The sequence below is a fragment of the Xenopus laevis genome, chromosome 2S, assembly GCF_017654675.1.
Source record: "Xenopus laevis strain J_2021 chromosome 2S, Xenopus_laevis_v10.1, whole genome shotgun sequence".
In the NCBI taxonomy this organism is placed as follows: Eukaryota; Metazoa; Chordata; class Amphibia; order Anura; family Pipidae; genus Xenopus; species Xenopus laevis.
In genome coordinates, this window is record NC_054374.1 from 164,412,952 (window position 1) to 164,530,887 (window position 117,936).

General features: G+C 40.0%; 1 protein-coding gene across 1 annotated transcript; it reads right to left on the reverse strand.

Annotated features, from left to right (window-relative positions):
* Nucleotides 1-27,539: 27,539 nt before the first annotated feature.
* uvrag.S (UV radiation resistance associated S homeolog) lies at nt 27,540-94,087 on the reverse strand. The gene is given in 16 exon segments (NM_001096777.1): nt 27,540-29,994; nt 31,793-31,884; nt 41,372-41,488; nt 43,338-43,416; nt 57,580-57,745; nt 60,971-61,031; nt 65,259-65,346; nt 66,518-66,602; nt 68,486-68,612; nt 71,621-71,726; nt 79,827-79,912; nt 81,175-81,249; nt 83,118-83,279; nt 84,685-84,719; nt 87,015-87,132; nt 93,865-94,087. Coding segments are annotated over 16 exon segments (2,142 nt in total). The 5' UTR covers nt 93,922-94,087; the 3' UTR covers nt 27,540-29,306.
* Between the last annotated feature and the right edge of the window lie 23,849 nt (nt 94,088-117,936).

A 117,936-nucleotide genomic window follows, 5' to 3' on the forward strand; every position in this document is an offset into this window, starting at 1 on the left:
CTGAAGCAAACACAGCAGTTTTACTAGTGCAGGGCAACATAGCATTATATTTTTATTACTTTAAAACAATTACATTTTTTGATGTTACTGGTCCTTTAAGGTTTATTTGAGTTCCAGCAGCTGTAATTAATGGGCTGGGGGCCAGGGCGCATTCTGACCCCGGCACACTGGTGCTAAATGAGGAACGGGGGATTTCCTTCACTGAAGTGTCTCTGCCAATAAAAGGAGCCAAAATTATTACAAGGTTTGGCCTAGGTTTGTTTTATATTATGGGTATATTATGGCCAAAGCAATTAGTAGGCTGGTCCTTTTCAAGTGTGAATCTGTCATGGGAATAAAAAAATTGCTTACATTTTGTATTCTATTATCTATTATTCATTTCAAGTCAGAGGCATCAAATATAATTTCCACCCAAAATAATTGTATTTTGGTTTATTCTAATGTTCCTCGTGGGATAATATCGAATTGTTCCCCAACTTTGTTTATGGCTGATGGGAGGAATATCAAGAAATCTGTTGGCCACTCTCTTCTTCCTTCCTTCCATTCATCTTATCTTTTTTATACAGGTATAGGATCTGTTATCTAGAAAGTTCTGCATTACGAAAAGGCCATCTCTCATAGGGGCATATTCACTAAAGGGCGAAGTGGCCGTCACTAGCGACAATTCGCCAGAAATCACATCCGAAGGGACATCGCCAATTTACTAACAGGCGTAGAGGACAATTCACTAGTGAACAAGACCGTCGTAGTGTTCATTCGCACCCTATCGCCAGGCGACTTTGCGATCTGGCGAACAGTCATTACTCGGCGAATTCACTAAGATGTGAATTTTACTAAACGTTACCTCTTTCGCCAGACCAGGTGAACTGATAAAACAAAGCTACATCCTCCTCAATCTTATATCAGTGACATCATATCCTGTATGCCAGAAATGCATTAAAGTTGTAAAAACATGTTTGCGACTTTTCTTTTTTTTTTAAAAAAGTGGGATTACTTTCAAAAGCCCGAACATTAGAGGATCTATTTTGTCTTTATTATGGCCTAGCGTGGAGTGTTGCGAAGCGGTCGCTGGCAAAAATTTGCCCTTCAGTGAATTTGCCCCATGGATTCCAATTTAATCATCTAACTGAATTTCCTTTTTCTGTGTAATAATAAAACAGTAGCTCACGGGTGCCCAGGACGTCGATCGCGGTCTACCAGTAGATCCCGGTAATGTTCCTGTTAGACTGCCAGCTGCCTGGACCAGAGAGGAGGGGACATGGAAGAGTCTTGAAGGATCTTATGGACCAGAAGATGGCCACCTCAACTTCCTGGACTGGAGATAGTATAAGAATGAAGGAGCGGCAGTGGCGGAACTGCAGCTGGTGCAGTGGCACCAGGGTCCATGCCCCTGCACCCCAATGGTGCCCGCAACCCAGGAGAGGAGTTAAAGTTTGTCTGGACCATCTGGTCACCGTCAGAAAGCCCAGTTCCTGCAGACAAGTTAACACCTCCATTGACGACACACGCAAGGACAGGAGAGCAGCAGCAACCCCCCGGCCAAGGAGTCCCCCTTCTCCATCAAGAGCCTTCTCAGCTGTGAGCCTAGCAGGGTGGCTTGGCCCCCCAAAGCTCTCTTCACCCCATTAAAGGGGCCCTGCTGACAGATTTGACTTTCCCACAGCTGGAGATCCCAGCTCAAAAGTTTGCCCTCCCTGTTCATGCCTGTGTGGGGCACTAAGTTATTATAAGTGGGAATTAAATGTGGGCACAAAACTCCTTGCACCACAATGGAGTTTGGGTCATGTTCTGCACAGCTGGGAAGAAGGGGCTGACAAAGTACATTGATCAGGTGCATAAAGAGGGGACAGTCCCATTAGTCAGAGCTGAAGGGGGAAAGTAGAAAGGAACAGGTGTATTAATTATTTTGGTGCTAAGGGTTGCGCACTGTGCACACCCAAATGCAATTTCTCCCATCTCTCTCCTGTCTGTCTTCTGTCTCTCCTTCCCTCTCAGTCTTTCTCTATTGCTCACACTTTTTTTCCACTCTTTGGCTGCTGCTGATGCTAAATGAAGATTTTGATGGATGAAAAGGCAGATAGTGGCATAAATAAATGGGAAAAATAAACACTAGAGACAGGAACATTAATCTTTAAATGAAGATTTTGATGGATGAAAAGGCAGATAGTGGCATAAATAAATGGGAAAAATAAACACTAGAGACAGGAACATTAATCTTTAAACTTAGATTTTGGGAAAACGGTAAAAAATGGAAAGCAATTGAGAAAAGTCTTTATTTCTAGTGTAGTATTATAACCATTTTAAAGGCTTGGGATACTTGTTGTTGATCAGTTCTTGAGCCCACTATTTTTATCAAGGTAGATCTCCTGATGGGGGCCAGGTGTCGAGAGTAGATCCCAGGGTATAAAAGTCTGGGCACCCCTGGCATAAACACTCCAGCGCTCATCCAAAGGAACTCAGCTCCTCATATCCAAGGCCAACTAATCCCTGCTCTAGTCTCACTCTTATTTTCCTTTTAAGCTTATGCTCTGTTATTTCTTCATTCTTTCCTGATGGCTTCATATTGAATTCAGAGCATTCTACCCATTGTCCTGCTGCCCAAGAAGAACTCACATCTTTTTTAACAGAATAAATATGAATACACATTAAAGCCTTGAATTTTATATCTCTTTATATTAGGAACCTATCTAGTGTTACCAATCCCTATTTCTGTAGGGAAATGAGAGCAGCACAGGCAGTAACCCTTCCAACACTTTCCTCTTGTCTCTGTCCCTATATATTAGGTAATCTTTTGGCCAGTTGGGCGCTACCCCAGATGATATAGTGAAGGCAGCTCTGGCTCAGTTGAGTTTCCTGAAGGGAATTGAGATAAAGAGGTCATCATCAAATCAGAACCTATGGCGAGTGGTGAACCTTACTCTTTCATCTTCATGAACATGCCCTCATCTCAAGGTATGTACTTATTGTATGTATATGGCTCCCTGGGCACTGATACTGCTCCTCTCTCTTTCTGTAGGCTGGAGGTGCAGCTTTCTGTAGCCTGGATTCAGAATATGAATACGAAAGTATTATGTTTTTGTTTTTGTTGGGTGAGAAGTTTGGTCCAGGAAAGACTTTTCTGGAATGCTCATTTAGGTTGGTGGTGGGGGAAGGAAGGCCATATGGACAACCCAAGACTTTTCAAACTGGCCTTTGATTTGGTGTGTTTGATGGAAAAGTTGCCAATGGACAGAGGGATGGACTCTGCGGGCTGGAGGGTGTATGGGTGGGTTTGTGGTTTTTTAGTTATTTTTGTTTTATTGTATGATTTGTGAACTGTTTATGAATTGATTGAATTGAATTGATTAATGTAAAGTGATCTTTTAAATAAAAATTCCTATATATTAGGTAATCTTTTGGCCAGTTGGGCACTACCCCAGATAATATAGTGAAGGCAGCTCTGGCTCAGTTGAGTTTCCTGAAGGGAATTGAGATAAAGAGGTCATCATCAAATCAGAACCTATGGCCAGGGGTGAACCTTACTCTTTCATCTTCATGAACATGCCCTCATCTCAAGGTATGTACTTATTGTTTGTATATGGCTCCCTGGGCACTGATACTGCTCATCTCTCTTTCTGTAGGCTGGAGGTGCAGCTTTCTGGCACATGGGAGAATTTATTCAGATATGAATATGAAAATGTGATGTTTTTGTTGGGTGATGAAAACTGGAGGAGTTTGGTCCAGGGAAGACTTTTCTGGAATGTTCATTTGGGTTGGTGGTGGGGGAAGGAAGACCATATGGACAATCCAAGACTTTGCAAACTGGCCTTTGATTTGGTGTGTTTGATAGAAAAGTTGCCAATGGACAGAGGAATAGACTCTGCGGGATGGAGGGTGTATGGGTGGGTTTGTGGGATTTTTGGTTATTTTTGTTTTGTTGTATGATTTGTGAACTGCTTATGAAATGATGATTATTTAATGTAAAGTGATCTTTTAAATAAAAAAAATCTCTATATATTAGGTACCTATCTAGTGCTACCAATCCCTATATCTGTAGTTAAATGAGAGAGAGCAGACAGTAACCCTTCCAACACTTTCCTCTTGTTTCTGGGAAAGGAATGCTGCATTGCATTCATAAAGAGGTTTTTATCCAATAAAGATTTGGGGGTTTACTCTTATTTCCATTATAAACCTAAGGATCATTGCAGTTGGTCTAATTATATCAAGGTCAACCTGACTGTGATTTCAGAAGAGATCTGGGTGATGACTATATGATCGGAATCTGAAGCTTTGGTGATAAAATGCTGAGAGCCCCTGTTAGAATTAGATTGAATTAGAAGCCTGTCAGATATAAATGGGGGGCTGGGCATGTAGGAGACAATAAGCAGACCCCAGCCAGACACAGCCCTATGGATCCTTTATGTCTCATTCATCATTTTATCTTTCCATCTTAACGTCCAAATGGCCTTTGTTCATTGGGGGGCTCCCCACCTGCAGTGCAGCTATTTTATGGCAGATGTGACCCCCAATGACTTTTACAACCCGGGCACCTTGCAGATTAATTGTCTCACCAGGAATTCAAGCTCATTATTTACTGCTTCTTTTTGTTTCCCAATTCGCCATAAATTGAATGAGCAATGCCATAAATATCTCAGAAGACAACAGCGGATAATTCCTGAGAAATCATTTGTTTTCCACTGTTAGAACAAACCTTAACTGTCAGAGGCAGTGAATCCCAGTGATTCAGCTCCACGGGGCCCAGGCCTTGCTGGGAATTATTCAAGAAACATTTTTAAATTCATTAGTATACATCGAAAAAAACATCAACGAATATGAAACTTTAAAATCGCAAATTCTTAATAAGAAATAACTTACTGAAACTCCGCTTGCGCTCCTCTTCAGAAATCGATTGGGCGAATCATTGTGCGGCTCTCAATTTCTCCTGCCTCCCTTCCTTATAGGAGATAGCCAGGGAGGAGATGGATCATCACTGTGTCGCCTTTTCTGAAAAAGAGCAGAAGCGGAGTTTCAGTAAGTTATTTGTAGTGATGGGCGAATTTATTCGCCAGGCACGAATTCGCGCGATTCGCCGCCAGCCAATAAATTCGCAAAACGCCTGCGAAAATTTGCGTCAAAAATTCGCCGGCATCAAAAAATCCTAACCCTAATTTTTTGAAAAAAAACTGCGTAAAAAAACGGGCGCACAGGCGCCGTTTCGCAAATTCTTCGCCGTTTTGCGAATTTCGCGCAAAATTCGCAAATTTTTCCGCAAAGCAAAACGCCGTGAATTCGCCCATTACTATTTCTTAATAAAGTTTTTGTGATTTTAAAGTTTAATTTGTCTTGGTGTTTTTTTCCATGTATACTAACAAATTTTTTGATGTTACTGATCCTTTAATAAGTAGTTATAACCCATAGCAAGCAGTCAGCAATTGTGCCATGGCCTTGGACCCACTCTCTAGGTGCCACTAATGTGTCACTGTGGGTGTCTGTGCTCAGGAGTATGTGTTTCTGCATGGGGTGCGCTCCCTAGGGCTTTACTGGGATGAAGAACAAAGAATCAATTTTGTAAAGGAGAGTTTGGGAAAGTTCTCATTCGTCCAGGTCATATGTATAGAAATATGTCAAATGAACTGGACTTGATGTGTTTTTTCTTGAAGACGTTTCACCAGTCACCCAACTGGCTTTCTCAATTCAGAATAACTTGTACATAGGATCTTGCTTCACTTTATATCCTCTGGGATGTTGCTCAAATCAGCATAATCTGTTTATCATAATCCACAATGATGTCATGAAGTTAAGTGTTGATTCTATTAGCAAGATTGGATCTTGGATGTGTTATTAAACCTTCCAGGCAGAGGTGCCAAAACAGCATTGTATGTGGCAGACAACAGATGTCGCACCACCCCTTGGTTTTTCAGTTTTTACATATATGGCTTCTTTAACACCTCTTTAGAACCAGTCGCTCTCCCGGTCTAGAATCTGGACTTGGCAGTCTTCAAACGTGTGTCCTTTTTCTTTTAGATGTAGGTACACAGCTGAGTCCTGACCAGAGGAGCTGACATACGCTGGTGTAACTGTTGTTTGCTTTCCCCCACATACAAATCAGAGCACTCCGCACTGCACTCCATACACAATGTTACTCTTCTTGTGCTTTGGGGTTGGGTCTTTTGGGTGAACCAGTTTTGGGTGAACCAGTAACAGTGTGTTGCTGGGTTCAAAGCAGATAGGGATGTGGTGTTCATTAAAAATCCTTCTAAGATTTTCAGACACCCCATATTACATATGGGAAGACCAAGTTCTCCTGTCCCGTTTTCCACCTTCACCGGTAGTCTTGGTGTTATTGCCCACATGTCTTCAGAGATTTTCCCTCTCTTTCAACTTAGCCTCAGTGCTGGTGGGGATCTCGTCTGCTCTGTCATGTAGAGTTTAGATGACCCCCAGTTTGTGATCTAGTGGATGGTGGGAGTCAAACAGCAGGTACTGGTCTGTGTGGGTTTCCTGTAGATTCTATTTCCAGCTTACCGTCCTCTCTGACTCTTACCAAACAGTCCAAAAAAGCCAGTGTATTATCTTGCTCATCTTCTCGTGTAAACTTGATGTTGTGGTCCCCTGTGTTGATGTGTTCAGTGAAGATCTGTACCTCCTGTGTGTGTATTTTAACCCATGTATCATGCACATAATGGAACCAATGGCCTTTCTTTCCACTTCCTTCATTTACAGGTTTGCCACAATGGGCACAGCCATGCTACTGCCTGTAGAGCTTATCCTTGTAACTTGAAATATGTTTTACTTTAAGCATAGGTCCAGTGGGTTAAGCTTCGTTCTGTTGTCAAGGGTGTTCTCTTTAAGCAACTGTTTTCTCACTGTTTTAACTGCCTCTGTGATGCGAATGCACGTAAAGAGAAGTAACATCATATGATACCATGGTTTCTTCTGTGCCCAGTACTAACCCTTGGATTTTGTCAGTAAAATCCTGGGAGTTCTGTATGTGATGGTATTTCCAACCAACGGGGCTAGGATGTTGGCTAGCTATTTTGCCACATTGTAGGTCACAGAGTTAATGCTGCTGACAGTAGGTCTGAGAGGGGCCCCTTCCTTGTGTATCTTAGGGAGTCCATATATACATCGATGGGTAGAGGCGTTGATATGTGGCCCAATCAATAGCTTTGTCTTCTTTCAGCTGTTTTAGAAGGCCTATGACATTTTTCTTGTAGCTGTTGGTTGGGTCCCTTTTTAGGGCTTCATATGTGTTGTTGTCGCTCAGAAGTGTGCTCACCTTTGCATGGTAGTCTGATGTACTAAGTACAACTGTGCATCTTCCTTTATCCGTGGGCAGGATGGTGATATTTAAGTCCTTTTTGAGGGATTTCAGTTCTTCCCTTTCCTGTGACGTCAGGTTTGATGGAGGTGGTTTGGCACTGGCTAGGGCTGCAGACACTTTGAGGTGAAGTTGTTCAGCCTCATTTCTTGGTACTTTATTTTTGTGGATTGAGGCTTCAGTGGCTGAGATAATTTCTACCACCAGGATGGTTTTTGGCACAATTGCAAAGTTTTACCCTTTGGCTAGGACCTCCATCTCTAGCCGTTTAAGAGCCCTGTCTGACAGGTTCTTTATCCACTTTTCTTTGTTTTCCTGTGTCCCTGTTCCTTCTTTTCTCCTCCACGTTAATTTCTCCTCTTTTTGGAGGAATGGAGAACTTGTTCTGTTGCCTTTCATTGCTCTTATTGTGCTGATTAGGGTTGGGCGAATTTTTTCGCCTTGTTTCATTGCGGAAATGATGCCCATAGACTTGTATGGTGTCGTGCGTAAAAAAAAAAAGACGCGCGTCATAGACTTTAATGGGCATCGGCGACATTTCATTGGCGGCAAATTTTTGGTGAAACGAAACGGGTCAAATTCACCCATCCCTACTGCTGACAAAGCTGTGCTTGTTTTGTAAACTCCCTCACTCTCTCCATGAGTTCAGTAGGTAACAGTGAGGTCAAGCTTTGTTCTACCTGAGTGATGTTGTGCTGTAAGGCATCAACTGTAAAATGGGTCTGTCTTATACGTTCGTTTAGCAGTTGTTTTTGGGCCTTCTGTAAAATTTGCTTGGCTTTGTGGCCCTCTATCCTTGGAATCCAGACATATACTGCATGGTATGAGCCCATAGTGTCAGCATCTGAGGTTGAAACGCAGGTGGTTTCTATAGTCTGCCAATTTTCTTCCTATTTTCTCATATTTCCATACAAGTTTATCCTGTCATCGGAAAACATGTTTTTTTTTAAAACGCATCAGTTAATAGTGCTACTCCAGCAGAATTCTGCACTGAAATCCATTTCTCAAAAGAGCAAACAGATTTTTTTATATTCAATTTTGAAATCTGACATGGGGCTAGACATTTTGTCAATTTCCCAGCTGCCCCAGTCATGTGACTTGTGCCTGCACTTTAGGAGAGAAATGCTTTCTGGCAGGCTGCTGTTTTTCCTTCTCAATGTAACTGAATGTGTCTCAGTGGGACATGGGTTTTTACTATTGAGTGTTGTTCTTAGATCTACCAGGCAGCTGTTATCTTGTGTTAGGGAGCTGTTATCTGGTTACCTTCCCATTGTTCTGTTGTTTGGCTGCTGGGGGGGGGAAAGGGAGGGGGTGATATCACTCCAACTTGCAGTACAGCAGTAAAGAGTGATTGAAGTTTATCAGAGCACAAGTCACATGACTCAGGGCAGCTGGGAAATTGACAGTATGTCTAGCCCCATGTCAGATTTCAAAATTGAATATAAAGAAATCTGTTTGCTCTTTTGAGAAATGGATTTCAGTGCAGAATTCTGCTGGAACAGCACTATTAACTGATTCATTTTGAAAAAATGTTTTTTCCCATGACAGTATCCCTTTAAGGGGTTTCTCCCCAAAATTAGTTGCAATATGTTTGTGAAAGTTCTAGAAACTCTCTCTGTTTAGGATAGCAGCTGCCATATTAGCTTGGTGTGACATCACTTCCTGCCTGAGTCTCTCCCTGCTCACTCATAGCTCTGGGCTCAGATTACAGAAGGGAGGAGAGAGGAGCAAACTGAGCATGCTCAAGCCCAAGCCCTGGAGGTTGAAGCTGAAAACAGGAAGTCTGATACAGAAGCCCATGAGTACACAATAGAAGGAAAGAAATGTGCTGTTTCTTTTGACAGAGGACTCAGAGCAGCATTACTTTAAGGGTTTGCTGGTGTATTTATATAGACCTTTCTTTTAAAGCTTATTTAGTTTTACCCTTTCCTTCTCCTATAAATGCAAAGTTTTGTGGATTTTTGTTCAGCTTGAAACTAGAAATTAGGAGGAAATCTGCCAATGTGATTTAACTGTGTCAGTCAAAGACCTGGGACAACAATGACACATTTGTAGTATTCTCTCTAGAAACAAGGAGGGCATATGATTAATGAGTACAAACATACTCTTATCCTACAAATGTGTTCTAAACAGAATAATGTGTTGGTGCTGCCATGTAGACTTTAAACAACGGGTATAAACCAAGCTAAAGACGTCATCCTTGCCATGAATAGACCTTGTCCATATATACAGTATATATATATATATATATGTATATATATATATATATATATATATATATATATATATATATATATATATATATATATATATATATATATCACCTGACATTAGGCAACACGTGGCCATGTGGGACAGAAATAAATATAAATCCAAACTAGACAGATAAGAAAGTTTAAAGGAGAAGGATAGTTCCAATCCAATGGGGGTGGTGCCAAATGTTAGGGCACCACTCAAGGATTTTAATGACTTACTCGGGCAGAAAACTGGCACTTGCACCCAAGCGATCCTTTTCCTCCCTTCTTCTTTTTCCAGAATCTAGCGGCCGGCGCATGTACAGTAGAGAGAGAAGTTCGCCTTTTTTGTTAAAGTACACCTGCGTGAAGTAAAAGGATTACTCACTGGTTAGTGCTCAGGGCTGGTGCAGTTTTTTGCTCACAGGAGCACTGGCAGGGGTATCAGGTAAATCTTTCAGGGGTCTCCTAACTTTTGGAACTAGGGATGCATCGAATCCCGGATTCATTTCGGGATTCGGCCAGGATTCCGCTTTTTTCAGCAGGCAGAACCGAATCATAATTTGCATATGCAAATTAGGGGCAGGGACTGAATTTGTGTGACTTTTTGTCACAACAAGGAAGTAAAAAATGTGCTCCCTTCCCACCTTAATTTGCATATGCAAATTAGGACTCGGATTCGGTTCGGTATTCGGCCAAATCTTTTGCGAAGGATTCGGGGGTTCGGCCGAATCCAAAATAGTGGATTCGGTGCATCCCTATTTGGAACCCCCCTTGGATAGGTATTATTCTCCTTTAAGGCTCTAGGGCCATAATCACATTACACACTGTGTTCTGCACTTCTTGTGTTGCTTCAGGCCTCGCCTATAAAGAATTAACTAAGACATTCAGTTGGTGCTGTGCTTGTGGCAGGTATCTGCACTCCACAATGGAGCACAAAGGCCTACGGCAATTTGCAGAGAGCAGAGCTCAGTGTGAAAAGTGCAAAGTGCAAAACTTTGGATATTGAGTTCTTTAACATAAATGAGCCCTAATATGTTTCTGTAAAGCCTGGCTTGACTGTCAGGACATATGGAAACAACAGAAAACCGACAGCTTTCACGTAGGACGACGGGTTATGGAGAGCAGATGTTTGTGTTTGAGCACATGAAAGCCTCATTATTGTTCTTGTCATGATTCCTCGCGTATCCAGCAAACTCCGGCAGCAAAAACACAAACTGCAATTACCTCCCGAAATGAGAAACTCATGCGTCTCAGACCTTGAGGAACTCTGCACTCGCTCCGACTATCATTTCGGAAATGAAACGCGGTGCCCAGAGCTAAGGCTGTCATAGATCCAATGAAGCATTGAGTCTTCTCGTCTTGCCCTCGTCAGGTCTGAATCAATAAGGAGAGTGAGTAGGACAATATCTAAATCCAAGCAAGGAATGGAAGTCACACTCTTGTGTTCCTTATGGCTCTCACACCTCTTCCCTGAGTGACCCCAAACGTGTTCTCAAATAACAAATGTACTGGGCTATTGAGCCAGAAGGATCAGAGTATTTAGTCAAGGATCACATACTATTGGTGATGCCATCAGATTTCTTTACCAACTCAATAACCATATGATGTCCTAACAGTCCCTGCCAGAAGAACAGTAGGAGGGGGCCAATCACAGGCCTGCACTCACACAAACAAAGTTTGGCTTCATTTCCCAGGTCTGTCTAGCTGCTGATTGGTTTCTATTCTACAATGCAGTGTACTGAGTGCCGCTGGCTCCCCTGCACAGCCTGGGAAAGGAGGCAGCAGAGGTGGATCAGATGGGTTGGACTGTCAGGAAAACGACACTTTTGTCTTGAGTGTGGTTACAAGGGGTTACACTCAATCACCTTACACGCTGGTTGGACACCCCAAAACATACCAACTCCTAGAAAATAGTTTTGTTTCTCGTTTTTTGCAGGATTTGGATTGGGCTTAATCCTTGTGCCTGGCCGAACCGAATCCAAATCCTAATTTGCATATGTAAATTAGGGGCAGGAAGGGAAATCACTTGACTTGTCATCACAAAAAGTAAAAACATTTTTTCCACTTTTTCCTTTCCTGCCCCTAATTTGAATATGCAAATTAGGATTCTGATTAGGTTTGGTATTCGGCCGATTCTTTTCACAAAGGATTTGAGGATTCAGCCAAATCCTAAATAGTGGATTCAGTACATCCCTACTTTTTTCAGTAAATTTTTTTCCTCTATTTAGAGGAGTGCAATGCACTGGCACATTTATGTTTTTTGAACAACGGACCAGATTCAATTCAGTAAAAAAACGTTTATCACATGAAAACTTATGGACGAGATTCGATTTGAGATGCAATTCAATTCAGAAAAACGTATCTCACTGTTTATCAGGTGGAAACTCTATGGAAGTCTCTTGGAAAAAAACTGGAACTGAATTTGGAGAAAAGTTTTTTCTCCTCAAACTGAATATCGTCCATGAGTTTTCACGTGTTCAACCATGAGATGACTTTTTCGCACTGAATTGAATCTGTCGCAATATATCTCCTTTAACTGACTCAACAGAATGGAATTAGGGGAATAAACCTGTGGACATTTGGTCATTTTTTCCACTTCAGAGGATAATGCCCCCATTGTGTCAAAATAATTCTGTTTAACCATTGCTAAAAATAAGTACTGTGATAAAAGAGTAAATACGCCAATATTAATGGCCATGCTCGTTCCAGCCATTAGAAGTCGTTATTTCCCTAGAGCTACGTTAATGCACGTCATTAATTAAACACCTCTAACCAATCAAGTGATCACAATCTGATTTTGATTATTCATTTTCACTCTGTAAATACATGGTTGGAGTCAAAACCGGTTTCAATTAAATTTCAGCACCAATTAAGGCCATAATTATATATGGTGATGAATTTTGGCACTGGAAAGGAACCCATTAGCGAGTCTTACTAGCTATGAAGCAACGCAATGCACAGACTAAACACAGAGCTCTCTCTGGAGACTGAAATCCAAATGTAAAGTTGCTTATAAAGTAACGTCAATAAATCCTAAAGAACAACGAGGTCCGTGCTGATGGTCAGGCTGGTTGAGAAGAAAAACCTGCTAGAAAAGGACTTGCTGGTTCTGGGAGTAACCGTAGGCACAAGGGACATAATGTTCCTGAAATCCAGGTCTATAGATTGCCCACCGTATATAACACACTAGGGAAGGTGATTTATAATGTTACTTGACTGGTACTAAACTGATCTTGGTGCATCAGACCAGTCGTGAACATGCCAACAACAGGCACGTCATTAATGCCCATGATGGCCACTGTTTTGGCATTAAAAAAACATTGTTATATTCTCTGACCCTTTTAATAGAGGTGCCCAATTGTAGGTACCTGATGGTGTTGAGATTCTGGTTAATAATCTGGCTCATTATACAGATATTCCTGCTTGCCACTTGTCTTTGACCTTAAAGGAGAATGAAAAGCTACCTACTATTCTCCTCAAAGGCCTCCTGCCCTGCTACCAAACCTCACCACATATAAGTCTCACCATTAGGACCAAAAGCAGAATGAGATGGTGTCCAACAATAACCCCAACCCAACATTTTTAAGTAATGTACGCAAATAAATCCAATTCTGAGACAAACTGATGGGGCATTTGGGAGTGGGGAGTGAGCTAAAACATGTAATTGTCAGTGTAATTGCAATGGATCCCCTCAAGTGGAAGCCTCCTTGGGAGTTACAGTAGCCTGAAGCCCTTTTAAAACATTGGTCCTTACTTGCAGGCAGGTGTTGCCTTGGAGAATTAACTACACACTACTCTCCTTGGTGGAGGCCAATACTGCTCTTGAAAAGTTGACCTGTCTGATCACAACTCTTGATGAACTGTCATCTGCTAGCTTTATCTCATCCACAAGATTCATATCGCCTGAATTCACTTAGGGGTTGGTTCCCTTATGGCACAGACTTGATACTTCTTCTCAAAGTTCCCTAGTACCTCCATGTTGGGAATAGGTGGAGTTCAAAGAGGAAGAGCTATACTCTCCCTTCTATTAGATAAACAATGGACAAGAACTAGCTTTACCTTGTCCATAAGGTCCATGTTCCCTGAATTCACTAAGGGGTTGGCTCCCTTAGGGCACAGACTTGATACTGGGGCCTTCTTTTTAAAGTTCCCTGGTACCTCCATGTTGGGAATAGGTGGAGTCCAAAGAGGAAAAGCCATTCACTCCCTCCATTTATATAACCTATGGACAAGAACTAGCTTTACCTTGTCCACAAGGTCTTTATTCCCTGAATTTACTAAGGGGTTGGTTCCCTTAAGGCACAGTCTTGATACTGGGGTCTTCCTCTCAAAGTTCCCTAGTACCTCCATGCTGGGAATAGTCCAAAGAGGAAGAGCCATACACTCCCTTCTATTATATAAGCAATGGAACTACAGTCATAAGAGCTCATTGAAAATAACCTCCCTCCCACAGGACATAGCTAACAGAACCTGAGACTTCGTAAACCAGTAAGGCCCTCAGGCCCTATGTCTTGATTTTGAAGGTTACTGACCATTGCAGTTTCTAGATAGAGGCAGAAAATACAGTATATAACAATTCAATGGGTATACTCTTATGAGGTACCCTCATCCATAGCAACATTCAAAATGTATTTCTGCGAAATGTGTAAAATCTCCCTTTAAGGCATACTTTTCCTTTACATGCTTCTTCCTTAACGATTTCGAGACAGAAAAGACTGTGGCACTTTCCACCTGAACGAGGTAACACAACTGGAAAAAAGGCTCTGGGGAAATGTGTCAGAAAGTCTTACGTGAAGCTTTCCAGACCTGGAAAAAGAAATGGATCCTGTCGGGAACAGATCTCCCTGTTAAACATCCTCCAGTGACATCTCGCCTTCCAGAAGGTAAATTGCGGCTCCTTAAACCCCCCCCCCAAGTTATTTATTGCTACATTGGGACTGAAAGAACATAGCATGTTGGTACTGATTTTTTTACTAAGTGAATATTTCCTCTCTAAATTGAATCCACTAAAGAAAGTAAAGAGGAAACATTGATTTCCTCTTTAGAATTATAGAGTCACCACTCACTGGCAAATGAGCCCACAAACATTTATAAAACATTTTATTATGTTAATGGTAAGTCTTGTTTAGTCTGCTGATGGCAGGAGTTACTGACCTTTCCCAATTGAACAGAGGATGCCCCCAGTCTGGCTAATTTATTCATCCCAATTCTATGGTGCTTTATTTGTGGATTGGGGGGAAAAGGGAGGCTTCTAGAATTTGAGGCAGGAAACCAGGAACGAGCAGGTCATTAGGGATTTACGGCACAGAAATCGGCTTGGCCCATTTATTTCCATGCTGATTATATATTAATAAATGTCAGGATTACTGTTTAGGGCATGTTCCCAAGGAAAGGAAACTCATACCTGCTGGGAAAATAGTAAGTATGGAAACCATTTAGGATATAGCCAAGTGCATACTGAATAGAAACACTATAGCATGGGCATTTGCCTGCAACTGGTCATGATGAGACTAATCCAATTGCTTCACCCCTGAGATAAACAACTGTATAATGTAGGGCCCCCCATGACGAGGACCACATCCAGGGCCTATTGAGGTTATCACCCAACACGTTCCGGCCGAAATGATTGATATTTGAAATTAGCCAAGATAAGATTTTGTAGGAGGGTAAAGGCTCTGCTCATCTTACTTTTTGCAGTCCCCATAAGAGTTAATATAGATAATGGCTGTTTCACAGTTGGGAGGGGCTGCGGTTTCCATTTCCAGGTTACAATATCATTTGGCAGTGCTTTAATTGGCCAGGGGTGTCAGGTTTCCCCCGTCTTTAAATGGGAAGTCACCATGTGCTTGGTCTCTTTGGATTTTCACTTTGGGAGGAAGTGGGTTCTGCTAGAGGCAGGATTGAGATTGAGAAAAACCTTGGGATTGGAAAAGAGTAACCAAAGCCTTGAGAAGTAGGGGCTACAGGGACCCTGTGAATGAGGACAGAGGATAGCAGATCCTATAATAGAACACTCTAGGAGTATAAGATCCCAACAGTGGCTATAAAGACCAGCCCGTGCTCCACCAAGAAGCCTTAAGGTGGACATACACGGACCGATAAAAGCTGCCAACAGACCGAGTCGGCAGCTTATTTGCCCGTGTATGGGGCCCCCGACGGGCTTCCCCGATCGAGATCTGATGAGTTGATGCGGTCCCGCGATCCGACCGCCCGTTCCCATTCATTAGGATCCGATCGTTGGGCCCTAGGGCCCGCGATTGGATCAGCCCGATATTGCCCACCTCAAGGTGGGCATATCGGAGAGAGATACGCTCGTTTGGCGACATCGGATCTCTCCGTGTATGGCCACTTTAAGTGTGGGGCAGTCACCACCTGAGGAACTTGGGTTACCTCTGTGTGTAATCCCTTGGAGCATGTCTGAGGCACTGGAAGACAAGTCCTATCAAAGTGTAATTGCAACGAGAGCTTGGTGTATGTTGTGTCACTGTATCAGCATTATTGAATTTACTGAGAAATATTTGCTACTTCAAGTCTAATAAATCACATTTGTTTTGATTGCCTTCAAGAGCCACCCTTCATTTGTATTGTCTCAGCACCTAAGGATGTAGTGCAACTACTTCACCCTTCCTCCAGACACTTCTGGCGAGGACTCACCAAGAGAAAGGCTTGTCCATGTAACACAGTTTTCTACCTGAGAGTAGCTGGTAAAGGCCATTACAGCCAAGAAAGGGTTACAGTATCAATGGGAAAGGCCAGTTTTTTTGTCCAACCATAGACTGACATTTTGCCAAAGGAGCTTGCCAGTCACTCGGCCCATGTATGGCCAGATTTAGATCTACCCAGAAATACATTCAATATTTGTTCATAGTGAAAATGATTAAATTGATTCTGTCATGGTTTTATGGTATAGTTTTTATTACTAATTTACACTGTGTACAATGTACATACCTAATTCATTCCACCATTTTAAACTTTATTCTTGAACCAATAAATTTTTTTTTTTTTTTTAGTTGTAATATTGGTGTGAAGGGATCCATCTCAGGCCATAGTGCCTAGTCAAGTGATTTCAGTAATATCCAGCGCTTCACTTTGGAACTGCTTTCAGATAAGCTATTGTTTCTCATACTCTCGAATTGGGTTAGCTAGACTTGGATTTTTACTATTGATGGCTGTTCTCATATCTTCCACTAGGTGGGGCATGTGAACATTTTTAGTAATGGAGGTGTCAGAGAGATGTTATCCCATTGTTCTGTTGATAGGAGGGGGCGGCACTCGCAGGGCAGAGACCAAAGTTAATCAGAGCACAAGTCACATAGCCGAGGGCACCTGGGAAACTCACAACATGTCTATCCCCATGTTAGACAAATTAAGTATACACAATCTATTTTTTCTTTTGAAAAACAGATATCATTGCAGAAATTTTCTGGAGGAGCACTATTAACGGATGCATTTTGTAAAAAACATTTTTTCCCATGAGCGTATCCCTTTAAAGCTGATTGTTAGGAATATCCCACAAATCCTCCTTATAAAGGATATATTTTTACATACACACAGCCTGGGACATTTACATGTTATCTGAGGCCATCATCTTTCATTGATAAACAAAGACTTCACACTTGAGACCATATGGGAAGCATATCGCATTACATGCCCTAATTTCTGGGAGAGGAACACATGCAAGTCCAACGGTTCCTGCCCAGAGAAGGTTCTAATTGTTTCCTCCCGGCGAACACTTGTTTATCCACCCGTGATTAGTCTGCATCGTTGGGAAATCTGCTCGGCACAGTTTGTTCCATTTGTTAAAGCGCCGTTCGCTGGCAGTTTACATTAGGGCTTGAATAATTATGTGTGTTTGATGGGAATATCTCCATGGCTTGTTGCAGTTGTTTATACGATTGTTAGCAGTTCAGATCATTAGCTAATATGACAAATAAGCCTTAAACGGCAACTGAACAAGCTTGAGCCCCGCAAACTTTCTAGATAGAAGAGCTTCATAAAGAGTATAAATCCAAGGGAGGGGGGGTAGTTGATTGCTAGCAACGTATATAGTGTATATATGTTTCTAGAATCAATCTGCTTAATGTATATTGTGATTCATTAAGATGATAAATGTTATTATTAACTCATGGATGGGTGGGCAATGTACGTCAGGACTTTAATATTACCGGTGTTACATCCTGAAGATTAAACATTTAGGGTTCCAAGATTCCCAGGGTCTCATCCTCTGAACCTGTTCCATATTCTATTCCTGGAGTAAAAATCAGCCCATTGAAGGAGATGTTGTTTTATAGACAAGCCACATCCAACCATGACCTTGATCTGCTCAAACTCCACCCACTTTCTTCAAAGTCAAACTGTTTTTTCATTCCCTTTACTGTTATTGTCCTAAGTTCTTTCCTACTTTTCAATTCCCATGGCAGCAGGTATATTTTATTAAGACACATTCAGGACTGACCTAGGGTGCCTAACATGAAGGATAGGGCATCATCGTATTGTTTGTAGGGTAGGCACTCAAACTTGATAAAGGGCCATGTGGCTTGAAACATTGCTGCGTTTGTTCAGATGATAAAGCCATGAAGTTCCAATAAAGGCTTTTTTAAACAAATCTTCAAGACTGGTGCTGTCTATTGTGATTGTGGGATATTGAAGCTGGTGGAAGTGGACACCTATTGACGTGCACCTGGTCGTTGCTTCTAAAAATCAAAGTGGTGAGTGCTGGCTGACTATTCGTATATGGGTAGGCACTCAAAGAACAATTCTCCTAGTAGCAAAAAAAGGTATTTATTGAAGTACAAGTGTGGATTACAGCCTTACGCATTTCGTGTTCTCACAACACTTAATCAGAAGCTCTGTGTGTTGTAAGAACATTAAATGTGTAAGGCTGTAATTCACACCTTTTTTTACTACCACTGCCTGGAGGATTGCTCTTTGAGTGCCTACCATACAAACAATATGGTGATGTCCGCTCCCTTATGCTGGAGGCTTGGGGCAAAGAACCCAAGCCTCCCTTATGTGGTGAGTTTCTTTAAAAAGAAATGTTTGTGATGATATGAAGGAAAGGTCCTCAACTTGAGAGGGGGAGAGGTTTTATCTGATTTTATCCCTCTTATTAACATGTATGTCATTGACATTAGACATGTCTGAAATAAGCATGACCTGTCCTGATATTTAATCTGCCCCAGAGATTAGTGGGGTAACCCAGTGGGGTAACAAGGTGACATTGGACTGGTAGATTCAAGGTACTGACTGCTATCTTTGGCCCCTAAGCCATCACTGGAAGGACCATTTACTAATTTTATAATTTGCGTTTTCTCCAAAATTCAACTGTGGAAAAAAATCAAAGTAAACCTGAGTTTTTACACCACCAAATGTTTTTAGACTCAGATCCTTCATATTCAAGAAAAACTTGGATTCCTCAGTCCCAGCCTTTTTTTATTTCAATCAATGACTAAGAAGTCATTGATTGAAATAAAAAAAGGCTGGGACTGAGGAAGACACGTGCCCAAGGTCTAGTTGTGGGGGAGGGGCAATAAAGGGGGGGGCAATTGGTGGCTGTGGACTGGTTGGGGTGGTTTAGTGGTGAAGGCAGGGTATCAATGAGATTTTGTCCCATCATAGTCTGTGTATGTATGACCAGAATTAGTCTATGCATGATGGGGCCAGTGTTTTGTAATTTTTTTCAGGAAGTATACAATCTACCCAGAACTACATTCAATATTTGTTCATATTGAATGAGTGCAGATGATTAAAAGGATTCTGTCATGGTTTTATGGCATAGTTTGTACAGGTATGGGACCTGTTATCCAGAATGCTTGGGACCTGGGGTTTTCCGGATAACGGATCTTTCCATAATATGGGTCTTAAGTCTACTAGAAATCCATTTAAACATTAAATAACCCCAATAGGTTGGTTTTGCTTCCAATAAGGATTAATTATATCTTAGTTTGGATCAAGTACAAGCTACTGTTTTATTATTAAAGAGAAAAAGGAAATCATTTTTAAAAATTTGGATTATTTGGATAAAATGGAGTCTATGGGAGACAGCCTTTCCGTAATTCGGAGCTTTCTGGATATCGGGTTTCCGGATAAGGGATCCTATACTGGTACTAATTTCCACTGTGTACATTGCATATATTTCATTTCACCATTTTAAATTCTTGAACCAATATTTTTTTTAGTTGTAATATGGGTGTGAATTGATTTCAGTAATATCCAGCGCTGCATTTTGGAACTACTTTCAGATAAGCGATTGTTTCTCCTACTCTGTAACTGAAGGAGGCCTGACCTTGGTTAGCTAGACTTCGATTTTTACTATTGAGTGCTGTTCTGGGGGCATGTGAACATTTTTAGCAATGCAGGTGTCAGTGAGCTGTTATCCCGAAGTTCTGTTGATAGGATGGGGGCAGTGATTTTATTCGCCGGGCAGCAGTAAAGACAGACGGAAGTTAATCAGAGATCAAATCACATGGCCGAGGGTACCTGGGAAACTAACAACATGTCTATCCCAATGTCAAACAAAATATAAACAATCTGTTTTATCTTTTGAAAAACAGATTTCAATGCTGAAATTTGCTGGAGGAGCACTACTAACTGATGCATTTTATAAAAAAAAAACATTTTTTCCTATAAGAGAAACCCTTTAAAGCTGATATAAGGAATAACCCACAAACCCTTCTTATAAAGGATATATTTTTACATACACACAACCGGGGACATTTACATCCGAGGCCATTGTATTCTGTTGAATAACAAAGACTTCACACTTGAGACCAAATGGTAAGCCTATCGCATTGCGTGCCCTAATTTCTGGGAGAGGAACGCATGCAAGTCCAATTGTGGAATGAAAAATACTAAATTCGACATCAAATACTGATTAAAAAATTAAAAACTGGAAAAAAGAAAATAAAAACAAAGAATAAACTCTGTATAAAAACATTTCTCTTGGTATCAGGCTCCAGGTCACTTACAAGACGTAGAGTGTGGCAATGCTTGTTGGGTTGAGCACCGTGTACGGTAAATAATTCCCCTATTGAAGCCAATCCATGTATTCCGTGAGACTATAGCGGCCCAAGCAAAATATTATTAAACCCAAGCAGCAAGGGGAGCTTTGAGGAATGGTACATTAAGGCACATTAAGGTTGGTGCACTTGAAAGTCGGGGAAATGTCTGCACTGTGTCAAAAACTGAATTCACACGTCATTTAGAAATGTTTGAAATGTTTCCTTTCAAATAAAGGAAAAATCATTCTGCCCTTGATGATCAGGGGAAACATCAACTTGTGGGCAGTTCATTGAAAATGAGGTTTGTTCTCACATCGCCAGGGTGGTGGAAACAAAGTGCTGCTTGATTGGTCCTACAAAAGCCCCATTTATTATAAGAGGTGCCGGTTCAGACCTGCTAATGAAATACATGGAAAATTAGATGATTGTTCGATGTTTCTCACCATGTAGGTCACCAATGGCATGTTGTTAATCGTTGTTAATCGTTGTTCATTTGAATAACATTAGTTAAGATTGTGATTTGAAAAATTTAGATGGAGAATGAACTGTTCCTGAAAAATCTTTCCTTAACGGAAGAGCTAAAGAAATATCCAATGAATAAACTAAAAATGCAACAAAAATAACGATGACAGAGATTTCTCCAATAAAAGAGAAATTCATTATTAGCTGCAGGTTGAAAAGTACTTTAATCTGGCAAATAAACTCACCAACTGAATTGAGGGAGTCCCAAAACATCTGGCTTATGTTTATTGCGTTCCAGTTGGCCAGGCGTCATATAAACTTGGTCTTACCTACACGTCTGTGGATAATTTACATCAAAAAAAATGCCATGACTTAAGAATGAAACAGAAATTCTTTATGATAGAGACAGTGAGATACTGAGATGATGATCGAGAAATATCGAGTATAAGCCGTCCCGAGTATAAGCCGAGGTGCCTAATTTTACCTCCAAAAACTGAAAGCTTATTGACTCGAGTAAAAGCCTAGGGTGAGAAATGAAGCAGCTTCTGGTAAGTTTCAATCAAAAAATTTAGGGTTTCGGCTCCCATTGGAGGTGCCGGCGTCTTGTTTTTGGATGCCGGCGACCATTCTTGGATGCCGGCGAATATTCTTGGAGACTATTCTTGGACGCCGGCGACCGTTTTTGCGCTTGACCCGAGTATAAGCCGAGGTAGAGTTTTTCAGCATATTTTGGGGGCTGAAAAACTCGGCTTATACTCGAGTATATACGGTAGTCTTGGTTTTGGCATTTAGAGGTCAGATCAGAGGTGGGTTTTGCTTTTTCATAAAGAGTTTTGAAGTTGAGTGATGTTCAGCAATTGCGGCATTACTCATTTTTTAATTAAAGTGTGTCAGGTTGGAGTTGGGACCAATGAGGAAGCATGTATGCACCCTGGGAAATAGTCCAATATGCAGTATACAAAGGGTTTAGCAGATCAAGGTCAGTATCCAGGCAAGAAGTCCTCGGCAGGCAGCGATCAGCGTAGTCAGGAGTCAAATTAGAAATGTCAGGAGCCAGGAATCGATCAAATGGCTCAGGAACTCTCAGGACTAGAACCTATATTCAAGCATTAATTCCGGGTCTGCAGCATCCTTTTTTATTTCGATTTTTACCCCAAAACATGGTGTGATGACAACACAGCCAAGCCATGGGTGCCACCTACTTGACAACAACTTGGACCCCTACACAGCGGAGAACTCCTAACAAATAGAAAGAACATGGATAATAAGATGTCAATTATCTTTATATTTTTTTTGTGATGATGTAATTTTTGGAGGAAAAAAAGAGAAAATTCGATCATACTTACCAAAAATTTATTTTTCTGGTAAACAGATGTAATCATTCACAAAAACCTAAAGATTGCGATGGATTTTAGCAATATTTGTGGCTGGGAGAGGGTGTATTATGGGCTTGGTTAAACCAATCTACTGTGTCTGATCATCTCTGAGGGGTAGAGAGAGAATTATGCCATCCATTAACCAAGTGTAAGCTTGAGGGAGCTTTAAGGCAGTTTATTGGTACACAGGGGAATCAATTCAGTACAAAATATAAAAAAGAAATAATACTGACCCGTGGGCACTAACTTCACACATTTACTGAATTCCTTCACTACACTGGGCCCCTAGTGGACTACCAGCAAAACCACATACTGTACTCATGCTACTTGACAACCTTGGGTTGCCTTCTGACTTTATTCTTAATTTATTAGACACTCGGCCTCTTGGACACTTATTAAGTTGCTCCCTCTTCTCAATGAACTGGCAGACAGCCCCTCTGGGAGGGCCTTACAGAAATATATATATATATATATAGATAGATAGATAGATAGATAGATAGAAGACAGCATGTATGAGTCACACACCCTTAAAAGTAGTCGAGATCTGGCTGCACATATGGGGGGAGTCAATAACGTGTATAGAAATTGATGGCACTCACAGGATTTAAGCAACAAAAGATAAAAATAAAAGGGGTTTAATTTAGGTTTATTTAATAATATCAGTGTAAAGCTCAAAATCCTTATAATAGGTTTTATTTCCATCCACACAAATGCATTGGGAACCCTGCACATTCTATTCCAAGTCAAAACATGAAGGAAAATTTACCAAATTTGTGTTATTCCTTTACAGAAAGTGAAGAAAAGGGAATATAAGGCTGTTCCAAAATATAACCAGATTAAGGGGATTGGGCCCCTCCATAAGGTCAGTGTTGTTGGTGTGGAGCCAGTCAGTTACTGGTGTGTTTGGCTCGTTGTCTTGTTGATCCCCCATTTCAAGGACATTTCCTCTTGGACATAAGGCAACATGAGCTCTTCAAGTATTTGGACTCAAACTGATCCATGATCCCTGGTATAAAGGGAAAAATAGGCCCAACACCATAGGGGCAAATTCACTAAGCGCCGAAGCGGCTAACGTTAGCGTCAATTTGCTAGCGTTGCTCATTTTTGTTACTTCGTAAATTCACTAATGAACGTTGGCGTAAATTCGCTAGTGTTACTTCGCACCCTTACGCCTGGCCAATTTGCGCCAACGGACGTAACTACGCAAAATAACTAACGCGCGCAGTGTACTGAACGCTACCTTTTACGCCAGACTTCCTTCGCCACCTCAGAACAGGCGAAGCGCAATAGAGTAGATAGGGATTGCTTCAAAAAAAGTTCACATTTTTTCCAAGTCCCAAAAAATGCTGGCGTTTTTTCTATATTATGGGTGATGGGCTGAAAAAGATCGAAAAAATTTTTGGGGGCTCCCCTCCTTCCCCCCTACATTTCCTAACTCATGGCAACTTAACTATACAGTGGGCTCATGTGTAGGGCAAAATAAACATTTTTATTAGATGTTTTGAAGGTTTCCCAGGCATTTGTAGTGTTGATACGTATTCCTCCATTGAAATTTGAATTTGACGCCGTATGCAAATTAACCATCGCTAGCGTAACTTCACTTCCCTTAGCGAATCAACGCTAGCGCAACTTCGCAACCTTACGCTACCCCTGAGCACAACTTCGGATTTTAGTGAATTTGCCAAGCGCTGGCGAAACTACGCCTGGCGAAGTGTGGTGAAGTGCGGTTAAGTTACGCCTGGCGCAACTACGAATCTTAATGAATTTGCCCCATAGTATGAGAAACATCCCCATATCATGATGCTTGTGCCCCCGGCTTCACTCTTTACTGGGGCTTCAATTCAGTGTTTGAGGGTTGTCTGAGAAACTGTCTGTGGCCCCTACACCCAAAAAAGAACAATCTACAAAATGCTGCGCCATTTCTCTTTAGGCCAGTCACTATGTTCTTTGGCAAATTAGAAAAATTTCAGCAGTGATTTTCCTCATTTTAATTGCCATTTAACAAAATAAACATTGATGAGTTTATGGGTTGGGTTAATTCAAAAACAAGCTCTATAAATAAGCCCTTTATTTTACATCATCTCTCATACTTTTTTTTTACTGGAAACATTTTTGCCACACTATATAAATAGTACTACGATCGTTGATTTTAAGGAAACTGCCAGTTTGAAAATCTCTCTCGTTCTCATCCATACATTTCCTGCCTTAAATCTTCATTCCGGATCTCTCAAACAATAAAGGATTTATATCACACAGGGCTCCATTTATCATCTCTTGTTCTACGTAATTGGTTCGAAAAATATTTTCCTCAAACTGGAAACTTTTATTTAGAACTCCAGTCATTCCAATACAAATTTGAATGCAAGCCTTATATAGATATTTTTTATATTATTTTGATCCTTTGCAGATGGTCCGTTTGACTCCAGGAGTCTTTCCTTCTGTAAAGCGTGGATAATGTCTGCCTTCTTCGGAATGGAGGAAAGCATGCCAGTCCTGCGTGATATTCACCATATCCTCCACTAGATTGAGTAACAGAGCTCGGATTTTCAAAAACATTCTCCCAAGGTGACTGCCAACTTAAGCATGAAAAGGTATTTGTTCATCACCAAGGAAAAACACAAAGTAAAATATGATTAATTCGGCTGATCTCCCGGCTGAAGTTGTGCAGCCCCAAATTGTGTTTTGTAAATTCAATAAAACAAGGGACGTCTTGTTGTTTTGGTTTTGCAAAAATGCCAGAGATCATTTGCAGATTAAAAAACAACAAAAAACTTCAAGTGCAGTAAATGCAATAATCTCCAAATATTTCAGATGGAAACCTGGAGGGGAGGCAAAGTGTGCCTGAATTGTGGACAACATTCCCATACGTCTACAATCATCTCTGTAGCCCTTCAATATTATGTTTTATGGTTACAAAAATAAGCACATGCCCTATATGACTTCTCTCCTGCTGGATAAAACTACAGCCAGATAATAGTTCTCCTTTGAACACTGATCTAACAAAAAATGTTGCCTGACAAAGTGGGATCTAACTGCTAAAGGTGAATGAAATAATTGGAGTGCTTTATAAATAGTACAATTATAATTGTTTTCAGTTTTTTTTATGCAGTGTTCCAAACAAAAGATCAATCTTCCAGGATTTTGGAATACACTCATCCCGCTCTGTGCCATTTGCTATTATACACCAGTAGCCAAGTAGGAGTAAAAATGCTGCCTGCTGGGTTGGGTAAAAGATGGCCGCGCAGTGAGATTTTTATAGGAATAGGAGTGCAGGAACCAAGCATGAATTTTTATGGGTCATAAAAGGTCAACTTCCTGCAATGATCCCCTCAAAAATTGAGGGACACAGGCATAAACCAAAAGGGTTGCAAAGAAGAATGACCCCAAATCAATCTGAGCAGTGTGCAAAGTCTTTACCCCCCCTAAAAGATTTGCAGCTAAACATGGTTCTACCAATTACAGACTTGTGTGGGGTGTGAAAACCTAGATAAGTTACCCTACAGCAGTGATCCCCAAACAGTAGCTCATGAGTAACATGTTGCTCCCCAACCACTTGGATGTTGCTCCCAGTGGCCTCAAAACAGGTGCTTAATTTTGAATTTCAGGCTTAGAGGCATGTTTTGGTGCATAAAAACCATGTATACTGCCCAAAAAAAGCCTCCTATAGGTTGTCAGTCCACATAGGGGCTACCAAATAGCCAATAACAACCCTTATTTGGCCCACCCAGGAACATTTGCATGCCTGTTTTGTTCCCAAACTCTTTTTACATCTGAATGTTGCTCACGGGTGAACAAGGTTGGGGACCCCTGCCCTACAGGGTAGCAGTAAGGCAACTTCTGAGCATTAGCAAATACAGAACTTGGCTGTTGGCTAATAACAAAAAATATATAATGAGATCTCCACAAAAAAATCAAAACCAAAAATTAAAGGAACAAAATCATATATTAGGACATGGAGGCCAACGAATTTCATGCCGTTTGTGGCACTTACTCATAGGCCTGGAACTACTCATTGGCTAAGAACTACTGGGGCCCCATTTGCAAATGCAATTCAGTTGAATCGATCCAGATTACATTTAGAAAGGTCAGGATGGATAATTGGGCCGAGACTATGACTCAGTAAATACTAAGGATTACAGAGGATTTTCTACAAGGTTACAGATGACTTACTCTTTGGAATTGGGGAATAGACATATAGAAACGATGAACTTTTAACTTGCAGGTTAGTGCCAAGGTGACTCATACCTTTTGGAAGCAATCCGAGCACCTAAAGACAACCTGCAGGTATTCCGAGTAACGGCTTCCAAGGTCACTGTGCTATTGTCGAGAACATCAGTAATGTATTGGTTGTAATCGACATATTGTTACTGCTCAGCGCCAATTCGCAGTTTAAGGCTGCCCTCTGCTGTACCTATACAAGCTTGATGTAAGAAGAAGAGAGTAAGAGAAAGTCCAAACTAGCCCAAAGTCAAGAACCAAAACACAAACAAATGTCTATATGTAGAAAGAAAGAATGTAAAGAATATATATCAAATGTATGCAAATATGCAGGTCAACTATAAGATAAGACGCAACCTTGTACTGTACTGTCCATGGCTGCTCCCACCCATACCTATAATTCCTGGTATTTCTAAAGCAGCTCTAATTTTAATCACATCTTCCGAACATTTTTGAATTTATCATTTTCTGTGTTTATCAAAACATTTCCACTTTTCCACCACTGCCATTTTTTAATCAGAACGTATTCTCCAGCTCTGAGGGAGGGAACCGATTTGTACAACTGCCAACAAAATAATACCGAGCATGGCATTCAATCGTCAACGAGTCAACATTACCGACCAGTAAAATTTTTCCAATTTGATTTCTAAATTCTGTATTGGAAACTAGCCTCCTGGAAACTAAACATTTTTAATAGCGATAACTAATGATGTTTTGCTGTGGAATGCACACAGGCATTTGCATCATTAGAAAATAGAAAATATTTAGGCATTAAAATTAGAAAGGGGGCAAAAACCTTACATTTTGTCTAAACTTGTTTAAAATAAAATACAGACCGCTTCTTTTCTCATATAGCCTATAAAGAAATAGTTGTAAGCCCTCCGCTTTTCTCATTAAGGGTAATGAATAAAAATTGGAAGATTCCACATATTAAGTTTTAATTTGGTTGAATTGAACCTGAGATTTTTATTGAAGAAATCAAAGACAATTGATGATGTTCATGGGTACAGAATTGATCATAAAGGCTTATAAACAAAGTGACATGCATGATGGGGAACAGTGTGGTTTTAACATTAATTTAACATTATTTTAGGACATGGTAGGTTGTACTCTATGGGTCATGTGGGATCTGAGCAGAAAGAGTCAATTGCTTCTGCCCGTTGGATCCTTGATCATATTACACGAATACTGGGATAGGGTCTGGCCTACCCCTCTCTCAATCTTCAGCAGTGTCTCAAAATCCTGAAAAAATATGAAACCAGGAAAAATATATTCCGGAGAGCTGAGAAACGGGTTCTCCTAAATTTTGGTGCCGTAATAGGCACATTAACAATAATCGAGGGTCTGACATAACATTTCCTTTCCTGAATAAAAGCAGCATTTAACATGTGGTTAATATAAATAGCAATGCGATTTACAAATTAATACTGTTTATGTTCCGACATATGCGAAAAATAATGGAACATTTTCTGCGTTGGACAGTTAATGCTTTATTAGCATTTGTACGATTGCCCCACCGAATTAATGCATTTTTGTTTTTTTTTACCTTACGATGGTAAAACTTTGGTGCAAACTGCGCGGCTAAAAATTAAGCACTTGCTACTATTTTATGAAGCTTCAGCTCCCTTCATATGAAAGTTAAAATAAAGCCTCTTCTTAATGATAATCATTATGAATTTTAAAATTCCAGACATTGCCATTGGATACCATTTGCTGTTATTTCAGAGAATTCAGCTTTCAATGTCTTCCATCACTACGCTTTTTCTTTGAATGGAAAGTTGTTTTCTGAAAATGTTAACTGACCGTAAACTCGAAGATACTGTTGTTAGATTCAAGGTTTCGTATTTCCGTGTGTTAAACAATCTACACGTATATTTTTGTGTCAAGGATATTGGTCGTTTCAGCGATCAAAACAGGTTTGAAAATGTTGGTCTTGCCCCAGCGCTCGTATGACAATTTCGGTCAGTGTATCGCCAACCTTGCGGTAAAAACAGTACAAACATCTTTGATGGTGAAGCCCTAGACAAAAACCAAACTGGTGTCTGTAGCTTCTATGGCCATCTAATGACCAATCTTTGGAAGACAATGGTCTTCAAGTTGATGATGCTTTAGCCTTACGGCACAAAAATGTTTTCACGTATTGGCAGCTTTTCCGCAAACTGGACATGATGACGATTATGAAAATACAATACCACAGAGATTGAAAAATAATCTGCATACAGATCAAACCGTTATGTGGTCAGTAAACAAGTAAGGAATGGTTTCTGAAAAGACAAAAAACAAAAAAAAAAAAGAATGTTTCAACTCAAACGTCAAGATCTTGCATGAGCTTTTCAACATGTACTTTACACTGATAAAGGATCAGCTTAACATCTAACATACGACTTCGCTATGCTATGAATATGGTCAGCCGTAATTATTTGGATCCTACAAAATGAAATATGCGACATGTTCGACAAGGCATGCATAAAGAAATCTTCAACGAAAAAAAAAAAATGCAATGATGAAAGAGACACTGCAAAAATCGTTGTTTTTACAGTAAAAATAAAAGTCTATTTGTTTAGTCTGTAAATGTATTTGTTTTTGTCTGTATTCCTTAATTCTTTACCACCCCAGAAAAATAGCCTTGCACATAGCCGGTATTTTCTTAAATAAATACAAATGATTTGTTGAGTTGAGTTGGTAGGAAACTCTACCAAAGCTTCTTAAAGCTTTATTTCTCTGAACTTTTCCTTGGTCTGCGAAAGCTGGACATGTTTTCGTTCAGTGCATAAATTCTCCTGGAGAACTCTTCGAATTCCCCTAAAACTTGGTCATCGCATTCCACGGCCACAGCATGGTCCACAGGTATGCAGTTAAATGCTTCTAGCTGGTCTCCTGAAGCAAAGTCTGCTGCTTCTGTCCCAACTATCTCCTCTGCCTGCTCCACAGTGCAACACAAGTCATTGATTTGGGAATTGCAGGGAACCTCCCCACTCACAAATGCAACAGATTCACCTTGCAATAAAGTTCCATTCATTGCACTGGAGGTTTCAGAGAAAGGCTTGGCTTGGGTCTGGTCACTGCTGCCATTGGTTATACTATCACCATTAAGACTCTCAGAAAATTCCTTACTGCTCCCTTCCTTTGAAATGTTTATACTTGCATCCAGAGATGAGGCTACACGTCTTTTTTCAGGTTCTTTTGCCGGAATTAAAATTACAACGGGGTCTGCCATGGCAGATTTGTAGCTAGGGGGTGGAGTTTTATACGGGATATTCTCATTCTCAGAGCTGGCTCGTTTTCTCAGTCCTTTGTCAGGGGTGGGAGTCCTACTAGAAAACCCAACATCTTGACTAACAAACGTGGAGCTTGTGGGTCTTCTTGGAACAGGTATAGCACTTGACATATGATGCGGATCACTATTTTAAAAGAAAAAAAAAACATGTTTTTAGTGAGACTACAGAGGACGTCAAGGGGATATGCAAGAAATGCATTGAGCATTCAGTAAAACTTATTTCATTATGACAGATTCTACTGCACATGCATAAAGCCCAGTCACCACCAGGACCATGACAGCAGGTTAGATGGCACCCACTGTGCCTAAAATGAAAAATTCCAAGGTTTTTAAGGAAGAGGTGTACCAGCCAAGCTGATACAAGCTGGCAACTGCTTCTTTCTGGGATTTGTCATAAGAAATGTAGTTTCATTTTGCATAACGTACAACCAGTTATCTTGCTTCATTGTTACAATGCTCTAGGCTCAGCATTTAAAAAGGAACTCCATTGTCTTGTTTTGTTCACTAAATACCATGAGCGGTTCCCTTTCTTTTGTTATCTCTGGGTATTTTAAAGAAAAACAAGAGCAGTAGCAGATGCCCTGTCTTATTTTATTTACCTACTTTTCAATAAATACTTCTGAAGAAGAAATCGATATTGTCTGGATGCAATCCAAAGAATACTAAATCATCTCCAAAAAAAATGCCGGCCTGCCACAACATGCTTTGATCTATTAATAATATTTCACTTGTCTTTTATTGGAAACTATGACATCACTGTTGTATGAACTAAAACCGTCTTGTTTACTTTGGTATTGTGCCTCCTTCAACTGTCTAAACTACAAGGACTCTATGAACTTCATGTCAACTCAGTCAGGAACACTGCAATCACTTCTCACCTTCCTGAAGAAGCCCTCCTGAAAGAAGGAAAATTCAAGCAAAAAGAACCAGTTGTTACAAAAGCAGACCGGAAACTGGAGACATTACTTTCATTATGTGTTGATGCCTCTAAAATATTGGCCTACTGAGAAGCTACCTCTGTTTGCACTCCCCCAAGAACATTCCAGTATCCTGTAAATGGCTTAATGATAAAACAAAGACCCAATGAAGTGTACGTTTTGCCAATAATTATCTAAAAAAAAAAAAAAATTAAAAAAAAAAAGAGAAAAAAAAAAAAGATAGTGGAATAGTTTAAAATCTATTTTTAATAAATTATCTGGGAATTTTTGCTTGGAAATAGTAATTATTTAATGGAGCACTTTAAATTAAAATGATTATTATGATGTAGATCAGTAATCCCCATCCCCAACATGTTAATCTCTAAGCCATTTGATGTCACTGCCAGTGGCCTAAAAGCAGGTGCTCATTTTTGGATTTCTGAGTTGGAGGCATAAAGACCAAACAGAGTCTCCTTTAGGCTGCCCAAAAAAACAATTACAGCCCTTATTGTATAGCTCCCCAACTTTTTTTTAAATCTGGCTCATGGGTAAAAAAATTGTTGGGGACCCCTGATGTAGACAGTGGTATTAAGATGGCCATATGTCTACTGATAAAGATTTTTTTTTTTGCAGTTTTTAAATATTTTTGTTTTGCAATTTTCCAGTCTGGGATTTAAACGGTTAGCCGGTTGGTAAGGGGATTCTTACCCTAGCTACCAGTCAGAGCTGACAACAATTAAAAAAAGAAAAAATTATAATAAAAAATCAAGTCTCAGTAAGAATGGGATGTCTGGGTGCAAGCCATCACTAATTCTGAAATCCAGAAAGGCTGAAGAATGGCAGAAATAAAAGGTCAAACATTCAAAGTCCACAAATGATGGAAAATAAAATAAGAAAATAAAATAAGAGCAGTTGCAGGTTGTCTACACTCTACAAACCTACAGGAAAGTGCATTCTACAGAAAACAACTTTCCTTTCCGAGTTTTTAGAAAAATTTAAACATACCATCTAACCATCAGTCCATGTTCCAGGAAGGTCTTTAGGTTTGGAAGAGTCTGACGTAAATCTGGAGTGCCCAGGGCATACTGATACCTTAACTGAAAAAGATGAAAAAAAATATTTTATATAAAATGGATAAGTGTAGAACATAAGAAGAACAATTATCTTCTTAAAACACTTCTTTGAGAATTGTACATTTGTCAAAGATTTCTTAAATACAATTATTGGTCACCTCAAGCATAAAAAACAGAAAATATGAGGATGATTTATAAGGATTTGAGGAAGGGGATCAGGTTGTTCAGTTTACAAAAACAAAATAGATTTTGTTCTCAATCACAACTGACTTTTCTTTACTGGGTTATATTTTTTTTTTTTACTTTTGAAATGTTCAAGATATCAACAAAATCTTATCAAGAAAAAGACCCTTTTACAGAAACAAAGTGTTTATTATGATTGTGTTTTTAAATAATTTCTTTTTCCCCATCAGATATTTCCTTTTAAAAGTTGTATTATAAAAATATGTTTAGAAGGAGAAAAAAAAACATTGAAAATTAGCTTCATTTTTTTAAAATAAAAAATCCACTATTCATTTACTGCACCATTGGAAAGGCAGCAACGCTTGCAGCCGATGTTGCAACCTATATTTTAAACAATCTTTCCATGGGGTGTAAGGACACACTCCTATGCCAAAAAAACAAGACGCTAATATTTTTGCACTGACAGCTTTTCCAACTTAAGACCAATTTGTAGATGGAGTAAAAGCAGAAATGCCCATTTACGCTCAACAAAAGTCACTCCCAACTAAATTAGCAGTGGTTTGGTTGATCAAAACCTAATAAAATAGCACTACACTTCATAATAGGAAAGTAAAAAACCAAGTTAGAGAACCAGACACTACTTAAGCTTGCTCTTCTGTGCAGCAATTGAACAGATCCTTCCACAAATCAATGTCATACAATTCAGTCCTCTACATGAAGTCAAATTACTCAATGATCAGTATCCAAAAAATAATTAACTAGTATGTGAAAGGCATAAGAAGTAACTTGGGGTTAAATGGCGTGAGTGCAGGAAGCTCTCAGCTCAGACAAGACCACAGCACTCCATGCTGGGAAGCTACTGATGAAACCACCTACCAAAAGTAACTTTCGCTGAGATAGATAGTTGGACACACTGATTTTTCTTCAATAACTAGGGAAGAAGGATCTATACCCCCACACTTAGATAATTGGTTGGGTGCTCTGGTAGCCAAATGAATAAGCCCCAATGATCAGTTAGGTATGGTTATTCAAACACGCTCAATTAGTAATGCATCAACGATGCAGCATTATGCCTTCACTATATTTCCGGTTTCATTTTAGAGAACCCTAAATGAGTCACATAAATCTCTGACACTCTAAACCAACTCAAAAACCAGCCAATATGGAAAAAGTCCCCAAAGTGTGAGGCTGCTCTTTGGGGGGGGGGGGCAACCGAGTTGTGTCCAGATGGATGGGAAGACATAAGGGCTAGTCTGGAAAAAGGCATTTTGAAGTCCAGAGTGAAGGTAACCAAGGGTGAAAATTGGGCTGATAACTTATGTTCTAGATATTCCTGGAGCTACAGTAATGCAATAACTTTGTTATAAGCTAAGTGGGAGCCCCGGCCAAAGCTTGAAATTCCAGGAAGGCTTGAACGAAGAACTTAAAAAAAAAAAAATTAAAAAAAGTCTTCCATTGCAGCAGGGGGCATATACCAAAGGAAACAAGAAAGTGGATGAATTATTACTGTCATCTTGGAATGGTCTTCACTAAACATGCAACAGAATTAAAAGGAACCTCAAATACATTTTCCTTATTAGGAAATTAAATAAAACCTGTCTTTGAAATCTTCCAAAACGAAAACCAAGACAATATTTAAACTGACGGTTTATGAAAACAAGAAAGAAACGTCAGAATTTTATAGGAAACTGAGCCCGAAAGTCTGCCAATGTAGTTAAAAGTGCAAATAAAACCAAATGTCTTTTTTCTTGCCAATCATCACTTACTCCTCTTATGGGAACCATAAATGTTCAGAGATGCACTTGATTAAAACATCGGAGCTACAATGCCCATGAAGACTTTTTCTTTTTTTTTTTTTAATGTATGTTACTAAAACTGTTACTGGAAGTGTGTATATTTCCGGACATATTAAATAAATAGCGGAGTACAGAATATAAATCAACACCAACTCTAAAAAATTTTTAAAATGCCAAATGGTCAATGGAATGCAAACATCATACATTTTAATTAACATTGTTTTAGAATACAAGAATGAAGAAAAAAAGCAATATTATAGAAGTTATGTAGGGATTGAGCATAAAATTCCAGTTCTACCACCATTAATTCATCAAGAATTCAATTTATTTTTTATCATTTGAGAAATATATTGAATGTGTTTTTATTTAATTTATATAGAGCTACTGATGCAGTATGCAGTGCTGGACAATATAATAATATATTTATTTACAGACAAAAGTGTAGAGGCTGATCCCACACAGGCAGAATTTTACCTGGATGAATAACATATAAAATTGCCCTCCAGCCAACCACTGATAAATTATAGGAAGTTCACCCTAATACAGGTATGGGACCTGTTATCCAGAATGTTCGGGACCTGGGGTCTTCCGAATAATGGATCCGTAATTGGATCTTCATACCTTAAGTTTACTAGAAAATCTTTTAAACATTAAATAAACCCAATAGGCTGGTTTTGCTTACAATAAGGATTAATTATATCTTAGTTTGAATCAATTACAAGGCACTGTACAAAATAATTTTTAAAATTTGGATTATTTAGATAAAATGGAGTCTATGGGAAACACCATTCTGTAATTCAGAGCTTTCTGGATAACGGGTTTCCGGACAAAGTATCCCATGCCTGTACTAACTAAGTATATCACAAAGTGACCAATTCTCAGAAACTTATTAAATCTGATAGATCAGTCAGGTCACCAAACAAGCAGATCTTTGGCCAACCACATGTTGGGTCATCAAGGTCATAATCAGATCATGATGAGGTCCTAGTCCAATGACTATCCAACCAAATACAATGTTGAATTCAGCCAATTCCACACATAATGCTGCTTTTTACATCATCTAAAAAGTTAATTTTAAAGTGAACAGCCACTTCAATGCATGGAAGTGCTGCAGAAGACATTTGTTGCTTTACTGGCTCTTCATAGAGAATAACCTTCAAGTTAGGGAGAGGGGAAATAGTTACATAAAATAATAAGTCCATCAAGTTCAACCCCCCGAAATGAAAACCCAGCCCCATACACACACCCCTCCCTACTTTCACATAAATGATATATCCCCATATCTATACTAACTAGAGTTTAGTATCACAATAGCCTTTGTATTATCTCTGTCCAAGAAATCATCCAAGTCCCTCTTATAGTCATTAACTGAATCATCACCCGGCAGTGCATTCCCCAACCTCACTGTCCTCACTGTGATGAACCCCCTACTCTGTTCCTTTAAATGAAACTTCGTTTCCTCTAGTCTGAAGGGGAGGCCTCTGGTACATGATTCTCTTTATGGGTAAAAAGGTCTCCTGCTATTTGTCTATAATGTCCTCTAATGTACTTGTAAAGTCTAATCATGTCCCCTCACAAGCGCCTTTTTTCCAGAGAAAACAACCCCAACCTTGTCAGTCTCCCCTCATAATTTAAGTCTTCCCTCCCTCTAACCAGTTTAGTTGCACTTAGTCTCTGCACTCTCTCCAGCTCATTTATATCCCTCTTAAGGACTGGAGTCCAAAACTGCCCCCCATACTCCAGGTGAGGCCTCACCAGGGACCTATAAAGAGACATAATTATGTTTTCATCCCTTGAGTTAATGCTCTTTTTTATACAAGACAGAACTTTATTTGCTTTAGTAGCCACAGAATGACACTGCCCAGAATTAGACAACTTGTTATCTACAAAAACCTCAAGATTCTTCTCAGTTAAGGAAACTCTCAACCAGAGTAACACCATTGTCAACTAGTAATGCATCAACTTCCCAGCAATAGCCTTTCACTATATTTCCTTTTACCTTTTAGAGAATCCTACATGGGTATCATAGAACATCATAAGACATGCTTGACCAACTCATAAAGTAGCCAGTTGGGAAATGGTCTCCAAAGTGTGGGGCTGCCATCTTGGAGGGGGCAACAGAGATGTTATGTGACCTTGTTTTTTTAGCAGACAACTACTGTTGAAGAATAGCATATAAAATAAAAAGATCTTAAAAATCCAAATAAAAGGCATGAAACGAATATGGGAAGAAAAAACCATTTCAGACAATTTAATGACCAAAATTTCACATCCATCTTTAACCAAAAAAAAGTGTGGACTTTAGAAAGGGTGCAATAGACGAAAATGACATGATTAACTGTGCCTTGACCATATCATATAGTTTCAGCCAAGAAATTCTTGATTCTGTATAATAATCTAGCATGTTGGGAATTACTTTTTTTTCTCCTTTCCCGTTAAGAAAATGGTTACGCTGGACATAAAAAAAACATATAGGAAAGGTCTTGGAAATAACAGTTTAATGTACAGAGGGGGTTGGGAGGGGGGAATGAAAATGTTTAAGAAATTTACAGAATTAAAGAAAAAAAAAAAAGCTCTGGGGACACAAACTATTGTAAATATCATGCAATGAAAAGCACAGAAACCAACATTTATATTGGCACTCGTAAGGCCAAGCGAGTACTTGATATCTAACTACTCATGACAGTGCGAACCTATTAATTCTGCTGGAGCTAGAGTGGCTTGGAACTAATTATCTGCTCTGCTGTTCCACCCTTTCAGATTAGCCATTTATAAACCGATTTTGAAGACTTGGCAGTATTCTGAACGGCTACAAACTTTGGCAGCATAAATAGAGCACTCATGTAGATTTAGAATATTTAATATGAAAGATGGAGAAAACACTGCACAGTAATGTACAAAAGCCTGAATGGATAATAATGTGAAATTGTTATAGGAAATATGTCTACAATATTCCCTTCTACGAAGTACAAACATAGGGTTGTGTCCTTGCCCATAGCTTGTACACAGAGATACCGCAAAACTATATGAGCACAGGTATATTTCATGTAAAAAAAAAAAAGAAAGAAGATAAGTTCATCCCATGGCATGGATGTTTGATCTTCATGCACAATCTACACAGTGTTGCCCGTCGTGTAATTAATCAAACATAAATGCAAAATTGACATGTCTACATTTATCACTAGCTTAAATATCTACAATCAAAATCGGTGCATGTGATTAGATCACTAGAGAGGATCTGAAACCTGTCTTATTTAAACCCAAAGGCATTTAGTTTGGGTTGTTTTTTTGTTGTTGGTAAGTATAATATCAACATGCCTAGATTGAAAGATCTCTAATGCCTTTACAAAGAAGGTTATAGATGGGTATAAGACTGGGAAGGGATCTCAAATTATATATATTGGGCCTCCCCCTCCAGAGATGGTCACCTCTCCAGTCCATAATGAACACTGCTGCAACCTCAGCAACCGCTCCTCCTCTGCCTCGCCATTCTGTCAATCCCTGCACTGGCTTCCACTACCTTTCAGAATCAAATTCAAATTAATGACACTCACTTTCAAAGCACTTCATAACTCTGTCCCACCCTACATCTCTGAACTTATCTCTATATACTCACCCAAGCGCTTACTACGCTCCTCTACTGACCTGCTACTCAACTCTTCTCTCATTACCTCCTCACATGCTCGCATTCAAGACTTTGCAAGGGCTGCACCCCTCCTCTGGAACTCTCTCCCACGGTCTTTCCGACTTTCTCCCAACCTTTCTGCTCTCAAGAAATCTCTGAAAACGCACTTCTTTCGAGAAGCCAACCCTCACTCTGCTTAGCTACCAAACACAACACCACATACAGTACCACATTTCTCACCCACTTAATTCGATCTTGCCCACTCCCACACCTTGTGTATTACTCCCTTCCCTTTAGACTGTATGCCTATGCATAGGACCTTCCTCACCTTTTTGTAGCTGTATTGAGTGTGATGTTTGTTACTCCGTATGTTCTATGTATGTAATTCATGTGATTTAGTTGTATAATCACATTTACTTTACAGTGCTACGCAATATGTTGGCGCTATATAAATACATGTTAATAATAATAATAATAATAATAATAATAATAATATACTAATATCCAATAACAAATGAATATCAATACTACTGTCAAGAAGATCATCTATAGTGATGGGCGAATTTGCGCCGTTTCGCTTCGCCGGAAAATTCGCGAATTTCGCGTGAAATTCGCGAAACGGCGCCGGCGTCTCGTTTTTGACGCCGGCGCGTGTTTTTTCGACGCCGGCGCCCGTTTTTGGCGCCGGCGTTCGTTTTTCAAAAAAAAAAAGCGCCGGCGAATTTTTACCGCGAATCGCGCAAATTCGCCGCGAATTCGCGCCTGGCGAATAAATTTGCTCATCACTAATCATCTACAATTGGAGAAGATTTCAAACAACAGTCAAAGTGGTCAGTGCCAGCAAACTCAGTCCAAGAGTAGAATGCAACATGTTGAAAATATATCTAAGAACTCCAGAATTCCATTACAGGACATACAGGTAACTCTCACAACTACTGATGTCACGAGTCTACCATTAGAAAGAAGCAACACAAATAAGGTCTACATTGGAGGTGTGCCAGAAGGAAAACTTTGCTGTCCATAAAAAAACATCATGGCAAGACTAAGGTGACCATGTCAGAGACTGATAGTTATAAGAAACGCCTACCTGAGGTTGTTTCTGCTAAATGTGGCACAGGAATAGGACCGGCTATTCATAAAGCTCAGGATAAAGAGTTTTCAGAACAGGGAGTCTTTCCATAATTTGGATCTCCATACCATAAGGTCTACTAAATAATATTTTAAAGGTATTACGTCATGATTTTTATGGTGCAGTTTTTATTTCTAAATTAAACTATTTATACTGCAAATAATTCAGTCTACCATGTAAAATTTAAATTCTAACCCAACAAGTGTATTGATTTTTAGTTTTAATTTGGTGTGTAAGCACCATCTCAGGTCATTTTGCCTGGTTGTGTGCTTTCAGAAAGAGCCAGTACTGCACTATGGAACTGCTTTCTCGCAGGCTGTTGTTTCTCTTACTCAATGTAACTGAAGAAGTCTCAGTGGGACATGGATTTTTTATTGAGTGCTGTTCTTATATCTACCAGGGAGCTGTAAACTCGTTAACTTCCAATTGTTCTGCTGATGGGCTGTTTTGGGGAGAAGGTAGGGGGTGATATCACTCCAACTTGCAGTGCAGCAGTAAAGAGTGACTGAAGTTTATAAAAGTCACACAACTGGGGTACCTGTGAAAGTGACAATATGTCTAGTCCCATGTCAGATTTAAAAATTAATTAAAGTTTGCTCTTTTGAAATTGAGCGCAGAAGTCTGCTGGAGCAGCACTATTAACTGATGCATTTTGAAAATAAAAACGTTTTCTCGTGACAGTATCCCTTTAAACATTAATTAAACCCAAAATGATTGATTTTGCCTTCAATAAGGTTCAATTATATCTCAGTTGGGATCATGTACTTGGTACAGTTTTATTATTAGACAGAAAAAAGAAAACATGTGTAAGCATTTTAATTATTTGATTAAAATGGAGACTATGGCAGATGGCCTTCCTGCAATGCGGAGCTTTCTAATCATTTCTGGATTTTAGGATAACGGATTCCATTCCAATATCAGGTAGTAGAGTCAAGGGGGCACTTACCAATTCCATAGAAGAAAACAATCTGTTAATCCATGCATTTGCTGAATACATTATGGCAAAGTTCATTAGTGACATAAACTTGGGCAAAAGAGTTGTGCCAATCTCTGGTACTTTCCTTTCTCTAGACCAGTGATCCCCAACCAGTAGCTCGTGAGCAACATGTTGCTCCCCAACCCCTTGGATGTTGCTCCCAGTGGCTTCAAAGCAGTTGCTTATTTTTGAATTCCAGGCTTGAAGGAAACTTTTGATTGCATAAAAACAGTTGTATTGCCAAATAGAGCTTTCTGTAGGCTGCCAGTTCACATAGGGGATACCAAAAAGCCAATCACAGCCCTTTGTTGGCATCCTCAGGAACTGTTTTCATGCTTATGTTGCTCCCCAACTCTTCTTACATTTGACTGTGGCTCATGGGTGAAAAAGGTTGGGGATCCCTGCTCTAGACTATATCTCTCCACTAAGAAATAACATGGCAAAGGCTAAAGTCTTAAAATGGACAGAGGAACACAATCAAAAACCACTGACATTTTTATGATCCATAAGAGTAAGGCCAATGTTGCTCACCAAAGAAAAAGAACCACAATGCTATAAATACGCAGTGGATTATGGGCTTTATCTTTGCGATAACATTGCATTATGATGTACAATGTGGTTGTGCCAAGAGTGTATGGCTTTCATGGCCAGGAAAGGAGGGAAATAAAATTGTAACACAACACTAAAGCATTCAAAGAGTGCATTAGAGCTCATTTCATCTGGTTGCAGCTTGAATTTATTAGACTTCTAGATGATGACATGGAAAAATCGCTGCCAATGTATAGTATAAGATAACCATTTTTAGAACTCTCTTCTAACAACAAATAGTGCATATTTTGAGAGCTAGTAAAAAAGTGATAGATTACATGAGAATGAAGAGCACATTAAGCTGTCCTATAGAATTCATGGCTTTAAAGATCCAAGACGGGATCTTATCGAGAAACAGCCGCGACGACAACCGACAAAGATATTGCTAAAAGCGGATATTATATAAATTGTATAGAACCTTATATGATATTAAAAAGAACACAAAAAAGCCCCAAACGATGTATTTAAATGTATTTGAAAAGGATTGGTTAACTCCATTTTGTTAGCCAAAAAAAATAAGGAAATTATTGGTTGGCTCATGGTGAATTTAATCAAAAGGTCTGCCAACTCTTGTGATTGACAGTTCTGCTTGAATACATATGGACAGGGCATGACAGCTAACCATTATATGTGAAAGTAGGAAGACTGTTACAATTTACTTGTTACAAATGGAGATACTTATGAGCAAACCCATTTGCTTTCACAAACTGCAACCTTTGTTACAGTACAAGTTAAGGTGCCACCCATTATTTAGAAGGTCAGTCTGTGAACTGCTAAATTGTTTTACTAACTTCTTGTCTGTAAACAGTAACTCAGCTGAACCAGGAAGTTAGAAAAAGAAAGTGGTTTAGTGCAAGTCAAAATTAAAACCCACTGATATTTTTGATTAAAGACAAAACGAATGCTTAGCAGAAGCCCTTTTCATTGTAATCATGGTGACCACGGAGGTATATAGTCCCATTTTAATGCTTTTAATAATAATGAAAAGTGATGTAATGATTAGACAACTAGATAAGCATTTAACATTAAGGGGCAGGTCCATTAACGATCCTTATGAATGGATTCTGATAGATCCCTAAAGATATTATCCCGAATATATATATATATATATATATATATATATATATATATATATATATATATATATATATATATATATATATATATATGGAAGACTTGCTGTGATAGATGGAACCATGAATTCTACTGTCTACCAAAAAATCCTGAAGGAGAATGTCCGGCCATCTGTTCGTCAACTCAAGCTGAAGCGATCTTGGGTGCTGCAGCAGGACAATGACCCAAAACACACCAGCAAATCCACCTCTGAATGGCTGAAGAAAAACAAAATGAAGACTTTGGAGTGGCCTAGTCAAAGTCCTGACCTGAATCCTATTGAGATGTTGTGGCATGACCTTAAAAAGGCAGTTCATGCTAGAAAACCCTCAAATAAAGCTGAATTACAACAATTCTGCAAAGATGAGTGGGCCAAAATTCCTCCAGAGCGCTGTAAAAGACTCGTTGCAAGTTATCGCAAACGCTTGATTGCAGTTATTGCTGCTAAGGGTGGCCCAACCAGTTATTAGGTTCAGGGGGCAATTACTTTTTCACACAGGTTTGGATTTCATTTCTCCCTAAATAATAAAAACCCTCATTTAAAAACTGCATTTTGTGTTTACTTGTGTTATCTTTGACTAATAGTTAAATGTGTTTGATGATCAGAAACATTTTGTGTGACAAACATGCAAAAGAATATATATATATATATATATATATATATATATATATATATATATATATATATATATATATATATATATATATATATTAAAATGACTACAAATAGATCAATAAACATGGTGCTAAGACCACTTTCTTTCTCTGTAGGTATGGCTCAACCATATGAAGAGCTCATTATAACCTGTCTTGTCAAGTTGGACAGCAATAAAGAAAGCAAAATTCAGAAAGAACATGTCACGGTACAGTTGGCGTTAAAAAGTTGTGTAAAAATATCTGTGGTCAGATGACACTAAGATCTATTTTTTGGCAAAAAAGTGGTGCACACCTGCCACACCTTATACCTGCAAATTCACTATACCTATAGCAAAATATGGTGTTGGCAGCATCATGCTGTGGATCATGGACTAGGCATCTTGTTAAAATAAAAGGAGGCCCGGATGGTGCAAAATTCAGGAAACCGCTGCAAAGGAATTCAGCCCAGGCTGTCCAGGAGGACAATTATCCCAAACACAAGGCAACACAAGACATTGGAGGCTCAAGAACAATGTCCTACAATGTCCTAGACAAAAACAGACATTTTGCACATTTAAAGCACGTTGGGTAAATTAAATGGTAAAAAAAAAAAAGTATCTATTTTAATTCCAGGTAGTAACCCTAAAAATTGCCCAATGGGGGTGAATACTTATGCAAGACGCTGGGAATACTCTTCAGAGCCCATTCCACCAAGATTAAGCATCATGCTGACAACCCGAAAAACTATAAAACTAATAAATAAATTCTAGCTCATTTTTAGGACTAATTGTTTTATTACCTACAGCCTTTTTAGTTTATTGTTACCCTCGCAGGAGGATGTTGCAATTTGCCGCAAATGAATAGTGAGTACTGTTCTTCTGGAGTCGCATTTTCCTCCGGGATGAGAGGAACGTGGATATTCTTAGTAAGAAAGCCTTTCATGCCAGAAGTTTTATTGCTTGACACAACTTAATAGAAAGAGGAAATCTGAGAGCAAGATGTTCTGGGGTGTTGAAAAATGTTTCAAAATATTTTATTTCTCCCCTTACATTCTTTGCTGGAAAATAACGACATGTGAGAAGCAGGTCATTCGCCGACCAAAGACGTGACTGTTACTGTAACAGGTGTTCTGTTATGAAATATAAAACGAAGGCTCGTGCTTGACCCTCTGGGTGTATTTTGTTTTTTCAAAGCTTCAAATGTGGAGACACCTATTTTTATTGAGGGCTGGAGCATTAGATTGGGTTTTTTCTGTGAAACACGCAGCCATAACTAGCAGTGCACCATCACTGCAGCTTTGCGTGCACCCAAGAAGTGATCACATACTATTAAAAAAGACGAAAGACAACAGATAAGAAGCAGCCCATCTAAAATCACCACCCACTCTTCCTGCACCGCTTATTCTACAAAATCCTATTCTCCATCTCTTACCTGGGCAATATTTTTGTTGAGAAGGTAGACTCCATAGTCAAACTGAAGCTTTTCTCCACCCTTCGGATACAAAGGAAACCTGTATAAAACAATACAAATTAACATCTTATTCAGGATATAGAAATAGAAAGTAGAAGGTAGGGCGATGTTGTTTAGAGCACAGTGATTCAGTATAATGGAATGTATTTACTAGTACTATTCTTTCCAATTTTACGAGACAGAAGTAGACATTACTCCTTTACAACTTTCACTAAATGTTCATATCATGTTCCACCATCTAAATAAAGTAGACTCCCTTCCCTTACTATTAAGAGATTTCAAACTTCTCTACACAGTGTCTTTAGTTACATAAATACACTCCTCTTTGGAGACCTTAGATGTATTTACTTGACTCTCAGATCTACCCAACTCCTAGCCTATAATATTGTTAAGTTGCTGACTCTGATACATACTGGTGTCCCAATTAAGTGACTTCTAGAGACGAGGTCTCCAAAACTACACCCAATGTGGGGTGGAGCTGGAAAGCACCCAACTCTCTACTTGACCACTCTCTACTTGACCACTCTCTACTTGACCACTCTCTACTTGACCACTCTCTACTTGACCACTCTCTTCCTAGAATTGCCAGTACTCTTTTTACTCAATTTTAATACACTGTAGAAAACTGCAAACTCCTAAAAATGATGCATATGAGTGGAGTTGCTTGAAAGGGTCAGAAGAATTAAAAAGTAAAGCACTTTAAATTAAAAAAAAACTATTTTATAAGCCAGAAAATAGAAATTCTATTTGATATTGCATAAACAATTGTTTATTTGTGGGCTGATCTGCAATGTCTATTACGGGTTGCAAAAACAGTATACAGTATGTAGCTGCCATTTTGGACATCTTAGGGCATAATTGCCAGAGATACAAGTACGGACACAGTTCCTGCCTTTGACAGGAAGTTTCAGTATCACTTAAGGGCAATGAGGTCTTTTTGTCACCCGTGTTAAAAAAAAAAAAAAAAGTAAAAAGAAAAACTAAATTATTAATTTAACTGGGCATTCTCTGTTGTGTTCAGCTTATTTTCCTCTAAGCAAAAGAATCCCCTGGTCTATAGTGTTGAATATAAATAATACATAATAGTCAGTCTATGATTAAGGGTAGGATCACCTGAAACGTATCCAGCCACAGTCATGATACTGGGAGCTATGTCATTTTAATGGAACTATAAACAGATTACTTCACGATTTAGGAGTTGCTGCGGGATATCGCATAGGAATAATATATATTAATGGTTTACACCTCAAAAGCCCACACAAAGGCTAACTAAAAAACAACTAAAAAATGTAATTCACTCAAGTAATGATGCTGCATTAATATTTTTAAATTAAATTTTGAAAAAAAAGCTCCTCCATTTTTCTACTTAAATCTTGCATGTGGAATACGATGCAGAATGCTTAGATTTTCTTTTGCTCATTTTCAGCATCAAGAACTTTCTTGAAGGTGACGTAGCCCAAGAAGATTTTCTCCCATTGCGAGCAGTGCCAACTTTAAGGGTATAGGAACTTGAGAATTCTTGACAAAATGTTCTCTAAAAAATTCAATCTGTGGAAGAAAAGTGATTTTTGTCCAGGATTTACCAAAAACATAGCATGATGAGGAAAACCTTATCTCATGGTCACAATGAAACTCCATTAAACTTTCTGGAGACATTCAAAAATAAATAGAGATACCTTTTTTTTTCATTGAATCTGGGGCCTCTACACATTAATGCTTTCGGGAAATTGCTTTGATTCATGTAAATTCTTTTAAATACAGTTTACCACAACAACATGCAAAGGCAATTTAGAAATCTCTTCTATAAATAGAAGAGTTTACCTTTCAATTACTTTTTCTTTAAAAGGCTGTTCAATAAATATTATGTACATATGTATGCAGTACAGTGCATATAACGCATTTTTTTAAAAAAAGAATGATTATTGCAAACAACTGACTATGATACCAATCAGTTGCAAATTTGGTACAATTTCCTTTAAATTTGTTTAAATTGGGTAATACATCTGGGGTGCAAGCACATATATTTTCATAATGAAGCTACATAATTGGTGGGTATTATGTTCACTGGAAATTTAAACTTCCTGTTACTGATCATGTTCGTACATTAATCATACCTTGTATTTATGTTGGTCTTCAACACACACCCATGCTTATTGGGAATGTTGGTGAACCACAACTCTGAAAATGTTTATCATTATAGCATGTCAGTTTAATCATATAATCACGTTGCTAAAAAAAAAAACCCAACTTCCTCATACCAAGGACTGTAAGAAAAATAACTCTTAAAAGTTGAAAAAAAAAACAGCTTCCCAAAATTATAATAAAATTCAGAGATTTTGATCCAAAAGGGCCCAATTTCACTAAAAGAGTAAGAATGGACTCTAGAGATTCTGATCCAGAAACCGTCTGGCCAGCACAACAACAACCGAATTCTTAGTCCAAGATATTTATGAGACTTCCTACATTTTCTTAAGGAAATCTCATTATCGCTGCTTTGGCTCAGCCATGGGTCCAAGGACAACGGTTAAGAAAGGATGTGTGGTTGAGAAACATGTTGATTAAGGAATGGGTTACTCAATATATAGTATTAAAATGTTTATTCAATAACATTCTACAAAAGTCACCAAAATATATTAAGGGGCTGCATTTAGTGATAACGCCATTGTTGGCTTTAGCATTCCTATTAAGGTTACTCAGAAACCAATATAAACGGTGTAAATTGATAAAAATAATGTGCAGGGCTGCTTAGAATAAGCTGCTAGAACTTGTTCTATATTTCGGGGCAACAACCTCTTTATTTAAATGGAATTCTAGACAATCATTTGGACCAAATTTCAGTGAAATTACTCCAAATTTCGAGATTTAGTATAAGCCCTTTAAATTACACAAAAAAAAGGATTGTCAGACAGCATTAAAGGGTCACACTTCTACTGCAGATCAATGGTCCAGGGGCTGAACAGTCAGAGGTCTATTTATGAAGTCTCAATTTGTTCTGGTAAGGTTTTTAAGGGGGAAAACTCAAATTCTTAGAGGGAAAAAAAACCCTCAAGTTTTTCGAGATTTATTATGCACCAAAGATGATGTGATCAATGACCAGTATACATCCCCAATTTGATTCAAATATTTATATATACATTGTACATAAATTAGTATAGGTATGACATATGTTACCCAGAATGCTTGGGACCTGGGGTTTTCCTAAATTTGGCTCTTCATAATTGTAATTGTTTTGCCTTGAGTTTTGATCAAGTACAAGCTACTGTTTTATTATTACAGAGAAAAGAGAAATATTTTTAAAAATGGAATTATTTGATTAAAATGGAGTCTATGGGAGATGACTGCCCCCTAAGTTGGGGTATTCTGGATAACGGTTAATGTATCCCATACCCATTTATAATTTTAACGTACCCCTCCTGTAAACTAGGATAGCACTGGCGACTTCTGTGACCTTAGAACAGGGAGATATAGAAAATCCTTTGTAACTAGGGGTACATTTATTTATTTACTATAATATTACGTTTCAGTCATGTGATGTATGCCCTTAAGCATAAATGATAACCGTTCATGATTTTTGACACGTCTTTGTGTTTATAATGAATTGCGTGCTAATGTGAGAAAACTTCGGGGACCTTGTACCATATGTTCTGTAAATACTGTAAAATGATCTTTTCTTTTTACTCAAAACACATTTAAGTTTACAGCAGATAATTGATAGCCTTGCATTTTGTACGACTAATAACAAAATTCATCCCTCTAGTCTGAGCTCATCCAGTAAAATGAAATGTAAACAAGCACAAACCATTGGCCATGCTCAGGAAAACCTGTCCATCATGCGACTTTTAATAGCCCAAAGACTAAGGGGGCTATTTATCAAAACTCTAAATTTTCCCTTGATCTGGCTTAATTTACTAAAAATTCAGATCGAAAATAATAGGTGTGGAAAAAGTCTCAACAAAATTGCTGTTCTAATTGTTTGGGTTTTCAAATTGTCCCCTGAAAACCAATTATCCAACGAAAACCAAGAATTTTTTCAGATTATTGAACGAAAGCCAGTGTCAAACAGCCTGAAACTCTCGACAATCATGAAGGCATGAAGAAACATCTTCCAATTGCAAAAGGGACCATATGCCATTGACTTCTACATGAATTTTTAGCAGGTTTGGAGCATAATAATTCTCCAAAAAATTTTAATTTTTCCCCTTAAAAACTAGACCAGAACAATTTGAGGCTAAATAAATAGGCCCCATAAAATTCAAATATTTTGCAATCTGGCCTTCTACATCTGCAGAGCGTAAATAAGCTAGTGAGAGCCAAGAGGGCTGCAAGATGTTCTGCCAAAACTGAACAAGTGAAGTGCCATACATAGCAAAATGGTATAAAATGACCCAAAATGACCCAAAAGTGTAACTGGAAGTTCTAGAACAAGTTTTCCCTGTGTGCCAAAAGCAGATATTGACTTAACAGCTTCAGTAGTAATCATTTTCTAATAAGAAAAATAGTGGTCATAGAAATGAGTAACTACATAATTTGGCACAGGCAACCTCTAGATCAGTGATCCCCAACCAGTAGCTTGTGAGCAACATGTTACTCTCCAACCCCTTGGTGTTGCTCTCAGAGTCCTCAAAGCAGGTGCTTATTTTTGAATTCCAAGCTTGAAAAGCAAGTTACAATTGCATAAAAACTAAGTATAGTGCCAATTAGAGCCTCTTGTAGGCTGACAGTCCACATAGGGGCTACCAAATAGCCAATCATAGTCCTTATCTGGCACCCCAATGGATTTTTCATGCTTGTGTTGCTCCCCAATTCTTTTTACATTTTAATGTGGCTCACGGTTTAAAAGGGTTGGGGACCCCTGCTCTAGATGAATGTTTTTGGATTTGTTCAGTTCAAGCAACCCCTTTCAAGTTCTAACATTGGTCAGGGCTCCCCAATCCAATTATACAGATAGAGACATCAGTATTTACGATTGAAAAAGTTACCCAAGTGGTCATCAAGGTGGGCTTCCAGCATTATCTTAGCGAATAAATGAGCATCTGTGCCAAATCTGACCCAAATAGCAACAGATTTTGGGGTCAGATTGGTGGAATTGGGCAGCTTGAGACCCACTGCTATGTAATTTGATGGCTCAGACCAAATGATTTCAAGCGCCAGAAAGGCAGGAGGAGGCCAACGGTTACTGTGGAGAGGGGTTCTGTCAGGCACAGGAAATCTGCTGAATATGAGGTTTTAACACTTCTTATTGTGTAAATACACATGCAAAATAAAAGTGAATTTAGGAATACATTTGGAGCATTTCCCTGCATGTGTCATTATCATTTAAAAGAAGCCTACAAAACACATTCCTGCATAAAAAAATGGACCAGAACTCATTACAGGAAGGGTTTGGGTTCCAGAAAATCTCAGAAGTATATAATGAACAACAGCTCATCTCCATACATACAAAATATCAAATCCCTGGCATCGGAAATTCTCCAAGGGAACATACTCACGGGCGGAACCTTCCACAAGGAGAAACACTCAAAAGGCAAATTATATGAGATAGCAAGAAGTTATTCTTAAAACACACAATAAAAATGCTCAGTATTGAGCCAAACCGAATTCTGTTCAAAAATTGCACAAAATAAAAAGTTCCTGACTGCCAAAAAGATGGAGATACAATTCCTCATGAGTTGCAAGTTACAGAAAGCAGAGAGAAACAGAGCTAACATTTTATAGGCCTCTACCTGACTGCCAAAGGGAGCCGGCGCACCTTTACTGGACCTCTGGACCTAAACTGTCATACAGAGATTTGTAAAAAATAAATAAATAAAAAACAAGGCTATTGGTTACATTAATGATAAAACACTGATATTTTCAATATTTTTATAAATATTTATTTTATAAATAATTATTATGTTTATAATTCATGTTTTTCAGACAATTAGGGGGTTGTTTACTAAACCATGAATTTTCTAATTCATAAAAACAACTCAGACAAAACGCCGATCGACAATTATACCTGATTCATCAATAAAATAACTCTAAAAAAAACATAAGTTGCGGAAAAAGACTATAAAAAAAGACTATAAAATCGTGAAAAAAAAACCCATACAAAAACACCACATTTTTCAGATTGGATGACCAAACACGCAGAATTTTTTCTTATTTGATTCCCGAAAACCACAAAATATTTGGATTATCAACCAAAGCCTAGCGCAGATCATGATACCTTACAGTTGTAAAAGGGACATCTGGCATGGACTTCTACATGACCTCATGAGGCTTTAAGCAGTCTTGGGGTATAATAAATCCTGGGGGGATTTTTAGTACAAAAAATAAAATAGTATTTTTCCCCTTTAAAACCCGAACAGCAAAAATTTGGATTTTAGTAAATAAGCCCCTTAATGTTTTTCAATATTTTTCTAGAAATGTTAATATAACAGGATCTCAATAGTCCATTATTCAGAAACTTGTTATCAAGAAAGCTCCGAATTCAGCAAAGGCCATCTCCCAAAGACTCCCATTTAATCAAATAATTCTAAATTTTAAAACGAAATTTATTTTTTCTCGGCAATAATTAAACAGTACCTTATACTTGGTCCAGATAAATATATAATTAACCCTTGTTAAAGGTAAAACAGCTATATTGGGTTACATTAATGTTTAAATAATTTTTTTAGTAGACAAGATATGGCGAAAATATCACGGAAATATCCCTTATCTGGAAAATTCAATGTCTCCAACATTCTGGATAACAAGTCCCATCCTGTATTTCCTAAAACATACAGTATAAAGAAATGATACAAATACTTGTAAAAATATTTTTAAAATGGCATGTTTATACTTAATTAGCATTTTTTTATTGCTGTATTTGTCACAGGTTTTAGTAAGTAAATCCAAATTTCTCTTTTACAAATTCCAAATTTTTCTAAATTAAGTTAGAGGAGCAGCTTCACAGCCGAAAAGTTGGCTGAGGACCAGTTATGCCCCCATTTGTTGTTGTTGGTAGAAGATTCCCCTAATTAAAGAACAGAATGGGAACCTCACTCTACACTGTACAGGGAACCATTTTGGGTACCCACCCATAGGGTAAAAGCCTTGAGTTAAGGGCAGATTTATTAAGTGTCAAATAGTAAATTCAAATTCTTATTTTTTTTTTAACACATTTGAATTTTAATTATTATGTACAGAACAAACACAGAGCACCCTGGTCTCGGCTCGTGCTTCACCAGTAGTGTGACCGCCTTTGGGCCTCGGGAGGAGCCCTCAGCTTACTTGGATGCCACCTGGATTTAAACGAGAGGTGCAAGATGAGGCTTCTGGATAGGGAGAGGGGCACGACTGTAGATAGAGTCTTTAAGGCCAAAGGTCACGGTACAAGCAGGAATAGGCAAATTCGACAGGCAGGATCGAGGCAGGTAGATAGAAAGGATCGTTAGGCAGGCAAGGGTCAAAAATGGGTAATCAATCAGATGGGATGAGGCAGAATCGGAGTCAAACCAGGAAGTCAATCAGGAGGAACAGGTGGAATCAAAGTCGGTTTTAGGCAAGGGTCAGGTTTCAGAGGTCAGAAAAGTCAAAAGCCAGGCCGGGTCAAAACACAGAAGTTCAGAACAGAATTCAGGCAAAACGGGTACTAGCACAAGGCACAGGAACCACCAGGAAACAAATCCTATCTCGGGCAATGAGAAACAGTAGGAATGTCCCTTTAATACTTTTAAATTTCGTACCATTGAGCACTGACGTCATCACGACAGCACGCATGCGTCTACAAAACCCGGAAGTGCGCGCATGCGTCTACAAAACCTGGAAGTGCGCACATGCGTCTACAAAACCTGGAAGTGCGCGCCGCTCGCTCACTAAGAAGGAGCCGGCGCAAGAGAAGAGGATCGGCATGGCGGGTGTCCCCGCCGATGGCGCGGCGGGCGTCCTGCCGCACCACTAGACCACCAGGGTTAGTCTTTTTCATTACACAGTCCTAATTTGAATAATCGCAACCTAAAACCTGCCCAGTTTATGTACAAGTTGGGACTATTCGATCCATTATTAGACATTCAATTTTTTTCCTAAATAACTTCCCATTTGAGTTGTGAGTATATTAGAATTGAAATTGTATAAAAAAAAATTCACAAATTCGAATTCAACCTTTGATAAATCTGCCCATTAGAGTTTCCATCATAGATGTCATCATTTCCCTATAACAAGACATATTAATATCAACTCCATGACCCTAGAACCTCAATGTAATGTTCTTATTAATGTTATTGTTATTAAGCATCTCTTTACCCGTGTAGCATGGCTGGAAAGATGAAATATTTGAAGGCCTTGCAATAAATCTCATGTGTCTATTGCGTTAAACATTTATTGTTAAGCAAAGCTAAGAAGGATCTAAGCTCAATAACTTTTGCCTTACATTTTAAGTTTCCTCTAAAAAGCTCTAGGGGCAAATCCCTTAAAGGACAAAGCGCCCAACGCTAGCATTAATTCGCTAGCGTAGTGCATTTTCGTTAATTTGCCGATTCACTAACGGACACTGGCGTAAATTCGCTAGTGTTACTTCGCACCCTTACTCCTGGCGAATTTGCGCAACCGACGTTACTACGCAAATTCACTAAAGTGCGCATTTTTCTGAACACTACCTTTTACGCCAGACTTCCTTGGCCACCTCAGACCAGGCGAAGTGCAATAGAGTAGATAGGGATTGCTTACAAAAAAGTTAAAAAAAATTCTAAGTCCCAAAAAACGCTAGCGTTTTTTCTTTTTTTATGGGTGATAGGCTGAAAAAGATCTAAATTTTTTTTGGGGCTACCCTCCTTCATTTCCTAACTCATGGCACCTTAACTATACAGTGGGCACATTTTTGAAGGTTTCCCAGGCTTGTCTAGTGGTGCTTCATATAGCTCCATTGTAACTTCAATTTGGCACCGTATGCAAATTAAGCATCGCTAGCGTAACTTCGCTTTGCTTGGCAAATTAATGCTAACGCAATTTACGCTTCCCCTGAGCACAACTTCGGATTTTAGTGATTTTGCGTAGCGCTGACGAAAATACGCCTGGCGAAGTGCGGCGAAGCAGACGCTGGCGCAACTACGAATCTTAGTGAATTTGCCCCCTAATGTCTAAACATTGTTATTGCCAAATGGTGATTGATGATAGAGCCTGTAGAGCATCCCTGTTCCAGAGACTTGGCACAGTTACTACCCTACACCTACAGAGCCGGTCACCTTCTCATTCTGCATAAAACCACCTGACTCTTGTACAGACTCCTCCCCAAAAAACCCCAATGAAAACTGCTCCCAGATGGCTTTAATTTCACATGCAACATATGGTGATTTCTCAGGCACCAGCAAGAGAAGAGATGGGTAAAAAAAAAAAAAAAAAATTAGAGATATTGATTTGCACAAAAAAATTAAATAAACTATGAGAAGGCTTATGATTCCTGCCAGCAGAGGCCTTTGGGTTTGTGCGAGGCCGGTGGTTTTTTTTATTAAATCTTCTTGCCAGAATTTATTTTAGAGCCAGGTTGACTATTTGTAAGAATCCATTTTTCTTTCTTACATAGCTTTTCACATGAAAGAAAAGAAGTGAAATGTGCATGAAAAGCAACAGGTGAACTTGCCAGCAAATCTCTTTGGAAAGCAATTTTATTCAATGGTTGGGGTCTTTTATTTTGGAATAAAAGAATAGGCTGCTGAATATAAAACACACACTTTTCACATTGAATGAGACATTGTGTTGAAGGCTTACTAGGTTTCTTTTTGTTTTGTGCAACCAAACTATACACAAGGCTCCTCCCCTCATGCCAGTCCTCCCCTAAGGCAGCAGAGGCACATCCCTATATGATATAATCTAATAAAACCCTACCCAAACTTGGGCCTGGTTTGGCCCAGATGAGACGATGCTGGTTAGAACTGGGTGTGAATTTGTTGGATTGCCAACCCACACATTGTTACTCTTCTACAACTCTTCCTTTTCTGCTCTTTTTCCTCCTCTGCTATTGCCCTCTGTCTTCTCCTGGCCACTTCATATCTACTTTACCTGTGACATCCTCTTCTCCTTCCCTTTATTATATTCTCTTCTTTTTCTGCTTCTTCCACCCTTCTATCCCATCATGTGCTTCTCATCTTCTCTTTCTTCCCCCTGGACATCTTCTTGCTCCCCATCCCCCTCACGACATTTTCCCCCACTTCCCCCCAGACATCTTTTCTCTCTCTGCCTGACATCATCTCTCTTTCAACCCCCCCAAACATCATTTCTCTTTCAACCCCCACCCCCGGACATCATCTCTCTTTCAACCCCCACGGACATCTTCTCTCTTTCAACCAGGGCCCACAGCAAATTAATTTTAGGGCCCCCAACATACCCAGAGGTTGTCCTGTATTACCAGTATATATTGAAATTGCTCATTAATTATTGCTTCATTGGGCCCCCTACACATTCAGGGTAGAGTCCTGCGCGGAACCAATTTCTAAGACCTGGACCAGACCCGAACCCGCAACCGACAGCCCACGAACTGAACCATAACCCACATATTTACCCACTTTGATCCGCTCCCTGACCCAGACCCGCAACTGCCTTATCCGCAACCCTCCGACCACCATCAAACAGGAAGTGATGGTGCTGCAAACTGGATGTGACATCATCAAAGTGGACGAGGACAGAAACAAGTTTTGTACAACTTTAAAAGGAGTAAAATAAAGACAATATTACATAAGATAAGAAATTTAGATGAGTCCCGCAACCCGACCCGCTGGTACACCTGCACCTGAAAATTCTCCCCTCATTCCTTTTTCGCGGGTAACCCGTGGGTACCCGACCCGCTGCAGGACTCTAATTTAGGATCCCCCTGCAGGGTCTGCTTCCCTATAGTTATGCCCCTGCCCGGACATCAACTCTTTTTTCCTCTGGTCACCTTTAGTTTTTTTGCCATGGACCTCTTTCTTTTTATACCAGTTTTTGCCTTTGTTCATTTTGTATCACTGTTTTTTAATCATTTTCCCTTGTCTTATACATTGTCCCAGCTTGATCACCCCACTCTGACCCCATACTTTACTTGCTCAAATTAATTTTTTAATTTAACTTCATTTCTCCTGTATCCAGACCCATTTCCTTCTTCTCTCTTCTCATCCGCACTCTACTCTCCTCCTCCCCCAATTAAATACAATTAAAAACAATTAGGTGGATAGCTGGAAAACAATATACAAGGCTTGAGCACTCAACGGGCAAAAAACAGACAAACTGAATCTCTTCTGCCCTCTAATTCTATGTTAAAAAAGGCAGACAAAAAAAAAAAAGATTTTTTTCTACAGAGTTTAAAAATTAAACCAAAATGTAATGCTGACGCAGAACTGAAAAAACAAACACATGCGATTGACTCACTAGAGCAATTTGTTTAAAATAACTGCCCCAAACAGCCAAGGAAAACAGAATATTTAATTTAAAAAAAATACTTTGGTTTTTGAAGACAGAGGCTTTACATGTCAAGTCGTTTTTGCCAGCAATAAATCATTTTTGGGAAATTCTTCTTTTGATAAAGTGCACATTTGGTTCTTCTGAGCTGGCGAAAGGCAAAATACATAATAACTGGATAAACAATGTAGATATTTATGGGCCAACATTTTGGCAAGATCCAGTTTATCTGCAAAAACACATTCATTGCAGCCACTTCGTCTTCATGATAAGAATATAAACAGCAGTGCAAGTCCTCTGGTACAGAGCAGCTGGGGCACAAATGGATCCTAAATGGTTTGGTAGAAACACGTACACCCCACTGTTAAAGGGGAACTATCGCAAAAATAAAAATTCAATATTCTTACTGAAATAAGAAACTTTCTAAATACAATCAATTAAACATTGGTTCTGAAATAATCAAGTTTATCTTCACTATTCCTCTCTCAGCATCTGTTTCTCTTCATTCTGTCTTCATGCAGCAGTTGGGTGTCAGATATTCACTGACAGTTAGATCCAATATATCTTATAGGGCGGCTCCTTTTGCCTAGAAGATGTATTAGAGCTCACTCTATTAAACTCACCAGACATCATGTCTCTCTACATGCAGGATTTGTGCAAAAGGCAGTTATTTTGTTAGATTTTGTTTGTACTGGAATCAGTTATTTGAGTGAGCTCTAATACACAGTAACATAGGAATATCGTATATTAGGTTGAAAAAAGACACATATCCATCAAGTTCAACCTTTTAACTCTATTTTAACCTGCCTGCTAGTTGATCCAGAGGAAGGCAAAAAAAAAAAAAAAGACCTTTGAAGCCTCTCCAATTTGCCTCAGAGGGGAAGAAAAGCCTTCCTGACTCGAAAATGGCAATGGGACCAGTCCCTGGATCAACTTGTACTATGAGCTATCTCCCATATCCCTGTATTCCCTCACTTGCTAAACACCATCCAACCCCTTCTTATACCTATCTAATGTATCAGCCTGTACCCCTGATTCACTTCCCAGCTCTCCCTGTAACACCCCTTTCCCTCCTCTAATCTCATTGGCTCCCTCCTGTCTGCTGGGAGGAGCTACTGGTGAATAAAGCATCCGACCCTTCCTTGTACCTATCTAATGTATCAGTCTGTACAACTGATTCACTTCCCAGCTCTCCCTGTAACACCCCTTTCCCTCCTCTAATCTCATTGGCTCCCTCCTGTCTGCTGGGAGGAGCTACTGGTGAATAAAGCATCCGACCCTTCCTTGTACCTATCTAATGTATCAGCCTGTACCCCTGATTCACTTCCCAGCTCTCCCTGTAACACCCCTTTCCCTCCTCTAATCTCATTGGCTCCCTCCTGTCTGCTGGGAGGAGCTACTGGTGAATAAAGCATCCGACCCTTCCTTGTACCTATCTAATGTATCAGCCTGTACCACTGATTCACTTCCCAGCTCTCCCTGTAACACCCCTTTCCCTCCTCTAATCTCATTGGCTCCCTCCTGTCTGCTGGGAGGAGCTACTGGTGAATAAAGCATCCGACCCTTCCTTATACCTATCTAATGTATCAGCCTGTACCACTGATTCAGGGAGACAATTCCACATCTTCACAGCTCTCACTGTAACAAACCCCTTCCCAATATTTAGCTGGAACCTCTTTTCTTCTAATCAGAATGGGTGCCCACGTGTCAGCTGGAAAGACCTACTGGTAAATAAAGACGTCTATAGTAATACATCTGCTAGGAAAGGAAGCCCCCCCCCCCTTTAAGATATATTGGATGTATAGAGCTCACTCAAATAACTGATTCCAGGACAAACAAAATAACTGCCTTTTGCACAAATTCTGCATGTAGAGAGACATGATGTCTGGTGAGTTTAAAAGAGTGAGTTCTAATACATCTTCTAGGCAAAAGGAGCCCCCCTATAAGATACAGTATATTGGATCATTCATCTGACACCCAACTGCTGCATGAAGAGAGAGTGAAGAGAAACAGATGCTCAGAGAGGAATTGTAAAGATAAACTTGATTATTTCAGAAACAATGCAGAATATTTAATTGATTGTATTTAGAAAGTTTCTTATTTCAGTATGATGAAGCTTATATAAAATTTTCCTTTACACAATAGTTGCCCTTTAAGAATCTCTCATATAATCCATTGTTTCGATTTCATATTACAGCAGTGAAATACATATAAGGCTGGATGGAAAAGCTTCTGTATGTACTGAGGGATATAGCAGGGTGTTCTGACTCAGTCCTGTACCTGGTGGCAAAATCTTGATAAACTGAGGACTACACCCCAGACTATCAAGACTGAGTGTCAGCCCCACAACCCCTGTATGTGACGGGGCTGCAGGGTAGTTTTTTTTAAAGGCATATTAGCAGGTTTCTTCTAAATATGGAAAGTGCCATTTGGCCATAGATTGCTGAATCTTTGACATAAAAGTACCAGTGACTACCAGTGATACACCTATGACTAAGCGCCGGAGGGTGCGAAACGCGTAAGGTGGGATATGTGGGGTAGTATGTACTGGATACTTTTTTAAATGTGAATATCAATAAATTAATCTTGTTTATACTTTAAGAGGCCTTGGGACTTATATCGTTTTTGATATAAACTTTTCTGCAATGGATTGCCTTTGGAGCTGGGGTGGGTCCCTTCGGCCTGGCTAAATAACTATATGGACTCCCGATTTTGAATTGATATATAAAAGTACCAGTGCAAGCACTGCTGATTCCACATTTACCCTTCTCTAGGGTCAGATCTTGGTTACAGGAAATAAGAACATTGCACTTACTCTCTTTCCTTCTCCGTCAGCTTGTCGTTGATGTTGTCTTTGATGGCAGATCTGGAGCCCTTGTGCAGAATGGGATAACGCAGAGGTATCTGGAGGAAGAATGAAACCATGGAGACCAAATGCGCCGTGTAGCCCAATGCGACAGCCACACTCCCATCATCCTTTGCTGGGGGTAAAAAAAAGTAGAAATGTAAAAATTATTTTATCAATCTAAATTCAGACATTAGCTTATTTTATTCATTAGATAAAGGAATATATTCAGTGGCGTAACTAGAGTACACTGGGCCCTCCTGCAAAAAAAAAAAAAAAAAAAAAAAAACCTTCAGAGGGGATGGGTGCACTCCGATCCCCATTCTACCGCCCATTTCGCTACCCATGTCTAACCTCCGCCCTGCCCCAACTTGCGTCCCCTTCCTCACTGGTAAGAGAGCGGCTGGGGAGGAGGGGTTTTCTTATTAATTATAGAGGATGAAGACCCCCTCGGTCCGAGCCCCTGCGGGCTCTGCTTCCTCTATAGTTACGCCACTGAATATATTGTTACAAACAAAAACATTTTTGTTCCTTTAAATGCTCCCATTTTAATCAAACAAAAATGCATTAGCAAATAGAAAAAAGCTTTGGGTTGTGATCCCTTCCCATAAGGCTGCATACATATGGACAGAGCTCGACAAACAAGCTGGACTTCATGTGCTAGTGTCTATGTTTCAAACAGGCCAAATTGCCATCAGAAATGCTTATTCAGTGATCCCCAACCAGTAGCCTTTGATTTTTTGAATTCCAGGCTTACAGGCAAGTTTTGGTTGTATAAAAACCAGATGTACTGCCAAACAGTCTCCTGTAGGCTGCCAATCCTCACAGGGGCTACCAATAGCCAATCACAGCCCTTATTTGGCAACCCCAGGACATTTTTGCATGCTAATGCTGCCCAACTTATTTTACATTATAATGTGGCTCACGGGTAACAAACGTTCTAAAACCATGATTATCATTCCCTGGCCAAATGGAAAAGCAGGTCACCAGCCTGATCCAGTCGTTACTCCAACAAGTTACACTTGAGCGGATGTCTCATTTAAGGAGCAGTAACGTCAAAAAAGTGTTTTATTGTAATGAAAATATAATGCAGTATTGCCCTGTGCTGGTAAAACTGCTGTGGTTGCTTCAGAAACACTACTATAGTTTATATAAATAAGCTGCTGTGTAACAATGGGGGCAGCCATTCAAAGGAGAAAAGGCTCAGGTTACACAACAGATAACAGATAAGTTCTGTCTGTTTAATAGTGTTATCTGTTATCCATTAGTTAACCTGTGCCATTTAGCCGTTTTTCAATTTCCGCCATTGCTCCAAAGCAGCTTGTTTATATGAACTATAGTAGTGTTTCTGAAGCAAACAGATCAGTTTTACCAGTGCAGGGCAACATTACATGATATTTTCATTACTTTAAAACACTTACATTTTTTGGTGTTACTGTTCCTTTAAATTAGTCAGAAATTATATAGAAAAGAGACCACACAAATTGCACATATAAGGTACTAGTACAAGTTAACTTTTATGCACTTCACAAACTCTACAGACAATTTCTCAAGACAAATGATTTGTAGATAAACGCCATTTAGCAGCCAAATAAATAATCAAATAAATAATCAGGCACGCATTATGGCTCGTGCTGTTCTGCTCTGAGTTCCACATTATCGGTCAGATTCCACAGACCTTGATGTACCCATGAACATACTAGACGAGTGGATCTCTCCACCTTGAGGTGGGTGATATCGGGCTGATCTGATAGTGAGCCCTAATCTACCCAATGATCAGATCACAACAAGAAGAATATGGTTGGTCGGATCGAGCACTGCATCCACGAACTGATGCTGTCCGACTTTTAAACCTGCCCAATCGACATCTGCCAACTTGCGGCCACATATCAATCGGGGAAACCCATGGAGGGCCCCATACACTGCCCAATAAGCTGCAGACTTAATTATATTGGCCCATGTATAGGGACCTTTAACAACAAGCATGGCACCCTCTCTTGCTTTGTTCCATAGCTGGGACTCTTAAGCTGGCCATAGATACAAAGATTTGATTGTACGAATCTTCGATACGTACGATTTTCAGGCCGTGTGTGGAGTGTCCCGTAATTTTTCGTGCCATGGCGATCGGTCATTCAGACGATCGGACAGGTTAGAAAATTTCTGTCGGCTACCGATAATATCTCTGTATGTATTGCTGATCTGACAATATCAGTGGGAGACTGTCACCAGCTTTTGTCGGACATAAATTTTGCCGTCAGGGGCAGAACATCGTCTGATCTGTTCTTTTACTCCTTTATTTGATCTGAATGGTTAGCGGCAGGTCGGGAGATGGCACCGAACGATCGCCCGTCCGAAGGTAAATCTAAACGTCTATGGCCAGCTTTACACGTCAAATGCATCAAGGTTGAGATGGGCAAGTGATCTGGGAGGTTCATTAGCGTTCAATGTAGAAGATATAAATTAATTTAGAATAATTCTCCTCTGGTTTCTCTCAGTGTGGCCACAATCATAACCTCGCAAGGTCCAAAGAAAGACGACTCTGGACACTACATCAGACGCACACAAAGGTGGGAGGGGGGGGGAAGAGAATCTGTTGCAACTTTTGGCTCCCCTTAATTTGATTACAAGCTAAAAAAAAAAAAACCTCATTAGATTAATTACAGGGAGGCATATGGAGCCAAGATGGGAAGGGAAAAACCTCAGCAATCACAAACGGTGATTAGTAAAACAAACCACACCGAGGGCCCCAGACAGAACACGCTGTACACGGCACATGCAGGGGTGATAAATCTCTCTGGATCTGGAAATAGTTGATTGAAATATGATCAAAAGGGAAACAATAACTCATTTTATGCAATTTAGCAAAAGACAAAAATTAAACCTTTTTTTCTATTCTGCAACTTGCAGACCTACAGAAAATGTATGTTTAACCCTTTCACTGCCGGACCATTATTGCACTTCTGTTCTGTTTGTTTTATTCCAACCTAAGTTAAATCTACCTCAATAATTACTCTATGCAAGAAAATTCAACTTATTCAGTAAGCCTTGTGTCTTTTAGGCACACTAATACCATCCATACAGCTTTATGGAGAGGCTCAAACAGATCTCAACGCTAGAGCATTTTAAAGCACTTTATACTACAGATTGCAAGGCCAGAATACCCCTAAGAGAAAGTTGACCCCATAAAAGAAATTTTTTTTGGAAAGTGCACACACAAAAAAAAATATAAAATGAGTAAATGCATATTTCTTCGCACAATTAACACACTTTGTCTTTCACTTCAGGTGTGGTACCGCTCAGGTCATCGTCTAGGGGCAACAATCTGTGGGATAACCATGAAATCAATTTGAAAAAGACTTACCTTGAAAATCTTCAGAATTCGGCAGCTTCACACCACATATGAAATATTCCTTTTGGTCAGGCTGTGAGGATAACATGAAAGGAGAATATTACAACAGGTAATCTATTAAAGAACCACTACAGAGGATTCAGTCATTAAAGGGATACGGTCATGGGAAAAAACATTTTTTTTCAAAATGAATCAGTTAATAGTGCTGCTCCAGCAGAATTCTGCACTGAAATCCATTTCTCAAAAGAACAGATTTTTTTATATTCAATTTTGAAATCTGACATGGGGCTAGACATAGTGTCAATTTCCCAGCTGCCCCTGGTCATGTGATTTGTGCCTGCACTTTAGGAGAGAAATGCTTTCTGGCAGGCTGCTGTTTTTCCTTCTCAATGTAACTGAATGTGTCTCAGTGGGACATGGGTTTTTACTATTGAGTGTTGGTCTTAGATCTACCAGGCAGCTGTTATCTTGTGTTAGGGAGCTGTTATCTGGTTACCTTCCCATTGTTCTTTTGTTTGGCTGCTGGGGGGGGGGAAGGGAGGGGGTGATATCACTCCAATTTGCAGTACAGCAGTAAAGAGTGATTGAAGTTTATCAGAGCACAAGTCACATGACTTGGGGCAGCTGGGAAATTGACAAAATGTCTAGCCCCATGTCAGATTTCAAAATTGAATATAAAAAAATCTGTTCGCTCTTTTGAGAAATGGATTTCGGTGCAGAATTCTGCTGGAGCAGCACCATTAACTGATTAATTTTGAAAAAAAATGTTTTTCCCATGACAGTATCCCTTTAAGGGGGCATTTCACCTTGAAATGAATGGTTGTATGATGTAGAGGAAGAAAATCTGTAGTTGTAGTGTCCGACTTATTTTAGGTTTCATTCTGAATAATTTAAGCGTCATTCTACAGTTCTCCAATTTGGAACTGAAAGAATATGTGGTGGATACTGTGCCACTTACTCTTCCCTAGAGGCAGATGTTTGAGTGGTTTAGTGATATGCCGGTCATCCATTTGTTGACCCATGCTGAACCTAATCAGCCCTCGCTCAACTTTAATCTAACAAACTCAACACAAATATATAAATTATATGTGGTACTGGGGGGTTGAGACAGAGAAGTTTGTCTGAGAAGGATGGGGATAGTGCATAAACGGCATTGATGAAGAGGGTCCTGGGCTCAAAAAAGTAAATAGTTGGACCAAATGAGCCCAACCTGTCACTTTCAGGCAGGTCTGCCCACCACTAGTAGACAGGTTAAATAGGAAAGGGACTAACCAGAAAGATCAGCTGCTTCTGCTGTTGTCTGAAGTCATACTCAGCAAAACAAGCCTTTTTTAAAGAAACCACATTGCCTTGTACTGTTTAAACATGTATCTCTTATGGAATCTTTTATGTGGAATGCTTGGGATGTGGGGTTTTCGGGATACGTTTTTTTCCCACGATTACATTTTTTTCTTTTTTTTTAGGAGTATGGTGATTCAAATCATGGGGAAACCAACATATCCAGAAAACCCCTCATCAAGCATTCCACATAGAAGATCCCATAAAAGATACCTGTTTAGATTTTATCTCATTCCAATTATTGGAAATGGCCTTCTGGTAGTTTGGAGCTTTTTGGAAATAAGGTTTCCAGATAAGAGATCTCATACCTGTGCTGGCTTTTGTAGTAAGTTTAATGGAAAGTGGCTACTGGGAGACTTCATGACATGGCATGAACAGCACAGTGCATAGTTGCCACCATTTATCCTATTTTTGAATAGTGGTTGTCAGACTTTAGTTTAAGACTCCTTTGGAGGTTCAACCATTGGTCAGGGCTCTACTTGGCTCATAAAATGGTTACAGGTATATGAAAATATCAGTGTTATAAATCATTCAGCCATGATTCCAAGAATCTCTAGGGCAGCAAATAAGCCTTTACAGCTAATTTCACCCTAATTAACCTCTCAAGTTGGCCTTTGAGGTGACAGGAAATAGGCTCAGATTAAAACAAAAAGTCATATAAATGTTTTAATCAGAATAAATGATTTGCCCTGTGAATAAGGCATAAAGCAGCTTACTTAGGGGATACACGAGTTAAAAAAGATGTAGAGTAATGCAATATGGAATGAGATAAAATCTTGGATATGCTGGATTTATCTGTATTACAGACCCCATACTGCAGAACGACTTCTGCAAACGTTTTTGTGGTTGAACTGAGAAATGGAGTTGACACGTATCCCAGCCACTGAGCCTTTTGATCTTGTGTCAGGCGCCTCACGATTGTCACAGTTTTCCAGATAAGGATCTTTTTTGTGGAGTGGGATTTCAAATGCATCATCACATCTTCTCTTGAAGAGACAGCTCAGGACCTACGCTGTTAATGATCAAGGGAGCTCATCTGTCCCTTATTTGAGCTTGCTCTGCTCCATATAATGCTAAACGTATTGATGAATTAAAGATGGCTGCCCAAAAGCACATGACTCTGCTGAACAGGAACAAAAGAAGAGTCCAATAGTCAAAGTGGGATGAGAGGGTTGGGCACAGTGTTTTGGTATTGGTCTTGTGAAGATGACGGGTGTTGGCCAGAGAATGTAGCCATGGTGACCATGACAATTGTAGGTGACAGTTGTTAGGGGAAAAGTGGGCTCATCTGTCCTTTATTTAGTTTGTCTGTCCCTTACTTGTATGTGACAAAAGGAACAAAAGAAGAGCCCAATTGTCAAAATGGGATCAGGACAGAGGTTTGGGAAAAGTGTTTTTGGTATTGGTCTTGTGAAGATGATGGTGACCATGGTCCTGTTAGTCCAACAGACAATTGTATGTAACAATTGTTTTTTGAGGGAGTAAAGGAGTGATCTAGAGCAGAGTTTCTTCAAACATGAAGCTTGCTTGAAGAACTGGAGTGGAGCCTGATTAGGCTTCTTACTACCTTATCTTGGCCATAGATGTTGCTTCTTTGTCCTTTTTTTTTTTATTATTGTTTATTGGGGTTGGGAAGACAAGCCGTAAAAGACAAAATATAAGATATCTTCCCTGTAACATTTTCTGGAAACGGTGCACAATGCATTATATATAGAACGACTTTAAAGCCATTTTAATTTCTTCAAGTTCCCAGTCCATTAACATGGTTACATTCTTTTAATGGGTACATATCATTCTATAGGACCACCCGCAGATACAGACACCCAGGCAAGTTAAGTAACGGGGAGTGAAAGACTATTCTGCCTGTATAACAAGGTGTCAAACAAACTAACACATGGTTTGTAAAGGCGTCCTGTATGTAAAACACATGTGGCATCAAAGCAAACTAGTACTGTATAACATTTACAAATATTTAAATTCTTTTCACACCATTGTACAAATCCATATGGTGCTTTAAAAGGGCCACAAAGCTCTAAAATGATATAATTTGTTGCAGTTCACAGGGCAATTGGCAGTTGGTTTCTGCCCATTTAATTTCTCTCTCGATGGGCAGGCAGCAGAAATGGTGGCATTGTCCCTCCTATTTGAGTTGTTCCTTTTATTCAGCAGATCTCCAGTTTGTAAATTCGGTAATCTGGTTGCGAGGGTCCTAATTCCCCTAGCAACCATACACCGATTGGAATAAGAGACTGGAATATGAATAGGAGAGGCTTGAATAGAAAGAGTAATAAAAAGTAGCAATAATTATATTTTTAGCTATACAGAGCATTTGCTTTTTTTCGATGGGGTCAGTGACCCCCATTTGAAAGTTGGAAAGAGTTAGAAAAAGTAGGTAAATATTTAAAAAACGATTTAAAAAAAAAAGACCAATTGAAAAGTTGCTTAGAACTGGCCATTCTATAACCTACTTGAAGTAAACTTAAAAGTGATACGGACACTAAAAAAACGACTTTTTAAAATATGAATCTACATTAAAAGTGACCTATAGGTCATGTTGATTGTTTTTTGCCGAGAGGTCTGTTTTTGTAAGTAATTGTTAGTTGAAGTTCTTAAACCGGATTATCCCATCTCAGTCTGTCAGTTAGAGTTTCTAATGCTAATGGACTCCTGCTGCACAATATGGCAGCCCCCTCATACAGGAACATGGGGAGTCGGATAGGTCATGCAAAAGCATCAGGCAAATACTTCATGGTAAAATTATAAGTATATGATGATGTATAAAAAGGTTTCATATCTGGTGTCAGTATCTCTTTAAAGGTGAACTTCCTCTTTAAAGAGAACATTTCTGTCCAATAACTGCCTAAACTTAAAGGACCACTCATTGGGTGGCTTTGTTGATGGATTGCCTTATTTTGCCCTGTACTTGCACTTCATGTTTGAGCCATCCCCCTGTAACACTTACTGCATCAATCGGATAAATATACGAGAGTTCAGACAGCAACTGTCGACAGCGAATGGTAAGTTGAGCGTTGGTCTTTAGAAACTGCTCCCTGCGACAAGACAAGAGATTTAGGCGAGATTAGGAATTGTTCATTCTCTGCAGATATGCACAATCCATTTGAATGCCAGTATTAAAAGAACCACATAATATTTTTCTGAGGAGAAAGTTAAAAATAACAAAAGAAATAAGGTGGACACTTGAAGCTGACATGTCTTGAGACTTCTTCAAACAACAAGACCCTATGGGACTTAGCAAAGGTCAACTTGGCAACCTAACATCCAGTGCACACAACAATTAGACGGAAACAATGCCACGTAGCAAATGGTTATATGGTTATGGGAATATGGGTTATGGGAATTTATCCAGGCTGGGACCCAACAGGAGATCCTCTGGAAGTACAGCCCGACCCTGGAAAGCTTCTCAAATAAAAGACACATGTCTTATGACTTATTCTTTTATCCAGACTTTGCAGGAGAACTGTCCAACAATGCAAAAAATCTTTGCAGGAGAACAATGCAAAAAAAAAAAAAAAAAAAAAAAAAAAAAAAAATTTACCTTGCGGTATCAGAGAACATCCAGTTAACATATTTTGTAGAATGTATGAACTAAAATCATTCAAAATTGCAGTGTTTTCCTACAGTATCGGAGCCCTAGATAATTAATTGATAAAAGTCTGTTCTCCACTCCACAGGGACTGATGGGAATGGGAAAGGGACCTTAGATAGTAAGCTCCACTGGGGCAGGGACTGATGGGAATGTGATAGGGACCTTAGATAGTAAGCTCCACTGGGGCAGGGACTGATGGGAATGTGATAGGGACCTTAGATAGTAAGCTCCACTGGGGCAGGGACTGATGGGAATGTGATAGGGACCTTAGATTGTAAACTCACTGGGGCAGGGACTGATGGGAATGGGAAAGGGACCTTAGATAGTAAGCTCCACTGGGGCAGGGACTGATGGGAATGTGATAGGGACCTTAGATTGTAAGCTCTACTGGGGCAGGGACTGATGGGAATGTGATAGGGACCTTAAATTGTAAGCTCACTGGTGCAGGGACTGATGGGAATGTGATAGGGACCTTAGATTGTAAGCTCCACTGGGGCAGGGACTGATGGGAATGTGATAGGGACCTTAGATTGTAAGCTCTACTGGGGCAGGGACTGGTGGTTATGATGTATAATCTGAGTGCAAAATTTGAGGCCAATAATTTATTCTTTTACCTTTTCGCTGTGCATTCTTTCCTTAATTCACCGAGAGATTCATTCTGTTTCTGCAGCTTCTCCTGGTTGACATTAAATACGTTTCCTAAAACAATTAGGAAAAAATGCAAATGCAAATGGAAAGTGACACTGCATCTCAGTACACCTCTGGGTAAGAAATCTTTTGTTGTTTTATTTACATGATCCAGTTTTATAGCGACACGTGTTTATACAAAAGGCAGATAATAAAATGAAAAGAATTGTTTTAAAAGCAAGAGTGGGGTGAGTGTTTTGTTGTGAAAAAGACCCATTATCTCCACATATGGCGTCTGATTCAAATCACAATAAAACTGCAGAGCAAAACTGGGAGAAATTTACAAGACACACTTTAATAAAAACAACGCACAGAGCAGAACAAGTTTAAATGAGATCCAGCTCAGCCCGACTTTTATTCTGTGTGAGGAAGGGAGGAAACAAGTTGTGGGGATATTCACAATGAATTTACCAATTTTCCAAGGATATGAAGGTCACACACCTTTAAATCATATTCTTAGGTTTAGAATAGGGGGGAGTTGGCCAAAGATAAAGGGATGACACATATACGGGCGTTAACTCATTGCTGACTAAAGCACTCAGAGGTGTTCCAATAGAGAAAGCAGAACCAGAGACAATGAAGTTAATGTGTGCATAAAAGATTCTCCCCACAATTTCAGGGGAGCACTGGAACTGTGGAAGAGCAATATAAAGGTGTCCTTTAAATGGAATTTCCCATCTATTTCATCTAATGAAAAAGTCTGGGTTTGGTAGATGCCAATACTATTTACTGGAACGCACAAGTTCAGGGCCGGAACTAGGGTAGGCAGAAGAGGAACCTGCCTGGGGTGCACCAATAGAGGGGCTAAGTGTCTTCTTCCTAGTCCATGTTCACTCCCCTCCGACGCTTCTCCCCTCCGACGCTCTACCCTCCAACCCTCTCCCCTCGGACCCCCTCCTAAATAGCATGTGCGGTCGGGTCAGGTGGGCACTAATGGGGGAAGTGTGGAGGTCAGTTGGGTTGCCTAGGGCACACAGCTGGCTTCGCCTGGTCCTGCATAAGGTTCTTGGAGCAGGAGTCATAAAATTTGGGCTCTGGCTCCAATGAAAACAAACCTTGAGGATACAGGATACAATTAAATTCTTGACAATGTTATGCTTCCACTACTGTGGAACAGTTTAAGGAAGGCTCTTTTCCTTTTCAGGACAATAATGCTCCCATGTATGGAGCCAGGGCCATGCAGAATGGAAGAGGCCTGACCTCAATCCAACTAACAACTGTGGGATGAATCATAACCCCAATTGTGAGCAAGGCCTGATTCCCCCTCCCCCATCCTTGCTGCCCAAACTCACCAATGCCCCTGTGGCTGAATGAAAGCATCTCGCAACAAAAATGTCCCAACAGCTAGTAGGAACCTTCCCAAGGTTATACAGGTATGGGACCGGTTATCCAGAATGCTCGGGACCTGGGGCTTTCTTGATAATGGATCATTCTGTAATTTGGACCTTTATACCTTAAGTCTACTAGAACATCATGTAAACATGAATAAACAATAGGCTGTTTTTTCTTCCAATAAGGATTAATTATATCTTAGTTGGGATCAAGTACAAGTTACTGTTTTATTATTACACAGAAATAGGAAATTATTTTTAAAAATGTGGATTATTTGGATAAAAAAAAGTCAATGGGAGAAGGTCTTTCTGTAATACGGAGCTTTCTGGATATTGTGTTTCCGGATAACGGATCCCATATCTGTCGCAGCAAAAGAAGTGGTTACTTCATATTAATTGGACAGGCAGGTGTCCCTATTCTAGGGCATATGGTGTATACGTTTTACGGCTGTAAAATAGGACTCGATATCGGAGGTGCACGTGTACTTTATTGGGTCTGTGAATAAAGACAGTCTCCTCTAAACTAGAAGTTATGGCTGGACAGAACACTCTCCTTCTACTTACGTCTGTCATTCAGTAACTTCTGTTCCTTTTGCAGTATTTCCATCTCTCGCCCCAAGGATTTCTTCTGTCTCTCCAGTTCATCTTGAAGCACCAGTATTTTCAAGCGTAAACATTCGCTCTCTTTTTTCTGGGGAAACGGGAAACATATTTTGATATCACTGGTAACAACTGTGCACTTTGCTGCCTATTTATGTCTACCCTCTGCCAGAAATGTTAGAAATGGCAATTAATCCTGTTCCTACTTTATCCTGCTCCTATTTTTAAAGAACCTTAGTAAAATTAAGGCAATCGTCTCAATTTTACAGATTTTTGTGTTATAATAACAAAACTAAAGGAAGGGGATACTGGGATATTCACTTTATCAACATCAAGCGGCAAATGCCTCTTATCCATCTCTTAGCCAAGCTTGGCAATACATAGCCAGATATAGTATGGGGAAACCAAAAGGCCTGCTCCACTGATAATTGTCCAGTGAATAAACTAAAGGTTTGGGGACATATTTGGGAACATTTAAAATACTGTAGAAGAGGTGACACATTTTGTAACATCTTAGGAATAGAAGAATATTGGTACACAGGCTGGCCAAAAACCCGAATTTCTGGCTGATTACTCCTACAGGACACAGGCCTAACTCTTCCCAGTCTCCATCTCAATGGAAACTTCACTATTCTGTCCCAGCACCTCCAGCAAAATTGTTCTTACCCCCTTAGCCCATCTAAAAGAGGTTGTAGGTTTGCACCAGGGATATTAATCATGGTGTCAAAGCTAGGGATGAAGTGGATTAGAATCAGGCAACTGGTGGTAAGAAAAGTGACATGGAAAGGTACTGTTTAAAGGAGAAACAAAAGCACAATCACTGGTGGAATGAGACCCCCTGTCTGCATTGGTCCAGGGTACATGAGGCAACCTTAGTCGTTCTTCTCTGAGGCCCCTAGACTGGGTACACATGTGCAGTAAATGGAAAAGACAAATTTTTGTTTTTATTCGAAGTTTTCAATTTATCGTGCATGCACACACGGACCAAGCCATAGGGAGGATCTAGGAAGAAGAAGATGGTCATTATGTGTTCCTATAGTAGCACCTCGGTTCATTTCAGAGGACAAGAGCACCTGCCCAGGGTGTCATGTAAGCAATTCTCAACAGGTGCCTACCATTTTATTAGCCTCCAGTGATAATGTATTTACTCCTCTTTTAAAGGAGAACTAAACCCTAAAAATGAATGTGGCTAAAAATGGTATATTTTATATACTGAACTTATTGCACCAGCCTAAAGTTTCAGCTTATCAATAGCATCAATGATCCAGGACTTCAAACTTGTCACAGGGGGTCACCATCTTGGAAAGTGTCTGTGACTCTCACATGCTCAGTGGGCTCTGATTGGCTGTTGAGAAACTAAGCTTAGGGCTCGTCACTAATTATCCAGCAGAAAATGAGCTTCCCTGGCTGTAATATAAGCCGATGCTACAGGTTTGCTGATTATTAAATTCTGATGCTAATTGCACTGGTTTCTGTGCTGCCATGTAGTAATTATGTGTATTAATTACTAATCAGCCTTATATTGTGACATTTCTATTCTATGTGTACTGTATATTGTGAGTGGCTCCCTAAGCTCAGTAACTGACAGCAGCACAGAGCATGTGTCACTTCATTGATCAGTGATGTCAACCTAATTCCATTTCTTCCCTAGGTTTGGTCATATGTGTGCCCCGTCTTTTCAATACTCCTTGGGTTTCAATGACTCCAATCTCCGTAGAAGCAATTCACGCTAAAGTAAAGCAATGTGGTGGTCGTGGTGAATGGGTATAACTTATATGCATCATAAAGCTCAATGGAAATTTAGCCCATAAGGCCCATACGGAGAGGACTATCTATAGACTTTCAACTCATTTAAGGCAAAATAGTGAGATATTTGGCGTGCATCTTCACAGAGTGGACTGATTTGGTATTGTAAACTAGTTTTTTTGCATACAGCATGTTGGAAATCAAGTCTCTATGGATCAGAAACATGACCCTTAGAAGAGGCATATCAGGGATCTGCGTAATACAATACATATTCAGCAGCAGTTCACACAGGAGATGTGAGACTTCACCGATTTCACACTTAACTACATAACTGCATTTGGTATATTATTCAATTATATGAAAATATGGTTTTAATGTATTCGTAGCTTTCCAGCCATCCGTATTTTACATGAAACCAAATTCATCCCAGCTGATATACATATACACGTTCCATTAGCTCTAAAGAAAAGCAACACATACCTTTACTTACACAATCCAAAACTTATAAAATGTACGGCATCAGAAATGCCCGGAGGGCCTCAGCAATGGAGGTAAAGTACTGCAAACAGAACTCTATTGGCTTGTACTCTGTGAAGGTATCATTCTAATTGTCCATGAAAGAACCAAGAGCATCCCCAACAAGAGAAGTGACATTTATTCAAACCACGTTTCTATATTTAAGGCTCCTGAACTACACGTTTTTTGGATTGACCCTGCATTCATCAAGAGGTCAACACACAGAACTAGAGTTTTTATTATTTCTTGAGTGCAATTGAAAGCATTTTCTTTTTACATATAATCTTACCTCCATGGTGCTTCACAATAGCTAATATAATTAAGATCCTCCATATCTGTAAACCTGAGACACAGAAGAGGCAAATCTTTGACTCTAGTGTTAGGACTCATCTATGAGTAAGACTAGTGATTTGCAAAATGACAAATTGTCGACTCACGTCCGACCCTTACCCGCCTTCTGCCAATTCTTTTCCAACATGACCCAATGTATTGCCATAACTTATTATATCTACACCCAACCTGTCTATACACCGGAGGGGACGACAGGCATGAGTGAGGAGGGGGTTGAGCTAGGAGTGGCATGTTGGATGTAGCTGGAGTAGAGGAGTTGTAGGTGCAGTTAGGTCTGCCCAAGACCTGCTGAATACATAAATTATTAGCCAGATTCTTACAGTTTCCTTGTTCCAGCCACTATATGAGATAAATTTCCCAGCCAATAAAGACCATAGCTCTCCTATACATGCCACCCCAACTCTGGCTGCCTTAATTTGCCTGGGTAACAATCTTCCATAGGAACAACACTGATTTCTGTTGCCAAGGTAGAACAATAACAATTACCAGCTCGTTGCTAGAAGAGGTCATTCGCAGTTTTTCTTCAATCTCTTTTCCAATTTTTAGAACGGTCACTTGCGTTTGTTTGATTGCACATTGAGCCCGGTGGAGTCTGAAAGTGAAAACAAAAAAATTCCAAATTGGTCAGGGAAAATTAAAAGGCATGTTTCTAGATAATGTAACATAATGTAATGCCCAGAGCAGGAACACTATTTTTTTTTCCGTAAAAATACACATGGATTATGTTGGCCAATCATAAATCAATTTCTCTGGAAGCAATGTCACGACAAGAACTATTCTTTGGGAGCATGGCTTTCTCTAGGGGTGAGCAGTTGCACATTATTTCACCATGTGCTATGCCAAGTGTTGGCTGGAGTGGTGCGGAGATCATCTCCATTGACCTTTAGAGCAGAGGGAACTGAGGTACCACAATTCTTCATCTGGCAGTTGTCTGGTTTGGTAGATACCAGGAGAACGGCTCCTGCCTGAATTTGTAATGTTGATGGTTAAAGGGATACTGTCATGGGGAAAAAAAATTCAAAATAAATCAGTTAATAGTGCTGCTCCAGCAGAATTCTGCACTGAAATCCATTTCTCAAAAGAGCAAACAGATTTTTCTATATTCAATTTTGAAATCTGACATGGGGCTAGACATATTGTAAATTTCCCAGCTGCCCCAAGTCATGTGACTTGTGCTGTGATAAACTTCAATCACTCTTTACTGCTGTACTGCAAGTTAGAGTGATATCACCCCCTCCCTCCCCCCCCCCAGCAGCCAAACAAAAGAACAATGGGAAGGTAACCAGATAGCAGCTCCCTAACACAAGATAACAGCTGCCTGGTAGATCTAAGAACAACACTCAATAGTAAAAACCCATGTCCCACTGAGACACATTCAGTTACATTGAGAAGGAAAAACAGCAGCCTGCCAGAAAGCATTTCTCTCCTAAAGTGCAGGCACAAGTCACATGACCAGGGGCAGCTGGAAAATTGACAAAATGTCTGGCCCCATGTCAGATTTCAAAATTGAATATAAAAAAATCTGTTTGCTCTTTTGAGAAATGGATTTCAGTGCAGAATTCTGCTGGAGTAGCACTATTAACTGATGTGTTTTGAAAAATACATGTTTTCTGATGACAGGATCCCTTAAAGTTTGAAGAAGTAAAAATAATGGTCTGGGGCATCTGGATCCATTACATGGAAACCTTTAGGCTACAGCTTTAATACCATGCTTAGCCTTGACCTCACTTGAACTAATCTCTTATAGGATAAATTAGAATGTTGAGTCCAAGCCTGATACTCATCACTAATCTCATCGCCCAATCTTACTAATGCTCTTGCGGCTGAATGTAAGCAACTCCCAGCAACAATGCCTCAATATCGAATGGAAAGCCATCCCACGCGGCTAGAGAATGTATTACCAGTCAAGGCAGGATGAGCTTCATATTAATATCCTTGGTTTCAGAATGAGAATGAGCAAAACCTCTGCCTTTTCCATATTTATGGATGCTTAGAATGATATAGATGACAATAACATATTCACGGAAAAGAAAATTAACCATCTTGTCTAACAAAGCATCCAGACACTGGTTAGCTATGGAGCATTTATGGGAAATCTTTGGGGCCAATTCTAGTGTATGAAACATGCTAGCTTTCAATAAGAATTTGTATATTAATGGGATTCTGTCTCGATTTTTATGGTGTCGTTTTTATTCCTAAATGACACTGCAAATAATTCACTCTACCATGTAAAATTTCACTCCTAACCCAGCAAGTGTATTTAGTTGTAATATTGGTGTGTAGGTGCATCTCAGGTCATTTTGCCTGGTCATGTGATTTCAGAAAGAGCCAGCACTTTAGGATGGAATTGCTTTCTGACAGGCTGTTGTTTCTCCTACTCAATGTAACTGAATGTGTCTCAGTGGGACCTGGATTTTACTATTGAGTGCTGTTCTTAGATCTACCAGGGAGCGATTATCTGGTTACCTTTCCATTGTTCTGTTGTTAGGCTGCTGGGGGGGAGGACGGTGATATCACTCCAACTTGCAGTATAGCAGTAAAGAGTGACTGAAGTTTATCAGAGCACAAGTCACATGACTGGGGACACCTGGGAAACTGGCAATATGTCTAGCCCTATGACAGATTTCAGAATTAAATATAAAAAAAAAAAAAATCAGTTTGCTCGTTTGAAAAACGGATTTCAGTGCAGACGTCTGCTGGAGCAGCACTATTAACTGATGTGTTTTGAAAAAAAACAAAAACATGTTTTCTCATGACAGGATCCATTTAAAGAGGTTACATGTGGCATAAGCATGAAACAATGCAAGGGTCTTCTGGCAGTATACTTAAAACATTTTTTTGTCTCTATAAGAGAAATTAAACAATGCTTTTAAACTGGGAATATATTCTATTAAATGCTCTGTTAAAAAAAAAAAAAAACTCCAGCAGGCACTGCTTAGAAGAAAAAGTAATGATGCCGGGAGAAAATAAAAACACATGTTCTTTCTAAGAGAGCTTGTTAGAAGTTATTAAACATTCTTCCTAACAAATGTACTGAGATAAAGGCTTAATATAAACCATCATAAAGCATGTGGCTCTAACTTCTTCAGTCAACCACATCGGGCTGCACTGAACCATCAAGAAAACAGCTTATTGTACAGGGGGAGCTTCCTATGAGAGTCATGAGGCTTAGGGTAAAGATCTGGGGATATCAATAATGATTGCATCAGTGACAGGTATTCAGTCAGGAAGGAGCAGCACAAATCTTCCCGGCTTAGGAGACCAGCCTACGGCACAAATATTTAACGGTGGAAGAGGCTTCACTCAGGCGCAGGCTACAAATCAAAGCATGTGTGAGGTTCCAGGTTGGCTACAAGTGTTTAATGCAATTAAGTGGCTAAATGGCATCAGCGATGATTGAAAATCCATCATAGAAACACATGAAATAATCAATGGAATGTGTGCACAGGTGTGTTATATCATATTGCAATTCCCTGTAATGAATGGAAAAAATAAATACAAAACAAAAAAACATTCTCCAGAGTCACCAAGCGAAACCAATCCTGCCAGAGGTACAGTTTTATCCACCAATTCTCATTTTTAGGGGATGTCTGAAATATCAAAGGGTCATTTAGCCTCCCAAAAAGCTGAAATGTTAGTAGAGGTGTACAGCCACATGTTGCCTACAGATTTCTCTTACGCTGCCCATACATATGGTGGTCCACCAACACTGCTCAATTAATGATGTGAGGGTTGACCACTGGTTGGGCTAGTTTGGGTTGACATTTGTGCAACTATTGCAGGTCAGGTTTGGGTACGAGTCACAATGGGGAAATACAATCTTACACTGTTCCTGAAGATTCCATGTCTTGGAACCAGATGAGTGCACAGAAGTAGCGTAGAAGGCGAGAAAACGCAGGAACGGGTTGGCTGTGCGTCCTACAATGGTAACATTTTGTGGTTTAGAGTTGGGTGTGGGTTGAGTTTTTCGTGACCCACACATCACTACAACCAATGTATAGCGGTGGTTGCAGGATTATGAACTTCAATGTATCATGTTGGCCAGAGAAGAAGTGAAGAGAAGCCTCAACTCTGAAAGCTTACCAGACCAGCTTGTAGATGACCAAATCTTAATTTAGAGTTTGTAAGATTGAAATTACTTGCAACTGCCTTAGATAAGTATTGCACCAAGTGATGGAAAAAACCCTTATCAGAAAAACTCTAGGTCCTGGGCATTTTAAATAACAGGTCCCATAGCTGTACTTTGCTTTATCTGTTCTCTGAAACAAAAGTCCAATTCCTCCCCCCCCCAAAGTATAAATGGTGCAAATAGGTGATCAGTGAAAGTTAATTTGATCTGAAGGTTCTCAAAATAGGTAGGGTTTGCCCACTGTACTGTACAGCCTTGAATCAATGTTGAGTTTTAATTGCATTGAACAAGCTCAGAGGTAAGGATCTTGTACTGATCGCTGGAGTGGCTGAATGAGAACATCAACTTATTAAATGCTAAATGTAAAACTGACATTGGATAAGCTCTAATCCATGGAAGAAGAGCTTCAGGCTTCATTCTAACCACCACTATAAAGTGGTGTGTACTCCTGCAGTACTGTGTTCCAATCTGCTCTTCCATGATGCCCATTCTAAAGCTCCAAGCTAAAAGCTTTCTGAACTGAGCTTAGTGATGGATCAGGTGATAAAGCCCATACATCATTCAAGTGAAGCAGAGGAAGTCTGATAGTTTTCCTGTGTCTAGAAGTTTTAGGTCTATCTCTAAAGGGTTGAGTACTCAACAACTGGGTCTTCTATTCTCCTCTTCCACAATGCCCTTGGCTCAGGACCTGTGCAGTTACCCCAAGCTGAAGGCTTTCAGCATTACTAAGAACAGTGATGGAATGTGGGTTAAGTTTTAAGTCTAAGCCTCTTCACTAACCTTGAAGCAAAGAAGGACTTCTAAAAGAGACTTCTAGAATGTGCAAGCAAATGCACCCAGAATGTTAGAACTCGAGAAAACAATTAAGTGCATGCAAACCATAACATTCCAGGACAGCGGAGAGGGAGGAAGATATCCTATAGGCAGAGAATTATATCTTCATTTACTTCTCCTGGTGGCTTATATGCAATTAAACTTCTGAATAGATGAAAACCAAAGTGAACATCTATGGAATGCTTTCTAGAACTTCGGAAAATGAAAGATACCTCTGAAGCTTTCCATTTAGATGTGAATTTTAGCAAGGCCACATTTTTTGGCATGATTAAAGGAACACTAAACCAGCATATGGTCCAGGAACCATCTCAAGGCTTTGCTGACCTCGAATATATATATAAAAAAAAAAAAAACCTCACATAAAATAAGTTCGTTTTAAGGGTTCTTTTAACAGCACATCTATAATTTCCAAACTTCTTCATAACTAATTTAAGAAGGAAGAGAGCTGCCCAAGATCACACGTCCTTTTTGCCTGGATTTATTGCTCTATGAATAAGAAGACCCGTAAACTTCATGCTTCTAATGGGTCAGGTGGAACATGCCGCAATCATAAAAGAGCCAATGGATATAAAAAACGTGCGTCGAAAGAGAAATGTGATAAGTTCAGTCTATTAATATATGGCACATAAGGAACGGGTTTGTGTAAAATCAAAATATTGCAAGAACTCAAGTGCAGTGGAGGTTAATAGACATTATAACAGTTCCGCAGCTGGTCTGTGAAGTACAGAGGGGTGGAATTAGAAAGCAGAAATGATAACAGGGTGTGAATGGAAAACCCCTTAATCATATAAAAAAAAAAAACACAACACACAAAGTAGTGCAACACAATCTCCTCACTGCTTATTGTAGCGTTGGTTGACTGTCTCCTCAGGTCTGGTCCATATTTTAAAACATATTTCAGCAGCACTGCAATATAGTGAAAATACAATTTATTTGAGCTTGATTAAGGGCTGGTCAAGCCTGAAACGTTGCTTCACTTGTTGCACAAATAAATTGTATTATCCCTTAATCTGAAAGCTCTTTTTTTCTGGTTCAAATATTGTTAGTAGGGATGCACCGAATCCAGGACTCCGTTTGATATTAGGCCTTTTTCAGCAGGATTTGGATTCGGCCCGAATCCTTGTGCCTGGCCGAACGGAATCCTAATTTGTAAATGCAAATTAGGGGCAGGAATGGAAATCACATGATTTTTCATCACAAAAATAAAAAAAAAATTCCACTTTTTCCATTTCTGTCCCTAATTTGCATATGCATATTAGGATTGGGATTCAGTTTGGTATTCGGCCAAATCTTTCATAAAGGGCGAATCCCAAACGTGGATTCCGTCTACTATAAGTAGACTTATAGTATGGATGTCTATATTAGATGGAAAACCCCACATTCTTCAAAACGTGCCGAAGGATGTCAAGGAAGTTGTCAGGAGAAAGAAAGAGGCTGCTCTGATGTTCTTCTGCTTAGGAATAAAATTAGAAACCTTTCTCACATCTTTCCTAAGCAGAAGAACATCAGCCTCTTTCTTTCTCCTGACAACTTCCTTGACTACTTGCTGGTCAGACTGGTGGGAAACTGACCAGCAGGTGGCGCTGTTGTAACAAAATTCATTCATATTAACAGTATATGTATCCCTTAATATCTTGGAATTAAAACAAAATAAATAATGAATGTACATTACAAAAGTGCTTAGAATAGCCCCCTCATCAATTTTACATTCACTTATTTTAATGGTTTACTTATCCTTTAAAGGGACAGTAATGAAATAGAAAAAGTACAGAGAAGAGCGACTAAGCTGATAAAGGGAATGGAAGGGATCAGTTATGGGGAAAGACAAGTTGGGATTGGTTACACTGGAGAAGAGACAGTTAAGGGGATATGATCCAGTAGCACCTTCCAGCTGACACGTGGGCACCCATTCTGATTAGCAGAAAGGAGGTTCTGTCTAAATATTCGGAAGGTTTTTTTTTTATTACAGTGAGAGCTGAGAAAGAGGAATTCTCTTTCTCTTTCGCTTTTTAATATAAATCCTTTAGGTATACAGGTAGGGGATCTGTTATCAGGAAACCCATTATCCAGAATACTTTGAGTTACGGAAAGGCTGTCTCCCATAGACCATTCCATTTTATCCAAATAATCCAAATGTTTAAAAATTATTAGCTTTTTCTGTATAATAATAAAACAGTGGCTTGTACTTGATCCCAACTAAGATATAATTAATCCTTATTGGAGGCAAAACCAGACTATTGGGATTATTTAATGTTTATATGATTTTCTAGTAGATTTAAGGTATGACGATACCAATTACAGAAAGATCAATTATCCGGAATACCCAAAATCCCAAGCATTCTGGCTAACAGGTCCCATACCTGTACTATAGTCTCATATGTTTGTATTGTATTGTTAGGCTTAACTGAAACAATTTTTATGAGCTGCTAAAAATTAGGATAACCGCAATATTTTTCTGACCGCTATCAATACCGTTACCAAGTACAATACCCCCATCTAGTGGCTGTAAGAAGATAATTCAGAGGGAGAGAGAGAGAGAGAAAGAGTGCAGACTGGCCTCATCTCTGGGAAGGCTACAGAACCCCAAAGACAGACAGATCCTGAGTATGTACAGACTGAGTGCCCACCTCCTGCTACATTCCCCCAAATACTCAGCACTGAGGGACCCCCACTTCCAGAAAATCTGCTGTCACATCCCAGACTTCACATCCATAAGAGAGAGAGAGAGAGAGAGAGAGAGAGAGAGAGAGAGAGAGAGAGAGAGAGAGAGAGAGAGAGAGAGAGAGAGAGAGAGAGGAGAGAGAGAGAGAGAGAGAGAGAGAGAGAGAGAGAGAGAGAGAGAGAGAGAGAGAGAGAGAGAGAGAGAGAGAGAGAGAGAGAGAGAGAGAGAGAGAGAGAGAGAGAGAGAGAGACACCTGTCCTGCTTTATGGCAGCTGAGATTCTAGCTATCTGTATAACAGAACATTCTGTCCCAGTGGCTGCACAGATCCTATCTGATCCCCATTGTAAGCAGCAGTCCTGTCCTGCTTTATGGCAGCTCAGATTCTAGCTATCTGTATAACAGAACATTCTGTCCCAGTGGCTGCACAGATCCTATCTGATCCCCATTGTAAGCAGCAGTCCTGTCCTGCTTTATGGCAGCTGAGATTCTAGCTATCTGTATAACAGAACATTCTGTCCAGTGGCTGCACAGATTCCTATCTGATACCCATTGTAAGCAGCAGTCCTGTCCTGCTTTATGGCAGCTGAGATTCTAGCTATCTGTATAACAGAACATTCTGTCCCAGTGGCTGCACAGATCCTATCTGATCCCCATTGTAAGCAGCAGTCCTGTCCTGCTTTATGGCAGCTGAGATTCTAGCTATCTGTATAACAGAACATTCTGTCCCAGTGGCTGCACAGATCCTATCTGATCCCCATTGTAAGCAGCAGTCCTGTCCTGCTTTATGGCAGCTCAGATTCTAGCTATCTGTATAACAGAACATTCTGTCCCAGTGACTGCACAGATCCTATCTGATCCCCATTGTAAGCAGCAGTTCTGTCCTGCTTTATTGCTGCTCATATTTTGTAACTTTCATAAATATTAAACACTGTAGAAACAGTCAGGTGGACACAGATTACCTTAGATAGGGAAGGGTTGGAAGAAATAAATATTATAAAGTGATTTCACTGCAGGATGTAAGGGATTATGTATGTGAGATAAACAGAGAGACTTTCAGGACTCATACCTTAGCAAAGAGAAGACACCATAGGAATTTCTAACAGTGCTCTGATCCACTTGCAGATGGCTGTTCCGTCGAGTCTCAGAATGATTCTGGAATAGATCAGAGAAATTGATGAAAATAAATATCTTTTGGGATTTTCAGAAACAAAGGCAACATTGTCACAGCAGGAGTGTATAATCTTTATAGTGGTAAGGCTCCAAAGACTGTATATGGTGCCTGTCCCCAGTATATATACAGTAAATGATTCTTCAGTCCAACGAAGGGCTGGTAAGTTAATAAATAGAATACAGCATTATTATAAATAAATTATGATCACCGTGTGCCCCTCACAATAAATGCTGTAATGCAGTTTTAGGTCTCATGTACATTTATCTTTTATACAGCTATAGGACCTGTTATCAATAATGCTCGGGACCTGGGGTTTTCCGGAAAATGGATCTTTCCGTAATTTGGATCTTCATACCTTAAGTCTACTAGAAAATCATATAAACATTAATTAAACCCATTAGGCTGGTTTTGCTTCCAATAAGGATTAATTATATCTTAGTTGGGATCAAGTACAAGTTACTGTATTATTATTGCATATTGCAGAAAACATTTGGATTATTTGGATAAAATGGAGTCTATGGGAGATAACCGCTCCGTAATTCAGAGCTGGGTTTCTGGATAACAGATCCCATACCTGTATATGTTTGTCTGAGCGGTCACTGGGGAGGAGCAGGCAGGTGTCCTGATAGGGGCACAGTTAAAGTTAAAGGGGTTCAAACAGGGGTTCAAGCTTCTTACCAAATGGGTAAAAGGGCATGTAAAGTCAAAAAAATAAAATCCCATTTTTACTTTCTTTAATGAAAAAGAAACCTATCTTCAATATACTTTAATTAAAAAATGAGTATCGTTTTTATAAGAAACCTGACTGTATGCAGTGAAATTCTCCCTTCATTTACTGCTGTGGATAGGAATTGTCAGACGGTCCCTAACTGCTCTGCAGGGAAACAATAATACTTATGAACAGCAGGGGGAGCCCCCCGCCTTACTTCCCAGCCATGCAGAACTCAAGCAGCTTTGTTTGTTTCCCTGTAGAGCAGTCGGCGACTGTGTAGAGATTTGTATTGGATTTTATTTTTGCCTTTACATCCCTTTTACTGTTTCCAACTCCAGCTGCAGGGACACAGATCATGGAGCCAGATTTAAACAGGTAAACTGGGATTCTATTTGGAGGATTATTTTGCTACAGCCACTGGTTCTGTGCAATCCTAACAGTAGTGAATGCTTATCTTCAAGGGGTGCAATAAGGCTTAGGACACCCTAATAAATAAATAAATAGACATAGAGGAAGTTCAGCGTATCTTACCTTGCTCTCAAACGCTGCCCCGTAATACCCATCGTTAAGGCCAAAAATGATTTCGTTTGGGTTACAAGCATGGATCTGCAAACAAGACAAACACATCAGCGTAAGACAGACATTAATGAGTTAAATTCTGAGCCTAGGATTCAATGACTAGTTCACTTGTAGTACAATGGAGGCAATGGTGGCACTTTTGAGACAAGTGTCAATTGTTCTGTGATTTATTCTTTGTGGACCTTGAACAATGAAACCTTTTTGCATTTCCCCAGTTTGTTATTTAAGAGGTTCTCAACCAGTTCCTCGGGGGAGTGGCATTCTGGCAATGAAGCTAGCAGTTTAAATAGCAGGGCTGGGAGATGCACTGGAGAAGGCCTTAATAGAAAGTTACGGGAAAACCAAATAATAAAAAGAATAAAAGCTAAACTCAGCATCCACCCTTTCAACGCCACCAAAAAAAATGAGAATTAACGGCACTGAACTTGGAGATTAGGTGAAAGTCTGAGGAGATGAACTGAGGTTTTCAATTCTGCCACCAAGTGATACTTGTACTATACCTGAGAGCACAGACAGCACAGAGGGGGAGAAATAATGTGTGCACACAATCACAAGATGCAACACAATCTAAAGGTAATTCTACAGTGTATATAGTGTATATTCTCTCTGTGTCTGTGTGGGTTCCTGCGGGTACTCTGGTTTCCTCCCACACCCCTAATACATAGACAGGTTAACTGGCTCCTGATAAAACTGCCTCGGTGTGTGTAACTGTGATAGGGATCTTTGATTGTAAGCTCACTGGGGCAGGGACTGATGGGAATGTGATAGAGACCTTAGATTGCAAGCTCCACTGGGGCAGGGACTGATGGGAATGTGATAGGGACCTTAGATTGTAAGCTCACTGGTACAGGGACTGATGGGAATGTGATAGGGAACTTAGATTGCAAGCTCCACATCAGCAGGGACTGATGGGAATGTGATCGAGACTGGGGCAGGGACTGTTGGAAACGTGATAGAGACCTTAGATTGCAAGCTCCACTGGGGCAGGGACTGATGGGAATGTGATAGGGACCTTAGATTGTAAGCTCACTGGTACAGGGACTGATGGGAATGTGATAGGGAACTTAGATTGCAAGCTCCACATCAGCAGGGACTGATGGGAATGTGATCGAGACTGGGGCAGGGACTGTTGGAAACGTGATAGAGACCTTAGATTGCAAGCTCCACTGGGGCAGGGACTGATGGGAATGTGATAGGGACCTTAGATTGTAAGCTCACTGGTACAGGGACTGATGGGAATGTGATAGGAACCTTAGATTGTAAGCTCCACTGGTGCAGGGACTGATGGGAATGTGATAGGGACCTTAGACTGTAAACTGCACTGGGGCAGAGACTGATGGGAATGTGATAGGGAACTTAGATTGTAAGATCACTGGAGCAGGGACTGATGGGAATGTGATAGGGACCTTAGATTATAAGCTCCACTGGGGCAGGGACTGATGGGAATGTGATAGGGAACTTAGATTGCAAGCTCCACATCAGCAGGGACTGATGGGAATGTGATCGAGACTGGGGCAGGGACTGTTGGAAACGTGATAGAGACCTTAGACTGTAAGCTGCACTGGGGCAGGGACTGATGGGAATGTGATAGGGACCTTAGATTGTAAGCTCACTGGGGCAGGGACTGATGGGAATGTGATAGGGACCTTAGATTGTAAACTGCAATGAGGCAGGGACCAATGAAAAGGAATACATTAGTGCTGTATAAATAAAGGATAAATATAATCTAAAAAAAAAAAAAAATCAATACAATCGGCCGCTGCGAGGCAGCAGAGGACTGTAGTGCCGCACCCTTCTTCTTGAAACCAATTTAGCATAATTTGAATTCTCCCAATAGTTTTCAATATTCCTCGAGCACATTATACAAATCCTGTGCAAGAAGCGCCAACACCTACCTGTGGGCCTATGTATCGGAGTCCATCCAGATTCACTTTCCACTCGATCAGCAGTCGACAGACATCATTCTTCCCACCCCATATCCTCACCACAAAGCACGATACAGATGTATCCAGGCGGTCTGGAATCAGCCCGAAATCCAGGCTCCGCCATGTTGGATTCTGCAAGGAAAACGTACAAATTTGAACTATTTTGTTTGTCTGAAATATACAGAGGGGTGATAGTTATCATCATCTTAGCGCTGTCAAGATTTATGAAGAAGTCTCAACGGAGAAGAATGAAGAAGTCTCAACAGAGAAGAATAAAAAAGTCTCAACAGAGAAGAATAAAGAAGTCTCAACAGAGAAGAATAAAGAAGTCTCAACAGAGAAGAATAAAGAAGTCTCAACAGAGAAGAATAAAGAAGTCTCAACAGAGAAGAATAAAGAAGTCTCAACAGAGAAGAATAAAGAAGTCTCAACAGAGAAGAATAAAGAAGTCTCAACGGAGAAGAATGAAGAAGTCTCAACAGAGAAGAATAAAAAAGTCTCAACAGAGAAGAATGATGAAGCAGGGACAGAAAAAACAAAGAAGCCGCAACAGAAGGCTGTTTGTGTGGCTTTTTATAACTGTAGTGTTGGGGTGCGCAGGGTCTGGCGCTGGGCCTGTGGTGGGAGGGTACATAGCCCAGGGGGCCCAGAAACTTGTCGTATGGGCCTGTGATTTCTAATGGCATCCCCGATTGTTTGAATTCCGCCTTTAATTAATTAATTCTGCTCAGCAGGGATAAGAAATGGATCAAAAAAGACATAAGAAGGTGAAAAATGAAAATGTAAACTTTAATATTAGAAAAAAAATGGTCACAAATAGAAAATAGGAAGTCTTTAAAGGACCACTAACGTAAAAAAAAATAAAAATTCAATAAATGTGTTTCTACTTAACAAAAAATACCACCAGGACACATTTAACTTTAAATTCGCAAAGTCTTTATTAAGAAATAACTTACTGATTCTCTGCTTGCGCTCCTCTTCAGAAGTGGCGACTATCCACCGTGCGGCGCTCAATTTCTCCTCCCTGCCTTCTATAGGAGATAGCCAGGTAGGAGAAATCGAGAGCCACATTAAAGTTAAATGTGTCTTAGTGGGTTTTTTTTTGTTAAGTAAAAACAATTTTTTTATGTTACTGGTCCTTTAAAAGGGTATTATTTCTGGTTAACACATCTGAAAACAAGTGAACTAAAAAAAGTGTTGGAAAACAAACAGCCCATTATATAATGTACAATTATGTATATATTCTGTACAGAGGCCTGGGCTGTAACCCATAGCAACCAATCAATGATTTTTCTTTGCAACCAGGCAGAACAATGAAAGTGGACATTTGACTGGTTGCATCGATAGGTCTCCATTTATACAAGTAAAAAAAAAAAACACTTCAAAAACTCTGAACCTGAATTAAAATGATTTTAATCAACAAGAGGGGAAAAAAAGATCATTGTTGATTAATTTTAATTCATTGGTGGTGAGTCGGGCTAAATTATTTAAAGATCACAAGAAAAAAAATTCACCAGGTCTCAGACACCGGACTTACCAAAGAGTCTTTTACGACTTCACTCTTGTAAAATTCTGGAAGAGAAACAAAACAAATCAAATTACTCAAGTTCTCTTTATTCAGAAATGTTAACCAAAAATGTAAAATACACATATATACTTTTCTGGATAACGGATCTTTCTGTAATATGGATCTTCATACCTTAAGTCTACTAGAAAATCATGTAAACATTAAATAAACCCAATAGGCTGGTTTTGCCTCCAATAAGGATTAATTATATCTTAGTTGGGATCAAGTACAAACTACTGTTTTATTATTACACAGAAAAAGGAAATCATTTTTAAAACTTGGATTATTTGATTATAATGGAGTCTATGGGAGACGGCCTTTCCGTAATTCGGAGCTTTGCGACTAGTAGCAGACATGGCTACAGAATGTCACAAAATACCCTGCCATAGACTACGGAGAATTGCCTCTGCTAAAACACATGTAGGAGGAGATTTATCAAGGGTCGAATTTCGAAGTAATGGGAGTTTTTTTGAACTACCATAACTTTGAAATTTGAATAAAAAAAGACCAACGGAAATTTATTAAGATTTTGTATTTTTTTTGCGAGGGCATAGGCTGTATTCGATCATTCGAATCGAAGTAAGATCGTATTTGATCGAATTCAATTCGCAGTATTTTCAAAAAAAACAACTTAGTTTTTTCAAAGTCCACCAATTGACTTCAAATAGGTTCTAGGAGGTCCCCCATAGCCTAAAACAGCAATTCGGCAGGTTTTAGATGGTGAATGGTCGAAGTTGAATTTTTAAAGAGACAGAACATGATAAATTTCAAATGGAATTTGGACTATTCCCTAGTTGAAGTACACAAAAATAGCTCAAAATTAAATTTTTTTTTTTTTAGTGTCTTAGCACAGCAAATTATCTCTATTGTCTATTTTGTAGACGTGATAAGTAGCTCTTTGGGCCTAATTTTTGGGCCGAATTTAAAGTAATTTCATTTAAAATGTCCAACCAAACTAAAATCCACGATTGGAGCTTATTTACAAAAAAAGTCAAAATCTGAATCACAAGAGTTTTTCCCGAAACACTCGATTTTTCGGGCTTTTTCCTGAAAAGCCTGAATTTTTTGTATTTTTGCCCGAAAAGTTTGAGTTGTTGGATTTTTGAGCGAATTTCAGCGCAGACCACAGAAAATTCCAAATAGGACAGGGACCTCTCTCATTGACTTATACACAACCTCGGTAGGTCTGAGATGACTTGGGGTATAAAAAATTTCAAAAAATTTGAGGGATTTTTTTTTTCCACTAACAATTCAGATTTTATATTAAAAAAAAAAAAAAGTTTTTGGCATTTGGGCATTTATAAATAACCCCCTGTGTGTCGTCACCCTAAATCATTGTACCCTCTAATGAGCTTTTACGAATTGTTCAGTGTAAAAATAAAAGCTGGGTAAATAAATAGGCTGTGCAAAGTAAAAAATGTATTTACTAGTTTGTTAGCTAAAAATGTAATGTATAAAGGCAGGAGTGAGTGGATGTGTAACATAATAGCCAGAACACTACTGCTTTTCAGCTCTCTTGCTTTCCACTGATTGGTTAGCAGGCAGTAACCAATCAGTGACTTAAGGGGGGTGCACATGGGTCGTATCTGTTGCTTTTGAATCTGAGCTGAATGCTGAGGATCAATTACAAACTCACTGAACAGTTATGTCCCATGTGGCTCCCCTTATAATCACTGACTAACTCAGAGTTAGAGAGCTGAAAAGCAGGAAGTAGTGTTCTGGCTATTATGTTACACATCCACTCACTCCAGCCTTTATACATTACATTTTTGGCTAAGTGAATATATTAGAAACATTATTTATTTTGCACAGGCTATCAATTTATCCCGTTTTTATGTTCACATTGAACTGCTCCTTTAAGACTGTGCATGCTTCTGGATGACAATGGCAATTTCAGCAATCTGGTTGCTAGGTCCAAATTACCCTAACAACCATGGATTGATTTGGGATGTCAAGCAGCAAGACATGACGGCCACCAAACACACTACTCTGCATTTCGTGAACAGGTGCGGCGAACCGAAAATAATTTTAAGCGTGCAAGTGGCGAAGTTCGGGAGGGCATAGGATATATACATGAGCTTCCCTGTACTTCAATAGACTGTGAGGGTCATAAACCCCCCTAAAAACAAGGAAACCGATAGATATATAAATAATAAGCTCTCTGTTGAAGACACGCTCCATTCACTGTCCAGGCTTCCACTCCAACCACTGTCCGGTAGCAATAACCTGATAATAGTTTAAAGTCCAAACTGGACAAACAAGGTAACAAAACAAAGTTTTTCTTTTAAGCCGCCTCCTACCCTTGTAAATCTTTTTCTCGTCACACAAATGAAGGGTGAAATAGGTATCGAGGAGTCTGTATCCATTTTTATTCACAATGTTCCGAGCCGCAATGTTCCTTAAGTGACGGAGACGCCTCTGCAAACAAATTGAAAGTAATAAAGTAAAGTGAGAGACTCATCTCATATTGCAGGTTTGTCAGAAATGCACCAGTAAAAAGACAGAAACATTATATAATGAGCAATGTCCTATTAGATCCCATCTGATCCCCATTGTAAGCAGCAGTCCTGTCCTGCTTTATGGCAGCTGAGATTCTAGCTATATGTATAACAGAACATTCTGTCCCAGTGGCTGCACAGATCCTATCTGATCCCCATTGTAAGCAGCTGTCCTGTCCTGCTTTATGGCAGCTGAGATTCTAGCTATCTGTATAACAGAACATTCTGTCCCAGTGGCTGCACAGATCCTATCTGATCCCCATTGCAAGCAGCAGTCCTGTCCTGCTTTATGGCAGCTGAGATTCTAGCTATCTGTATAACAGAACATTCTGTCCCAGTGGCTGCACAGATCCTATCTGATCCCCATTGTAAGCAGCAGTCCTGTCCTGCTTTATGGCAGCTGAGATTCTAGCTATCTGTATAACAGAACATTCTGTCCCAGTGGCTGCACAGATCTTATCTGATCCCCATTGTAAGCAGCAGTCCTGTCCTGCTTTATGGCAGCTGAGATTCTAGCTATCTGTATAACAGAACATTCTGTCCCAGTGGCTGCACAGATCCTATCTGATCCCCATTGCAAGCAGCAGTCCTGTCCTGCTTTATGGCAGCTGAGATTCTAGCTATCTGTATAACAGAACATTCTGTCCCAGTGGCTGCACAGATCCTATCTGATCCCCATTGCAAGCAGCAGTCCTGTCCTGCTTTATGGCAGCTGAGATTCTAGCTATCTGTATAACAGAACATTCTGTCCCAGTGGCTGCACAGATCCTATCTGATCCCCATTGTAAGCAGCAGTACTGTCCTGCTTTTTGGCAGCTGAGATTCTAGCTATCTGTATAACAGAGCAGTATTTAAAAGCAGAACCCCATGTAGCTCAGCTTTATTGGGGTTAATTAGCAAAATGACTGAAAAAGAAAGTCATAAAAAAGCAGAGGATTCATGGATATTAATCCAGCATGTAAGCAATCACATGAACTGCCCAAACTCTTTGCAATAAAGACAAGAATTTCACAGGCTGTATCACATGACTGGTTCAAATACACGCTATTTATAATATATAATAAGGCACTTGTGATTGGAGTTAATAGTTACAAATGAAACACAAGACTGAGCACATAACAGTGCAGTTATAATGTATTACTAAGAATTAGTTCATATGAGAGGATTCTCCCTCCAGGTGAATGCAGTCTGTTTCTGGAGTACATATGGACAGACTGAGATATTGCAGAAAGGTAGTTTGTGGCATGGAAAGCAGCGTCAAACTCCAAAAGAGAACCTGTTCCCCTGGATTCTTTGAAGCTCTATGTGGGTGAACCCCTGCTAGAATTTAATACTCTCAATCTATTTCAAAGGGACAAGAACTAGGCCTTATCAATAGGAAATGGTTTCTCAGTCTGTCTCTGCAGTGTCAGTCTGTCCTTATACATTCAGTGCCTAAAGGCTTAGTAATGGTATAAAATTGCAAGCCTGGACTCTCTCTTATAGGAGGGAATGCACAAGAACAGCAACACTGACATATGGAAATCAATGGAGCTGGAAAACTAAAAGAGAACATCAGCAGGCCAGGAAGGACAGGTCAGAGGGGCAGTAGGCAGCAGCAAATGGCAGATAGAAGCAGCAAATGGCAGATAGAAGCAGCAAATAGAGTCCTGCGCGGGTCCATTTTTTGGGACCCGAACTGACCCGTACCCGCAACCTACAATCCGCAACCCGGACCCGCAACCCGCATTCTTACCCGCTTGGACCCGCTACCCGACCCTACCCGCAAGTACCTTATCCGCAACCTGAACTCGCGACCCGCTGACCATCAAGAATCAGGAAGTGCTGTCATTGTAAACCGGAAGTGACATCATCGGAAGTAGACGTGATCAGGGGGGAAAAGGAGTAAAACAGGAAGTGCTGTCATTGTAAACCGGAAGTGATGTCATCGGAAGTAGACGTGAGCAGAAGAAAGGAGTGAATATCGATATTGAGAAGACCCGCGGCTGGAACTTCTAAACGCAACCCGCAGGGTACTGCAGGTTTTTGCGGGTAACCCGCGGGTACCCGACCCACTGCAGGACTCTAGCAGCAAACGCCAGATTGAAAGGGCAAAAGCCAGATTGAAGGGGCAAACGCCAGAAAGAAGCGGCATAACAGCAACATCTGAATAAAGGCCCCGGGGGCCAAATAAGACTTGCAGGCACACTTTATGCCCTATCTGGATAAGTCATATACATTAAAGGGGTGGTTCACCTTTACGTTAACTTTTAGTATTTTATAGAATGGCTAATTCTAAGCAACTTTTCAATTGGTCTTCACTATTTATTTTATAGTTCTTGATACATTTGCCGCCTTCTTCTGACTTTTTCCAGCTTTTAAAAAGAGGGTCACTGACCCCAGCTACAAAGCAAATGCTCTTTAAGGCTTCATATTTATTGCTATGTTTTATTACTATTCAGGCCAATTCTATTCATATTTCAGTATCTTTTATCAATCAGTGTATGGTTGCTAGAGTAATTTGGACCCTAGCAACCAGATGGCTGAAATAGCAAACTGGAGAGCTGCTGAATAAAAAGCTAAATAACTGAAAAACCACAAATAATAAAAAATGAAAACCGAATGCAAATTGTCTCAGAATATCCCTCTCTACATCATACTAACAGTTAATTCAAATGTGATCAATCCCATTAAAAACAATTATCCATGACTTTGAAAGCCAAAGATATGTACTAAATAAAGTGATAAAGACACTAAAAAAAACAAACCACTTTATTATTAATGTACACAAAAAGTTACCTATAGGTCACATTAAAGGAGAAGGAAACCCTTTTGCAAAAAACCCCGTACCCCCCACCCCAGGTTGACCCCATTCCCTCCTCCTCCCAGGCTAACTACCTACCCCCCCCCCCGGGGAAATGCCCCACACTTACCCCTTGGCGCAGATTCTTCCAGCGGAGTTCTACGCATCCATCTTTCACGTCCTCTGTAAGAGGAGAGATCAGTATTTCCGAGCATGCGCAGTTGGAGCAGTTTGCTGGTTTGTGACAACTGCGCACGCGCGGAATTACAAGGAAATTGCCGAGGACCCAGAAGATGGATGCGTGGAACTCCGCTGGAAGAATCTGCACCGAGGGATAATTTGGAGTATGGTGCATTTCTCCGGGGGGTAGTTAGCCTGGGGGGAGGAAGGAGGGGGGTCTACCTGGAGTGGGGGCAAAATGGTAAAATTATAAATAGCCTGCAAAGACAATGTTATTATAGATGTAAAATTTTTTTTCGAATAGTCATCTTGTCTAAACTTCACTACTGGCTAAAACTATTTAAACACTTGTCCAAGCTCTCGTTTCCAAACCATGGGTATTAATATGAAGTCCCACCCACCTTTCCTGTTACAACTTTCCCTACTCTTCTAGGAAGGTTGTCACTGAAGGTTGGAACATTGCTACTGCCACAAGAGAATTAGTGAGGTTGGACATTGATGTTGGGGGATCAGACGTGGCTCATGGTTGGGGTTGCAGGAACTACACAGCAGCTTGTTTATATAAACTATAGTAGTACTTATCTGTTATCTACTGTGTATCCTGTGCTTGAATGGCTGCCCCCATGGCTACACAGCAGCTTGTTTATATAAACTATAGTAGTACTTATCTGTTATCTACTGTGTATCCTGTGCTTGAATGGCTGCCCTCATGGCTACACAGCAGCTTGTTTATATAAACTATAGTAGTACTTATCTGTTATCTACCGTGTATCCTGTGCTTGAATGGCTACCCCCATGGCTACACAGCAGCTTGTATATATAAACTATAGTAGTACTTATCTGTTATCTACTGTGTATCCTGTGCTTGAAATGGCTGCCCCCATGGCTACACAGCAGCTTGTTTATATAAACTATAGTAGTACTTATCTGTTATCTATTGTGTATCCTGTGCTTGAATGGCTGCCCCATGGCTACACAGCAGCTTGTTTATATAAACTATAGTAGTACTTATCTGTTATCTACTGTGTATCCTGTGCTTGAATGGCTGCCCCCATGGCTACACAACAGCTTGTTTATATAAACTATAGTAGTACTTATCTGTTATCTACTGTGTATCCTACAGCTTGATTATATAAACCAGAGTTTCTGAAGCAAACACATCAGTTTTACCAGTGCAGGGTAACACTACATTATATTGAAATTGGTGTTACTATTCCTATATGTTTCATAGTACATCCAATCACAGAGCTAATCGCAGAGTCCTATGGTTCTAAAGAACCCTCCTTCCCGTTGTATTACATCTACACTACAAGAGATAGACTGCTGGGTGATCTACATTATTAATTCTATTCCGTGTAATGCTAGAATGCGTCGCAGGAACAACAAGACACAACTACACAAACAGCAGGGTGTCCTGATACATCTGGTACATGGGGATAGCAAAGGAATTGCTTTTATTCCTCTGTCCTGTCTCTGATACAGCCGCTGACATGCTCAGCATTAATAGAGGTCACTCATCCCAGCACCTCATACCCATGATCAAGGACATTAGTAGAAAAATATACACACACAAGTGCAATGTTCCCCTGACTGATGAACTTTAATCACTGCCAGGGAAAATGCACTGTTTGCAAAGAATAATAAACACTGGCATCGACCATCAAGAAAAGCGCGATAACCATTATGTATCCATAATGTTACGTTTGCTGTTAAATGTAATATCGTGTGTGTGTGTGGCCTGGGTGCGTATCCAATGTTGTCTGTAATCCTCCATAGTAGAGACCGCACTCACAGGACTTACGAAAATATAAAGTATTTTATTATAGAAAACTAACGTTTCGGCTGCGTACCAGCCTTTGTCAAAGTCACTGACTTTGACAAAGGCTGGTACGCAGCCAAACGTTAGTTTTCTATAATAAAATACTTTATATTTTCGTAAGTCCTGTGAGTGCGGTCTCTACTTTGGAGGAATATATATATATATATATATATATATATATATATATATATATATATATATATATATAAAAAGGCTACTGCACACACTTGTAGTTTTAGCCACATACCCTGGTGCTCCCAGAAGTTCCAAAATATAGATAAATAGATGCTGGTGCACACAGGGATTTTTTTCTTCAGAGTCTGTTTTTATTTAATCAACGTTTTGATCCACCTCAGGGACCTTTATCAAGGTATATATATATACTAGGGATGCACCAATTGGGCTGAATCCCGGAATCCTTTGCGAAAGATTCGGACGAATACAGAACCAAATCTAATTTGCATATGTAAATTAGGGGTGGTAAGGGGAAAACATTTTTTATTTCTATATATATATATATATATATATATATATATATATATATATATATATATATATATATATATATATATATATATATATATATATATATATATATATAAAAAAGGCTACTGCACACACTTGTAGTTTCAGCCACATACCCTGGTGCTCCCAGAAGTTCCAAAATATAGATAAATAGATGCTGGTGCACACAGGGATTTTTTTCTTCAGAGTCTGTTTTTATTTAATCAACGTTTTGATCCACCTCAGGGACCTTTATCAAGGTATATATATATACTAGGGATGCACCAATTGGGCTGAATCCCGGAATCCTTTGCGAAAGATTCGGACGAATACAGAACCAAATCTAATTTGCATATGTAAATTAGGGGTGGTAAGGGGAAAACGTTTTTTATTTCCTTGTTTTGTGAAAAAAAGTCACATGATTTTCCCTCCCGACCCCTAATTTGCATATGCAAATTAGGGTTTGTATTTGGTTTGCCCAGGCTGTAGGATTTGGCCGAAACCTGAATCCTGCTGAAAAAGACCGAATCCTGCCCGAATCCCGAATTAGGGATGCCTTTTGCAGTGACGGACCCCAATCTAAAAAACAAATGCTCTGTAAGGCTACAAAGTTATTGTTATTGCTACTTTGTGTTACTCATCTTTGTATTCAGGCCTGTGCTATGGATATTCCAGTCCTCGTTTGCAATGGGGATCAGATTATACATGTTATTCCTATTTATAAAGCAGAAGATGAATTAGAATCTCAGCTGCCATAAAGCAGGACAGGACTGTTGCTTACAATGGGGATCAGATAGGATCTGTGCAGCCACTGGGACAGAATGTTCTGTTATACAGATAGCTAGAATCTCAGCTGCCATAAAGCAGGACAGGACTGCTGCTTACAATGGGGATCAGATAGGATCTGTGCAGCCACTGGGACAGAATGTTCTGTTATACAGATAGCTAGAATCTCAGCTGCCATAAAGCAGGACAGGACTGCTGCTTACAATGGGGATCAGATAGGATCTGTGCAGCCACTGGGACAGAATGTTCTGTTATACAGATAGCTAGAATCTCAGCTGCCATAAAGCAGGACAGGACTGCTGCTTACAATGGGGATCAGATAGGATCTGTGCAGTCACTGGGACAGAATGTTCTGTTATACAGATAGCTAGAATCTCCCAGGGAACAATTAGAATACAATGTAGAAGTGTTCCCCATAGATCAGACACTTATTGTGACAGCCAGAAACAATACAGGAAGTTCTTGCAACAAATCAGCCCAATGAGCGCCTTTACCCAGAATTCCGTCTAGTTGGGACAATAGTCCTTAACCCCAAGCATTACCCACAATGCACTGTGAGCCTGACAGACTGTGAGACCCACCTGCTGAGTGTGCAGCTCCACATGCAGTGAGCGGGCTCCAGCCCCAGGCCCCACCATTCCGACCCCCGGAGGCAAAGTCACAGAGGGGCCCAGGACTGACAGCACATCCCTCCCACGGGAAACAGGCAGAGTCGCGCTCATGTCTTTCACTGGCTCTGAGCCGGGAGTCCTAACAGCAAACAGCCCTCCTCCTCCTCCCCATCCAGCTGACTCTCAGCCGCCGTCACAGCTTCCTTCCGGGTCCGGAGCGCGCACGGCACAAGTGGATCAGGAGCGGGTGCGCGCGCGTCCAACAATTTGCGAAGCTGGGTCAGAGTTTCAGCTGAGTGCTAGACACGCCCCTCATTTATTTCCCGGCGCTGATTAGTCGGCAGACAGTTTACAACAAAAACAACAACACGGAGGTTTATCGAGGGGCGGGATTGAAGGGAAGATTCCCATTGGATAGTTTAGCTTTCAGTACGAATATATGGGCGTGGCTATCCAGATTACCTCTTCCCCTATTGGTGCAGGTGAAGTGGCGGGTTTATTGGTCAGATGTGTGGACTATTAGTTTCCCTCAAGACAGACAGAGGGTTGTTGAGGCGGCTCAGTGTGTGGGAGAAGATAAGCCTCTATCAGAATGAGGGGATGGGCTAGAGAACTGTATGATGCGTCACAATTAGGGGTGGGAAGGGGAAACATTTTTTACTTTTTTGTTTTGTGACAAAAAGTCACTCAATTTCATTATGGAAATTTGCATATGGAAATTAGGATTCAGCCGAATCCAAATCCTCCTGTAAAAGGCCGAATCCTGGATTTGGTGCATCCCTAGTTCAAACTTTCATAACCTGCCAAATATAAATATATAAATATATCTGACATTATCCATGGGCGACTGTCTCTATAATGTTTGGGACATGACTTTTGTAGGGATGTGAAAATCTTAGACACCCTTACACATTACAGACAGGCACATCCCTAGTAATATGGACACCTCAGTGGGTCCTTATGGGGACCTTGTGCTTATGTAACCCCTGCAGTTCACACAATGTACACCAGATGGCACTGTGCCAGAGTATAAAAGGTTTAGGATCCATGTGCTCTGGGTCCATTGCTTTAGCCCAACCAAGCAGGCTGGAAGGGAATGGGTAGTGCTGCCTAGGCACCTTGGCCCTAGTAATTAGACAGCTATACTCGTTTTATAGATCACTCTAGGAGTGATAGAGAGGTTATTTAGTTGAGCAGCTCAAGGCTCCGCCGAGGAGATTAGAGGGATTAAGATCCCAGGGTATTACTGACCCAGAGTAAGGAACTAAGTGTTGAGATAGGGATGTCAGGAGTTCCCCTAGTCTGCCACTGGAAGATATCCTGAAAACTGGGCAATACCCATCACATGCTGTCAACTCTCTGCTGTATATTCCCTAGCCTGTGGGGATTCAGCCTATACGTGCTGTGAGTATATGCTTCCTTTATGCTGCTGTGTATGTTCTATACTCCATTGTGGATCAATGTGCTAAATGATCTCTGTGCTCTTGTTCAATAAATACTGTTCTTTGTTCAACTGTTAAAGAACTACTGGCGCCCATCATTGTGCTCAGTTACAGTTACACTACACCCTTGCCTCCACACCGCTGCGAGGGCTTACCCCTGAGAAAGAGAGCTCATCGGTGGTCTCAGCCCACAAAGGAAAGTAGCTAGAACTGCCCTAGCACAAGTCAGTTTACTATAGCGCTACACTTTTATAAGATTGCTGTTTGTCTATTAACCCTTTAAGTGCCACAGAACGTAGAATCTACGTTCTGTGGATCAAAGGACCAAAGTGCCACAGATCGTAGATTCTACGTTCTGCAGCACTTCCGGGTTTGCGAGCGGAGGAGCGGCTGTTAGAGCCGCTCGCTCCGCTCCTTCACGATCCCCTGCCCCTAGACAACGAGCAGAGCAGGGGATCGTGTGGCCCCTGGGGCGCGATCGCCCAGGGGCCCCAAAGCAGCAGCAGGGACGCGTTTCCTATGCGTCCTGCTGCTGCCTGCGCTGCACTTCCGCCCAGCTCCGCCCCCACATGGCTGATGACCGTTGGAGCTGCAGATCTGCTGCGTGGAGCCCTCTCTCATCGATCTGAGGCATCTACCCCAGGTAAGTGTAACATTTACACACACAAAAACACACAAACAGACCAACACACACTTATTACAGTAATATACACTTACATTCACACTTACACACACTCACACATAGATTTTTGGGGATTGGGGGGGTCACACACACTCACAGCACCCATGTACACTTGCACACGCGCACACGCGCAAATAACATGCAATTTACCCGTTGTGCACACGCATATGTACATATATGGCTTTGTGGCTTTTTTTTTTTTTTTTCTTATCGCATCGTCTCTTTTTGGGCTAAAAAAAATGTTTTATTGCCGTTCCGAATAGCGTATTCGCTAACCGTACTGTGCAATAGCATTTGTATGTTATTTTGGTGGTTATATTGCAATTTTGGGTATTTTGGTGCATTTTTAGCCATTTTATTGAATTTTTTGCCATTTTATTGCATTTTCAGCTCTGCATTTGTGTTGTTCACTTGTTTCTGTCCGTATAATCGATTTGGCCCAGCTAAAATATTCAAACGGTAATTCTGGTGGCCGATTACACTAGTGTGAAAAAAAAAAGCATTGATTTTTGTGGTTTTATTAGTTTTTGGTGATTTATTTGCATTTCACACTGTTCTGTGTTATTTTGTTTTGCCTATGTAAATTTTATCTACTATATATCCATTTGTGGGTCTCTGTGCGCCACATAGTTTGGTATATCTATGCATATTGGGCATCAAAGTGTTCAGTAGACCCCTGGCGTTCATATTTAGGATGTTTTATGCTGATACGTTACGAAATGTGGGGCACATAATGGGGTAAAATTCAAGCTTTGTGACGATTTTCAGAAATTTGATAAAAACCGTTATGTTCAGCATTGCTTTGCAGTTTGGCAGTTTGCAGTAGAAACACTTATTTACCCATATTGGATTCGTCAGAATGTGTACTTTCTGAAAATATATGGTTTTCTGGGGTCTCTGTACTGTTAGGGGGATCTAATGTCGCATATTACACACACCAGGTGCTTATATTGCAGCAGCCAGCGCGTCAGCTGTGAAAATGTCTATACATATTGTCATTTGGGGGTCTCTGTGCGCCACATACTTTGGTATATCTATGCATATTGGGCATCAAAGTGTTCAGTAGACCCCTGGCGCTCATATTTAGGATGTTTTATGCTGATAAGCTACGAAATGTGGGGCATATAATGGGGTAAAATTCAAGCTTTGTGACGATTTTCAGAAATTTCATAAAAACCGTTATGTTCAGCATTGCTTTGCAGTTTGGCAGTTTGCAGTAGAAACACTTATTTACCCATATTGGATTCGTCAAAATGTGTACTTTCTGAAAATATATGGTTTTCTGGGGTCTCTGTGCTGTTAGGTGGTCTAATGTCGCATAATACACACACCGGGTGGTTATATTGCAGCAGCCAGCGCGTCAGCCGTGAAAATGTCTATACATATTGTCATTTGGGGGTCTCTGTGCGCCACATAGTTTGGTATATCTATGCATATTGGGCATCAAAGTGTTCAGTAGACCCCATGCGCTCATATTTAGGATGTTTTATGCTGATAAGTTACGAAATGTGGGGCATATAATGGGGTAAAATTCAAGCTTTGTGACGATGTTCAGAAATTTGATAAAAACCGTTACGTTCAGCATTGCTTTGCAGTTTGACAGTTTGCAGTAGGAACACATATTTACCCATATTGGATTCGTCAAAATGTGTACTTTCTGAAAATATATGGTTTTCTGGGGTCTCTGTACTGTTAGGGGGGTCTAATGTCGCATATTACACACACCAGGTGCTTGTATTGCAGCAGCCAGCGCGCATCAGCCGTGAAAATGTATACACTATTGTCATTTGGGGGTCTCTGTGCGCCACATAGTTTGGTATATCTATGCATATTGGGCATCAAAGTGTTTAGTAGACCCCTGGCGTTCATATTCAGGATGTTTTATGCTGATAAGTTACGAAATGTGGGGCATATAATGGGGTAAAATTCAAGCTTTGTGACGATTTTCAGAAATTTGATAAAAACCGTTACGTTCAGCATTGCTTTGCAGTTTGACAGTTTGCAGTAGGAACACATATTTACCCATATTGGATTCGTCAGAATGTGTACTTTGCGAAAATATATGGTTTTCTGGGGTCTCTGTACTGTTAGGGGGGTCTAATGTCGCATATTACACACACCGGGTGCTTATATTGCAGCAGCCAGCGCGCGTCAGCCGTGAAAATGTATACACTATTGTCATTTGGGGGTCTCTGTGCGCCACATAGTTTGGTATATCTATGCATATTGGGCATCAAAGTGTTTAGTAGACCCCTGGCGTTCATATTCAGGATGTTTTATGCTGATAAGTTACGAAATGTGGGGCATATAATGGGGTAAAATTCAAGCTTTGTGACGATTTTCAGAAATTTGATAAAAACCGTTATGTTCAGCATTGCTTTGCAGTTTGGCAGTTTGCAGTAGAAACACTTATTTACCCATATTGGATTCGTCAGAATGTGTACTTTCTGAAAATATATGGTTTTCTGGGGTCTCTGTACTGTTAGGTGGTCTAATGTCGCATAATACACACACACCGGGTGGTTATATTGCTGCAGCCAGCGTGTCAGCCGTGAAAATGTCTATACATATTGTCATTTGGGGGTCTCTGTGCGCCACATAGTTTGGTATATCTATGCATTTTGGGCATCAAAGTGTTCAGTAGACCCCTGGCGCTCATATTTAGGATGTTTTATGCTGATAAGTTACGAAATGTGGGGCATATAATGGGATAAAATTCAAGCTTTGTGACGATTTTCAGAAATTTGATAAAAACCGTTACGTTCAGCATTGCTTTGCAGTTTGACAGTTTGCAGTAGGAACACATATTTACCCATATTGGATTCGTCAGAATGTGTACTTTCCGAAAATATATGGTTTTCTGGGGTCTCTGTACTGTTAGGGGGGTCTAATGTCGCATATTACACACACCGGGTGCTTATATTGCAGCAGCCAGCGCACGTCAGCCGTGAAAATGTATACACTATTGTCATTTGGGGGTCTCTGTGCGCCACATAGTTTGGTATATCTATGCATATTGGGCATCAAAGTGTTAAGTAGACCCCTGGCGTTCATATTCAGGATGTTTTATGCTGATAAGTTACGAAATGTGGGGCATATAATGGGGTAAAATTCAAGCTTTGTGACGATTTTCAGAAATTTGATAAAAACCGTTATGTTCAGCATTGCTTTGCAGTTTGGCAGTTTGCAGTAGAAACGCTTATTTACCCATATTGGATTCGTCAGAATGTGTACTTTCTGAAAATATATGGTTTTCTGGGGTCTCTGTACTGTTAGGTGGTCTAATGTCGCATAATACACACACCGGGTGGTTATATTGCAGCAGCCAGCGCGTCAGCCGTGAAAATGTCTATACATATTGTCATTTGGGGGTCTCTGTGCCCCACATAGTTTGGTATATCTATGCACATTGGGCATCAAACTGTTTAGTAGACCCCTATGTTTATATTTAGGATGCTTTATGCTGGTAATGATACATGGACAATACGATGCTGGAAAGTTGAAGCTTTGAGGCAATTTTCAGAATATTTTACCAAAACCGCCAAATTTGGCAAAGCCTTGCGACTCAGTAGTTTGGGGCAGAAAGGCATGGGTACCCATTTTAGATTCTGTATAATGTGTACTTTCCAAAAATATATGGGTTTGGGGGGTAAACATATATTTCTGTGTTTTTACCCCACAAAAATGCAGTCAATGTGTTGATTTTTCATTAGCTGAAGTTACCCACAGGACTATTTGTATGCGCTAACTTCGTTTTGGGGCCTCTAACTGCCATATACTTTGGTAAACCTATGCACAGTGGGCACCAAACTGTTTGGAGGACCCCTGGCAATCATATTTAGGGTGTTTTTTTTTGGTGCGTAACGATACATGGGTGATATGGTGCTGAGAAGTTGAAGCTTTGAGGCAATTTTCAGATATTTCACCAAAACCGACAATTGTGGGAAAGCCTTGCGACTCAGTAGTTTGGAACAGAAAGGCATGGGTACCCATTTTAGATTCTGTAGAATGTGTACTTTCCAAAAATATATGGGTTTTGGGGGGTAAACATATATTTCTGTGTTTTTACCCCACAAAAATGCAGTCAATGTGTTGATTTTTCATTAGATGAAGTTACCCACAGGACTATTTGTATGCGCTAACTTCATTTTGAGGCCTCTAAATGCCAGATACTTTGGTAAACCTATGAACAATGGCCACCAAACTGTTTGGAGGAACCCTGGCAATCATATTTAGGGTGCTTTTTCTTGGTGCGTAACGATACATGGGTGATATGGGGCTGAGAAGTTGAAGCTTTGAGGGCAATTTTCAGATATTTCACCAAAACCGACAATTGTGGGAAAGCCTTGCGACTCAGTAGTTTGGAGCAGAAAGGCATGGGTACCCATTTTAGATTCAGTAGAATGTGTACTTTCCAAAAATATATGGGTTTGGGGGGTAAACATATATTTCTGTGTTTTTACCCCACAAAAATGCAGTCAATGTGTTGATTTTTCATTAGATGAAGTTAACCACGGGACTGTTTGTATGCACTAACTTCATTTTGGGGCCTCTAAATGCCAGACACTTTGGTAAACTTATGAACAATGGCCACCAAAATGTTCAGAGGAACCCTGGCAATCATATTTAGGGTGTTTTTTTTTGGTGCGTAACGATACATGGGTGATATGGTGCTGAGAAGTTGAAGCTTTGAGGCAATTTTCAGATATTTCACCAAAACCGACAATTGTGGGAAAGCCTTGCGACTCAGTAGTTTGGAGCAGAAAGGCATGGGTATCCATTTTAGATTCTGTAGAATGTGTACTTTCCAAAAATATATGGGTTTGGGGGGTAAACATATATTTCTGTGTTTTTACCCCACAAAAATGCAGTCAATGTGTTGATTTTTCATTAGATGAAGTTACCCACAGGACTATTTGTATGCGCTAACTTCATTTTGGGGCCTCTAAATGCCAGATACTTTGGTAAACTTATGAACAATGGCCACCAAAATGTTCAGAGGGACCCTGGCAATCATATTTAGGGTGCTTTTTCTTAGTACGTAATGATACATGGGTGATATGGTGCTGGGAAGTTGAAGCTTTGAGGCAATTTTCAGATATTTCACCAAAACCGACAATTTTGGGAAAGCCTTGTGACTCAGTAGTTTGGAGCAGAAAGGCATGGGTACCCATTTTAGATTCTGTAGAATGTGTTCTTTCCAAAAATATATGGGTTTGGGGGGTAAACATATATTTCTGTGTTTTTACCCCACAAAAATGCAGTCAATGTGTTGATTTCTCATTATATGAAGTTACCCACAGGACTATTTGTATGCGCTAACTTCATTTTGAGGCCTCTAACTGCCAGATACTTTGGTAAACCTATGAACAATGGCTACCAAACTGTTTGGAGGAACCCTGGCAATCATATTTAGGGTGTTTTTTCTTGGTGCGTAACGATACATGGGTGATATGGTGCTGAGAAGTTGAAGCTTTGAGGCAATTTTCAGATATTTCACCAAAACCGACAATTGTGGGAAGGCCTTGCGACTCAGTAGTTTGGAGCAGAAAGGCATGGGTACCCATTTTAGATTCGGTAGAATGTGTACTTTCCAAAAATATATGGGTTTTGGGGGGTAAACATATATTTCTGTGTTTTTACCCCACAAAAATGCAGTCAATGTGTTGATTTTTCATTAGCTGAAGTTACTCACGGGACTGTTTGTATGCGCTAACTTCATTTTGGGGCCTCTAAATGCCAGATACTTTGGTAAACTTATGAACAATGGCCACCAAAATGTTCAGAGGAACCCTGGCAATCATATTTAGGGTGCTTTTTCTTAGTACGTAATGATACATGGGTGATATGGTGCTGGGAAGTTGAAGCTTTGAGGCAATTTTCAGATATTTCACCAAAACCGACAATTTTGGGAAAGCCTTGCGACTCAGTAGTTTGGAGCAGAAAGGCATGGGTACCCATTTTAGATTCTGTAGAATGTGTTCTTTCCAAAAATATATGGGTTTGGGGGGTAAACATATATTTCTGTGTTTTTACCCCACAAAAAATGCAGTCAATGTTTTGATTTCTCAGTAGCTGAAGTAAAGTCCTGAACAATTTGGATGCGCTAACTTCATATTTGTGTCTCTAAATGCCAGATACTTTGGTAAACCTATGCATAATGGGTATCAAACTGTTCAGTGGACCCCTGGCAATCATATTTCAGGTGCTTTTTCTTGGTACGTAATATAGTTTGGGATATGCGGAGCAGCAAAATAAAACCTTTGAAATGATTTTTCAAAATTTTGAATTTTATTTTGAAAAACCGCTATGTTCAGACAAGCTTTTCTGTTTGGTAGTTGGGAGTAGAGAGACATAGTTACCCATTTTGTAATCGGCAGAATGTGTACTTTTCAAAAATGTATGGTTTTCTGGGGTAAACCTATGGTTTCAGGATTTTTTGCCTTGGAATCTAAAGCATGCCGTTTTCTGCCTTAGTGCTTTCAAAATTCAGTAATATACTGCCGGGAGTTTTTGCTGTACAGAAATCCTAAATCTCCCTAAAACTATACATATCTGGTATTGGCACGTTCGAGAGACATAAGGCTTTCCAAATAAGTTGGATTTTCATCTGTAAAATGAAATATTTTTCTGGTATAAATTGATATACGATGAAAAATGGTAATTTTTCATTTTTTTTTGTTATTTAGCACTATAAATTTTTTGCACAGGTGGAAATACATGAAAACTCAGGCAGATTTAGAAAGCTCAGTTTCTACCGAAAAAAACAATGTATAATTTTCCTAGGTAAACTATAGGTTTCCCCTCAGAAAATGCCCCTAAAGTGAGAGAGCACAAAATGCTTAAAAACGGCTGGCATTTCGCGTAACCAAAATGTGAAATTCTGCTGGCACTTAAAGGGTTAATGGCCAGAACATCGTCGGGTTTGTTATTTTTCCAACGTTAACCCTTTAAGTGCCAGCAGAATTTGACATTTTGGTTACGCGAAATGCCAGCCGTTTTTGAAACATTTTGTGCTCTCTCACTTTAGGGGCATTTTCTGAGGGGAAACCTATAGTTTACCTAGGAAAACTATACATTGTTTTTTTCGGTAGAAACTGAGCTTTCTAAATCTGCCTGAGTTTTCATGTATTTCCACCTGTGCAAAAAATTTATAGTGCTAAATACCAAAAAAAAAAGAAAAATTACCATTTTTCATTGTATATCAATTTATACCAGAAAAATATTTCATTTTACGGATGAAAATCCAACTTATTTGGAAAGCCCTATGTCTCTCGAACGTGCCAATACCAGATATGTATAGTTTTAGAGAGATTTAGGATTTCTGTACAGCAAAAACTCCCGGCAGTATATTACCGAATTTTGAAAGCACTAAGGCAGAAAACGGCATGCTTTAGATTCCAAGGCAAAAAATCCTGAAACCGTAGGTTTACCCCAGAAAACCATACATTTTTGAAAAGTACACATTCTGCCAATTACAAAATGGGTAACTATGTCTCTCTACTCCAAACTACCAAACATAAAAGCTTGTCTGAACATAGCGGTTTTTCAAAAAAAATTCAAAATTCTGAAAAATCATTTCAAAGGTTTTATTTTGCTGCTCCGTATATCCCAAACTATATTAGATACCAAGAAAAACCACCTGAAATATGATTGCCAGGGGTCCACTGAACAGTTTGATACCCATTATGCATCGGTTTACCAAAGTATCTGGCATTTAGAGACACCAATATGAAGTTAGCACATCCAAATTGTTCAGGACTTTACTTCAGCAACTGAGAAATCAACACATTGACTGCATTTTTTGTGGGGTAAAAACACAGAAATATATGTTTACCCCCCAAACCCATATATTTTTGGAAAGTACACATTCTACAGAATCTAAAATGGGTACCCATGCCTTTCTGCTCCAAACTACTGAGTCGCAAGGCTTTCCCAAAATTGTCGGTTTTGGTGAAATATCTGAAAATTGCCTCAAACCTTCAACTTCCCAGCACCATATCACCCATGTAGCGTTACGCACCAAGAAAAAGCACCCTAAATATGATTGCCAGGGTTCCTCCAAACAGTTTGTTGGCCATTGTTCATAGGTTTACAAAAGTATCTGGCATTTAGAGGCCCCAAAATGAAGTTAGCGCATACAAATAGTCCTGTGGGTAACTTCATCTAATGAGAAATCAACACATTGACTGCATTTTTGTGGGGTAAAAACACAGAAATATATGTTTACCCCCCAAAACCCATATATTTTTGGAAAGTACACATTCTACCGAATCTAAAATGGGTACCCATGCCTTTCTGCTCCAAACTACTGAGTCGCAAGGCTTTCCCACAATTGTCGGTTTTGGTGAAATATCTGAAAATTGCCTCAAAGCCTCAACTTCTCAGCACCATATCACCCATGTATCGTTACGCACCAAGAAAAAGCACCCTAAATATGATTGCCAGGATTCCTCCAAACAGTTTGGTGGCCATTGTTCATAGGTTTACCAAAGTATCTGGCATTTAGAGGCCTCAAAATGAAGTTAGCGCATACAAATAGTCCTGTGGGTAACTTCATCTAATGAAAAATCAACACATTGACTGCATTTTTCTGGGGTAAAAACACAGAAATATATGTTTACCCCCCAAACCCATATATTTTTGGAAAGTACACATTCTACTGAATCTAAAATGGGTACCCATGCCTTTCTGCTCCAAACTACTGAGTCGCAAGGCTTTCCCAAAATTGTTGGTTTTGGTGAAATATCTGAAAATTGCCTCAAAGCTTCAACTTCCCAGCACCATATCACCCATGTGTCATTACGTACCAAGAAAAAGCACCCTAAATATGTTTGCCAGGGTTCCTCTGAACATTTTGGTGGCCATTGTTCATAAGTTTACCAAAGTATCTGCCATTTAGAGGCCCCAAAATGAAGTTAGTGCATACAAACAGTCCCGTGGGTAACTTCAGCTAATGAAAAATCAACACATTGACTGCATTTTTTGTGGGGTAAAAACACAGAAATATATGTTTACCCCCCAAACCCATATATTTTTGGAAAGTACACATTCTACAGAATCTAAAATGGGTACCCATGCCTTTCTGCTCCAAACTACTGAGTCGCAAGGCTTTCCCAAAATTGTCGGTTTTGGTGAAATATCTGAAAATTGCCTCAAACCTTCAACTTCCCAGCACCATATCACCCATGTAGCGTTACGCACCAAGAAAAAGCACCCTAAATATGATTGCCAGGGTTCCTCCAAACAGTTTGTTGGCCATTGTTCATAGGTTTACAAAAGTATCTGGCATTTAGAGGCCCCAAAATGAAGTTAGCGCATACAAATAGTCCTGTGGGTAACTTCATCTAATGAGAAATCAACACATTGACTGCATTTTTGTGGGGTAAAAACACAGAAATATATGTTTACCCCCCAAAACCCATATATTTTTGGAAAGTACACATTCTACCGAATCTAAAATGGGTACCCATGCCTTTCTGCTCCAAACTACTGAGTCGCAAGGCTTTCCCACAATTGTCGGTTTTGGTGAAATATCTGAAAATTGCCTCAAAGCCTCAACTTCTCAGCACCATATCACCCATGTATCGTTACGCACCAAGAAAAAGCACCCTAAATATGATTGCCAGGATTCCTCCAAACAGTTTGGTGGCCATTGTTCATAGGTTTACCAAAGTATCTGGCATTTAGAGGCCTCAAAATGAAGTTAGCGCATACAAATAGTCCTGTGGGTAACTTCATCTAATGAAAAATCAACACATTGACTGCATTTCTCTGGGGTAAAAACACAGAAATATATGTTTACCCCCCAAACCCATATATTTTTGGAAAGTACACATTCTACTGAATCTAAAATGGGTACCCATGCCTTTCTGCTCCAAACTACTGAGTCGCAAGGCTTTCCCAAAGTTGTTGGTTTTGGTGAAATATCTGAAAATTGCCTCAAAGCTTCAACTTCCCAGCACCATATCACCCATGTGTCATTACGTACCAAGAAAAAGCACCCTAAATATGATTGCCAGGGTTCCTCTGAACATTTTGGTGGCCATTGTTCATAAGTTTACCAAAGTATCTGCCATTTAGAGGCCCCAAAATGAAGTTAGTGCATACAAACAGTCCCGTGGGTAACTTCAGCTAATGAAAAATCAACACATTGACTGCATTTTTGTGGGGTAAAAACACAGAAATATATGTTTACCCCCCAAAACCCATATATTTTTGGAAAGTACACATTCTACCGAATCTAAAATGGGTACCCATGCCTTTCTGCTCCAAACTAATGAGTCGCAAGGCTTTCCCACAATTGTCGGTTTTGGTGAAATATCTGAAAATTGCCTCAAAGCTTCAACTTCTCAGCACCATATCACCCATGTATCGTTATGCACCAATAAAAAGCACCCTAAATATGATTGCCAGGGTTCCTCCGAACAGTTTGGTGGCCATTGTTCATAGGTTTACCAAAGTATCTGGCATTTAGAGGCCCCAAAATGAAATTAGCGCATACAAATAGTCCTGTGGGTAACTTCAGCTAATGAAAGATCAACACGTTGACTGCATTTTTGTGGGGTAAAAACACAGAAATATATGTTTACCCCCCAAACCCATACATTTTTGGAAAGTACACATTCTACAGAATCTAAAATGGGTACCCATGCCTTTCTGCTCTAAACTACTGAGTCGCAAGGCTTTCCCAAAATTGGCGGTTCTGGTGAAATATCTGAAAATTGCTTCAAAGCTTCAACTTTCCAGCAACGTATTGTCCATGTATCATTACCAGCATAAAGCATCCTAAATATAAACATAGGGGTCTACTAAACAGTTTGATGCCCAATGTGCATAGATATACCAAACTATGTGGCGCACAGAGACCCCCAAATGACAATATGTATAGACATTTTCATGGCTGACGCAATGGCTGCTGCAATATAACCACCCGGTGTGTGTATTATGCGACATTAGACCCCCCTAACAGTACAGAGACCCCAGAAAACCATATATTTTCAGAAAGTACACATTCAGACGAATCCAATATGGGTAAATAAGTGTTTCTACTGCAAACTGCCAAACTGCAAAGCAATGCTGAACATAAAGGTTTTTATCAAATTTCTGAAAATCGTCAGAAAGCTTGAATTTTACCCCATTATATGCCCCACATTTTGTAACTTATCAGCATAAAACATCCTAAATATGAACGGCAGGGGTCTACTGAACACTTTGATGCCCAATATGCATAGATATACCAAACTATGTGGCGCACAGAGACCCCCAAATGACAATAGTGTATATACATTTTCACAGCTGACGCGCTGGCTGCTGCAATATAAGCACCTGGTGTGTGTATTATGCGACATTAGACCCCCCCTAACAGTACAGAGACCCCAGAAAACCATATATTTTCAGAAAGTACACATTCTGACGAATCCAATATGGGTAAATAAGTGTTTCTACTGCAAACTGCAAAGCAATGCTGAACATAACGGTTTTTATCAAATTTCTGAAAATCGTCACAAAGCTTGAATTTTACCCCATTATATGCCCCACATTTCGTAACTTAGCAGCATAAAACATCCTAAATATGAACTCCAGGGGTCTACTGAACACTTTGATGCCCAATATGCATAGATATACCATGCTATGTGGCGCACAGAGACCCCCAAATGACAATAGTGTATATACATTTTCACAGCTGACGCGCTGGCTGCTGCAATATAAGCACCTGGTGTGTGTATTATGCGACATTAGACCCCCCTAACAGTACAGAGACCCCAGAAAACCATATATTTTCAGAAAGTACACATTCTGACGAATCCAATATGGGTAAATAAGTGTTTCTACTGCAAACTGCCAAACTGCAAATCAATGCTGAACGTAACGGTTTTTAGCAAATTTCTGAAAATCGTCACAAAGCTTGAATTTTACCCCATTATATGCCCCACATTTCGTAACTTATCAGCATAAAACATCCTAAATATGAACGCCAGGGGTCTACTGAACACTTTGATGCCCAATATGCATAGATATACCAAACTATGTGGCGCACAGAGACCCCCAAATGAAAATAGTGTATATACATTTTCACGGCTGACGCGCTGGCTGCTGCAATATAAGCACCTGGTGTGTGTATTATGCGACATTAGACCCCCCTAACAGTATAGAGACCCCAGAAAACCATATATTTTCAGAAAGAACACATTCTGATGAATCCAATATGGGTAAATATGTGTTTCTACTGCAAACTGCCAAACTGCAAAGCAATGCTGAACATAACAGTTTTTATCAAATTTCTGAAAATCGTCTGAAAGCTTGAATTTTACCCCATTATATGCCCCACATTTCGTAACGTATCAGCATAAAACATCCTAAATATGAACGCCAAGGGTCTACTGAACACTTTGATGCCCAATATGCATAGATATACCAAACTATGTGGCGCACAGAGACCACCAAATGACAATAGTGTATATACATTTTCACAGCTGACGCGCTGGCTGCTGCAATATAAGCACCTGGTGTGTGTATTTTGCGACATAAGACCCCCCTAACAGTACAGAGACCCCAGAAAACCATATATTTTCAGAAAGTACACATTCTGACGAATCCAATATGGGTAAAAATGTGTTTCTACTGCAAACTGCCAAACTGCAAAGCAATGCTGAACATAACGGTTTTTATCAATTTCTGAAAATCGTCAGAAAGCTTGAATTTTACCCCATTTTATGCCCCACATTTCGTAACGTATCAGCATAAAACACCCTAAATATGAACGCCAGGGGTCTACTGAACACTTTGATGCCCAATATGCATAGATATACCAAACTATTTGGCGCACAGAGACCACCAAATGACAATAGTATATATACATTTTCACAGCTGACGCGCTGGCTGCTGCAATATAAGCACCTGGTGTGTGTATTATGCGACATTAGACCCCCCTAACAGTACAGAGACCCCAGAAAACCATATATTTTCAGAAAGTACACATTCTGACGAATCCAATATGGGTAAATATGTGTTTCTACTGCAAACTGCCAAACTGCAAAGCAATGCTGAACATAACGGTTTTTATCAAATTTCTGAAAATCGTCAGAAAGCTTGAATTTTACCCCATTATATGCCCCACATTTCGTAACGTATCGGCATAAAACATCCTAAATATGAACGCCAGGGATCTACTGAACACTTTGATGCCCAATATGCATAGATATACCAAACTATGTGGCACACAGAGACCCCCAAATGGATATATAGTAGATAAAATTTACAAGGCTAAACAAAATAAGGCAGTAAAGAGTGAAATGCAAAAAAATCCAATAAAACCACAAAAATCAATGTTTTTTTTCCAGACTAGTGTTATCGGCCGTCAAAATCACAGTTTGAATATTTTAGCTGGGCCAAACAGGTTATACGGCTAGAAACAAGTGAACACAACATATGCAGAGCTGAAAATGCAATAAAATGGCTAAAAATTCAATAAAATGGCTAAAAATATACCCGAAATTGCAATATAATCACTGAAATAACATACACAAGGTATTGCACTGTACGGTTAGCAAATACGCTATTCGTAATGGCAATAAAACATTTTTTTCAGCCAAAAAAAGAGACGATGCGATAAGAAAAAAAAAAAAAAGCCACAATGCCATGTATGTGCGTGTGCGTGTGTACAAATGGTAAATTACATGTTATGTGCGCGTGTGTGCGTGTGCACATGTGTGTAAGTGCAGTGAGTGTAAGTGACCCCCCCAATCCCCAAAAATGTATGTGTAAGTGTGTGTAAGTGTGAATCTAAGTGTGTATTACTGTAATAAGTGTGTGTTGGTGTGTTTGTGTGTGTAATTGTTGCACTAACCTGAAAAAGTCGCTGAAGACTGTTGCAGGCGATCTGGAAGGGCCCCAGGAAGAGATCTGCGTCGTCATCGCTGTCCCTGTGCTGTGTGGGCGGAGCTGATCATCGCAGTGCAGGCTGCAGCAGCAGGACACGTAAGTAACACGTGCCTGCTGCTGCTTTTGGGCCCCTGGGCGATCGCGCCCCCCCAGGGGCCACTCGATCCCCTGCTCTGCTCGTTGCCTAGGGGCAGGGGATCGAAGCAGAACGGAGCGAGCGGCTCTAACAGCCGCTCCTCCGCTCCAGAACCCGGAAGTGCTGCAGAACGTAGAATCTACGTTCTGTGGCATTTCAAGTTACTTTTCCACAGAACGTAGATTCTACGTTCTGTGGCACTTAAAGGGTTAATCCTATAATTTAAAGGAGAGCTAAACCTCCCAAAACAAAAGCCCCCACCCACAGTCATCTAATAAGCACCCTGCCTGCTCCCTCGCTACAGAGTCTATTTTAGTGAGCAGTGTCAGAATAAAGCTGACCTATACAAGCAGAATTGGCAAGCAGAGCTAGCAGGCACAATCTTCTGAATCTTTGCATTCACTTTGGATCAGTATGACGCGGAATGGCTGACGCATATGCAGCTGACGATTCTCCAGGACTACCTTCAATTGTGCGTGCGCTGAACTGATCCGAAGAAAACATGAGGATTCACTAAGGTTCGCTGGGCTGGGGCTTTTGGCTGCAAATATTTTGTGTGCAGCATCTCTTCACTGATACGGACACATTCTTATATTTTTTATAGAAACGTGTCAGTGTCACTTTAAGCACACAATTATGCAACTTTTAATATCTGGGGATGGTGGAGAAGAACTTTAACCCTCAGGTTGATTAAATCAATTAGGTTAATTAAATCAGTTGGGTACCAGTATTTCATAAAACAAATTATAATTGACAGGAATGTAGCACAACCTTCAGTAGAATAGTATACAATACAAATATTTAGCATATATTCACATAGGACAGCACTAGTGTTTTTTCCCATCGGGATGTATAATTGAACAGTGGATTTAGTCAACTCGGAAGTGTCCAATTCCAAGTATTAGGCCCTTCAAGTGGAACCCAGGTGAGCTATAGTAGTCCCTAAGGTCTCTATGGGTGATACACCCGGGACTCTCACTAGCTAACCTGAACCTCCTGTCCTGACCTAGTAGATCTACCATCATCCAGAACCATCCACCTCCTCCAACAGGTAGGATCCAAAATGGCTGAGCACACGTTGCCCTCCTCTTTTAAAGATTAGGACTATGGCATCTCATTGGCAGCTATTGAACTGGCGGGAAAATACTTTAACCTAGGATAGGGAAACAGTCTACCCTCCCAACTGTAAATTAGGATCAAATTAGCTATCTAAAACTTTAATGAACTGCCTGAATAAAGGTGAACTAAACCTGTTCCCCTACACATTAAATGAAAAGAGGCATTTCACCAGCTGATGAGGTATCAATATGGTCTGAGAGTCATCAGCAACAAGTGATATAATAGAGTAAGGCCTAGATCTTTGGTAGATTAGTATCTTAAATTTTAGAGACTTCAACCTTCTGGGGGTAAATTTTGGTCATACGTAGTCCAAGTTCCCTTAAACCCTTAACAAACTCAGATATGCTTTGACCATGGTCACTGCTTAGTCCAACCAGTTTTATAACTCTAGGAGACTGCAGAGAGTTGGCAGCTTTGAAAGCTGGGGTTTATTGACAGAGATGTCATTTTGGCAAGACTGAAATCTGGAAGTTTTTTTGGTGACACCTATGTCACAGCTCGACTATGCCCTGTTACATCACGACCACTCCAATTACACCCCCCATTACTGGGTTATAAATGTAACCCTAATTTGGCTTAAATAGACAAATACCAACTAGAGGGGTAGAGCATGAGCTACACTGGACCCTCTTTCACCAGGATGGGCAAAACAATAGAACAGGCTTTATTCAATGTTAAAGCGCCACAGGGTTGATAATACTCACACATGAGGAAGATCAATAAATGGCAGGTACAGCAGACGTGGAACAGGGGTAGAACAATAATCTGATTCCTTGTTAGTACTGTGGTCCCTTCCCTACAGGCTAAGCCTGCGAAGAGTTACTTCCTTCTATCCTCCTTGGTGGAGCTTGAGCTGCTCTTACTAGCTGAAGCTCATTAACTCACTCTCTCTACAGAGAGCTATAACAGTGGCTATACTGCTCACTAGCTTCACCTTGTTCACGGGGTCCCTGTACCCCGACTTTTCTAAAGGGGTTGTCCATTTAGGGCCCAACACTTCTGGGCCTTGTTGACTCCAGGCTCTATAGACATTCACCCAGATCAACTGTTGCAGGCCAAAGAGGATGGACCTTCCACAGCAAAGCTCCTTGTTACAGTGATGCAGGACATGGTCATCAACTTAGGGCCAATGAAATGGGTATGCAAAATAAGGTACAAAGCGTTACATGAGGTTTAACCCAGCAACAGGGAAATGAGGCACAGGTAGGGGCATGGGTCCCGACATAATACGAGCGTCTCACAAAAGAGGCCTTGATTCCCCTTAGTGTTGGGGGTTTCCTTTGGTAGGATATAAGAGGAATTGTTCTGGGCAAAATACAAAAAATTGTAAAGTATAACAACTATAAACAGTTTGAAACCCTATGTGAACCCACCAAAGGATATGGGCTCAAGGGCCTCTGCCGATACTATTGGCCACCCAGCACCCCCTAATGCCGACCCCCTATGAGTACAAACCTTCCCAACATACACACACGCTGACTTCTGATGCAGGGGCCCACTGGGATTTCTGGCCCAATCATATCTGTACATATCAGACCCTTCAGTCCTCCAGCCCTTGAACTGCAACTGAAGGGCTGTGAGTCAGACAGTAGTGATCTGTTCGGGTGAAGAATTCCCCAACTCACACTTACAGTATCTTTTCCTAATCCAACATTTCAGAAACCCACTAAATTATTTGAATTTGGACGATACATTGTTTCAAGAGTCAGAACCTCAAAGAGACCTCAAAGGAACAGACAGACTATGCTTTCAATGGCAATTATATTAACACTATAGACAATTTGTAGTTGATTGCTTAAAATTATGTTTTCTGCCATTATAAAGAAACAGTTTGGGGCTTGGAGATCATCTAAAGCACTGATACCCAACCTTTTTAACACGTGAGCAACATTCAGAAGAAAAATGAGTTGGGGAGCAACACAAGCATTAATAAATGTTCTTGGGGTGCCAAATAAGTGCTGTGATTGGCCATTTGGTAGCCCCTATATGGATTGTCAACCTACATTGAGGCTCTGTTTGGCAGTGCACCGGGTTTTTACACAACCAAAACTTGCCTCCAAGCCTGGAAATCAAAAATAATCACCTGCTTTAAAGGGCATGTAAAGTCTAAAATAGAATAAGGCTAGCAATGCTGTATTTTGTATACTAAACATAATCATGAACTTACTGCACCACAAGCCTAATCAAACAAATAATTTATGCTTTCAAAGTTGGCTACAGGGGGTCACCATCTTGTAACTTTGTTAAACATCTTTGCAAGACTAAGACTGTGCACATGCTCAGTGTGGTCTGGGCTGCTTAGGGATCGTCATAAACAAAGCTGTTTGAGTTCTGCATGGCTGGGAAGTAAGGTGGGGGCTCCCCCTGCTGTACATAAGTATGATTGTTTCCCTGCAGAGCAGTTAGGGACCGTCTGACAATTCTTATCCACAGCAGTAAATGAAGGGAGAATTTCACTGCATACAGTCATGGTTCTTATAAAAACATTTTTTAATTAAAGTATATTGGACATAGGTTTCTTTTTCATTAAAGAAAGTAAAAATGGGATTTTATTTTTTTGCCTTTACATGCCCTTTAAGGCCACTGAGAGCAACATCCAAGGGGTTGGGGAGCAATATGTTGCTCACGAGCTACTGGATGGAGATCACTGCTCTAAAGTAATGCTGAACTGGGCTCTATTGTCCCTATAAAACATGCTCATGATTATTCTGCACAGTATTCTGGATTTATCTGCATATCTGACTTTTTGCCCTTGCTGTTAAGATTATTAATGATGTTGTCCATGTCTGCTCTAATAACACTTTGGGGGGGGGGGGTTGGTGTTATTCCAGGTCTTGTAGTCCATAGCAACCAATCATTTTAACAAAGGGATCTATGCAGTGATTTTGCATACAGAAATTACAGTAGCTTTAATAAGGAAGAACAGTTTGACAATAAGGAGAACACTAAATATCTGTTGCCTTTCATGTTAAAGAAGTAGTCCAGGGAACAGGACAATTAAGGTACAGATATTAGAGCAGTTAAAACAATCGAGATAGGTGACAATAGGGATAAACTATTTTCAAGCTAGTTTGTGTGCATTTGTATTGTAGTGTCCCAACAGATGTTATAATGTGATCCATGTCTGTAAATACAGATGGTATTTGTTTTCTGTTAACGTTTAAGAAAATGAAAACAATAAATATATTGGCAGATGTGCCAAGAGGGCACTGTGTGTAAAGCTATTAAAAGCAATGATATTGCCCCCCCCCCCACCCAAAAAATACATTGTTTTGTTTTAGTTTTCCACATCAGATCTAGCTGGTGCCAGTTGAGCTTTGTAATGTGCATATGCAAAGTTGGTGGCACTGAATCAGGGCCTATATGTGAATGGCCATGTAATAAGGAAGCTAATGGCTGATTCAGTTAATGACTAGGACTAGGACAGGACTGCTGCTTACAATGGGGATCAGATAGGATCTGTGCAGCCACTGGGACAGAATGTTCTGTTATACAGATAGCTAGAATCTCAGCTTCCATAAAGCAGGACAGGACTGCTGCTTACAATGGGGATCAGATAGGATCTGTGCAGCCACTGGGACAGAATGTTCTGTTATACAGATAGCTAGAATCTCAGCTGCCATAAAGCAGGACAGGACTGCTGCTTACAATGGGGATCAGATAGGAACTGTGCAGCCACTGGGACAGAATGCTCTGTTATACAGATAGCTAGAATCTCAGCTGCCATAAAGCAGGACAGGACTGCTGCTTACAATGGGGATCAGATAGGATCTGTGCAGCCACTGGGACAGAATGTTCTGTTATACAGATAGCTAGAATCTCAGCTGCCATAAAGCAGGGCAGGACAGTTGCTTACAATGGGGATCAGATAGGATCTGTGCAGCCACTGGGACAGAATGCTCTGTTATACAGATAGCTAGAATCTCAGCTGCCATAAAGCAGGACAGGACTGCTGCTTACAATGGGGATCAGATTGGATCTGTGCAGCCACTGGCACAGAATGTTCTGTTATACAGATAGCTAGAATCTCAGCTGCCATAAAGCAGGACAGGACTGCTGCTTACAATGGGGATCAGATAGGATTTGTGCAGCCACTGGGACAGAATGTTCTGTTATACAGATAGCTAGAATCTCAGCTGCCATAAAGCAGGACAGGACTGCTGCTTACAGTGGGGATCAGATAAGATCTGTGCAGCCACTGGGACAGAATGTTCTGTTATACAGATAGCTAGACTCTCAGCCATAAAGCAGGACAGGACTGCTGCTTACAATGGGCATCAGATAGGATCTGTGCAATCACTGGGACAGAATGCTCTGTTATACAGATAGCTAGAATCTCAGCCGTAAAGCAGGGCAGGACTGTTGGTTCCAGTGAGGATCAGAAAGGATCTGTGAAGTGAGTATTTAAGGACCCTAACTGGGAGCGCCTTCAGGAGTACTGTGTGTACTGGTTAGCCAGTCCTGTCATTGACTTGGTGGGCCAAAGTTAGCTGTCCCAAGCCTTGAAGCCTATATACTTCTGCATAAGAATTCCTTCACTTGGGTGAAAGTTCTGCACCAATCTGAACACAGTGTTCGGGCTCATGGCCAGAACCCCGGCAGTGGGATTTGTTTTCCAGCCACAGTAACTTTGCATAACTTTTGTGATTGAACACACATGGGAGTCTTCCAGGGACAATTCTCTGGCACACACAGTCACAAATAGGTACTGTCCCTGGAAAACAGCAGAATCAGTGATTGGCAGCTGTGCCTATGATCCTGGCCAAAAATAGATAAAGGGCTCGTATACAAATGCAGTGTAATGTTCACCCGTAATGACCAGCTGGCCCAGACACTATGCCCATGTAATGCCTAGTTTTGGGTTAGGGTTGTTCACATTTCAAACACTTTTTTTTAAGTTCAGTTGTTCACCAGAACTAGACTTTGTTTCAGTTGCTTGCTGTCTTTTATTTTGTACTGTTTTTCCTAAATGAAAGCTGAATGTTCCTGTGGTGTTTAAGTCTGTGGCAGTTTAAAAATCCAGGTGCTCCATTAGCTGATCCATTTCTCAGCAGCAGCTTCTATGGAATATTAACTATATATTATATATAACTATTGTATCAACAGCTGCCTGTAATGAAAGCCAGAGATTCTGCTCAGCAGGGAGACAAAGATAAGAAATTGATCAATTTAGGTCAGAGACCCCCCCCCGAGCTTTAGAAAGATATGAGAAGGTGAAAAATAACACTTCAATATTAGAAAAATGATCACAAATAGAAAATACGAAGTTATTGGGAAAAGTCTTTATTTCTGGTGAACTAAAAACAAATGAACTAAGAAAAGTGTTGGAAGATGAACAACCCATTTAAGTCCCTAAAACTGCTTGTGGTCTGTGGAGGGTGTTGGTGGACAGATGCTAATATACTCAGGGGGTTATTGATTAAAGTCTGAATGCCAAAAACTCGAAAAAAAATTGTTTTTTTTTTACTATAAAATCTGAATTTTTAGTGGAAAAAACTCAATTTTTTTTAGATTTATTTTACCCTGAGGATGGAAAAAGTCTGAATCCAAAAATCTGGCATTTCTGACCTACCGAGGTAGAATTAGCTGGAATTAGTCAATTTAACACTTTTTGGGCCAAAATCCAGGAATTCAGGAAAAAGCCTGAAAAAATCGTACGATTGACTTGATTTTATTTAATTTGCCCCCGGTCTAATTAAATTGTGTTTTTTTTTTAATAATAAATAAGGTCCATTCATGGATTCGTTTGTTCAGACTTTTTTTTTATTTAAATACTCAAAAAAATTCTGATTTTGATAAATATGCCCCTCAGTGTTGGACTGGCCCACCAGGATACCAGGAAAACTCACTGTGGATCTAGGTGTCAGTGGGCCTCTTGCTTTTAACCAATTGGCCTATTTCATGGTCATTCCCTATTTCTTTAAGAACTTAATAATGGAAGAATAGAGTATAGTATGTAGAGATAAAAGACTAGGAGAATAAAGAGGTTAAGTGAGGAGAGGAAGAATATTAGTTTGGGGTCTAATGTTTTCTGGTGGGCCCCTGGCATCCCAGTCCAACACTGAATACACTGCAAGTTTCTTCTTGTTTAATTATGGCAGTAAGAATACACATACAATGTTAGCATATTCATGCAAAGGTTTTAAACTTGTTGTTCAATACTAAAAGTAAATAAAGTGGACAGGTACATACCTGGGACATTGCCACATTAAAAGCAAAATAAATGGTGCCAATAACAAGCACAGGAGACAGGGAGGCACACACAAGAGCTAGTTTTTTGTATATGTCCTGTTAGACTAGAGCTGTGATCCCCAACCAGTATCTCGTGAGTAACATGTTGCTCCCCAACCCCTTGGATGTTGCTCCCAGTGGCCTCAAAGCAGGTGCTTATTTTTGAATTCCTGCCTTGGAGGAAAGCTTTAGTTGCATAATAACCAGATGTTTTTCCAAATAGAGCCCCTTGTAGGCTGCTAATCCACACAGGGGCTACCAATAGCCAACCACAGCCCTTATTTGGCAGTGCACCCCCAGGAACTTATGCTTGTGTTGCTCTTCAACTCTTTTTATATCTGAATGTTGATCACAGGTGAAAACGTTTGGGGACCCCTTGACTAGGGATGTAGCGAACCGCCGAGTATGTGTTCGCGAACGCCGTTCGCGAACACCGGCAAAAAATGCGAACAGTTCGCGAACTGTTCGCGAACTTCGAACATCCGAAAATTGTTCGATTCGAACGATCGAAGGATTTTAATCGTTCGATCGAACGATTTTCATTCGAA